The sequence below is a fragment of the Petromyzon marinus genome, chromosome 15 (assembly GCF_048934315.1).
Source record: "Petromyzon marinus isolate PM22_M1 ecotype Great Lakes invasive population chromosome 15, UKy_Petmar_22M1.pri1.0, whole genome shotgun sequence".
In the NCBI taxonomy this organism is placed as follows: domain Eukaryota; kingdom Metazoa; phylum Chordata; class Hyperoartia; order Petromyzontiformes; family Petromyzontidae; genus Petromyzon; species Petromyzon marinus.
In genome coordinates, this window is record NC_133681.1 from 2,990,163 (window position 1) to 3,134,341 (window position 144,179).

General features: G+C 41.8%; 2 protein-coding genes across 3 annotated transcripts; one reads left to right on the top strand and one right to left on the bottom strand.

The window, feature by feature from the left end:
- Positions 1–2,959: 2,959 nt before the first annotated feature.
- Positions 2,960–25,088, bottom strand: LOC116942585 (F-box only protein 32-like). Its single transcript, XM_032954663.2, has 9 exons — positions 24,597–25,088; positions 19,297–19,397; positions 19,065–19,114; positions 18,345–18,437; positions 14,754–14,847; positions 13,766–13,950; positions 9,071–9,253; positions 6,155–6,298; positions 2,960–5,588 (listed from the first exon to the last, which is right to left on the bottom strand). The coding sequence occupies exons 1-9, from the start codon at positions 24,704–24,706 to the stop codon at positions 5,499–5,501; spliced, it is 1,050 nt and encodes a 349-aa protein (XP_032810554.2). The 5' UTR covers positions 24,707–25,088; the 3' UTR covers positions 2,960–5,498.
- Positions 25,089–44,897: 19,809 nt separating this feature from the next.
- Positions 44,898–85,476, top strand: LOC116942586 (uncharacterized). Of its 2 annotated transcripts, XM_076067216.1 has the most exons (21): positions 44,898–45,307; positions 48,802–48,902; positions 52,328–52,396; positions 54,135–54,196; positions 58,549–58,592; positions 59,409–59,526; positions 60,433–60,491; positions 60,726–60,774; positions 61,674–61,970; positions 62,354–62,376; positions 62,520–62,551; positions 70,825–70,855; positions 72,160–72,193; positions 72,388–72,443; positions 73,230–73,263; positions 74,976–75,039; positions 75,208–75,230; positions 78,347–78,384; positions 78,689–78,766; positions 79,902–80,057; positions 81,418–85,476. In XM_076067216.1, the coding sequence occupies exons 3-21, from the start codon at positions 52,341–52,343 to the stop codon at positions 81,535–81,537; spliced, it is 1,374 nt and encodes a 457-aa protein (XP_075923331.1). In that variant the 5' UTR covers positions 44,898–45,307; positions 48,802–48,902; positions 52,328–52,340; the 3' UTR covers positions 81,538–85,476. The 2 variants fall into 2 exon arrangements, with proteins under 2 accessions (XP_075923331.1, XP_032810556.2); XM_032954665.2 differs by lacking the exon at positions 48,802–48,902.
- Positions 85,477–144,179: the final 58,703 nt, after the last annotated feature.

Consider the following 144,179-nt stretch of genomic DNA (forward strand, 5'->3'; position numbering starts at 1 on the left):
GCCACTCATGTTAGCCGTTTGCAGGATTTAAACTTTTTCCAGGTTTATCGCGCAGCAGTGTTGGAGGGGCTGAAAGAGGGTGCTAAGGATCATGCCACCCGCCTCCTTCGAACGTCTTATAGTCTAGCCACAAAAATGTTGGCACAGCCTTTCATCGTGTACAAAGGCCAGACTGCACAACAGACAGGAGATGATCCGTCTATGTCACCCACCCCCCTTTAAACAAGGTCACGTTGCAGGCCCTTAGCCCAGCATGCCAACCAGTTTTACCAATCCTCGTGATCCCAATATATCATTTCCAATACCAAGGGCGAAGATAAATTAATCCACACACACACATTTAAAGGTATCCACATACCTGCATGGTTAAATATTGGGCGATTTGGCTGCACAGACACAGACTCTTTGGTCGGCAGTTGCATTAGCAGGCAGTCACAGGTTGTCTACCTTTGTTATGATTGGGGAATGTGTTTTCTGGAACAGCAGTTTGACGTGTATGTACAATTGGATGTATTACCAAGGTGGTGTTAACTTGCAGTTAAGCAGTTAAGCAGCAGATGGCAGAGCAACAAAATTATTCCAGGTTTCCTGAACAGTACAGAATGATGTGCCACTGTGGTGAGATGTTAACCACCTCGCCTGGTCTACAGGATGGTCGTGGGTTCAATCCCGACCCTGACGCCTGCTGTATATTTGGTGTTTGCGTGCCATTTTCCCCGTGGTCGCGTGGATTTTTATCCGGGTCCTTCGGTATTGCCCATTTAAAACACGCGTTTAGAGTACAGTAAAACCTTGGATTGCGAGTAACTTGGTCTGCGAGTGTTTTGCAAGACGAGCAAAATTTGATAAACGAGCGAGGTCTTGAAATACGAGCAGTATGTAGACGTACTCTTTGGTTCTATTCGGTAAAGTCACGTAGGTAAAAAATAAAACAACAAAAATCACGACGTTTCGGCCACAACACAAGCGGCCTTCTTCAGGTGAAAGGGACAGACCTGTTGGGACGACAGAGCTTCAATAAACGCTGTTAAGATTCGTAGCGCCCTTTTAAGCTGGTTGAGCGAAAGTCAGGCACCCAAGCAGTAGAATTTGGCATTGAAAAAGGTTGAGGGATTAGCTTGTGACTGGTCACAGAAATAGCTATGTTTAAGTTGAAGCCTACACATCCACAGAGCAACCTAGTACTCGTCACAGAAGTAGCTTTGTTGAACTCAAGGCTTGCACATCCACAGAGGTACCTCGTACATGGACGCCAATGGGTGCTGCAACAAATCAACTATCATACAGTAAACTGATGTGAAAAAAACCCAAGTCTAACTTACATCAATATAATAAATATGCTCAATATATTCTTCAATAAGCTGAGCTTATTGAAGAAAGGGACCATACTGTCTCGAGGACAGCGCTGGAGTGAACACAGCCAAGCTCAGACCGCGACCTTTGAGCTGTGTGAGAGGAATTAAGGTGAAGGATGTCATTCCTGACTTACAGTACCCCGGGGTTTACAAATTGAGTTGTTCCTGCGGTTATTGCTATATCGGGGAGACGAAGCGACATGTCTCTGACCGAATTCGCGAGCACAAATCAAATTTGAAACACGGCAGAACGAATTCTTCTGCCGTAGCTGATCTTCTGTGACCAGTACTAGGTTCCTCTGTGGATGTGTAGGCTTCAACTTAAACATAGCTATTTCTGTGACCAGTTACAAGCTAATCCCCTTAGCTATTTCAATGCTAAATTCGATTGTTTGATTTGTGCTGGGTGCCTCTGTGGATGTGTAGGCTTTGAATTTACATAGCCATTTCTGTGACCAGTCACAAGCTAATCCCTCAACCTTTTTCAATGCTAAATTCTACTGCTTGGGTGCCTGACTTTCGCTCAACCAGCTTAAAAGGGCGCTACGAATCTTAACAGCGTTTATTGAAGCTCTGTCGTCCCAACAGGTCTGTCCCTTTCACCTGAAGAAGGCCGCTTGTGTTGTGGCCGAAACGTCGTGATTTTTTTTACCTACGTGACTTTACCGAATAGAACCAAAGAGTATGGATCCTTGCAGTCACGAAAGCTTCAAATCTAGATGTAGACGCTTGTCTGCCGAGCGTCACGTGATCGCAACTGAGCCAATGGTTCTTCTCTCTCTCTCGCTGCGGGATTGTGGGTAATCGTCTCCCATGCTCGGTCTCAGTCCGCGTGCCTCACTCGTATAGTCAACATCCGTGCGAGCGTATACTGTTTACTATAGTACTATAGTGTTGTGACCACGTGTGTACTGTTTACTACAGTACTATAGTGTTGTGACCACGTGTGTACTGTTTACTACAGTACTATAGTGTTGTGACCACGTGTATACTGTTTACTACAGTAGTGTTGTGACGTGTATACTGGTTACTACAGTATATTGTTGTGACCACGCGTATACTGTTTACTATAGTGTTGTGACCACGTGCGTGTGCGTAAAGCATTTTTTTTATTTTGTGTCCAAGTGTAGTGACTGTTCTTTAGTAACTGTACTACAACAATGGCCCCCATGAAATCCTCAAAAGGAGGCAAAAGCTGCTTGTGTTGTGGCCGAAACGTCGTGATAATTTTATGTTTTATTTTTATTATTTCCCTTCTACGTGACTTTACCGAAAGAACCAAGAAGATGAATCCATGCAGTCACGAAAGCTTTAAATCAAAATATAAGCATTGTCTTTGACACTGATTGGCCTACACCAGAGATATGGCCTCGTCTCACCAGTGTCAGACCGGAGAACACCAAAATATGAACAGTGCAATGACAATGCACGGATAGCTCTGGGTTGACGGCGATATCGTAAGATCTGCTAATTTGGTGGTGCGTGTGCGTATATACGTTGAACTTGTTTCGCACCGTACGCAGACAATCTAGAATACAAAAAAAAACGTTTTGGGAGTGCGAGCAAACTGCGCACACGAAAAGAACACGAAAATGAATGTCGGGTATTTTTTTTGACGTTACAGAACTTTATTGCTGTAATGGAAGTACAAATTTGAAATCGTATAAAATTAAAAAGCACTCAAATATTGCTACACCTTGCATTGTGGTACAAAAACAAACCCCCATATTTTCAGAAACATGCGTATTTACGTTCAACAACTAAGCGTTTAATAATGCGGTGAGGAAATGGTCGACAAAAATATATCTAACACTTAGGACGTTTCTAACGATGCAATATACACATTTTCAATACATGTTGCAATCACACAACTTGTAGATCATATTTTTCTTTCAATTTAATAATGCCGTAACGATATAGTTTATCTCCTGCTCAAAACAACCTTGACTAACCTCTAAATGTGAATGTAGGTTTTAGCCCCATCACACAAATAACAGTTGCAAAATAGTTTTTCGTAATTAACATGGATGACGCCAATTCACTTTGTACGATTCACACACCGTTTCTGTAACTACGTGTGAATTGCTTACTTCCTCAAACCAAACGACTTCCAAAACTTGTCTTTTATCTTTTCAGCAACGCAAGGAAAAGTTTAAGAGCCTTGGGAATGGGCAATACCAGACTTCCGAGTGAAAAAAAAAACCCCGATTCTACTGTAATTATGAGCTCTGGACACGGTTGCTACTTTATCAGTTCAATGATTGTACCACCTGGCGAACTACTCTAGATTACTTAAAGTGCCCTGGCATTGTGAAGTATTTAGAATAAGTTACACGTGTGGCATTGCTTTATACAAAAGCATACGCAGTATTGTTACCGCTAATGTACAATCATTAAACAAAAAAAAATCCATAAAAAAATAAAAACACGCTCCCGCTGTTGTACGTATGGTGCTAAAAGATATATAAAAGCAAAAAAAAATCCCACTACTTTGACCTCTATAACGTACCGACTCAGCATTATTATTACGTGCTACGTATTTACAAAGACGGCAATTCACGCGAGGCCTTGGTATGTACTTAACACCACAACTCAGGGACGCGAAGGTCTGATAGCATTTCACAAGACGACTCTCTGGCGTCCTTGGACAGCCCTGTTTGCACTTGGGCCAGCAATCTTGGTTCATCACGTAAGCACACAGCCCTCCTCACCCCAGCGCTTGAGTAGCGGTAAACAGCATTGACACGTGTGCCAAGTCGCCTCCTCTAACACTGGACAGAGGCATATTCTTGGTTCTTTTGGTAAAGTCACGTAGAAGGGAAACAAAACAATACAATTCTCACGACGTTTCGACTGCAACACAAGCCAATCATCATCAGGTGTGAAAACCACAGCCATAATTTTTTTCTTCAAATTTTCTTGCTGTGGTTTTCACACCTGACGATGATTGCTTGTGTTGCAGTCGAAACGTCGTGAGAAGTTTTATTGTTTTATATTTCTATTATTATATTGCTTCCCTTCTACGTGGTGACTTTACCGAAAGAACCAATAATATGAATCCCTGCAGTCACGAAAGCTTTAAATCAAAACTGGACAGATGCTTTCCTGTCGCGCAGATAGCACAAGTCGAGCTGTGATTGCGATGCGCGGAAGAATTTAAATTCGGCTCAATATATGCAACCCGATGGAATAGATTCGTACATATGGCCACGTTAATGCGAGTTTTAAGAAAATAAAACTACCTTGATGAAGAGTGATTTGATCTTCCTCGAGAATAACGATCATCTCTAGAGTTGTGTGAATAAAATCTCGAGCATGACAAATGCCCTTTGATGCAAAATACAGTAAACAAAAATAATGTCGTGTAGACCTATGGGAGTTGATTGCAGCCAAAAGGTTAGAGTGACACAATTTAATGCGCATTTTATCACGGTAAATTGGGAGATTCATCACGGAAACTAGAAATGTCAAAAATGCGTTCTCGTTGTTGTGGTAACTTTAGAGTCTTTGCCATCCCTTTAATTTATTATTCTACATGTGCAAGCCACCGTGACCCAATCGTACGTTTCCTTTACCAGGTCAAGCCGTACCTGAATGACTAAAACGTTTGAATTGCTACTCAGTTTAACACGTAGGCTTTCGCGACCAGTATTATTCGTAATGAAGGTTTTTTGGGTTAGATCACACATTTATTATAACACGATCTAACCGAAAAAAACTTTATTATGAATGAATTGCTACTCAACAGCTATTTTTTACTTTTAATAAGCAAGAGTGGTTCCAATATTAGCACGGAGCACATCAATCTGTGCAACTGAAACCAAGATCACGCGCAAAACACGGTTCTCTTAAATCGTGAGTTTCGTCAAATTCAAAGTGGTATAAACTAACACTCAATGAAGAGTGTTCGTTGATGTGAAGTGTTAGAGCAGGCATACTGAATAGTTGATTGCAGTTCATTACAACCCCGCTTACAAATCCCTCACGCAACATTTATTTTATAGTACGCTCTGCTCTCTGTTCATTCCTTACTAGTCCCTGAGAAAATCGTCCTCTTGAAAAAAAAGTTTCGTTTGTATAACTTGGCACTGTTTACGCAGGCATTGGGAGCACACCGTTCCAGGGCAGCGGTCCTCAGTTTCATCAGAATTTGAACAGATTGATGAAGGCTTGTGGGGAGAGTGGAATGTAGGCACACTCAGGATTATTAGCTGTGCAAGGGTGGCCAGTGTCCTGAAAAAGAACACACACACACACAGCAACACACATCAAAACACTGGGTTTGGGAATTTCGTTTCTTTTTACAGTTAATGGGTGTCCATTTAATCACCAAAGTGAGCTGCAATCAGGTTAGTTTCATAGTTTGGCCAATAAAGTTGTATTACAAAAGAAAAACCAGAGAACATCTGTCTGAAATTATCTTGTTCTAGCTCTCTGATGTGTTTTTTGGGAGTCGTTTCTCGCTTCGTTCGGCATAATGTCTGACGTTTCACTCGGACGTGCTGGGAGCTTCTTCAGGAACTGAATTCCGTTCTTTGTGAACTGAATTAATATCCATCTCCAAAAGAAGCTCCCGGACATCATGCCGACAACACGTGGCACAACCCTCAAACACACGAGAGAGCTCCGCGGAATAACCACAAAAACGCACGTGCGATCATTCATCTCATTTTGCAGCATCATATTGCCCCATACCACTCGTACAGAATGAGCTGGCAAGGCTAGGTTTAGCAGGTTGTCCACAATGCCTTGCTAATGGGGTCAACAGGTGTCCGCACCCCAGTGGTGACCTCTCTCACCTTCCAGAAGAGCACGTGGCAGTGGCGGCAGAATTGTGGGGTGTCGCCATACTCTTCCTTGCGAGGGTAGCAGCGCTGCATCTTGAAGTACATTCTCTGCCAATCAATCTGCCCTTTGTCGTTCAACATCAGGCGCCTGCGGAACTGCAAACACAGACGGACAACACGGCAATTCGGTCTCGATTACGCGAAGCGTGAGCTGGGATTTTGAGGTTCACCGCGCCTCCGGCGACGGGGGAGCTGCCTATTTTTGCTGTTAATATGTGATAATGATGTGCACGTTTTTGTTCACGGGGTTGTTTTGACTATACTTCACTACGCTGGTCAGTGCAGAACGACTTCGAGGGGGAACACCCACGACCGATTGCGACATCACTTGCCGCTGACGTTAGCCATGGTAGGGATTTGAACTCGGCTTGCCGGGTTCACAGCACCACCACTCCATCCCCTTACCGTGATGCATTGAAATGTATTAATACATTGTTATTTAATCGCAGGTAATTTTTAAATGTGGGGATGTGAAGTATGGCTTTACATACAATGACCCACACGTGTGAACAATTATTCAGGTTTTTTTTTACTTCATACAAAAGATGCCTTGCTTAATTATTTCCCTGTAGAATTCAAATCACCGACTGTGCAAACTGGCTGTATGACAAGCGCAATGAACCATGCGGATACCTGCTCGCCCACCGTCAGAATAAAAGCAGCGACGCTGTGAGGGAACTTTAGAGTTATTTCTGTGAAAATGTCCACTTGAAGACCTTATATTTTGAATTCTGTACTTCATTGTTCTCTGCACCAAGGGCATTTTCTTTTATCTCAGACCAGTTAATCATTATCATATGCGAGTAAGCAACAAGCTAAACATGTTCTGAGTTTAAGGTTTGCAAAGCAGTCTACAAAAAAACCCCATTTAGACGTATTTTAATGTGGCCTCGATTCCAGACGTGAACAAATCCTTGCCTTACTTGTCACATAGCTACCGCTATAGTATAGACATTATGTATAGTATGTATGCAATTATGCAGTCCTAATCAAAAGCAGCTAACCTTTACAACATCACATGTGGCAGACAAGGTAATAGCAGCACATTCGCACGAGGCACTAGCAGTGACATATACAGCTGTGTAATTTTAACCGTGGAAAAAAATGGAGGGAAAAAAAACCTCACTGGCATGACAAGGACATCGTGTCCAGCTACAACACTGAAGTCCACTACATTGTGCAACGCACGCTCATTGGACATTCTTTTGTTTTATTTTTGGACCAAAAAACACGACGAAAAAATACCCACCTGTTTGTCCGAATTGAAAGCTCCCCCCTCCCCAAGCTCACGTAGAATTTACATCAAAAGTAAACACGAATGAACTAAACAATCAACGGCGGACCTCTGCGAGCATTCTAAAGGAAGCTATAACCAATGTGGATTGCATTGGGAGTGCTGGTTAATAAAAACACCTTGCCATGACTACGTGGTGCAGGCCACACTTCAAGACTGGGTCAAAATTCAACAACATGTAAGTGTAGATTTGAAGCTTTCGTGACTGCAAGGATCCATACTCTTTTGTTTTATTCGGTAAAGTCACGAAGGCCGAAACGCCGTAATTTTTGCTGTTTTATTTTTTACCTACGTGACTTTACCGAATAGAACCAAAGAGTAACATGTCAGTACCCGAAAACCTCATGTGAAAAAAAATAAACTGTTTCAACCACCCTTGCAGCTCGGGAATGATGTATTCACACCACTGCTCGCAAAAGTCCACGAGACAGAGATAGCGCTATAGAGAACCCCTCTAGGGGGTACTTGGCCTACTCTTCCATACTGGCCCGACATCTTGGAAGAGGCAGGAATACCCCACACTTTGCCAGCTGTCCTCCTCTTTCGCATAGCATTCTTGGGGGTTGCAACAGATTTCAAATTGATGTCGAGATTTGATAGCTATTTGAGCGCTTCGAGAGTGGCCGCGCGGGGATTTGTTTCAGATCGCCGTTGAACCATCCGATTGGGCGGCCGTTCACGGTATGTTGCACCGTCTGAGATGTCGCACCACCACAGTCAAAACCTGGACTCTCGTTAATTTTCTACCAATGGAGAAAGTGTCCACATCTTCCATGGAGTGTCCAGATCCGATTTCAAGGAGGACCAGGTCTTCCTCGGTAGGTCAGATCCTGGTTGGAGGATTGTGGGGTCGATGACGATGGCCAAATATCCTCTCTCGAGCGCTCTCGAGTGGAAGCCCATCTGCCAGCAGCGGTGTCAAAAAATAATTGCACCCTTGCCATTACTGTGATTGAATAGGACTCCGAGTTGTTGTTTTTGTTTTTACCACGGGAAATTTAGCCAATCGGCTAACTGCAGTGCACTCATTTACACTGCTGGGTGATCAGAGTTCAGTGGATTCAAGAAACCTGCCCCAATGTTTCACCTGCCGCACCACGAGATCGCATTGAACCGGTCGACCTCTGGATTGCACGTCCCATTGGCTAACATCGTGAGAATTTTTTATTGTTTTATATATATTTTATTATTTTATTGTTTCCCTTCCACGTGACTTTACCGAAAGAGCTAAGGATATACTAGGCCCGTTAAATTTCGATTTAAAGCTTTCGTGACTGCAAGGATTCATCTTCTTGGTTCTTTCGGTAAAGTCGCGTGGAATGAGAATAAAACAACGAAACAAAATAAGACAGTAAAATTCTCACGACGTTTCGGCCACAAGTGAAGAAGGCTACTTGTGTTGTGGCCGAAACGTCGTGAGAATTTTATTGTCTTATTTTGTTTCATTGTTTTATTCTCATTCTACGTGACTTTACCGAAAGAACGAAGACGACATACTAGGCCCTTAAAAACCAAGCTCGCGGGAACACCATTTTGTGCAGTTAGCACTTCCCTCTGGAAGGAGGCTTTTGTACCTGGCGTTCTGTGAAGTGGTACTGGCAGAGGCGCTTCCACAGCAGGCGGTCCTCGCAGAGCCCGCTGAGGCGAGCCGACACGCGGCCCATGCTGAGGATGTCGCGCCCGTCAGCCAGGCGCCGCAGAATATTGAGCTGCATGTCAGCTGGGAGGTCAACTAGAGTCAGACCTTCATCTTCTCTCTGAGCCAGGGAAGACAAACAGAATGGCAGTGCTCTGATCAGCGTTAGGGCTAAAAATGCAACAGACAAGCATTGCAAGGAGAATTGTTTTTACCAAGAAACAAATATTATAGGTTGCATTGTTCAGTCTTTAGCTGCCTTGAGATAGGCACAAGGGTAAATGTGCAGCCCTGCAATTCCTTGCTCATGGCCACACTGCTAACAGAAGGGCCTCTACTCGAGGAAGCTCTGGAAAGAACCGTTTTGGGAGTAGTTTGGCCTATTCTTCAATGCTGACCAGACATTGGAAGAAGTGGCAGTGCCCACACTTTAACCCACTGCACGTGACCTGCCAATCGACTAACTTGTAGTCGTACCATGTATACTTATGGGTGGGCAGAGGTGCGAGGATTTTAGAAACTTGCCCTTGAAATTCTAGACGTGCAAAAGTGCTCCTATGCTTCAGAAGTCAAGCAGTATTTGTACCTAGATATGAGGTACAGAGGACTTTTGGTGGAAAGAAAAAAATGTAGCAATAACACGAGCCTGACATTGAGTTCCAGGCTAAATAATTGGTGCTCACTTGGAAGCGAACAATTGCAAAAGGAAGAAATTACTTGAATGAAAAGAATATGGCAAAAATGCGCAGCTCAAGTCAATGTGGAAAAATAAACGTGCCGATTTTCTGAAATAAATTATCTCTGGACAACTATTTATAAAGCTTTCATTTTGTGTTGCTCACATAACAGGAATATTTCATAAATTAACTTTGCAAACCACTGAATATCCCATATATACATTGTTTTGTAAAAAAAAGCTGTCCCGAATTACTGAAACCATAATGCATGTGGCAGTTCAGACAAGTGAGATCAGTCTTGGTTTACGATAATGGGTTCCAAACCTGACATAAGGAAACAATGCAGATTTGGCATTTCTCGTTTCTGCATTCATTGGGTATTGAAAAAAAGAAATATTTGCTGTTATAACCTGTAAGTGTTATAGCCAATGCTTCTGCATTGAACTCTGCATGACTATATTAGGGCAGTACATCAAGCTGCAGGTTGTTCCCATTTCAGCACATATTGGTTTCAACCGCTTAATTTTTCATTGATGATAGACTTTCACTAATGAAAACTATTTAAACAATTGTACGCTTTATCCCCTTCCAGAAAAAAAAGAATGAAGAAAGGTATCTCTAATTAATGCTATTTTAGCATGTTTTCAATTGCTTTACCTTTGTACCAAAATCTGTTTCCACTTTAAGTAAAGAAAAAAAACCCCACCCCACTCCCATGTTCTTTCACTGCCAGGAACTGTGGCTTGTAAAACATAACCATCGTGGATATTTATTTTTAATAAGTCAAAATCTGTGCTTGATTTATTCGCATTTGTTTTAAAAAACAAGTGTGCATTGGTACTTGAATCGGGCAACATTTACCAACATACGAATCTCGGAATAATAAAACACCAATTCTAACGGAGAAGATGGTTTCAAATTAAGCAACCATTGGAAAGATGTTCTAAATCGAACTAAACATTAAACTAATTTCAATGGTACAGTATATTTTTCAAGTATATGTACCCCAAAATTTCGCAGCTCTTATAAATTCCCTTTTCACACCATCAATAGGTAAACTCCCCCTCCCCCACCCCCGCGCCAAACGGCAAGTCCACCGGCACGTACACCACCTCTTTTCTAAAGTCGGCCAATCAAACGCTATTTTTTATGCTAATTCCTTTGTCAAGGCACCTTGTTTGCTCACACACAGCTTAAAGGTCCGCGGTCTGAGCGTGCCTGTGTTTCACTCCAGCGCTGTCCTCGAGGCAGCCTGATCCCTTCACCTGATGAAGGCCGCTTGTGTTGTGGCCGAAACGTCGTGATTCTTGTTGTTTTATTTTTTACCTACGTGACTTTACCGAATAGAACCACAGAGTAATAAAACACCAATGGCGGAGCACGAGCACATCAATGATTGGGCAATGTACGTAGAGAGGGCACTGAGAAGGCCGTGCCATGTTGTCTTCCACAGAGAGAGATTAGTTCTACTGCGTAGGCTTTCGTGGCTGTGCTGTATATACAGTGAGGGGAAAAAAGTAGTTCATCCCCCGCTGATTTTGTACGTTTGCCCACTGACAAAGAAATGATGAGTCTATAATTTTAATGGTAGGTTTATTTTAACAGTGAGAGACAGAATGACAACAAGAAAATCCAGAAAAACGCATGTCAAAAATGTTATAAATTGATTTGCATTTTAATGAGGGAAATAAGTATTTGGCCCCCTCTCAATCAGAAAGATTTCTGGCTCCCAGGTGTCTTTTATACAGGTAACGAGCTGAGATTAGGAGCACACTCTTAAAGGGAGTGCTCCTAATCTCAGCTTGTTACCTGTATAAAACACACCTGTCTACAGAACCAATCAATCAATCAGATTCCAACTCTCCACCATGGCCAAGACCAAAGAGCTCTCCAAGGTTGTCAGGGACAAGATTGTAGACCTACACAAAGCTGGAATGGGCTACAAGACCATTGCCAAGCAGCTTGGTGAGAAGGTGACAACAGTTGGTGCGATTCTTCGCAAATGGAAGAAACACAAAAGAACTGTCAATCTCCCTTGGCCTGGGGCTCCATGCAAGATCTCACCTCGTGGAGTTGCAATGATCATGAGAACGGTGAGGAATCAGCCCAGAACTACACGGGAGGATCTTGTCAATGATCTCAAGGCAGCTGGGACCATAGTCACCAAGAAAATAATTGGTAACACACTACGCCATGAAGGACTGAAATCCTGCAGCACCCGCAAGGTTCCCCTGCTCAAGAAAGCACATACATGCGCGTCTGAAGTTTGCCAATGAACATCTGAATGATTCAGAGGACAACTGGGTGAAAGTGTTGTGGTCAGATGAGACCAAAATGGAGCTCTTTGGCATCAACTCAACTCGCCGTGTTTGGAGGAGGAGGAATGCTGCCTATGACCCTCAAGAACACCATCCCCACCGTCAAACATGGAGGTGGAAACATTATGCTTTGGGGGTGTTTTGCTGCTAAGAGGACAGGACAACTTCACCGCATCAAAGGGACGATGGACGGGGCCATGTACCGTCAAATCTTGGGTGAGAACCTCCTTCCCTCAGCTAGGGCATTGAAAATGCGTCGTGGATGGGTATTCCAGCATGACAATGACCCAAAACACTCAGCCAAGGCAACAAAAGAGTGGCTCAAGAAGAAGAACATTAAGGTCCTGGAGTGGCCTAGCCAGTCTCCAGACCTTAATCCCATATAATATCTGTGGAGGGAGCTGAAGGTTCGAGTTGCCAAACGTCAGCCTCGAAACCTTAATGACTTGGAGAAGATCTGCAAAGAGGAGTGGGACAAAATCCCTCCAGAGATGTGTGCAAACCTGGTGGCCAACTACAAGAAACGTCTGACCTCTGTGATTGCCAACAAAGGTTTTGCCACCAAGTACTAAGTCATGTTTTGCAGAGGGGTCAAATACTTATTTCCCTCATTAAAATGCAAATCAATTTATAACATTTTTGACATGTGTTTTTCTGGATTTTGTTGTTGTTATTCTGTCTCTCACTGTTCAAATAAACCTACAATTAAATTTATAGACTGATCATTTCTTTGTCAGTGGGCAAACGTACAAAATCAGCAGGGGATCAAATACTTTTTTCCCTCACTGTATTGTCTCTCACTATTAAAATAAACCTACCATTAAAATTATAGACTGATCATTTCTTTGTCAGTGGGCAAACGTACAAAATCAGCAGAGGATTAAATACTTTTTTTCCCTCGCGGCTCAAGCGAGGCATTTCAATTATGTTCGTAAAGAAGCTCCCAGAACGTGGAGCGGAATGCTGGATACCAAGTCGGACAACATGCAGTATATGCACTATCAGAGAGAGCTATTAGTAGTTTGAAGCCAAAGTGTCAGTGATTTCCTGCTCAAAAGACCACTCATAATCTCAGCATGCATTTCAATTATTTGGCCAGGCCGCTTCTGAAAACGAAGCTAATAGGTCAGTGGGCTTTACCTGGTAAATGAATCATTAATATATTATTATTGATTTACTTACCTTTCCTATATTTTTCACTCCCATCGTGTTTTCGAATAATTCGTTATTGTATATTTCTGATCCGCCCCTCCTGGACGTCTGAAAACAGCTTTATAGCTCATCAGATTCCTCCAGTATAAACACAGATTCTGATTCTAATACAGCCCGAGCCAGTGGTGGAAATTCCTCTATCCTAGGTGGGGGCAAGTTTATTGACAAGAGAACCACGGTTGACTTCCTGACTAATTGATGCTTATTCTTTCGACCCTGGAGGGTTGATGGGCAATAAATGTTGCTTAAATGCCCACACAGCGTTGTTCTACTGGACATCTGTGAAACTGCTGGACATCTGTGAAAGAGCTTTCTAGCGCATCGGATTCCTCCAACATACATATTTTGATAAATATTCTGATTATGTTTACACTCTTCAAAGCACTCATAAGGGAACACTTGATTTGAGACGGGAGGGTTACTCACGGCTGTGATTTGAATATGCTTGAGCTGGTAGTGCCACTGCAGGATGCTCTCCATGCGAAGGTACCACACGTTAATGTTGCCCACCAGCACAGACTTCCCCACGCCTTCCACCAGCTGGCACAGGGACGTGTGCAGACCCTGCAGGAGCTCTTTGATCAAGCGGATGTTCTCCTGGTCCTTGAGCACTGCATCGCATGGAACGCAACACACGCAGGCAGTTGGCAAGCGCTTCCGTCTTTGTCCTCCGACAGCAGCTAAGATGCAATATTATTTTTTAATTAAAACTACTTTGTTGAATACTTTGGACGAAGTCCTAGGCAAGGAATGGCCATGATTATTTGGCGAAGCACAGTTTAATGATAGTTTAAACAAACTTTATTGTGCACCCAACGGAGCGGAAAAGTTGATGTTTTCAAAACTGTAGCCGTTAGATCTTTGGGGGATACTGAAATTCATGCGCCGTATCTGTAAAAATATTTGATTTGAGTATTTCACGATCTTTTTCGTTGACCAAGTTAGTTGGCCAAATCAGGAGCGTACTTTATTATGAACATTGAGAGGAGTGTAATACCACTAGCAACGTGAGTCCAAGAGAATGACTGACCAATGGCCTTATAACTAACCTGAAAATAGAGGTACAATAAAATATCTCAGTCCAAATTGCAATATAGCTAATAACACATATATATATCTGCCGTATGCATCTGCAATGGGTGTTTAAAATTCCTAAAAAGTTAAATCCAGTTGTTGTTCTCATATTGGCCGAATATATATGTTTTTATTGGCCAAACATTAGGGACAGCCACTGTAACAGATACCATTTGTTGACCAAATGCAGACTGCAGTGGACTGCCAAAGAATTCTGGTAAGCACCGATGGCCTCATTCCCCCCCCCCATCAGAACAATCTGCCAAGTCACCCTTTAAACAATGTGCCCCCCCCCCAAACTGTGCACTTCACGGGTTAAAGGCCACACACGCTCACTCACCTTTGTTAACAATCTTTTCCAGAATGTTGAAATAGTTTTTCTGCGCGGCCCCACTTAAAGAGGTCAGTTGGCTCTGCGCGATCAGCTGCAGAAGCTGAGAAAAGAAAAGCGGCACTCCGTTGCGATGGTTATTTTTTAACAACTGCATGGCACATCTAAAAATGTACGTTCATATATGTTGCGCATTCGTGCCGCGCGAGCAACGTGACCAAGCTACGCAGAAGATAATTCCGCAGGCAGTTGCTATCCTGTATAAACACCGCAGTGAAAGTTTCCTGCAGTGACTATGTTGCGTCATGTCATACTTTTACAATCGAAATACTGTTGTGTACGCGATGCGGTATCGGTGAAACAGTGCATTTTATGTTTGTGTCAAGGGAAGGACGCCGTATAAATGTTTGTACCAAGTATGCAGTTAATCAGCCCATAAATTATCAACATGTTCACTAGCAAAAAAAACAAAAGTGTTAAGTACCTCTGCCACGACAAAACATCGGTTATAAAACCCGACTTTGCGCAGGTCCACTGGCACTGAAACGCGATATGTTTATGGCATTGCTGCGAGCCCTGTTTGCTGCACGATGTCATTCCAGTTACACATGGCCAAACGAAAATGTCAACAGAGCCTCAGCCTGACAAGAATCCTCACATCTCCCCCTTCCCCCCACCCAGTCCGACCTCCCTCTCCCCCCCACCACGTCTGACCACGAGTTGTGGTGTGGCACACTCCCGCTGCATCACATGGCGAAAGCCAAACAGCAGTAACTAACGGCTCACCTGCCAGGACAAAATTAGCCCCAAGATGCCACGTGGAAAATCACTACTGCAGCCCGCCGCTGGTGGTGTAGTAGCAGTGAATGCACACATACACACACAGCACTGACCGCATCTCTGTATCCTCCTTTAATAACACTCAAGGCTTTTCCTACGCCCCCACCACCACCACCACCAAACTCTGTAGGTTCTGCAGCTGTTACAATCGCTCAACAATTGAGAAAACATATCCGTAAGGATTGAGTGCCAATTGTGAGAAATACTTTTTTTAAAGGGAGCTTTTTTTAATTGCAGTTATAATTGTTGTTATTTCGTGTGTTTGGTGAAATAATGTTCTTGATATATTTCACATGCCATAGTTCGTTCAGAGAATAAAACAGCGTGCAATAGGTTGAGTAGGCTCGTCCTGTGCAGTAAACACTTGTTATGAATGCAGTTAATTATGAACGAATAGTTCAAGCTTAAAGCCATAGTTAAATATGTTGAACACTAAGTGGGGGACACATGTGTCATTAGGCAATTTACATTATTTTTTCGAAACCGTTCTATGGTTTTTATTTTTAGTCACGCATGTGATATAAGTTCAACCTGAAGTTTGACAGTTATATTTTGCATTATACACTATAAATAATAAACTGGTACAATCACAAAAATATAATCCTCTAGCATAATGTAATCTTACTTTGGATTAGGGCTAAAAGTTGGCCAGGAGATGGCAGTGCACTGATAATTAAGACAAACAGCAACATCTTCTTTCTATCTTTACAGAGCTTTAAGTTTTAGCCTCTCTTGTGCATGGGGTTTCTCTGGTTATGTGGTTTTATCTCACATGACAGACATTCATTCATGGAATTGGCCAAAAATACCAATTCAGAATCCTGAGAATAATGTTTTTATTTTCCAGTATAGCTTATTATTATAATAGCATGGCCTACTATAGCACGACACTTGGGAGTGATAATATATAAGACCACTAAATATGGCACTCACTTTTTTTTAATCGGTGGGAGGCTTAGGTTTCCTACAGCCCACCATAACCTCAAAATAATCACCTAGATTTTAGATGGAAAATGCGAGCCCATAGAAAAACATTCCATGACAACAGGCAGATAGCCGGTGAAATGTAAAAACAAGTATCGCACGTAAATAATTTTAGAATTGTTCAGCGTACGAAATGACCACACGTTCAATTCTCCAACTAAGCCTAAACATGCTAACTAAGAACGAAGAAATTCAACATAGACGCATTCCCTTGTGGAAAGAGGTCCTTGACCAAAACCTCTGTGGTGATCTGAGGGACAAACCTCATGGATCATATTATCCACCACATTATTACGTGCGAATTTACTCCACTGTATCTGTGCGAAAGCGTGGCAGATAAAATTACGTATGGAACCGCAGAGTAATGGGTAAACTCATGGGTTATAAGGTTGCGGACAAGAGTTGTTCTGTAATATGTTAAATACTACACGAGAGCTGCATTCCTTTCGACTATGTGCAATGTAGAAATTGCGTACTACTGCGCGCATATATATTTTATTAATTCGTTGAACACGTAGCAACACCAGTGCCGGGTAAGTCACGTGGTTCTGAAAGTGTTTACTTGCCGGTCAATTTCGAGTCATTACAGACAGTCATGCGGAACACAGAAATAGAATTGGACTGGTATATCCTCTGTCAGCTGTTGCCAGGAGTAATGAAAACGGAAGACATGGGGACAACACAGGAGTCTCATTCAAGCTAGCCAGTGGGATTTTCGCCATGCCATCCACTCGACATTTACTCAACGCTGTCGAGCTTGAGGTGTCGTTTTAACCACCAACAATGAAAGCATTTCCAGGTGGCCGAAGCAATGTGTGTAATCTCTTAATTGCAAAATACCACCGGACAAGTTTTGTTATTGCACATTTACAGTAAATTTACAATGTAAACATCGACTTGTGTAACGTTTCATGCAAGAACGTTCATACTGACTCTTGCAATATGTATGACGGTTCCTTTACTTAATTCCAATAGATTAGTGCACGTGGCAATGTAAACACGACAAATATGCAACAAATACATTACTGTGCCAACCCGCTAATGCAGCGTGAATTTAGCCAATCAGGATTGTGATGTTCTGCCAAAAGTAATGTGCCTCTCATGTTTTTTTTGGTAAAACTAGGTGATTAAATGTGTAGCGAGGTTTATGAACAACACGTAGTTTCAAAACATCTAATACAGTAGAAGCTGGATGTGAGTACACCCCTTGCTTACAACCAAAGCAGTTTTAAAATCAGAAGTTGCCCTTCGACCTGCCCAACCAGCAAGAACGTGCTTATTTATATTAGAACTGCGCTTTGTATGAGATGTGCTCATATCCAGCAAAAGAAAACCTATCGCCCTGAAAGCCATGTACACGCCTTGTGGAGCATGTGGCAGGGCGACCGCACAATCACCAACAACGCCTACATCTGCAGTGAGTTGGCCTTGGGTGACAGGTTACACAACTCCACGTGACGGTAAGGTGAACCTTGTGAAATCAACACTGCTATCCAAGCAAGCAAAAGCAACAGCTGTTTTGACCACTTTTTTTTTATCACAGCGCAAGTGCTGGCAGGCCGATATCAAAGTCAAGCATCCAGCGAGCATTTCTGGCTATACTCTTTTCATAAAATAAGAGATTTTAAAATGTTTTGGAAGGTTCTCAGTTTATGCGAACATACTGGGATTTTTTAAATGCACAGTGCCGTGGCCACTTTTTGCGTCTAAATTTGTAGCTGAACATTGGCCATCCCCATACTGGATGAATCATTCACAGCTTGTTTTTGCACTTACCCGTACAACGTAGGTGAAGCGCCGTCTGTCATGGATTGCGGCAGAAAAGTCGAGTCGATTAAACGCCTCTCCCAGGGTGCAGTAGCCGTGACGCTAAAACACAAACATATTTTACGGTTGACATTAATAGACAAGTTGGTTATTTGGTCATCGTTCACAGCTCAATTATGATTGCTTATGTAACTGTTGGGTGGCTGGAGTGGTGGCGAAGTGATTCGTGCACTGCGCTATGAACTTGGCCACCCGAGTTTAATTCCCGGCCACAGACAACATCACAGGCGAGGGATATCTGAACTGGTGGGCCCTCCCTCCCACCCTTCAACAACCCACACTGACTTGCGTGGCAAGTACAGTCAAACAACTCCCATGATCGAGAGCCATCGGAGCCCGTCATCCAGCAATGGATTGACGGAGGGCTTTAAATGATCCACATGTGTTTTTATAATTAGTATATTTCGTAGGACTGATATTCTTATAGTGCACGGCTATCACAGATGAACTATTGTATACCGTATGCCAGCAGGGGGCATAGTTACTACGCCCGCAATATTTACCTGCTCTGCCCCCAGACTAACAATAAACCTCTGTAACAAGTGGCAAATGCGCTAACCACTCCACCATGTCATTGCAGACTCTTCTTACACAACATTATTTTACAACAGTTAAGTACAAGTTGATCCAATGTTTTAAACGTGTTTAGATCTTGCAGACAACGCTCACCTCCTTCGTGCTCCCCTTGTGAACGTATATCCATTTATCCTTATGGAAATCTGTTTGGTGGGAACAAAAATGCAAAATCGTACGTATTCAACAAACCAACTGCAGAAAGCACCACTTTAAGGACATCTATCAATTATGAAAACACGTGACATTTGTACGCATTACAGGTCGCTTCCACTATCATATGCGTTACAATTCGATGCATTCATAGGAGTGGGCAAATATTCCGTACATTGTGTCTTGGCAGTATTGTTTAGCATGTCCTTCCGCCTTTTTTTCACGACAACTTCAAAGTCCTGTTCTTGTACAGAGTTTTCCTTGTTTTCTTGAGACCTGTCAAAACAAGCAGAGCAATTCTGTGATCACGTTAGGCCAGACATTTTTGGCAATGTCCCTTTGTATTTATGCATGGAAATTCAGAGGTGAACTGTTTATTACCTTAAAGAGTGTTAAATATTTATACTAAGACCAGCTGTTTGATCCAAAAACTGTCCACTTTTAACAGGAACCATGCTTTTATTTACTATATATTTATACAATACATCCACAAGGTTTCTAATTAATTACATTTTCGTTGTGAGCGTATTTAACATCCATTCAAGAATTAACAGTGCAATGATGGATATCACAATATTGAATGTGATATTATAATAAACTGAATGTTCAATCGTTGGAATTGGGATTGAGGGAATACATTGTTACATGTAAAAATTGTAAACACCAGTGTATTTATGATTTGCGTTGTTTAAAAATGGCTTAACTGTGTTGTTGTTCATGAGGAGCCAGGAATTTGCGACTATAAAACTATAAATGAAAACAAATCACACAGAATACAGAGTACTCTAAAATACTGTGCTGTATTTGGAATTTAGTGTTTTAAGACTCGATTCCTTATTGCCTTCATCATGTTATTCTTCATCAATTAGCTAAACATAGATTTTTGGGGTTTTTAATGGGACTAAATTAAATCGTAACATTGCATATCCCTCAAAAGCTATTAAGACACCTCTTGCAGAAAAAATAAAAATATTCAACCAAAACATTTATGCATTTCAACATTGAGCGCCCAACGATGGCACGCAACAACAAAACAACTTCCACGACTGGAAGTTCTTCATCCCTCACCATCACCCCTCAACACTAGGTAACAGGGTTAGGCACGTATTGGTCAATGAAACCGGGACATCCAAGGTCCCGCTCTATCTCCGGCCACCCCTCCTTGGCGAGAAGCCAAACCAATCGCATGAATGGCACGCCCCCGCTCCTCGGGCTTGTTACCAGGGGCTATTTCAAGGCAGCAAACGGTCGGGATAAAACTGAAGGCGAGTTACAGTCCAAAGTTATTTTTGTATTTGAGACTCGTGAAACGGTGAATCATGACTCTGCGATTTTCCCTGCAGCTTTTCATATTTGTGGGGTGGAGCGGTGGCGCAATGGTTAGCGCACTTCCGCTGCGAGGACGACTGCAAACCGAGTTTGAAACCTCAACCCGCAGCGTCATCCGACAGTGGATTGGCAAGGGGCTGTCACGAACTTACCTCGGATTCGTGGCCAGATTTTTGAGTGATCAATTATACCACCATTTAATGTATCCACGAAAAAAAGGTGAAGGCAAGAACACCTATACGAGCGACGATGCAAATGCAGGTCCAATGAAGCCACCGTACAGCGCCGTATTCAACTCTTGTGTGTGGTTTTTTTGTTTATGCTGTACGCAACTTGCTACCCATGGGAAGGTTCAGCAGTGAAAATGCAATGGCTCTCAATGGCCCCTTCGTGCGTCAGGGGTCGATAAAGGGCACCTCGACAGTTGTCGTCCGCAAGACTCATCCCCGCCACAGGAATGTGGAATTTCCATGACTGTTTCAGGGCTGTAAACAGGAAGCCAGTGCCATCGATGCTCAATTGAGCGGGAAGCGCTCGTGTGATTTTGCTTAATTCAACGCATCATGTATATCAAATAATTAACTCAATATATAAAATTGGACAACCTTATGCAAACGTATTGTCATCATTAGCACTCTCTTTGCCAACACCTTGGATCTGCTTTCCGTTTGTTTTCTTCATCGTTTTTTTATTCTCCTGGCATTGCTGCCTTGGGAGGGAAATATTGTGTTTTCCAGTCCATCACACATACAGTAAACACTTATACGTTGTAAGCCATTAATCATGCTGGCCAAAAAGAACCTATTTACCATTTCAACTGAACACAAAGTTTACACTGCTGACGTTCAACACAACTCAGGAGGGACTCGTCCTCTTGCTAACGAATGACAAGTGTTATTCTCTTGCAATGGAACCCAGAGCAAAAACGCCTAATCTCATCGCCAATAAACCAAGCGTCTGATTCGCCTTGGTGGCTGCACCGACGTCTCTCTGCCTTTCCTCACGTAGCGCCTAGTCGTGAAGTGGCTACACGCCACACACAATCTGTATACCATCACTGGTGGGGGAGGGCAGACCTGTCACAGGCCTGCCCGTATATATGCGAGGGACAAAAAACACCCGAGTTCAATGAGAGGTAACTCTAAAACGTTAACACCGCTTGTTATTGCTACGGCTTTTTTGCATTTACAATTACAAGGCGGCAATTGGGGGTCCTCGCGTTAAATAAATATTTGCATTCTGTATCGGGGTACATTTATTTGACGAGAAAAAAAGAGTGGGGATAAAATTGACTTGCAGGTATGTTGTCTTTTAATGTGGGAGCTTACTGAATGCAAGTCGTTTGAATGGCATTAATCTGGTGGCCACATTCTTCCAATGACCTGTCCGAAAGCATGAATTCCATCAGTGAACCATCTGCAGTTGATGTGGCAGTATTATGCCCTCAGGCTAGCTGGTCATCGAATGTTGCTGGAATGTGGTATACATTAAAAATGCAGTGTATTGCTCAACATTCCTTATATACACAGGTGTGGGAAGGTGGGGTGGGATGGTGTGTTATTTTTCTTAAGCTAAACCCATAATGAACTATAACAGGTTAATAACAAACCAAACATTGTGCTGTGCTGTAATTCTACCAGTTGCTCACACACGCATAGTCAGTGTTTCATTAATCATTCGCAGTTCCTACAGTATTTACTTAGCCCACATTGCCTCCTCTGGATTGGGAAATAACGCAGTACTTGCTACATGTTGTTAAGCAATTGTAGACACAGTACAGTCACAAAAATTGCATTTGTTGATGGGATCAAACCAGAAGCACATTGACTAAAGTGCAGTTGACTTGTATCTGGAATACCTATCAAACGACCACCATTTTATGTTTAGCACACATGCATTGGCTGCATATTGGCCACTACCTTCAACAACATGTTATTTTTCCACAGTGGTCTAAAATCGTACATGCCACTTAGACATTTTTGCTCATAAACAAAGTTGAAGAATAGCATGCTCCTATTTAACTGTACTGTATATACCTGGCAAATGGCGAAACTGAGAGTAATGACCGTTGATTTACAGCAACAGTGATGCGATGAGACAATATTAATACATCGTGGGCCAATTACTATATTATAGTTCATGACGCATACACCGATTCATGCACGGCATATGCTGATTACATCTGCATGCCTAGTCTCGGAGACCTTAATATAACTCAAGCTGTGGCATTCCCATGAACTGGTAGGTCACATTTGTGGAATATTGTTTATAGTGCAACAGTGTTGGTGTCACATGCTTTCCATTAAATTTGTAGACAATATATTTGGTGTTGTCAATGATGGTAAACACGTTTTTTTTAATTAATCAATTGTTGTACTGTCCTGTGTTCTCCATTTAAGCTCTTTATACCCTCATTACAACCCCAGGTTACTTATACAGATTACCTCTATTGACAGTTTATCTATTACCCAAGGCTACTTTGCCTGGTTCTCACCTAGTTAAACAAAATTAACTCTAACTACTTGAGGTTTACCGATAGGTTATCTATATCCCCCAGGCTACGTAGAGGTTAACCGCACAATACCTTCCACTTACCTATACATGCAAGATTACTGATACAACTTATACCACCACAGGTTACCTTTGCAAGTTGCCTTTACCTGAATGTTACCTGCACCCAAGATTACTTATGCAGGTTAGTTAAACAAGCTACCCACGTCCATGTTACTTATATTGGATCTGTAGTTTGCTTGCACCCGAGGTTACCTTTACAGGTTACCTATACAATCTATCTGCAGGTTAACTTACTAACAAGATTCCAAATGCAACACACCACCTCTACTGCACCTAAGCTTTAGCTGGAGGTTACCACCTATAATCTTTATAAGATGCACGTGTGTGATATAGAGTACACTGTGTGTATTTAATTGTGCCGAGCACGTGTTGTTAAACGGACAAAAGTATTTTTTACTTGCGAATAATGTAAAATGTATAAGAATTTAAATGGACATTGAGAGCCTTCATTAGTTGTCCATCACTACTGAAGATGTTTTCTTGTTCGTGTTTTTTTGTTTGTTGCGGTTGCACCCGATTCAAGAGCCGAATGGCTCACAGGGCTATACCAAATAAATGAAACTGAACTGAAATGATATCTTTTGATTTAAAGCTTTCGTGACTGCAGGGATTCATATTCTTGGTTCTTTCGGTAAAGTCACATAGAAGGGAAACAATAAAATAATAAATATATAAAACAATCAAATTCTCACGACGCTTCGACTGCAACACAAGCAATCATCATCATCATCAGGTGTGAAAACCACAGCAATATATTTTTGTTACGATATCATTTCATATTCTTGAACCAAGAATATGAAATGATATCGTAATTGAAGTCCAGTGTTGTTTCGCGCGACTTTTAAACGTCCATGAAACAGGCGGAAACAGAAAAAAATGAGTAATTTATATTCTAGATTTGAAGCTTTCGTGACTGCAAGGATCCATACTCTTTGGTTCTATTCGGTAAAGTCACTTTACCGAATAGAACCAAAGAGTATGAGTAATTTACAGTCACTGTTAGCCAAGGAATGAATTATGACCAACCACAGAGGGCTCGTACGACTATGACGTCACTCACATTGGGTTCAACACATTTCCAAAGTCGTAAAGAAAAAGAGCACACATCTCGTCCCTTCACAAGACTACACGCACGCACACCCCCAAAAGTATGTTTCACACATCCTGTCAGCCACACGGCCTTCGAGGAGTGCACTCATTCATGCATGGCTCCAACACGTGCAACCCCATCTTGACAATTGTTCTAATCAGCACGGTCAAAGATTTGCTCGAACCTATGCCGGTGAGCTGTCAGATATTATACACGAGGTCCCTCGCTTTAAAAAAATATATTTATATGGCTCTGAGTGACGGCTCTTATATTGCCATGACAGAGCGGCTGGCCGTTACTTCATAGACTTTTTTTCGTCCTTCATTCACGAAGCTTAATGCCACGTGTTTAAAGCAGCGTCCCGGGCGACTATTCAGGGCCAAGGCGTGACGCATTTACTACACAGGATAGGGGGCTACAGAGTGTTGCGCGCCGTGAATTAATTTTAACATTTTTAAGCAACAAAATAAAAACCAACTCACATGAATTTAATGATGTCGTTGACTTTGTCGTGGCTGCCCCTCTTCCATCCACTGCCAGTCTTGACCCAGCTGCCACCAGGAGACCGCCAGTCCTGACCCAAGAAAGGCATCTTTTCCCCTTTGTCAAAAAAAACTCAACAAAACCACCGCACAAGTCAAACAGCAACAAAGAGAGAGAGAGAGAGCGAGAGCGCGCGTGCTAGAGAAAGAAATAACAAAAAAATAAAGGCGGTTTAAACCGAACCGCAAAAGTAACACGCCGGAGTACTAGTTAGCGTTCGTTGGCTCTCGGTCACAATTGAATTGCGTTGTGCCCCTGGGCTGCGCTCGCTCCTGCGCCTTTTGAAGGAGGCGAGCGAGCGAGAGAGAGGGCCACTTTGTTGCCGGAATAACACACGTGGCGGTGACGCGCGCTTTGTTGTGATGAGTGTTTCGGTGCCGCCTCGCCATTGGGTCAACCACATTCCTCCCTCTCCACTTGTCCCCTTGCACCACCACCCCCACCGCTACACCCGAACCCCAACTAACCGTGCGCTCGGTCTCGCCCCGCTCTCTCTCTCTCTCTCCAGCACGTGGTGGTTCGTGGTGGGGAGGGGGGTGGTGATAGTTGCTGGGGGAATTAGTGGTGGTTGGTGGGGGTTGGGTGAGCGAGTGGTGGGGTGGTGGAGAGGGGGATAGTGGAGCTGGGTGGATGGTGGCGGGGGTGATGGTGAAGATTGTGGTGGGGATGGTTGTGGTAGGAGTCAACCCCATGGCACCTGGGGTTCTGTCCCGTGAACTCCTGCCAGGGAGCCTTCGACACTTCCCCTGGCCTCAAAGTGCACCTAGCACGGCACAAGCGCCTTGATGACGTTTCCGCCACTTAGTGGTGAACGGCGGTTGTTGTTCTTGTTGGTGGTGGTGGTGGTAGTGAGGGATGGTGGCAGTGATGGTGATGGTATGTGATGGTGGAGGTAGGTGATAGTGGTGGTGGATGGGGGTAGGATTTTAATTTCTGCTAACGGTTAATTTGAAAGAACAATTTACGGTTGCAATTAAATGAAGGCAAAACATAAAAAAATTGTTGTATCCACATGTTACTGTACATGTACAATCAATGTTTTAGTACATCTGCCTATATTCTTTGTTTTTTTTTCGGTAAAGTCACTTAGATATAATAATAATAAATTGAATAAAAATATAAAAAAAACAAATTAATAAAACCACGAATGTAGACTGTAGCCGGGTTCTTAATCTGCCTATATTTTGAAAAAGCAACATTACCAGCATGCATGCCTTGAAGCAAATAGATTCTGGACCGCTTTCGACATTCTGGGTCTCATCATGCTGCTGCTGCTGTATTACCAGATGTCATTTGCAAGAGCACTCCTCCTCAAATGGGGGGGACCTCGTTCAACACAGAAAGCAATACCGCACACAAACGTACTGCTCGTGTCAAATCAACCCCGTGGGGGGGGGGGGAGATGTTGGTACATCCTTGCCTCATACATAATGGGTGAGCACTTGAGCAGAATGCATTAGACAAAAAAATCTACTCATTCTAACATTTGTTTAAAGTTTTTTTTTTAACATTGACTGTGTTGTGCCCCCCCCCCCCCACGCCGAGTTACTGAATTATAACCCTCCCATTTAAATAGGCGTAACAAGCGGATGGAAAAATTAAATATTAAGTGAAGTGTGTGGCTGCCTGTGGGAAGATGATACTACAAAAGAACTATAAAGAATGGAGTGTGAAGTGTCCCAATTAAACTAGCATGGGTTATCTTAAAATTGGAAATTAGACAATGTATTGTCCTAAAATTGAATGTACACGTATCCCTCCCTCGACACGTATCCCTCCCTCGACACAATGTTCTGGCTACCACATGTGCTCTATTTGTTATGATAACTGATGGGAAGTCTCATCAGCAGAGGAGGCTGTTGCAAGCGGGTTTTTTTCTTCCGCTCGTGCATGCAAACATTATTTACAACCCCTTGGCCAGTGTACGAAATTCGACATTCCTGTGACAGGGATGAGTTAGTGCATGAGACAATCCCGTTTTTTGTTCTCTTTTTCCATTTGTTTGTTAGCCCCCCCACCCCACCCCCCTCATTTACGTTGTACTGTCAGCATCGTGTCTTGAGAATTGCATTTCTATTGGGAATGTTGGCATCAAGCAATACACCGCCGTGGGTCTGAGAACAGTCCCGAAAGATGTCGCAATACTACTCTTGTTACATGTTCTGCCACCAACGCACGTAAACACGACCACAACACCCACATCCTCAGATCCTTCAGCTGGCTCCCTCAACTGTGGGGTCCTTGGACTAACGACACGATCACCCTCACTGCCTTTAGGATCCCCCGTGAACTTGACCCTGCCTTCCCGTTTCTCCTCATATCACTCCCATGAATGTGCTCTCTGCTCCAGCAAACAATGCCTTCTATTAAAGCCCCCTGCCAGCATTCCCTTCGCAGGAGGTCACTACTGCTGCCAATGTAGTTTGGAACCTCTCCCTCTGATCATTCATGCTGTCAACTTCCTGCTCGTGGCCTTCTCCTCCACTTACGTCTGTCTCTTCAAAGATTTTATAGGGGGCACCTCGCTGGCGAGATGTTAACTGCCTCGCCAGGCATACAGGAGGTTGTGGGTTCGATCCCAACCCTGACGCCAGCATATTTAGAGTTTGCATCTTCTCCCTGTGGTCGCATTAATTTATCTCCGGGTCTCGATTTAAAGCTTTCGTGACTGCAAGGATTCATCTTCTTTGGTTCTTTCGGTAAAGTCACGTAGAATGAGAATAAAATAATAATAAATTGATAAAATAAAATAACACAATCAAATTCTCACGACGTTTCGGCCACAACACAAGCGCCCTTCATCAGGTGAAGGGACGAGACTGTCTGGAGGACAGCGCTGGAGCGAACACAGCCAAGCTCAGACCGCGACCTTTAAGCTGTGTGAGAAGAAACAGAGCGCCTTGACAAAGGAATTAGCATAGAATTTAGCATTGAAATAGCTGAGTGATTAGCTTGTGACTGGTCGCAGAAATGGCTATGTTAAAGTCAAAGCATACACATTCAGAGAGGCACCTAGTACAAATCAAACAGGAGAATTTAGCATTGAAATAGCTGAGTGATTAGCTTGTGACTGGTCATAGAAATAGTTATGTTAAAGTCAAAGCATACACATTCACAGAGGCACCTAGTACAAATCAAACAGGAGAATTTAGCATTGAAATAACTGAGGGCTTAGCTTGTGACTGGTCATAGAAATAGTTATGTTAAAGTCAAAGCATACACATTCACAGAGGCACCTAGTACAAATCAAACAGGAGAATTTAGCATTGAAATAGCTGAGTGATTAGCTTGTGACTGGTCATAGAAATAGTTATGTTAAAGTCAAAGCCTACACATCTACAGAGGCACATACCAACCTGCCAAATTGTAAAACATAGTCGAGTTATAATTATTCATTCTCGGAAAGCCTCAATGAGTCACCATCATGTTATCACGAGGGACTTTGATTTTTTTCCGTCAAACATTTACAAGAGTCCATATATTTATTTTCGACTATTATATTGCATATCCCCTTGTCCCATGTTATCATGAGAGGTGTTTAACCATACGTCATCACGCTGGTCAGTGCCCTTTGGTCAGGAGGGTGTAGCCTAGACCAAATCAGATATCTCTGACCACCTGTGTTAATCATGACCAGGAATCGAGCTTAGCGCAGTGCATGAACCTCATGCATCGCAGCTCCACCCCTTTCTTAGAATAAACATGCTAAATTACATTTTTATTGTTTACAGCACCTTGTTTGTTATTGATCATTTATTTTGTATTCTTGGTTCTTTCGGTAAAGTCACGTTGAAGGGAAACAATAAATAATATATATAAAACAATACAATTCTCACGACGTTTCGACTGTAACACAAGCTGTCATCATCAGGTGTGAAAACCAACGTGTTACAGTCGAAACGTCGTGAGAATTTTATTGTTTTATATATATTATTTTATTGTTTCCCTTCAACGTGACTTTACCGAAAGAACCAAGAATATGAATCACTGCAGTCACGAAAGCTTTAAATCAAAATAATTTATTTTGTGTTTATATACCCCAATACACTGTACGGTATATAACGCTATGGCAGGCAATTAGCTTTATTTTTATTATTATATGCGTGCGTTACGAAATCGCCCCTTAGCTAAAAATGGTTTAAGAAGAGGTATAGTGTTTCACGTCATGCGTCTGTTAAGCTGACACTCCTGTGTACAGAACATTTGAGGGTCACATTTTGTTTACAGATTAAGGTCCCGTGGTGGAGTCAGAGGCAACAGCCCAAACTATCCGGCGGAGTTGTCAATGGAAAATTGCGTAAATCTGTTCGAAAAACAGCAGGAGGCAGCTTGCATTGGACAGGCATGTCATTTCGTTCATTAGCTTAAAAGCATTCACAGGGGGAATAAAATGTGGCCCCGTTGAGTTAGCGATGGCCTTAACTGTATGCTATTTCATTTTACTGTAGGTCATGTTGAATTAGATGTGCCTTGTATTGTGGAACAGTCTGGGCTGCATTCCAATCTAAAAACCGTGTGCCCATCTTGGAGAATGATGGACATGGGAAAATTCACTTAATTTCGCAGGATGGCGCTGGATCTTGTACAATCTAGATCATTGTTGGCCAGCATTTGTCACAATCTCAAAATATGTTGGTGAAATGCATGCACCAGTAACACCTTACTGGTGCCTTGAGATAATATACATATTTCTTTGACTGAATAACCAAACATGAGGTGATGTGCTGCATCATTTTGATATTTTTTTTTCAAATCTAACATTATGTGCTTTTACTCTAACATTGTTTGGAGCACTGCCAGAAGGCTCATGCGCTGAAAATGTGTAACCAAATTCTTCTATCACCAAGCCACTTTAACCGAAGCCAGAAGCAGCTACGTCTACGAGATCGTGTTCTTGGCTGTGGTGGATGCAGATTGAAATTGCCAATCCTGTGACTTACAACTTATTAATCCAAGGCCCGCGGCTTAATTTTCACACAGCGTCCCTCTTGCTCGCACTGTATGCAGTCGATCTGGCCTCTCTTCAAAACAATAATGACCGTGAAGTTTACGTATTTGTTTTCGTGAAATTATATTGAATCGCGAACGTTTTACGGCAACAATAATGGCATTGCTTTGTTTATTGGGGGATTTTTTTTCCTCTCTCATTTGTGAGCCGATAAACAAAAGATCATAAGCCCAAAATGTTTAATGGCACATAAACTATAAACACTAAAACAAAGCACGCAATACATTAATGGCAAATTGCGCTTAAACATTATACATGTAAACAAAAGCTATTTCAATTATTAAACTATGTACTGGAAAACGCCGTGACCCAGACTCGAACACTAAAACCTTTGGCATGCATTTCTGAAAGCCAATTCCACCTAACACATCCTGGTAACAGATGAAAAGGATACGATCAATCAGCAACATGTCCATGACCGTACAAACAAGCTTTCAACTTTCGTATATACATGTTGACATTACCACTGCGTTGGTGTTCACAGTTGTGTATCTATCCAATGTGTCGACTGGACATCTGTGAAAAAGAGCTTTATAGCTCATCGGATTCCTCCAGTATAAACAAATATTCTGATTCTGTTTTGGCATTCAGTTCTTGAAGAAGCTCCCAGCACGTAAAGCAAAATATCGGACCTCATACCGAACAACATCGGAACACACAAATGTGTTTTCAGGTTAAAAGGTGAATACAAATGTACAAATGTATTCACCTTTTAATATGTCAAGTTGACATATTAATCCCAAATTCAATACAGCAGAGTAATGACGCAAATAGAATCCTCTACTGAATGCTATTATTTTTGTAACTTTTAAAACTGTTTAGCTAGATGGGCTTCTAATGTATCTTTAATGGTTGGTGCTGTGAAGCCTACAGCACCATGCAAATACATTCACGAATAAGACATCGTGTCCCTTTGGTCTCGAGGTGCTTATTACAGCAGACAAGTTGTAATCTATACAAAATGATAAAACACGTGGCACCAGACATCACTGTAAACACGTGGTCATGATATTTACAGATAGCAAATGTTTGTGACGGTGTTAGAATTCCGATCTGCCAGTGGTGTCGTTCAGAGAACTGGGTGTCTAAAAATTGCGGAGAACGAGGCTCCATTTTCAGCATCAGTGACTTGAAAATCTGTTCCAGGAAAACTGATTTTAATTCCTCATCAAAACAAGTTTTTTTAGTGACGTCACAAGGAGACGCACCGAACTCAACCAATGGCCATTCAGCGAGCACGTCACACGCTTACACGTGTCAGAAAAATGGCGTCAAATAGCACAACGCAAGTAAAATCAGCCTTAGAAGAAGAGAAAAAAAGTCAAAGACGTCTAACCTCATTTTACCTGTGAATAATATATAGTGTCATGTTATGCAGGCTAACCGCGACTTGCGAGAGTGTATATGTGCTTCGTCTGCATAGCTTCACGTTACATGTACAAAGTCAAGACATAGACCCCCCCCACCCCACCCCGTACAGCCTTAACGGACGTTTCGTGCAAGTGGAGAGATTGAATGAAGGCACGGCGCACGAGGGGGTGGGTGGCCAACGCCACGCCCGGCCGCCTTTGTTTCCCTTAGTGGCGATGTTTACACACAGTCCTAGGTACTCATCGGAGGACGAGTCGACCTAGGCGAGGTCCAGGCCGGGTTCATCACCGGTGTTGGCCACGAGCAGGAATTTAACTCAACCCACCGGGTTTGTAGGAAGGCTCACTAATCACTGCGCACTACCGCTCCCCGCGCTGCAGACTAGGCACTAACGCGCACGCACGCGCGCAAGCCACTGGTTAAATTCTTCTCTGAAAGAGGTCGCGTAATCCCGCAAAATAAAACAAACATTTATCTCACGTTGTATAAAGCGAGAACTGTATTTATTGTTGCTGTTGGGTCTTTTCAATGTAAAGTACAGTCTGTATGTTAGCTGACTAAAGTTCCAAGGTATGTGCGTGTGTAAAGCTATACCCACCTTTTTTTTTAAAAAAAAAAGGAGCACACACACATTGAAAATGGTATTTTGGCGTGCTGGTTGAGAGAGTAATTAAAAGAAAGGCTGGCTTCAACAGTCAGAAACCATTAAGCTCTTCAATTGCTTTCATCTAATGTACTGCCAAATCCCTCCACAAAGCCTGCCACTGACGAGACAGTCAATTGCTGGCTGCATGCTGATAACATCTTCCAGCTTCGCAGTACGATCTGCAAGCATTAATGGTCATGAGGTTTGAAATAATGTTAGGAATCCACTGATCCACCAAAGCCAACCGAATGTGTTAAACACTTCAACGAGTCCTCTATAACGGACACATTATGCACTACACGCTACAGTTCACGTATTTAATTTATATTTATTACAGGGGGAATAAAATAAGTGTTCTTATATCAGCACACTACAATCCTTGTGGTGTAAGCTCATTTTTGGCAAGATGCATCAACGCAAATCACCTACAATAGCAATACATAATCAGCATTACTATGAAGAATATATTGTAACAATAAGCTAACAATACACCCCCTTCACATATTTGTCTCAACATAAAAAAGCAAGTATTGTTTTACACACCCCATCGGCCACACGGCCTTCTGGGAGTGCATTTTTTTTGCTTCAACACGGCTTTAATTTCTTGCAAATTTTCAATGTTCACGGCACATTTAGTTGATGCTGCCGCCGTGGTTGCTCCTTGGTGAGCGTAGTGGACTTTCAATCCAGAGTGCATCGGGTTCGATCTCTCAGCGTGGCAGTTTCAGCAGTGGGGGAAGCTTTTTTTAAAGAATCCTCTTTCCATCCAGCAGCACGTGTAGACCGCAGTCCATTGGCACGTTGTGTATGGTGGAGTTAAGTGTGGCTACTCCCTATCTCTTCAAAGTCATCCGGCCAGTATGGAAGAGGAGACCGTCCGTGGAGGCTCCATTGAGCTCCCTTTACTGGAAACCCTTCCGCCAGCAGCGGCGTGGACAAGCAATTACAAGGCTGCACTTTTCACACCTGATGATGATTGCTTGTGTTGCAGTCGAACCGTCGTGAGAATTGTATTGTTTTATATTTTTATTATTTTATTGTTTCCCTTCTACGTGACTTTACCGAAAGAACCAAGAATATATATCACAAAGCAGTCACATTCTGAAAACATAATAATCTACAGAACTCGTGCTTGTATCTCAGTGAGATACTCGAGGCATTGCTTGTTGTTGTTTCCCCCCCCCCCCCCAGCGCTGATTAGAGAGCCCCAATTCTATTTGTGATTCCCTTTCGAGAATGTGCCCAGGGGGTGCTACTGTGGCAAGATGTTGACTACCTCGCTTTATATGCACGATGTCGTGGGTTCAATCTCGACCCGGACGCCTGCTGTATATTTGGAGTTTGCGTGTTTCTCTCCGCCGTGGTCGCGTGGATTTATTTCTGCGTCATCCGGTTTTTCCTTCCACATTTAAAAACATGCGCTTTGAGTTTTTGGCTGTTATACATTGCCACGCGATAAGCCACTTCATTAAGCTATAATCTGTGGCCATGTCGGTTCTGAAAAAGAGTTTTATAGCTCAATGGGCCTAACCTGGTAAAATAAAATATAGTAAAAATAGTAATAGAATAGTAGGCCAAAATACCGTCCAGAGGGGTTCTCTTGAGCTCTGTCAACAATTGTAGTGATCCACCTTTATCTCCATCGCATTTTATTGCCAATTAACTAGCCCAAATGTAATCGGCACCAGGAGCTGTTGGTTTTTATTCTGCTTCGGGATTCGTGAGCAGAATGATCATCCCGTGCAAAAGACTGCAAATCCTATTTTACACATCAGAACATTGAGATGTGCATGTAAACTACATATCATGAAACGTAAAAAATATCTCTAGGCCACCCAAGGTTATATAAGAACTTGAAATGTAACATTTTGGAGAATGTTACATTCAGCCAATGTTTTTTTTTCAATGCAATAAAATCCAGTCTTGGATAAATTATCAGCAAGTCAAAAAAATAAGCCAAAAATAGTTTTGCATATTGCAATTTTAAGGCCAAACGCTTAGTTCGTTGGAGCCAAACATACCTTACCAATGAATCGAAACAATTACGTTAAATGTTATCCAAAAAATACATTTTTTACAGATTTCTTCAATCTTATGCATAGTTTTGCAGAATGTGTTTTATATTGCCCGATTCGCAAAATTACTTGCATAAAGATATTAAAATGACCAAATCCAGAAAAAATAAACCGGGATTTGTCTGTATCTGTGGAGAGGCAAGATCTTATAGATATGAATTAAATACTCAGTAGGTGGTGGTCATTTGATGGCAGGGTTGGTGAATTGAGCTGAAATCATATCTGAAAATCATTACCATCAGCACAATCATAGCGTAGTTTAAAAAAAAAACATAATTGCACAAATTCAATGTTTTATTGGAGAATAATGATTCGTGTACAGGGGGCTTAGTTTAAGAATGGCACCTTTAAAGATATGCAGTTTTGATTGATTGATTGGTCAGCAGCCATGGATCAATACATTGTTGAATGAATACCTCCCCAAGCCATCGCCATCTCTGATCGAAGGTGCCAGATGTATATGAAAATGCCTCCGTCGTAAGCAACAAGGTGCCCCAGCGGAGAAGTACAGCAAGTGGGTTGATGCTGTTTGACACGGAGGCTTTCACGACCAATATTATACATTTAAGATCAAAACAGGAGAACTTGTCGAGAACTCTGGCTGTCGCCTGATTGGGCTGGCTGTAATTACCGGCGAAACGTGGTACTTGGATTGTAAATGTTGCCGGTTTAAGCTCCGACACACCAGTGTGCTGAACTCGTAACGAAGTGTGACGTTTTGTTTACGTGACAAACCTTACTGATTGGCCGTGTCGGGTGATGGTGGGTTTAACGACACATTTATATTTACGCGATCTAACTTAAAAAAACTCTATTAAAGTTTATGACTGTGTGGAGTTTAAGTGTTATCCTCTTGGCATGTTTGGATTTGATTTGTATATGTCATTCTCTTACAACAATGCAAAACGAAGTACGTTTCGCCAAAAAATGTGGTCAAAGATATCGAGAGGTGGTCTATTACTACTGTACAATATGACCAGCGGGTATTTTAACTCAAGCGTGTAGTATTGTGTCTAACTTGAAATGCGCAAAACATGCGAGCATCTTCACCTGGCGTGCTGCATGCAGTTTTGGTGGACAACAAATTAATTCAAGAGGATAATGGTGACTTGATGTTATAGGGCATGAGGGTCTCATCCGTGATGCCACTCACTGCAGTGCGCCAAAGCACAACCAATGTTTGTACGTCCTGGTAATACTGCGGTGGTTCTTCTAAACCTGGGGGTGCGAGATGCCCTTTGTGGGGGTCCGAGACACGGCCAGATTTTTTTAGAAGGTAAATCATCGAAACACAAATTAAGCACAGACACGTAAGTACAACTACTTTGTTTTTATCAATCGCATGTATTTATTAGCATAATATTTTTTTTTACGAATGAGAATCAAGGAGCGCAAGGCTGCATGCAGTAAAAGTTAAGAACCACCGTGTTAGGGTGGTGGGTAACTGCTGCCACCTGCTGGCAATAATAAGCAACTGAACGAATACAGGTCTGCACACCCACGTGCATTTGCTTCAATGAGCTATATAGACCCAGTTGCGTACTAAGTTTTAACATGAATAAAGTGCCAATTGCCGTGATTGAAAATCCAGCAGAGGAGTAAAAAAATATATACATCTATCACCATGCACAGGTATGTTTACCTTGACCGTGGTGACTATTTTAATTGTTCTTCGACGGAATGTTGTAAATAATGTACATCGGAAAACAAACTTCCCTTTATAGATCCGATTCTCGTCGGAGCAATTGAAAACTATAATGTAAGACGTTGCTGAAATGAAAGGAAAGGGACAAATATCGCAATGCAGGATCCTCCTGAAAAAAAGCCATGAAGATTTCTTCCAGGGTAAGAAAGAGGTAAAATCACAGCCATGAAATTTCTTGCTGATGCCCGTTCCGACAGTAGTTCCTCCACTAGAGGGAGCGCCTGAGAGCCCTAAAGGGAATGTCGCCGTCTTTGCCACGTGTACGTTGAACTTCTTTCACAACGTACGTCGCCAACTGTGCTAATCGGAGGTGCGGGGGAAGAACAACGACCTAAACATAAACAAGGAGTTCTTAAGAAATGAGTTTTCAAATCTTGATTTAAAAGTGCGTAGATCCAGCGACTTCATAATATCGGTAGGAAGAGCGTTCCAGACGGCCGCAGAAGCGAATCTGAAAGCGCTGCTACGTATGTGTCACTCTCCAACTTGAACACCCTTGTTAATGAGATGTTCAATCCCAAGGCGATTAACAACTAAAACATATTTGAATGAGCTAAATGAGTAAATAAACTAGCAGAGGGCCCGTTACTCTGCAATGAAAAACACGAGGTAGATCTCATGTTCGTACTCTTCTCACAATCCTATTCTTGGAGCACTAAAAGCAATCTTAGGGTTTTTTATGTAATAATAAAATGCCAAGATAATATTTATCGTGAGATTTTTTTCCTTCTATATTCTCCAGGATTTTCTAAAGATTATTCTGGCTGCAGAATTACATTTATTAGAAGCGTAAATTGAAAAGTATTTTTTTTAATTAATCGTGTCAGTCTTCTGTATTCGTTACTGCCTCATCTTCGGTGTCGCTATCTATGGCGTGTCTTGTGAACTTCTTCTGCCGTTCGAATTCATTTCATTGGTTATTTGTTCCAATCCCATTCAGCCAGTTACCCAGCTAGTTTCCTTTGCAATAGATCGCAGCATTTGACAACGGAGTTACTTTAACAGGTAGGCTGGGTGTCGCTTGATAATGCTAGTTGTAATTACTGGCGAAACGTCGTACTCGAATTGTAAATGTTGTGGGGTTACTTTCCAACACACCGGCGTGCTGTACTATCAACGAATTTGCATGTTTTATTTACGTGACAAACCTTACTAATTGGCTGTCGGGTGGTGGCGGCTTTAACGACAGTTGTATGTGTATGTGCGCCAACCCAAAAACCTCTATTTTGAACGGAAAAGGAGGCCAGCCAGCACGCAGCCAGGACACTCGAGGCATAGCTACTTTGTTTTAATAGCAGGATGATACTCTTCCACACTCGCCATATATCTGTAAAGAGGAGGGAATAATACCCATATTATATCCTTCTAAATGTGACCTGCCGATCGACTGTGGCGTGAATTTATAAATTTCTAAACATACTGTACCGCTGTGTATACAGAGCTGATGTGCGGTAAATAACGTAGCATTCATACTCACTGCCTTGCTGACATAAAACATATTTAGGAAATTTATGTCATCCGCACAAGGAACGCTATGTTTTCGCACTTTCTAAATTCACCACTAGAGGGTGGGACAGTTTCCTTGAAAAAGTTTGGGAGGGTCCACGTTTGAATTGTTTTAACATGGTATCCCTAGTACCTGACATGTATTTATATAAACAATAATTGAAAAGGTGAAAAACAAGGCAACATTTTTTCATGACCGAGGCAATGGTAAATATTTCATGTCAGAAATAAAACGTTACATCATACTAAAACTTTACAAGTTTTATATATTCCCTCTGACACACATTTGCAGGCAACTATACCTATTCATACGTGGCAATGCACACACAGCGGTGTTTATTCAGCACAGTAGTTTGTTATTTAACAAAACCATCGCAATCAATGTTTAACAGGCTATGCAAGAAGTAATTTATATATCAAAGATACCACGGAAGGGAGATAACAGTTCGTATCATTATTTGTGTGTGTTGGAAAAACATTTTTTAAGCCATTGCATTGCCCTTTCTGCTCTGGAACACTCTTCGTCTTCAAATAATGTCGGATGCCATGTTGCCAACGCGACAGGATGTCAGTGGCTGGTCATGCCAGGATCTTGCTCAACATCCACGAAAGGTGGGTCACATCATCATCAGCAGCAATTCTGAGCTCAGTGGAAATGCCAAAAGACGTTTAACCTAAAACGATATAAGGCATCCCAAGGAAGCACAGGCCAGCTTTGTAAATTCAAGCCTCAGGAAATACTGTACCACGAAACACTAAAGTCTGCAATAATGGAGAAACGTTAACTTGTAATTCCTTAGCATGCTCGGTACAACTTTTTTTTTATTTCACTAAAGCTCTTGCAGTCTTTGACCAGGTGTCAAACTCGTTTCCAGTACTCTCACTTAGAAAGTCTTTACAATAATCGCATCTAACATACGCTGAACTCGGGTTTCTACCTGTTCTGCTCTTGCCAGGCTCCTGCTATTTCTCTGAAGAGTTGTCCTGGGAAATCTGTAAGTCTTCCCGGGACATTGAAAGTCTCGGTTTTCATCACTTGTGTAATCATACGCCACTCAAGGCAATACCATTTGCATGGAGTTCCCCCTTCTGCCAGTATTTCGAGATCTTCCCATGATATTTAAAATATATAAATGTGTATATCTCAGAGGTGGCAACCCATCTGAACTTATGTTTCTTGCCTATCTGGCACTTATTCTCCCAGACTCTCCCAGGCATGCTCAGAAATCTCTCTCCTCAGATCTCAAACATACAATCGACGGTTAAAAATAATTCAGCTCACTCGCCATACAAGTTCTTTCTATAAAACAAGTCTCCATGATTCAGAGAAACCACGGTGTCAGTTTTTAAAGTCAAGAAACAATTGTTGTTCATCAATCATCAAGCTCTGTCCTGGTCCAACCTTCATCCCAGCCAGACACCATCTTTGCAAATACACCAGGTACATGCGTGCTACCTAACCTCTCTTACACAAAAGCAACACGATCTTCAGCAAAGATATGAAAATACAGTTTACATACTAAATGTATGTACTACATGACCAGCAAAATGTAACTTAAACACCACATGTAACTTTAAATATAACCCTGTACAGTTAGTGTACTTTGATCATACAACTTCTTATCTTTGTGCACTATGCAGTATGCTATGTTGCCAGTGTTGTTATTATCTCCTGGTAACACTACCAAATGCTCAATGCGGCAATTTCAGGTAGACCGGTTTTCTTTTTGTCCGTATCTCCCGATTTGAAAATATGAAAATCAGCATTTGTTGCGCGACTTGACTCTTTAGAGCTGCCCATGATTGTTTCCTTAACCATAGCGCCATACCACGGAGAGAAGAATATCTCTCACCCACCCCTCGAAAACAGGCAAACGTTAGGCCGGCGTTGTTGTGATCACTGTTACGTTGCATTTATGGCTTTATTTTTTGGTGATTTGGAAAACGTTTTTTTTTGGTTTGGGCATGTTTGTTTTGTTGGAGTACGGAGTTAGACTGATGGCCTTAATCTAAATTTTTGTGGTTGTTGTTGTTGTTGTTTGACTTGCATCCCACTGGGATTTTTTGCACACAGCGTTGGTGTACGGTGCTTTTTTCAGGAATATTTTTGCTGTTTTTTTCCCCCATGGATTTTCTGTTTGCACAGTCACAAAGTCACTTTAAGATGCTTTTCTTGTTCGTGTTTTTTGTTTTTTTGTTTGTTGTGGTTGCACCCGATTCAAGAGCACAATGGCTCACAGGGCTATACCAAAATAAACTGAACTAAGAATATGAATTACTGCAGTCACGAAAGCTTTAAATCAAAATAAAAATCACGACGTTTCGGCCACAACAGAAGTGGCCTTCATCAGGTGATCAGGTGATGAAGGCCACTTGTGTTGTGGCCGAAACGTCGTGATTTATTTTATTTTTTACCTACGTGACTTTACCGAATAGAACCAAAGAGTATGGATCCTTGCAGTCACGAAAGCTTCAAATCTAGAATTGAACTGCAACTGAACTGAACAGTTTTGACGTTGGGCCAACCTCGACCCAACTTCGCGTGTTGACTGGCCACACTCCCGGGGAAAGTTGAGAGCTTAAGTGTGAATGCATTATCTCAACACACAGACGATTCAGAGAAAACCCAGACAGGTAGCATCCCTATTTTCCATAGACTGAGAGTAGGCATGCACATCTTGCAATGTTGAAATTATAGTGCAGTGCTTATTGCAATATAACAGGCTTTCGCGACTAGTATTATTCATAATAAAACTAATTTGGGTTAGATTGTGTTCATGGAAATGCGTCTTAAACCCACCTCCACCTGACACAGCCGATTACTATGTGTTGTCACGTTTATTCAAATTGTAAAAGTGGGTTTGCGCTCTAACACACAGGTGTGAGTAAGAAATTGCAGTGCTGCACCTTTACCTGTTACCTGTAACTATTATATACACGATGACAGTTGTATAAGTCAGTGTATCATCCTCATAATATTACAGGAGAAATGGTGTCATCTGCGGCTCTATTACCAGCGACTCCTGTAATCCTGTGGAGGCTGTGTGACCTGCAAAATTCATATTATTCGTTGCCCTAATTCTCTCTATTATCCGCGGGTATTCTGTGATTCCTCCCCCCCCCCCCCGCAGATAAGAGGAATAAAAACGCAGATAACCCCGTGAATAACAGGAACCGCAAGATTGGTAATCAATATTAATGTGGATTAGCATGGTTGGCTACGTACGGTGCAAAATAAGTTCAACGTCTAGAAGACAAGTTCTGTAAAATGGCAATGATCATCGTGTACACACATCACCGGATGCACCCTGTATAGAAACTCTTTAACTACCAGTTTATTCACGTCCTCACGTGAGTTACTCTTCTCTTTAGTAAACTGGCATATTGCTATCCTGCAGATCAACCTCGACGACTGTGCTAAGGTTGTAGAGAAAATCCAACTTGATGGAGCAAGGTTCTTGGTATTGAATTGGTTTTCTGTCATTACATCTGATCATAACAATAATGTTGTGGATTTCTGTAGCTATTTCACGTAAAAGTGGCAGCACCTGTGTCTGCACAACACTCTAATTTACATCGTCATCAACAGCCTTGATCAATTATTTGTTGGATGAAAGCCTCCCAGATCCGTCGCCATCTCTCACAGTGTACCAAAGACAAAGATCCCCCGTGTAGCCTTAACAGACTATTGGGGCAAGTGCTGTTAGCGAGCACCTACGAAGGCCGGCACGGCACACGAGGGTGGCCAGCACCACGCCCGACCGCCTTTGTCTCCCCAGTGGCGCTGTTTTTTACCCACCGCACCAGGAACTAATTTGAGGCTGAGTCGACCTAGGAGAGGCCCAGCACCGGTTAAGATAATCGTCACCGGTGTTGGCCGTGAGCGGGAATCGAACTCTGCTATGCCGGGTTCGTAGCGCAGCGCTGCGGCACCCCACGGTGAACCAATCCACCCGGCACCTGCATCTGAGCTAATTTCAAACGCTCCATCTTCTTCGTGGTAGTCCATCGTGTGCCTACATTCGAGTAAATGCCTTTGAATAAGACATGTGAACGATACTGAGGTAACGTTTTACCGTAAGCATATGAATACTTTCAACATATACAACATTAAACTTTTATAACTTATTTTTGATCAGGATCTAAAACACGTGAATCTCTTCCATTTCCCTAAAATAGAACAAAGGTAAGTAAACCAAAGTATTAAAGTACGATCATATTATAGACTGATGACAATTATTGACGTAATTTGTAGAGAAAAAAACCCCCCTAATAACCTCACACCCCACTGCGGAACTTACAAGGACCCTCCTGAAATAGATCATGAGAGTCGAGTGAGGCTTTCCCGGGTAAATATTATCCCCCGTGTAGCCTTAACCAATAACCTTGCTCCATAAGCAAGTTTTCTGATAGTTGTGACCATATGTAACCCGCATTGAGTTTAACATTTAAGAGTTTGAGGGCGTCACGGTGACGAGATGTTAACTACCTCGCCTGTTATGCAGGAGGTCGTGGGTTCGATCCCGAGCCTGACGCCTGCTGTATAATTGTAGTTTGCACGTTCTTCCCGTGGTCGTGTGAATTTTTCTCCGGGTCCTCCGGTTTTTCCCCTCCACATTTATAGAAACACGCTTTGACAGTACCGTATTTGGCTGCTATTAAAGTCCACATGATAAGCCACATCGTCGAGCTATCATTTTGTGATGGCCAGGTAGCATTTGAAAAAGAGCTACATCGCTCAATGGGCCTTACCACGTTAAAAATAAATATAGTTTAGTGCTTTAGTTTAATTTTTGATTTAAAGCTTTCGTGACTGCAGGGATTCATGTTCTTGGTTCTTTCGGTAAAGTAACGTAGAAGGGAAACAATAAAATAATAAAAATATAAAACAATAAAATTCGTATGGGTAGCTTTCCTGTAGACAGAGTGGCTCATTGAACCAATGAGCCACTCTGTCTACAGGAAAGCTACCCATACCGATGCTTATCTGAAACCGGATTCCCACCACCATCCATCCCAGAAGAATTCCCTCATCAAGACTGCACCATAGAGCCCAATGCATATCCGACCAGGAACACACAGCCAGTGAACTCAAGCACGTACACCAAGCTCTTAAGTCTAAAGGTTACTCCGACTACACAATCCGCAAAGCTATCACTCCAACCATGAAGAACGACCCTCTTGAGGAGCCTTTCAAAACCATCACTTTTCCCTACATTGCGGGGATCACAAAAAAGATCTCCAAAATCTTGAATAAACACAAGATCCAGGTCCAATTCAACACATTACATGCAATCCGTGATCTGGTTCCGTCTGTAAAAGATGTGATTCCGGACATACAGTACTCTGGCGTCTACAAACTAAGTTGCCTCTGTGGTAGTAGTTACATTGGAGAAACCAAAAGACATGCCTCGGACCGCATTCGTGAACACAAAGCAGACCTGAAACACGGTAGGACCAACACCTCGGCCGTGGCAGATCACTGTTATAATTCAATAGGTTCACATGACATTGACATCTCCAAGACAGAGGTTCTTTGCAAGCCATCTGGCTACCATGAGAGATTCGTTCATGAGGCTATCCACATATACAAACACAGAGACAATTTCAACCGAGAAGATGGATTCTGGCTTAGCAATCATTGGAAGGATTTGATAAACCATTTCGGGTCTTGATTGATCACGCTTACGGTGGCTTTCAGACCGCATCCATTATTTTTCGTCTCCCCCCTCCCTCTTTTACGAACATAGATGGACTCGTCCATCTGAACAAACTGTCAAATCGCTATCCGTGGTGCTAACGTTAAAAAACCCGCCACTTTTTAAAACATTTCTTGCTGTGGTTTTCACACCTGATGATGATTGCTTGTGTTGCAGTCGAAACGTGAGCATTTTATTGTTTTATATTTTTAAAATTATTTTATTGTTTCCCTTCTACGTGACTTTACCGAAAGAACCAAGAATATGTTTTAGTTTAGTTAAAAAATGGTTTAGTTTAACATTCTCCTAATTGTGTTGAAGGCTTTCAATGGGTATACCCCACCATGCATCCAGGAGCTCATTCAGCCACACACACACCCCTCGCTGAGACCCAGCGATTGCCATTGCAGGTTATGATCTCACAGTCGTTTGAGAGTTTACAGTCCTGGCTGAAGACCCGACCTGTTTAAGAAGACTTCCTCTATCTCTCTCTAGTTATTTATCTTGTCACTTGCGTCTCTCTCGCTCTCTCTGTGCACGTCTTCTTTGAACGCTGGGGAGCGGGACAAGCCCTCTGTACCAGTGTGGACGGCACCCACGTGTTCACCTTCTGAGGCGCTCGCTCGTCACCCTGGCGTGCGCGATGACCACCACCACCACCACGTGACTTTTCTTTCGTGTTGTTCGCGCTGCATTTAGCGCCACAGCGCGTGGATTTATAACGAGTATTTGTGTTGCTGGTGACTTTGTGTATTTCATATCGGAATCGCCTCCAGTGCTGTTGCTACTGGCGGCAATAAAAGTTGTTTAAAAGTAAAAAAAAAAGTTTTAATAATAGGGTTTTTCCCCTTTTTTTGGCAACACAACTGAAACCTTTTTACAAGGATTCATGTCTGCATTAACCACAATACCTGCAGTCAAAATGCAAACAAAAAAGATACTATGATAATATATGCATTGTCCTTGAAACTGGTTGGTCCACACCAAGGGACGGCTTTCTTTTGAGCCTCGAACCAATTGGTGCTGGACCCACTTATTCTTCACTTATCATGTATCTATGTTTTTGACCATCTTCCTCACCACCGTACGCAGCCAACCGCGCTAATCGGAGGTGCGGGGGAGGGACAACAAACGCAACACAAAAAGCAGTTCGAAACAAATTCGTCTTCAATCTATATGATTTTAAAGTGCACATCTCCAGTGGCTTATTAATATGGGAAGGAAGGGCGTTCGTTGCAGACCGCCGCATCTGAAAGCGCGCGATGCAGTGCCAGTATTGGTTCGCCGGATAACCAAAACCGCGGCCGCCTATGTACAATCAAAATTTATTGTACTATTTTATTTGACACCTTGCACACGTTTGGAGTACCCTCTTGTAATCCAACATAATACGGTACTAGTGTTGCGACAATTTACAGCCCTTTTACAATTCACTGCTGGATTAAGGTCACCCGGTTGTGCGTCGCTGGTGGTGGGTTTTGTGACCGTACACACGATGCTCAGTGCAGGTTAGTGAGGGCTGGAATCAAACTCAAGTCACTGAATACCATGCGCAGGTAGTAACAATTGCACCAACAGTACACCTCCCTTGTTCGTTCATCACAGTACAACATATTATCTTATTGCGTTCCCATTCTCGCCCATTCTCACCACTTGTGGGTGGTATTTTACCATTTATGAGAAATTGGTATGTTTACAACATCACCGTCAAAGGCTGCTTCAGGCAGTTATCAACGAAAGATTAAAATTAAATCATACTTATTATTAGCTCTTTCGGTAAAGTCACGTTGAAGGGAAACAATAAAATAATAAAATATCTATAAAACAAAAATTCTCACGACGTTTCGACCATAACACAAACGGTCATCATCAGGTGTTATGGTCGAAACGTCGTGATAATTTTTATTGTTTTTTATATGTTTTATTATTTTATTGTTTCCCTTCAACGTGACTTTACCGAAAGAGCTAAGAATATGAATTACTGCAGTCACGAAAGCTTTAAATCAAAATTTAAATCATACTTGAGAAAAGTTTCATGTTATTACGTGATCAAGTGTGGCTAGAAATGAATAGTTAAATTGAGGAATGACTCAGATCGGCAATGGTGTTTGGATTAAATAATTTACTCCTTCAAAGTTGTTCTTGCATATACGTATAAAACCCAAAGGTGTAGTGGACGTGTCCTTCTTGTAGCCTTGAATTGCACCATTTCCGTCCAAATTTTGCTGAGGTTTTGGTTTTTCAGATGTATGAATGTATCCACTTGTCTGGAAAAACCAGTGTCGGAGTTACCATATGCCTATGATGTAGCTGCTATGATAAGAACAGCGTATCAGTGCACAATCAAGGACAAAAATACCAAGTTTAGGCTCATCATGCATGCATGCCGCCTGTGCACTGGTTGTTAAATCTGCACAGCTTGCCATTGGACGACAACTCTATGCAAATGTTACTTTTGGCAGCCCACTCACTCTTTTTTCCACAACTCCGACCCGATTTTTTTTAAAACGAAATGTTCCAAAAAAAAATCGAGCATTGCTTCGAAGTTTTGAGACAAGCTTAAGGTCTGCAAGCATCAGGTGCACTTAATTGTTTGTTTTTCTTCCATTTGCCTGCATACATTTGGATACGCTTCAAATTGTGAGTATGACATTCATATATTAATATACCCTTGTTTAAGTACAGATTCATGTATATATATACACTGTGTGTTGAAAACTTACAGTATTTAAATTGTCATGTGAAACGTGAAGCTCCAAATAACATAACAATGGTACACGACTCTGAAAGAGAAATAGGATAAAAGTAGCGAACAAACGGAAGGTCGTTTTGAGCAGGATTTATGATGAACATACAAATATCAAGGTCCACGGAGGACCTTGCCCTTAAATATTTTGTGATTATGTCACTGCACAACCAATCAATTGTTCGGACATTGCAGTTCATGGATCTCTCTTAAATGTTACGATTTTTGGTTTTACAGCGCCGTTCATATTTATAGAGGGTCTAAATCAAACTGCATCTCATGCATTTTTACAAAAATGTGACACGTGCGTGTAATTGGGATGAAAGTGAGATAGATATTTTGCGTACATTTTTTCATGAAGTAATATCCCGTTGAAAACACTTTAAACAGTCGATAGCAGACAGCCATAGACAGATGCCTGGGTGGCGAGATGTTAACTACCTCCTCTGTATACGCGAGGTCGTGAATTCAATCCTGACCTGATGCCTGTGTATTGGGAGTTTGCATGTTCCCCCCATGGTCACGTAGATTTGCGTCCTCCGGTTTTTCCCTCCACATATAGAAATGTGCACTTGAGCGCATTTGGCCGTTATACATTTCCATGTGATAAGCCACTTCGCTGAGCTCTCAATTGTGGCCAGGTCGATTCTGAAAAATAGTTATATAGCTCAGTGGGCCTTGCCTGGTAAAGAAAAGCAATGTTTAGTTTAGTTAGATGATAAGAGCAAGGTGTTAAACCTGGACCTGAGCATGGGCAGGGAGTGTGCAGTATGGCGGGCTGAGGGGAGTGAGGACCAAAATAAGGGACCAGCAGCCGGGAGGTACTTAGCAACTTCCCATTGAGAAGAGGAGGATTGAGGGTTTTTGCCAGATAACCTTGGTTCCTGGAGCAGAGAGCACATGCAGGGAAGTTGAGCGAGATCAGAGGGGATGGTTGGGCAGGGGTTAGATCAAGGAGGATCTTGGACATTTTGAGGACAATCTTGGAGATGACCCAGGAGTGGCTTTGGAGCTGTTGGAGGTATCTAAGGATGGGGGGCATGTGGTTCTGTCTTGCAATGGCATTCTGGAATCTTTTGAGTTTGGAGGTGAGAGAAGTGGGATCATTACAGATGTTAAAGTTGGAGGTGATGAAGCCACAGATGAGGGTTTGGGCATCACACAGGGCAAGGAAATGCTGGATATGGGGGAGATGTTGCACAGATGGAGGTTGGAAGTCCTGTCGAGTTGAAATATGTAGGAAAAGAATGAGAGCTTGGGGTCAGTCATAGCCATCAGACTTTTGTCTAACCATCAAACAAAGACGGTCACTTTATCGTGCACTTTCAGATGCATTTCTGCAGCCATCTGGAATGCTCTTACTTCCGATATTAGGGAGCCACTGGAGCTATACCCTTTTAATTCTAGATTGAAAACGAATTTCTTTAGAACTGCTTTTGTGTTAGTTTGTTGTCCTTCTCTCGCACCTCCGATTAGCGAATAAAGTTCCAACATATATTTTTAAACTAGCCTTTTGCCCGTCCAAGGACGGGTGTATAGCAGTAAATCTGAAACTACTGTAGCAAGCGAAAAGCAGTCCACGACGTGATATTCATTGCACCAATTCGTGTGCAATTTGTAAGGCAGAGCCTTGTTCATCATCACGTCCTTTTTACTTCTATGTCTCAACAGCGTCACGGAGATCACGTGACGTAAGGGTTCTGCCTTTGTAGTGAAGGTTGTGAGTTGACGCCGAGGAGGGGGTAGGAGGCGCTTCGCCCCCCCTCCCCCATGTGGAGTGACGTCACCCGATAATTAATATTAATAGGGGGGGGGGGATATCCATTTGGAGGACGTCACCTGCTCATGATTATTGAGGGAGGCTGTTCGATGGGGGCGTGCCGTCCCCTGAGCATGATTATTAATGAGGGGGGTGATCCATGTGGAGTGATGTCACCAGCTCAACATTATTAATGTGAGGGGGGGGGGGGTGCTCCATGCGGAGAGACGTCACCCGACATGATCATTAATGACGTGGGGGGGTGGGGGTCCATGTGAAGGACCCCACCTGTTCATGATTATTAATGAGGGGGGCTGTTCGATGTGCACTAACGTCACCTGCTCATGATTATTAATGAGTGGGGGGGTCCATGTGGAGGACGGAACCTGTTCATGATTATTAATGAGAGGGGCTGGTCGACGTGGAGTGACGTCACACGCGTTACACACGGACATTCTTGGGTGAATATAGTCGTCAATACGGCGAATTGGCGTGACAAAAGCAGCAACAGTCGCTCCAACTTCCTCAGCGTTAATGATGAAATGCAGCGACGCGTGAATATTTATGAGGGGAGGGGGCGCATGTGGAGTGACGTGACGCGCGGGAGACGGACACACATACGTGTTTGGCACACGTTACATTCGGTGACGCGTGGATTACTTTACAATAGTGGCAAAGTGCAAGCAATATAAAAGTTCCCGCTCCACCTTTCTGCTTTTGGAGTGACGTCACCTGCTAATGGATATTAATGAGGGGGGCTGGTCGATGTGAACTGACGTCACGAGCGTTAAGGACAGACATTCCTGGGTGATTATAGTAGGTATTCCAGAGTTGCACACACCCTTTGTGAGTGTGATATCATAGTTAAGCTGCACATTCAAAGTGAAGTCTTTATTTAGAGGTGGCTTTTGCCAACGAGGATGACTTTAGTTTTTTGGCAATGGTTAGCTGGAGCAGATTTGAATTTATCCATGATGTGGCCATGTCAAGGCGGGATACGAGATTGGACAGCAGGTTTAGTTGCTGTGGGCATCTCGGTGAAATATCCCGGCTTACCAGCATAATGGAGTACAGCAGAATGGATTGATATAGTATGTCCCTTGGGATAGAGTATTGCCCCCTCGCATGTTTGTGTTTTATCCAAGTGCTCCTGTTTCCTCCCATTAGTATACGCATTCAGTAATTGGCTGAACACATCTTAATGTTTTGATTTAAAGCTTTCGTGACTGCAGGGATTCATATTCTTGGTTCTTTCGGTAAATCACGTAGAAGGGAAACAATAAGATAATAAAAATATAAAACAATAAAATTATCACGACGTTTCTACTGCAACACAAGCAATCATCATCAGGTGTGAAAACCACAACAAGAAAATTTGAAAAAAGTGGCGGTTTTTTTTTACGTTAGCACCACGGAGAGAGATTTGACAGTTTGTTCAGATGGACGAGGCCATCTCTGTTCAGAAAAGAGGAGGGGGGAGACGAAAAATAATGGATGCAGTCTGAAAGCCACCTTAAGCGTGATCAATCAATTAAGACCTGAAATGGTTTATCAAATCCTTCCAATGATTGCTAAGCCATAATCCATCTTCTCGGTTGAAATTGTCTCTGTGTTTGTATATGTGGATAGCCTCATGAACGAATCTCTTCAACAAAGTTCCTGTACCTGACACCATCGCAATCATTGAAGACTTGGTTCATCAAGGACTAAACATTGAGGTACCCCCCCTGGTAAGACACTGCTTAACCAATACATACTTCACTTGGAATGGAACTTTCTACAAACAAACTGAGGGCACCCCAATGGGCTCCCCCCTATCTCCGGTTGTAGCCAACATTTTCATGGAGAAATTTGAGACTGACGCCATCCAGACTGCCACTCTGCGCCCAACCTTATGGAAGAGGTACGTGGATGACACTTTTGTCATCTGGCCACATGGCCGGCTTGCTCTAGACCAATTCTTCGACCACATCAATTCCATACACCCAGCCATCAGATTTACCATGAAAGTCGAAAAAGATGGCAAGCTACCTTTTTTGGATGTCCTAATAAAAAAGAGACCTGATGGTTCAATGAGCCACTCTGTCTACAGGAAAGCTACCCATACGGATACTTACCTGAAACCGGATTCCCACCACCATCCATCCCAGAAGAATCCCCTCATCAAGACTGCACCATAGAGCCCAATGCATATCCGACCGGGAACATATAGCCAGTGAACTCAAGCACGTACACCAAGCTCTTAAGGCTAATGGTTATTCCGACTACACAATCCGCAAAGCTATCACTCCAACCATGAAGAAGGACCCTCTTGAGGAGCCTTTCAAAACCATCACTTTACCCTACATTGCGGGCATTACAAAAAAGATATCCAAAATCTTGAATAAACACAAGATCCAGGTCCGATTCAACAAATTACATAAAATCCGTGATCTGGTTCCGTCTGTAAAAGATGTGATTCCGGACATACAGTACCCTGGTGTCTACAAAATAAGTTGTCTCTGTGGTAGTAGTTACATTGGAGAAACCAAACGACATGTCTCGGACCGCATTTGTGATCACAAAGCAGACCTAAAACACGGTAGGACCAACACCTCAGCCGTGGCAGATCACTGTTATAATTCAGTAGGTTCACATGACATTGACTTCTCCAAGACAGAGGTTCTTTGCAAGCCATCTGGCTACCATGAAAGATTCGTTCATTAGGCTATCCACATATACAAACACAGAGACAATTTCAACCGAGAAGATGGATTCTGGCTTAACAATCATTGGAAGGATTTGATAAACCATTTCGGGTCTTAATTGATTGATCACGCTTAAGGTGGCTTTCAGACCGCATCCATTATTTTTTGTCTCCCCCCTCCTCTTTTCCGAACATAGATGGACTCGTCCATCTAAACAAACTGTCAAATCGCTCTACGTTCTGCTAACGTTAAAAATAACCGCCACTTTTTTCAAATGTTCTTGTTGTGGTTTTTCAAACCTGATGATGATTGCTTGTGTTGCAGTCGAAACGCCGAGTGATAATTTAATTGTTTTATATTTTTATTATTTTATTGTTTCCCTTTGACATGACTTTACCGAAAGAACCAAGTATATACATCTTAATGTCTAGATAACTACAGAACAATTGTTGGAGCCAGCTCACTGCATCACACAGTCCCCGCAGTTCCTATATAACATTAATCGTTAGGTTTATTTTAATTAATATGTGTTGATGGACCCAACGGCTTCTGCCGACAATGGGAGTTGCAGGTAATAGTGTAACGGATATGAGGAGATCTGCTGTAGTTTGTTTCCGGCAATCGTTTTGGGAGTGAGCTTTTGAGATTGGAGGTTCGAGAGTCACAAAAGCTGAACACGAAAAAGCACATGATGGGCCTTTGTTGGGTGTGTGCTCAGTCGAATACCTCCTTCTCCCCCATGCAACATATGCCCCGTAAGGCTGCTACAAACACCGATCCTACCTCCCACATTGCCCCTGGCAGAGACAACATTCAGACTGCCCATGGACTACTCAAGTCTGACTCACAGGTTCTCTTCTTACTGACTGATGGATTTAGATTTTACAAATTATATTAACTGTGCATGCTTTCATTATCAGGAACGGGCAAGGTGTATCACCTTGGAATGTATTCAGCTGGGGATTTCCAATTGCTTGAAAAAAAGCAACGAAACACTTCCTCCTGCAGAGCTAATCATTCACGTAAATCTAAAAACTACATTTTTCTGGCACGAGCATTTTCGTCCCATGGCGGTGGCACATATGTTGCATACAACATGAAAAAGTTAATAATTTCAAAAATGCTATCCATAAAGTACGGTACTATCTATGCTCCCCACGTCTTCTTTGCTCGCCGTAATTTGAACTCTTCAGTGTGAATCGTGTATTATTCGCGTAGTCTCACTTGCTGTTTTACACATTCCTTTCTGTTGCTTAATCATTTACCTGTAGTTGTAAAAAAGCAAAGGTCATTTAGGAAAAGAAAAGTAAACGAGGACTTGCTAATGCAGAATATACACTCCTGTCAATGAATAATCGATTATCACGTCCAGTCACCACTAAAAAAGAAAATAAATTAATGTACGGCCTCTACCCAATACATCAGTCACTTTTGTTATCAAAAGTGTGTTTAGCTTAAGTGTTGGCTATAACACCATAATTATGATTCTCCCTGGAAACCATTGAAATTCCTGGAATGTGTGAACAAGAACTGACGTATATAAGTTTATTTGAGCTGTGGTATGTGAAATTGGGGGTGGAGAGTGGCAAGAAATCATTTGAGGTCAATGGCAAACAGCCACGGGAAGGAGGAAGCATGAACGCTGACATGACATATCAAGTTACTTGTCCCACCTCTGTACAAAGGTTCTAGAGGCTACTTGGCCTCCTTTCCACTTCTGTTGAAGCCCAAGTCAGTAACAGATTGAGTACACATTTCTTTTTTTACCTTTCGACGTTAATACTGCATAGCGTTGTGTTTTGCGGTTGTGCTGTATTGCGCTCCAATGTGTTTTCGGGTTGTGTTTCGACGTGATGTCCGACGTTTTGCTTTGTGCGCTGAGAGCTCCTTCAGGATCTGAATTATATTGTTCAGCAGTACATTCGTTTCCTGAAGAAGCCGCGAGCACGATGTGTTGTCGGGTTGTACCGCATATACTGTTCGGCGTGATGTCCGACGTTTCACTTAATCTGCTGAAAGCTTCTGCACGTAATGGAATAGACTGTACTGTCGTCGTGAATACAGTAAAATGTTCAGTTCCACGTGGAGCAAAGCAGTGGACATCATGGCGAGGCGACAAACGTCGTACAACACAAAAACACATCAACCAGCGATGTCAAAATTTACATTGCTTATTTTTTTAAATGTTACATTCTATTTGAATTGTCTCATATTAGAAATAAGCTGGCTTAATACATATTTAAATACGATAGGCGGCTTCAAAATGTTAAACTCGCATATGATCTCATGAATGTCTCATCATTTTCATGTATACCTGATCAAAATTACATCTCGGTCTGTTTACCTCCGCAAAAATGTGTAGCCACATTGCCAAACTTTATTGGCCAGTTGGATGAATGCGTTATTTGCCTTGACAGTTTGAGTTACCGGAGGATTAATTCTTGAGTGTGTGCATTTATTTTTCACAGTTTAATACGAGAAATGGCTCACGATTTTCAGCGTAATTTGAGACGCAACCTGCCGGCATTCAAAGCAAGGCAAGTACTAGAATTAATGTTGTCTCTTTGTCCCCAATGTTATCCTGATTGTGTCGTTGGCATCACGTTACGCGATGAAGAATCAACTTGGAAATCTCGCAGAGTGGTGCATCACTCGATGTTAGAGAATGGTCTTTGGAAGGAGATTACGAATCTTTGTGTAAAGTAATCAACGTGACTTTACCGAAAGAACCATGGAATACCCAAAGAACCATGGAACGTGCTTTGCCACAGAGTACATGCTAGTTGATGACAAAGTGATGTTTTGTATCCTCAAGGTTGTACATGTAGCCAAATCCAAAGCAAAACTAATGTAGGTGTTTTTGTGCAGTCATTGGTGAGTGGACTGTCCCAGTTAATTCACTCAGGCCTGCCCAAATTTAAACCCACGATCTCAGCAATGCCAACCCAGTGTTCTGACCTCTGAGTCACCTTGAAATGTTTTATTTAACAGAGAACACTGTTGTATCCCATTGGGCATCAACAGAATAGTTAAAATGTTACAAATTTTATGAACATTATTGCTGTTATTTGCTTCATAACTTTCTTTGAAAATGTACTTTCAATTGTATTTTATCACATTTTGAAACAATTTACAATACAAGTTAGTTATTTCCACTATAACTAAATTTAGCTTACAATACATTCCATTATTCCACATTAATGTAGAGTGCAGACGTTCAGAAACAGCGAATAGCAATGGTAATTAGCGGAACTTGCAGATGTGTGAATGTATAGACCACATGGAAACTGAAAACGTGACATACTCTCTTGATCGCATTGTAACATATACTGTACATAAAACGTTTGCTGCATCATGGATTATTTTGTTTTATAATCTGTTGGCTGTAAAAGTGCTATTTTGTATTTTGTCTGCATTTCTTTTGCGTAATGCTGCTACCATAATATCCTAAAATAAATATCAACACAATGCTTTATTTTTTTTGCAACTACTTTGCTTAATCCATAATACAGGTTTTTTTGGGTTTAGATCGCGTAAATATATAAAATTGTCATTAAATCCGCCACCACTCGACACAGCCAATTAGTAAGATTTGTCACGTAAACAGAACATGCAAATTCGTTACTAGTACAGCACACCGGTGTGTTGGAGAGCAAATCCACATTTACAATCTGAGTACGACGTTTCGCCAGTAATTACAACTAGCTTCATCAGGCGACAGCCAGATTTGTAGATAAATCCTCCTGTTTCGTTCCTTAAATAGAGGGGTACATGTGATGACGTCACTTGTGAGGCCTTCTTGAGTGAAGTGGGGGAGGGATTAATTAATGCATATAAATGACATTGTGTATCGATTGCCGGTTGTGTTATTTATATGGTAATCGACGGCATTATGCATGTGTATTATGCAAGCCCATTGTTCTTGTGCCTGATGTCGATTATGTGTACTAAAATATCAGTAATTGTCTGTTCAACAGTATAGTGGCCTGTATAGGCATGCATTGAAACAAATTTATTATTTGATGATTCCCTTCCAAGCAGCACTATTTCTGTAGCTATCCGAACGGTTAAATTCTTTTTTATTTCTCTCAATTTCGATAGATTCTCTAATTAGCCTTGGCCAGTAGTAACAAGTTTTGCACGGAACTTCAACATGACTACGTCTGCGCTTTCATCTTCATTCAGATATTCTAAAGGGATATTCTGAACAGAAGATTGTTACATCCCCACTTCTTTGTGTGCGCGTAAATTGTGTGTTCGGGATTATCATTACAGGAATGTCGAACAGGGCGCACAGTTTCTGCCTGCTAAGTTGCACGTGAATAGTGACCTGCAAGGTGAGTGTTTCATGTACAATTTAGATTTAAAGCTTTCGTGACTGCAGGGATTCATATTCTTGGTTCTTTCGGTAAAGTTACGTCGAAGGGAAACAATAAAATAATAAAAAAACGTTGTGAAAATTTTATTGTTTTATATTTGTATTATTTTATTGTTTCCCTTCTACGCGACTTGACCGAAAGAACCAAGAATATGTTTCCTGTAAGTTAAATCCAAAAGCTTGTTTTAGGGTAAAAAAGTGTTCCGTATTATTTCGCAGATAATTGATGGACTGCAAAGTCTTAGGGCCAGTTACAATGACACTTTCGTGAAGTCCTGGGGATATAGATGCATAATAGGGAGGCTCCCGATTATGATATGCTGTCAAGATCTCGATTAATTTCCACGTGTTAATAATACAATAAAAAATCAAAATAATCCAAGACTTGGTTTTTACTTTGCTTTACATGCAGAATATAAACGTGCACATTGGCTACACGCTACTTTCTGTAGTAGCAGTGGCCGTGATCAATCCACTACTGACTAAAGATTCGTCAAGGCATCACCATCTCACACGGTCTCATGATGCAGCAATGCATCTTGCTCCAGAACATAAGCTGCTCTTATCGCTCCATCTCTACGTTGGATATCTCCTCCTGCATGTTCTCTCTTTTGGCGAGAGTGTACTGAAAATTACGTCTAATGCAGCTAGCTATACGTTTTTATTTCATTTTTTAATGCTATACATCCCCTATATATAATTAAACATGCATTTAAGGTCTTAATACTCTGATGGTGCGCTGTTTTTGAGTTGTACGCCTTTTGGCGTCTTCTGGTCCAACACCAGTGGAGACTAGGCTCTAAGAAAAGCCGTCTCGGGTGTGGACCAATCATATTCAAGGACAGTGCATATTATTATCAGAGTTGTCTTTTTTGTTTGCATTTTGACTACTTGTGTTGTGGTTATTGCAAGCATGATCCCTTGAATAAGGTGTCAGTTTTTGTGCCAGATGAAAGGGTAAAAACCTATTACTATGCATTTAAGGTGTTTATATTTTCACAAAATTACGGCAAAAATTTACTACGTAATTTTAGCACGAATCATCTTTTTAATACATTACTTTAAATATTCCGAATTGAATTAATCACAATTAAAATGTATTGGAATTATTTAAAATTACCTACTATAATCACCCAGAAATGTCTGTCCGTCCCGCGCGTGACGTCACTCCACATGAGGCCCACCCCCCTCATGAATATTCATGAGTGGGTGGATTTTTACACTAACGCAGAGGAAGGTCGAGCTGAATTAAATAATTTATTACGCAAAGTCGCTTACAAATGTGACGTTTCTTTAGTGAAAGTGACGGTAAAAAAATAAATATATGGAGCACAGTGCTACATCCGTGCGTGACGTCGCTGCAAAAGAGGCCTCCCCCCCTTCATTAATATTCATGCCCGCGTGGAAATTTACACTGACGCACAAGAAGGTCGCGTACTCAACTTGCTGCAACCCTCCCCTAATTAATAACCATGAGGGGGTGACGTCACTCCACATGCCGCAGCCCTCCACAACAACCATGAGGGGGTGACGTCACTCCACATGCCGCACCCCTCCACAACCATGAGGGGGTGACGTCACTCCACATGCCGCACCCCTCCACAATAACCATAGCGGGTGACGTCACGCCACATAGGGCAACCCCCCCCCCCCCCTCATTAATAATTATGAGCTGAACAATTTTTCTGTAGAATATTTCACATTTACTGCAATCTACACCCGTCCTTGGACGGGCAAAAAAGCTAGTAGGTATATAATGACACTAATAATCATTGCATTTACAAAAACTAATTTTGAATTAAAATGTACTAAGCAATAAAAATGTATCTTTGAAAGGACACTACCATTCAAGATACCAGAATGTGTTGATAAAAACGATGAAACATCAGAATCTTTATTTTTTCTTGAGGAAATCCGATGAGCTATGAAGCTCTTGTTTACAGATGTGCAGGAGGGGCGGGTCAAGAACAGGATTGAGTTCCTTTGGAGAGTTGAACATGATGATGATGAAAAAGAGTACACCAATGTTTCTAAAGAAAAAGGTTCCAATCACTGGGTACTGCCAGCTTGGACATGGATTAAAAAAACCGTGAGCAAATAGGAGGGGGGTGGGGGGGGAATCTGAAAAGTGTGGAGAGAGTCATCCTGATATTTCCACCGACAGAAAAAAATAAACACACGGATTAGGGGCCGTCCATAAATGACGTCACGCACCTAGGGGGGTGGGTCAGGTATTTGTGACGATGTGTGACGAGGGGTGGGGGGGTTGAGAAACGTGACGTCACATCAAAATGCGCAACTTTAAATAAATATAGACAACACGTTCTACTTAAATTTTGATTTAAAGCTTTCGTGACTGCAGTAATTCATATTCTTAGCTCTTTCGGTAAAGTCACGTTGAAGGGAAACAATAAAATAATAATAATAAATTAATGCAAACCGACACACCTGATGACGACAGTTTGTGTTATGGTCGAAACGTCGTGAGAATTTTTATTGTTTCATATGTTTTTTTATTATTTTATTGTTTCCCTTCAACGTGACTTTACCGAAAGAGCTAAGAATACGTTCTACTTAATTAAATAGACTTTTAAATAAATGTTTTCTCCTACAACATCAGAGTGCAGCGCCACATTAAATACGCACTACAATGACAATAGTTTAAAGCGATTTGAAGCATGTTTTATTTTCAAAATATGGTTTTGGGGGGGGGTGGGGGGCAGAGTTTTGTGACGTCATATTTGAGGGGTGGTCTGACTTTTTGTGACGCCGTGTGACGAGAGGGGGGGGGGGTCAAAAATCGTCCAAAATCGCGTGACGTCATTTATGTACGGCCCCTTAGGGAACTAACCACAAATCAAAGACATTCCACATTGCCAATAATGAAGACAATGACGTGGGATTGAGCAGGACTCGCCACTATAAGGGACGATGACAGCCGAACGAGGGACTGAATCCAAAGAGCGGTGGTAATTTTTCTTCTTAACCCGGGGTGCAGCAGCCCCGCTGGGTGGTGCGAGATGCCCTTTCTGGGGGGTGCGAGACACGGCCAGATTTTTTTTTAGAAGGTAAAATCATCAAAAACACACATTAAGCACGGGAACGTAAGTACAACTACCTATGTATTTATTAACAACATAATAAACAACAAACAAATTACGTCTTTTTGGTTCTTTCGGTAAGGTCACGTAGAATGAGCATAAAATAATAAAATAACACAATAAAATTCTCACGACGTTTCGGCCACAACGCCAGCAGCCGTCTTCAGGTGAAAGGTACAGACCTGTCGGGACGACAGAGCTTCCTTTCACCTGAAGACGGCCGCTTGCGTTGTGGCCGAAACGTCGTGAGAATTTTATTGTGTTATTTTATTATTTTATTCTCATTCTACGTGACCTTACCGAAAGAACCAAAGAAGATGAATCCTTGCAGTCACGAAAGCTTTAAATCGAAACAAATTACGATTGAGAGCCAAAAGGGGTGCAGGCTGAAGGAAAGTTTAATAACCAATTCCATGGAGGGAGACTGCCACAGAGACAGAGCAAAGAGATCGGTTCACACGCGGCATTGAGAAGGATGGAAGCAGCAGTAGCAGCAGCAAATGGCCTTACGAGCGAGAGGAATGTATCCAGCAGCGTATAGACAATGGCGTGTGAAGATAAGCCATCGCTAAGATGAATGCCTCCTTCATCGAGTGATGGATGGCGCGGCTGAAGATGGTTTGTTTCGACTGCACGTTCACAGGTCTGATCAGTGCGAGTTGGGGAAAAGGTCGGAGGGGTTTATCCCAAGACCGAATGTTGTTTGCAACTGATGTTATTAGTGGCCTGGAATGGAACTTATGTCACTAGATAATGAGAGCAAGTCGCGCTAAACCAATTGTGCCTCTGCTACCCAGACTTTACAATTCTATTTTGGCGAGGTCCGATGAAAATTGTGCTTCACTATTTGAAACGAATGGAAGGGCGCTTTTGTCTTGTTAAAAGTGCTGTGCATGAAAGTATGTAATGCACTTTATTTATGACTTTACCGAAAGAACCGGAGAATGGATCCTCGCAGTCACGAAAGCTTCAAATCAAGATTGCACATATTAAATTAAACTTTTTTTGAAGTCTGAAGGGGGTGCTCGAGCTAGAGTTTTATTTGTTGTACATTTCTGACATCTAGTGCTCAGTGTTAATATTGTAGGATTAACACGAAGCCGTCAGGCTAACTGCAATACCGTATACAGCTCTACATGGTTCAGTGTCGTGCATGACGCCTCGAATATTTAATCTGATATTACTCTGATTTTGTGTTCATCCTCATCAGAATGTCAAGAAGAGCTCGTCCAAGAATGGCCTACTAACGAATTTGTACGTACAACTTCAGCATCCATGTGCGATGAAAGCGTAAACATACTTTAATTCACTATGAAAGTAAAAGCAGCGTAAAAAGATAACTTGTAATGTGCCGATATCTTGCCCGTCACAATATTTTTAGTCTTGGAAATGATATTTTAAGTCTTTATTTGAAGCTTTCGTGATTGCAGGAATCCATACTCTTTGGTTCTTTCGGTAAAGTCACGTAGGTAGAAAATAAAAGAAATCACGGCGATCGCTCCACAAGCAACCGTCATCAGGTGTGAAACAAACACAGCAGGAGAACTGCTGACGTAGGAGTTCTTCTGCTATATTTTAAGCTGAAGTTAAAATATGATTTGCACGATGTACGTTTGAGGGCGATAGTTTTATAGATACCTCGTTAAAATAACGGAGACATTAAGGATAATACAATTTATAATTCAACCGCCTATACATGTCTCCCACCAATTTGAATACGCTTATAAAATATCTTCACGCACGCAGCCATCACGTTCACAATATGCAACCACCCGTTGTGAAGAAAGGGGGCCGTACAAAAATCAGTGAGGTATCTCACAAACGGGTCACCCTAAATTCTACCGTCGTTAACAGCAGCTAGGAAGAGGACACTATGCTTAGCTTGTGTTTCATGTGGTTGTGTGCAGTGACACATTTCGCGTCATTGTTCAGTGTGGACTGCGTTGTGTTTCCCATCATTCCCGAGCGTAATATGAATGAGGGGCGATCCAAATTGGCAGCACTCGTCATCAGCAAGCTCGGTGGTCTGAGATGACTTTTGTTGCTCACAGAGAAGTGTGCCTTCCTCAGAGTTCCAGTGACAGTGAATACGATTCGCCCATCGAAGAGGACATGTACGAAGAACCCGAGTCAGAGGCAAAAATTCCATTCTCTTACAAGACGAATAGTGCTGAAAAACCCTATGTCGGTACGTGCCCTTTTTTCACTAAAGAACAAGGAGTAATGGCAATGCGCATCCCTTTCTTTCCAATTCACTGCCGGATGAGGGTCCCATTGGGGTCTTGTTTGCTGAAGGGGAAGTGGTGGGGGACCCAGAATTGGGTCAGATCCAACCCCTACTGGGAAAAAAAGAGCTTCATAGCTCATCGGATTTCTCCAGGATCAGTACAGATTCTGATTCAGATATCACCACTGATGTTGGACGTGGCTGAGAATCGATCTCGGGTAGCTGGGTTCAGAGGGCAACGTCACTAACAACTGTGCCAACATTACCACCCACCCTTCCCCTCTGAAGAACATTGCTTTAAAAATGCTTTTTCATATGCGTGTATATGAATAAAAAAAAGTATCATTCGACAACTGTCAAGCATGACGAATACTACCAAGGAAAGACCCAAGGATGACTGAATTTAACTACTTAAAGCTAACTAGAAGTTCAAAATCTACCCGTTTATTATTTCCCAAGTAGTGCCAAGTCAGCTGCTCTTTTCAAATGGCGACGCGGCCGCCAGACAAGATCTTGTCTGGATGAAGGTTTAAACTACGATATTTTATTACAGCAATGTTATTAGTAACAGCAGCAAACTGAATAAGACCCAACATTATAATGAACTATATGTGCTGTATACAAATATTTTTGTTTTACTATTTAGATGACTGTTGAGATCACTGATTGGCTGATGTCACAATATTGGTGGTGGAATTGCAAAAATGACATGCCCACTCAGGCAAACATTTAATGACTGACAATGACCTTAAACTTTGACTGGTCTAGTCGACGAGACAAAAAGCAATTATTTAATTATTATCATTGACAAGACTTAAGACTGCGACTCAAATAATATTTAACGTACTACTTTATTTTAAAAACCAGACGTTGTACGTTCTCCATGGGAAAACAATCAACAAAAACAACAACATCCACAACATGAGGTGAGTATAAGCATAACAATGCTATTTAAAGTGATATTCTCCCCCACCAAGATTTAATACATAGAACACAATGGCATAAATTATACTCAACATACATATTTTCAAGTCCTAACTGAAACATTTCAAGTTGCTACAAGATAAAAAAAAAATACACACCACTTCCGATACGTGTTATTCTTTCCGTGTCTTATAATACGTCTTGAATGTGTTTATTTTTACTTAACATTTTCCTAGATTTATGAAACAGCTGAGGAATCCTATATCGATCCTAATCAGAATTCGCGTAAGTATATCTCGGTATTTTTTCATCCATCGTGCATTCTTCACTTCTTTCTCAAATGTCACATTGATCTCTTGTAACGTTATTTGTTGATCGATCATAAATCAACAGTATATATAAAAATAGAAAATAATATCAATAATATCAATGTAATAAAGTTGTCTGTAAAAAAAAAAGAACTTACTTTGTCTGGAGGGTTCTGGACCATTTTTTTCAGAATCAGAATATGTATTTATAGTGGAGGAATCCGATGAGCTATACAGATTTTTTTTTCATAGATGTTCAGTAGGGGCGGGTAAGATCGTTACAACAATAAACCATACAAGACATTTTGATGTAAAGCTTTTGTGACTGCAGGGATTCATATTCTTGGTTCTTTCGGTAAAGTCACCACGTAGAAGGGAAACAATAAAAAAATAAAAATACAAAACAATAAAATTCTCACGACGATTTTCTTGCTGTGGTTTTCACACCTGATGATGATTGCTTGTGTTGCAGTCGAAACGTCGTGATAATTTTATTGTTTTGTATTTTTATTATTTTATTGTTTCCCTTCTACGCGACTTTACTGAAAGAACCAAGAATATGAGTGCAAGAAAGGTAATGAAATCACCCAAACGCATACAAATACAACTAAACCATGCCCCATCGTACCAGGCAAAGCCAACTGAGGTGTCAACTTATTTTTCAAAAGCGACCTGGCCACTGCTCAGTTGGTGTGGCTCGTCTGCGTGGCATGTAGATATACAGATAAACAGCAAAACTAGACTGGCGACATCAATACTCGAACGACGAAGCTACACATTCGTTTGGAACATGGTATATTGACCCGCATAATTATCATTGTGCGTGTGACTTTTATGACATTTGAAGAAGAATGCTGTGCTTGTTTTTTGTATCAGCCCCTCAGGTGATAAGGAGCTTAAAGCCAATGCAAGCGAATTATGAAAGGGGCCGTGGTATTGTAACCCCAGAACCACCCAGGCCCCCTGTTTTAAAAAACCCAGATTTCAGACCTCCAGTGTCCATTTCAAGCCATCCGGCATCTAATCCAGTCAAACCCAGGCTAGGTTTTGTGCCAACGTTGGCCAATCAAGATACCCCTGCGGCAAGAAAACTGTGCAATCAAAATCCAAACAATACACAGGTGCCAAAAAAACCACCAATCCCTGGAGGTGGCAGCAAACAAATTAATTCAGGTATTTGTGCCAGCTTGCTTGTTTTTCTACATTCGAATTACACCGTGCGTGAAATTATTATGCGTTGGATTATACGTGTGAAGTGTTATTAAACAAGTGTTTTGCAGCGTTCAAATTGCGTAACAGATTTAAAAAATAAAGTTAAAATGTTATGAATGTCGTAGGGTTTTTAAACGACAAGCACCCGTATTAGTTTTTTTTTTTTATAAAATAGAATCCTTTCACAGTTTTATTTATTTTCAACACGCAACATACGAATGTAGATGTAGGATGATATTTTTTTACCTTCAAACATCGGATCAAAGATTGTCATGAAGTGCCTGATTCCAGATTACACTGATGGTTTTGTTGAATTCATTTGGATCACTGTCTATATTTTGCAGAATTTCGCCCGCCTGTTCCAGAGGTGGGGATAATGCTATTGTGCCGTGACACCACCATCCACACCAAAGTGCATTTTTTTAAATAACGCATTAATTTTACACTTTTATTTTACAAACAGGAAAGCTGATGATTCGTTATTTTTTTTTGTCATTGTCTTACTTTCAGAGTGACAGACCAAAGATTGGACAACATCCTGGGTAGGTTGCTAAAATAATAAATGCTGTTTTAAATAATTATATTTTGTACTACTGTCAGCCAAACTAAAATCACAACTTCTTTAAATTTACAAGCGGAGCAATAAACTGTATTCCACTTCATGTACAGTGCAATGTCACATATCCGACCATCACATATCCGTCATGACAAATTAATTGCCCACACCTAATGCAGTATTTGTGCGTGGTGTAACTCTCATTTTATAGAGATGTTCATATGTCCGATATTTCACATGTCCATCCATACATTAGTCCCCAACTAATTGGATACATGATGTTGTACTGTGGCTATTTATTCCATCATTCTGCCACTAAATAGGTACAGCACAAAAAAATGTGCCATGCACGAACAATGCACATTAGTATGTACTGTATCAATACGTTCTGGGTCATTGTAATACTGCCTTACTGTAGTCGAAGCACAAGTCCATGTGATGAATTTAAGTGGTAACATGATTGGCTCAATGATCCTCTTGATTATAATTGCTTGCATAAAATTCTCAACCAATGCTGTAGTGCTTTTGAGTAATGTATATGACTCTAGGGGCCAACGATGAATGATCCAGTTAGAGTTTATGTACCACATTGTGCAACGGTGGCAACGGTGGTTAGCATACTGCACTGCAAACCTGGCAACCAGAGTTTAACTCCCGGCCATGGCTAACATGAGGAGCATGTGATATCTGAACCAACCTGTGCTGACCTGCGTGGCGAGATATAGCCGACCAATTCCCAACACTGACATGGCAAGGGGAGGACTTCATCTGTTAATGGATTAAGAAAGGGCTATCTATTATGATAGTGTTTCAATTGTGTTGTGCAATGGAGGTGATCTGAATGCTTTCATAGTAGGTGTGGAATGATTCGATTAATTGTCACGATCAGGGATTTCAATTCGATGCCAGAGCGGATTATTTATTTTTCGATTTTGGTAAACTGAAAGCCTCTAGTGTCTGCTTGACTCCCTTGAAACAACTACACACAACGTATATGAGCAACAAACAATCATGTTTCATGCGCACAATTCCATCCGTGCATCCGAATAAATGAGACTCGCTTTTTAAATGCGCACCTGATAGGATCGTTACATGTCCAACTTCTGTGCTCCATTGCTTACGGTGGATGCTGTCTTCCACATTCGATGTGACAAATATGAGTTGAAACGAACACGTGCCATCGGTGTTTTTTTATTTTTAGAACGTGTGATAGCTCACTGATTCCTCCAAAGGCAGTTTTTTTTTTCAGTGCTGCTCTACAAAGAGGGGCCCGAGTTACGACCAAGATGAGGTGACACAGATTTTCCAAAAGCTGACGTCGAAAACGTGGCATATTGCTCCTGTGATATAACAACCCAGACCAGCGGTGGGCCAATCGGCGTCTCCCAAGCCCCGTGTGGCTCTTTAATTCGCCAGCTGCAGCTCTATCGAAGGGGCATAACGTAGAACGTAGTGTCACGGTAGCAAAGAATAATGAATGTCTCCCGTGTTGTGCCGAAAACTGTCTATATATACTCTTCGGTTCTTTTGGAAAAGTCACGTAGGTAGAAAGAAAAATAAATAATAAATCCACGACGTTTCGGTCGCATGCGTACGGCGATGGGACTCCTTTCCATCTCTGACCCCGCCTACTTACCCTTGGGTGACACCCACCTCAAACCTGTCTATATAACCTCTTGTTGCAGCAGCCCTTTCTTGTTCAGCAGTTCGACTGCTGTAGCTTTCCACCTGATGACGATTGCTTGTGTTGCAATCGAACAGTCACGAAAACTTCAAATCAAGATTGTCTATATATACTCTTGGCTCTTTGCAGAATACATAGGTACTTGTTGGCTTTTGGTCTGTTACAGGTCGCACAACCCCTGACCTAGACAATTACATGGAATGGCTGTTGTTTGTGGAAAACAGGTGCATGTATTTGCGGAGCAATACATTTTTTTCGGGAAGAATATAGGTCTTTAAAATCCTACTTTGCCAAGAGGTAGCCTGAAGTCAAAGTCCTGAGATCCTTGATTCAGTGTCAGGTTTCGGTCTCCTGAGATTAACCCAGGTCGTCAAGTGTAGTGAGTTTATGGTCTCGGCTAAGTAATCAAAGATCGGACGCAATAACTTAAAATTTAAGTTCAGAATTGTTTTTGTTTTAATATGGGTTGATTGCCCAAGCAATGAACATCTGTATAGCAGGATATGTTGGAAAGTGGAGCAACGCATGTGCGGATAAGGGGTCATTGGAGTGATCTCAGAAATAGCTCTGCAATATCACCTTCCAATATCACTTCCAATTTCACCTTCCAATATAACCTTCCAATATGACCTGCCAATATCACTTTCCAATATCACCTTCCAATATCACCTTCCAATATCACCTTCCAATATCACCTTTCAATATCATCTTACAATATCACCTTCCAATATCACCTTCAAATATCTCCTTCCAATATCACCTTCCAATATCTCCTTCCAATATCACCTTCCAATATCTCCTTCCAATATCTCCTTCCAATATCACCTTCCAATATCACCTTCCATTATCACTTTCCAATTTCACCTTCCAATATCTCCTTCCAATATCACCTTCCAATATCTCCTCCCAATATCTCCTTCCAATATCTCCTTCCAATATCACCTTCCAATATCACCTTCCAATATAACCTTACAATATCACCTTCCAATATCTCCTTCCAATATCTCCTTACAATATCTCCTTCCAATGTCACCTTCCAATATCACCTTCCAATATCACCTCCCAATTTCACCTTCCATTATCACCTTCCAATATCACCTTCCAATATCACCTCCCAATTTCACCTTCCAATATCTCCTTCCAATATCTCCTTCCAATATCTCCTTCCAATATCACCTTTCAATATTATCTTACAATATCACCTTACAATATCACCTTCAAATATCTCCTTCCAATATCACCTTCCAATAACGCCTTCCAATATCACCTTCCCATATCTCCTTCCAATATCTCCTTCCAATATCACCTTCCAATATCACCTTCCATTATCACTTTACAATTTCACCTTCCAATATCTCCTTCCAATATCACCTTCCAATATCTCCTTCCAATATCTCCTTCCAATATCACCTTCCAATATCACCTTCCAATATACCCTTCCAATATCACCTTCCAATATCACCTTCCAATATCTCCGTCCAATATCTCCTTACAATATCTCCTTCCAATGTCACCTTCCAATATCACCTTCCAATATCACTTCCCAATTTCACCTTCCAATATCACCTTCCAATATCACCTCCCAATTTCACCTTCCAATATCTCCTTCCAATATCTCCTTCCAATATCACCTTCCAATATAACCTTCCAATATCACCTTCCAATATCTCCTTCAAATATCACCTTCCAATTTCACCTTCCAATATCACCTTCCAATTTCACCTTCCAATATCACCTTCCAATATCACCTTCCAATATCTCCTTCCAATATCTCCTTCCAATATCTCCTTCCAATATCTCCTTCCAATGTCACCTTCCAATATCTCCGTCCAACATCTCCTTCCAATATCACCTTCCATTATCACCTTCCAATATCACCTTCCAATATCACCTCCCAATTTCACCTTCCAATATCTCCTTCCAATATCTCCTTCCAATATCACCTTCCAATATAACCTTCCAATATCACCTTCCAATATCTCCTTCAAATATCACCTTCCAATTTCACCTTACAATATCACCTTCCAATATCACCTTCCAATATCTCCTTCAAATATCACCTTCCAATTTCACCTTACAATATCACCTTCCAATATCACCTTCCATTATCACCTTCCAATATCACCTTCCAATATCACCTCCCAATTTCACCTTCCAATATCTCCTTCCAATATCTCCTTCCAATATCACCTTCCAATATAACCTTCCAATATCACCTTCCAAAATCTCCTTCAAATATCACCTTCCAATTTCACCATCCAATATCACCTTCCAATATCAACTTCCAATTTCACCTTCCAATATCACCTTCCAATATCACCTTCTAATATCTCCTTCCAATATCTCCTTCCAATATCTCCTTCCAATATCACTTTCCAATATCACCTTCCAATATCACCTTCCAATATCTCTTTCCAATATCTCCTTCCAATATCACCTTCCAATATATCCTTCCAATATCTCCTTCCAATATCTCCTTCCAATATCACATTCCAATATCTCCTTCCAATATAACCTTCCAATATCTCCTTCCAATATCACCTTCCAATATCACCTCCCAATTTCACCTTCCAATATCTCCTTCCAATATCTCCTTCCAATATCTCCTTCCAATATCACCTTTCAATATTATCTTACAATATCACCTTACAATATCACCTTCAAATATCTCCTTCCAATATCACCTTCCAATAACGCCTTCCAATATCACCTTCCCATATCTCCTTCCAATATCTCCTTCCAATATCACCTTCCAATATCACCTTCCATTATCACTTTCCAATTTCACCTTCCAATATCTACTTCCAATATCACCTTCCAATATCTCCTTCCAATATCTCCTTCCAATATCACCTTCCAATATCACCTTCCAATATACCCTTCCAATATCACCTTCCAATATCACCTTCCAATATCTCCGTCCAATATCTCCTTACAATATCTCCTTCCAATGTCACCTTCCAATATCACCTTCCAATATCACTTCCCAATTTCACCTTCCAATATCACCTTCCAATATCACCTCCCAATTTCACCTTCCAATATCTCCTTCCAATATCTCCTTCCAATATCACCTTCCAATATAACCTTCCAATATCACCTTCCAATATCTCCTTCAAATATCACCTTCCAATTTCACCTTCCAATATCACCTTCCAATTTCACCTTCCAATATCACCTTCCAATATCACCTTCCAATATCTCCTTCCAATATCTCCTTCCAATATCTCCTTCCAATATCTCCTTCCAATGTCACCTTCCAATATCTCCGTCCAACATCTCCTTCCAATATCACCTTCCATTATCACCTTCCAATATCACCTTCCAATATCACCTCCCAATTTCACCTTCCAATATCTCCTTCCAATATCTCCTTCCAATATCACCTTCCAATATAACCTTCCAATATCACCTTCCAATATCTCCTTCAAATATCACCTTCCAATTTCACCTTACAATATCACCTTCCAATATCACCTTCCAATATCTCCTTCAAATATCACCTTCCAATTTCACCTTACAATATCACCTTCCAATATCACCTTCCATTATCACCTTCCAATATCACCTTCCAATATCACCTCCCAATTTCACCTTCCAATATCTCCTTCCAATATCTCCTTCCAATATCACCTTCCAATATAACCTTCCAATATCACCTTCCAAAATCTCCTTCAAATATCACCTTCCAATTTCACCATCCAATATCACCTTCCAATATCAACTTCCAATTTCACCTTCCAATATCACCTTCCAATATCACCTTCTAATATCTCCTTCCAATATCTCCTTCCAATATCTCCTTCCAATATCACTTTCCAATATCACCTTCCAATATCACCTTCCAATATCTCTTTCCAATATCTCCTTCCAATATCACCTTCCAATATATCCTTCCAATATCTCCTTCCAATATCTCCTTCCAATATCACATTCCAATATCTCCTTCCAATATAACCTTCCAATATCTCCTTCCAATATCACCTTCCAATATAACCTTCCAATATATCCTTCCAATATCTCCTTCCAATATCACCTTCCAATATCACCTTCCAATATCACCTTCCAATTTCACCTTCCAATATCACCTTCCAATATCTGCTTCCAATATCACCTTCCAATTTCACCTTCCAATATCACCTTTCAATATCTCCTTCCAATATCACCTTCCAATATAACCTTCCAATATATCCTTCCAATATCTCCTTCCAATATCACCTTCCAATATCACCTTCCAATATCACCTTCCAATTTCACCTTCCAATATCACCTTCCAATATCTCCTTCCAATATCACCTTCCAATTTCACCTTCCAATATCACCTTCCAATATCTCCTTCCAATATCACCTTCCAATATCACCCTCCAATATCACCTTCCATTGTCACCTTCCAATATCACCTTCCAATTTCACCCTCCAATATCACCTTCCATTGTCACCTTCCAATATCACCTTCCAATTTCACCTTCCAATATCACCTTCCAATTTCACCTTCCAATATCACCTTCCAATTTCACCTTCCAATATCACCTTCCAATATCACCTTCCAATATCTCCTTCCAATATCTCCTTCCAATATCTCCTTCCAATGTCACCTTCCAATATCTCCTTCCAACATCTCCTTCCAATATCACCTTCCATTATCACCTTCCAATATCACCTTCCAATTTAACCTTCCAATATCACCTTCCAATATCTCCTTCCAATATCACCTTCCAATATAACCTTCCAATATCACCTTCCAATATCTCCTTCAAATATCACCTTCAAATTTCACCATCCAATATCACCTTCCAATATCAACTTCCAATTTCACCTTCCAATATCACCTTCCAATATCACCTTCTAATATCTCCTTCCAATATCTCCTTCCAATATCTCCTTCCAATATCACTTTCCAATATCACCTTCCAATATCACCTTCCAATATCTCTTTCCAATATCTCCTTCCAATATCACCTTCCAATATATCCTTCCAATATCTCCTTCCAATATCTCCTTCCAATATCACATTCCAATATATCCTTCCAATATAACCTTCCAATATCTCCTTCCAATATCACCTTCCAATATAACCTTCCAATATATCCTTCCAATATCTCCTTCCAATATCACCTTCCGATATCATCTTCCAATATCACCTTCCAATTTCACCTTCCAATATCACCTTCCAATATCTGCTTCCAATATCACCTTCCAATTTCACCTTCCAATATCACCTTTCAATATCTCCTTCCAATATCACCTTCCAATATAACCTTCCAATATATCCTTCCAATATCTCCTTCCAATATCACCTTCCAATATCACCTTCCAATATCACCTTCCAATTTCACCTTCCAATATCACCTTCCAATATCTCCTTCCAATATCACCTTCCAATTTCACCTTCCAATATCACCTTCCAATATCTCCTTCCAATATCACCTTCCAATATCACCCTCCAATATCACCTTCCATTGTCACCTTCCAATATCACCTTCCAATTTCACCCTCCAATATCACCTTCCATTGTCACCTTCCAATATCACCTTCCAATTTCACCTTCCAATATCACCTTCCAATTTCACCTTCCAATATCACCTTCCAATTTCACCTTCCAATATCACCTTCCAATATCACCTTCCAATATCTCCTTCCAATATCTCCTTCCAATATCTCCTTCCAATGTCACCTTCCAATATCTCCTTCCAACATCTCCTTCCAATATCACCTTCCATTATCACCTTCCAATATCACCTTCCAATATAACCTTCCAATATCACCTTCCAATATCTCCTTCCAACATCTCCTTCCAATATCACCTTCCAATATCTCCTTCCAATATAACCTTCCAATATCACCTTCCAATATCACCTTCCAATATAACCTTCCAATATATCCTTCCAATATCTCCTTCCAATATCACCTTCCAATATCACCTTCCAATATCACCTTCCAATTTCACCTTCCAATATCACCTTCCAATATCTCCTTCCAATATCACCTTCCAATTTCACCTTCTAATATCACCTTCCAATTTCTCCTTCCAATATCACCTTCCAATATCACCTTCCAATATCACCTTCCATTGTCACCTTCTAATATCACCTTCCAATTTCACCTTCCAATATCACCTTCCAATATCACCTTCCAATATCACCTTCCAATTTCACCTTCCAATATCACTTTCCAATATCTCCTTCCAATATCTCCTTCCAATGTTACTTTCCAATATCTCCTTCCAACATCTCCTTCCAATATCACCTTCCATTATCACCTTCCAATATCACCTTCCAATATCACCTTCCAATATCTCCTTCCAATATCTCCTTCCAATATCTCCTTCCAATGTCTCCTTCCAATATCACCTCCCAATGTCACCTCCCAACGGCTACTCTTTTACACAATGTGATGCGTTGTACTCTGAGAGTTTTGAAAGGATTCCCAGAGCACAAGTGTAAACTAAATCATGAAATGGACAAATGATAACTCCTGCCTTGCCTGGATAGACTCCAGCAGAAACTGCACTTTTGTCTACATACTTCAGACTGTTCTTTATGCTCATGTAATAACATCCCCACGTGTCTTTGCAGACGTAAAAGTGACCAGGCACCAGCAATCAAGGTATGTACCTAATTGCTGTTTGAGATTTATGGAGTAACTGCTGGGTGGTCCTGCATGCTACCCTCCATATCCACGTGCCATCGGTTTAAACCAGCCATCCTGAAGCATATGTTGGGGATAATTATGAAACAGGTAGAGGGGGGGGGGGTATGGTGTCCTGGTGTAATGGTTAGCACACTGAATTTGTGTGTGTGTATGTTGTACTTATTTTGCACTCTACGTGGCCAACCACGCTAATCGGATGTGCGAGGGAAGGACAACAAACTGAAGACAAAAATAAGTTCCAAAACAAGTTACGTTTTCAATCGAGATCATTTGAAAGTGCATAACTCCGGGGGGGGGGGGGGTTCCTAATATCGGAAGGAAGAGTGGTTCAACAGGTTGCCGCTGTCGATTCAATTTCTCAGCTTGTCAGTTGAAACAATGGGACGAGTTTCTTAAATCCCCCCCCCCTCCACCCTTGCCCCCGTGTGGTGGGGTAAACTGTGGGTATCCCCACCTTTTCCAAAACGTCTAGTCAGCATGGAAGAGTAGACCAAATACCCTCCAGAGGGACTCTCTATAGAGGCTACCTCCAGTGTGGGCCCCTTCTGCTTGCAGTGGTATGAGCAAGGCATTGCAAGGCTGCGCCTTTATCTTTTATTAAAACACATGTCGCTCCTACAGAGGTTGCCAGTTCTCCACGCTTAGCGATGTGTTATGCCACACAGGCGCAAAGCGCTGTGTACCAGCATCACTTCTCGTGTTTTGTCCACGCTTATCCGAAGACAACTTAGTTTTGTATCATGTCAAAACTATTTTTTTTGACAGGTACAAGTTACAGCCCCTTAAGTCGATCCGCTGTTGGATGACTGGCCTCCCCACGCCATGCGACACATGGGGGCTTACTTGACCATACTTTACCGTGCTGGTCAGTGCATTGGTGAAGTCAGGGAGCATCAGTGTTGGAGCAAAGCACAATGCAACAATGGATTTGGCTGGACAGCTGTCCGCTTACAACGTAGCCACATAGTTGGCTCCTTGCACCTGTTGTTTGAACGGTGGCCGCTTGTTCAGGCTTTCTCCGGACTCAACCCTGTTTAGCGCCTGAGATCTTATGAAATCGGACACATTCTGAGTGATGTGGTTATCGGGCACACAGTAATTTGGAGATGCACTTTACAGAATTAGATTCTTGTTATTGCGTGGACGTAAAGCACGTGCAAATGAGTCTTCTGCTGAAAGTATGGTCACGTATTATAATTTTGTGTGGCGTTTCTGAGCAATGTTATTAACATGTTACATTCGTGGCTATTCCATTGAAGAGAGCAGAAAACAAAGACTGTAAAGAAATGCAGGGTAAAAACAAGTGCACATTTTAATACACGTAAACACACACACATTTGGATATATTTTAACAAGGTACAGTTATTACATATTGAATCTGCATATAGCATATGTCTGAAATGTTTCACTTTACAAAAATGTATTCCAAATATGTGTTTTGTATTCATCCTGTGATCTTTAAAATTGTATTCTGTTTTTATATATAGGACCAACTCCAAACAAACTGGTCATTCCCAACCAACTTCTTGGTCTAATCGCTCTGGTACATTTCACAAAACAAACATGCTCATTAAATTTAGATTTGAAGCTTTCGTGACTGCAGGGATTCAAATTCTTGGTTCCTTCGGTAAAGTCACATAGAAGGGAAACAATAAAATAATAAAAATATAAAACAATACAATTCTCACGACGTTTCGACTGCAACACAAGCAATAATCATCCGGTGTGAAAACCACAACAAGAAAATTTGAATTTTTTTTTTAAAAAAATTATTGTTTTGGTTCTCACACCTGATGATGATTGCTTGTGTTGCAGTCGAAACGTCGTGAGAATTGTATTGTTTTATATATTTTTATTATTATTTATTGTTTCCCTTCTACGTGACTTTACCGAAAGAACCAAGAATATAAACATGCTCATTATTGTGCCTGTATGTTCACTATATTATTGTCATTGTAGTGACTTGTAAACAATTTAAGTATCGTTTGTTCTGTCGTTTCTCAATCCGCTTGTCCTGGTGAGGGTCGTGGCGGCAGCGTGTTGAGTAGGTCATTATAATAATGACGACAGACTCCAGTACTACATTACTATACACTACGACACTATACACTACTATACACTTTTCACTACTATACGTCACTACACTATACACTCCACTATACACTGCTATACACAGACTCTAGCTCTTCCTGAGGAATTCCCAGGCGTTCCCAGGCCAGGCGAGCGACATCGTCCTGCTAACTTGTACTTGGCCAGGCCCCCAGGGTCTTCGCCCAATTTAAATATGGTTTATTAAAATGTCTGTGTGGATTTTGTTTTGTCTTTGAAGGGAGGTGATAAAGGCAAGTTAAAAGCAACCAACGGTACGTACTTTACAATTACATTGGGTGGGGGGAGGAATTTATTTTTACTACAAAGACAATTTTACATATCTAAAAAGTATTTGTTAAACCGCAAATTATAAAAATATATAATTTACTACCCATCACTAATAAAAAGAAATCCATATATCCCCATTTAATTATCATCATCATCAGTCTTGGTCATTATTCTGCCAGATGAAGGCCTCTCCATGCCATGTTGGTTGTAGGGGTGTTTTGACCATACCTCACCATGCCGGTTAGTGCAGGTTTGTAAAGGATGGTGTGCGGAACCAGTTAAAATATCACTCAGCACTGATGACAGCCGTGGCTGAGAATTCAATTAATGTTACCAGGGTTCATAGCACAGTGCACTAACCACCACGACTGCATGTGATAATAAGTGGTCATATACAAAAGCCTTTGAGTACTAGTTGTTATAGGGATATTGCTTTCAGTCGTAAAAATTTACTGCTGTAATTTATTTTACCACGCGATACTTACTGCTCACATTGGCCGTACGTGAGCCTACAAAGCCCGCCTTGATTTTTTTTCTAGTCTCGGGTGACACACACGCAGATGGGTTCTTTGAGTAACCAGTATGCATGCAATGGCAGTGACTTCATCAGCATATTTTCCATGTGATGGACGGCATGCAGTGTTGCAGTAGAACTGGATCTGATGAGATCCCAGCAGTGGTGCATTACCACCGACCGCCTTCGCATCGCAAATATCAATCAATCTCACTGCGTGGCTTTTCACGCTCGTGGCTGGAGGCTGTTCGGCGCAATGTGCGAGGTCTTGTTCCACGTTCCGGAACCTTCGATTCAGTTCCTGAGAAAGCTCCGAGGACCAACGGTGGTGAAACGTCGGACATGACGCTGAACAACACACGGCGCAACCGGGATACACATCGGAGAGCTTGTAGATAATTCAATTCACTTGTGAACACCGCTTGAGAATGGACAACTCAAGGTAGAGATGTAGCGCGCATTGAACTGGTCATGAGCCACCAATAACTGCTGGTCTATCTGGCCATTACCCACGTTTTATGGAAATACCACACTTTGTCCTCTCCATTCTCACAGACGTGAGGCCTAAAACAGTTGCTAAGCTCAAAATGCGCCATCCCACATCACAAACATTAACTTTTAAAATAAAGTACAAATACGGGCATTGTGGCATCACAGTTATGAGGGAATGCATTCATAGAACTTGCTACAGATCAGAATTTTATCAACCAAGACGGAGCAATAACGTTTTATATATATATACTTTTTACCACTTTGACCACTCTGGGATGAAAAACGAAAGTATAATAAAACACAGAAATGGGAAATTGTAAAAAAAAAGTGATGTTTCACATAGTGACCACCTCCAATGGTTGTGATCTATTGATTTTCAATCAAAAAGCAGGGAATGGAATGCCTCCGAGAGTAAGTCCACAGAAGAGATGGGAGAGAAAATGAGTTTGTTCGCTGGTGCTAGGCGGATGATTCCATCACAGAAACGAAAGCGGTAGCAGCGGCTTGGGGAGACCTTCATCCAACAGTAGATTGAACATGGCTGATGATGATGATGATGCAAATAAAACATAAAATGAATGTTCATTTTATTTTTTTATCGGAGCTGCACAATGAGTTGATTATTTCCGCTATTTTGCAAAAATGATTTTTCCCTGCTTGCAACTAGAAAAGGAACTTTATGCATTACAGGTCCAAGAAAAATTTCGGATGTAAGTGCACAACCGTCTTCAACTGCTAACTCAGCTGGAGCCAAGTGAGTCACCCTATTGATTTGCTTATTCTATAGTCATTGAACTACCTCACATTGCACTATATAAACATTGTAAGAGGTTTCAACATTGAAACAAACCTGGTACGTGATAATCTCATGTAATTTACATGACAATTTATTTAACTTATTCCTCTTATTTTTTTGTTTTAGAATTGGACGACTCGCACTAACTGGTAATTATATCGTTTATTATTCTCGCAATTTTTCCTCGTAATTTATAAAAGTACACACGAAGAACGTAATCACATTATCTCGAGAAATATGTGAAAACATTTGCTGCCGATTAGGAATTGTGATAACCAAATATCATAAGACTATTTGGGTACCTGTATAGTATATAATTATACAAGGATGTTTTAGAAAAAATAAACATACATTTATGAATGACGAGGGGGTGGGTGGCCAGCACCACACCCAGCTGCCTTTGTCCCCCCAGTGGCGATGTTCACACAGCACAGCAGTTACACGTTTGAGGCTGAGTCGACCTAGGGGAGGCCCAGAACCGGTTAAAATAATCGTCACCGGTGGTGGCCATGAGCGGGAATCGAACTCGGGTCGCCAGGTTCGTAGCGCGGCGCGCTAACCACTACACTACAATGCGTTACACTTCCACACACACACACAGACAGACACAGACACACAAACACACACAGACACATACACACATACACAGCGCGCTAACCGCTACACTACAATGCGTTACGCTTCCACACACACACACAGACAGACACAGACACACAAACACACACAGACACATACACACATACACAGCGCGCTAACCACTACACTACAATGCGTTACGCTTCCACACACACACACAGCGAGCTACCCACTACACTACAATGCGTTACCCTTCCACATGCGCGGGTCACGTGACAGATTTGACGTCACAGCTCACTTACCGTGCAAAAAATAAATGCATTATTGAGCTCCCCCCCCAAAAAAAAAAAAACCTAAAGTGTATTTTTATTTTTTTTGCATGGTGTACAGTTTGGAAAGTACCCACATGGCAAATTTCAAATTTGTTGCATTTCGGGAAGTACGCTAGACATGTTTAACAGACACACATATTCACAATTTTGCCTTTTATACACTGTACATGGATATTTATTTGTATACCTCTTGTAATATGTAGGCTGGTCCAGATGTCTTGTGACCCCCGTTTAATCTTTAAAACAATTTTTTTTAAAATAAAAAGTAAGTTGAATTCAAAACAGAAATTAACATGCCAGGGAAATACAACGTTCGGGTCAATTAATTGGGGGGTCACAATACATCTGGGCCAGCCCGTACTATGTGCTCATATCCTGTCACTTGAGGGTGCTTCGGTACGTAAAAATACTTCTGTAACACAGGTCGATATATTTGTTTTATTGTGGAGTAAATAGGACATGACCCTTGTACACGCACGCGTGAAGCCCGCTTGTCAATCCACTGCTGAATGAGGGCCTGCCCACGCCGTGCAGGGCATGAGTGTTAGTGGACCATACTTCACCACGCTGGTCAGTGTGGGTTGGTGAAGGTAGGGAGAGCGCAGACGAATAAATAGATAAGAGTAGGCTTTGCTCTTTCTGGAAAGTTAAACAGGTGTTAAGATGTTCAAACACCAAATAGATACCTATTGCACGGCATCAAGTCTGCATTAACCACACATACGTGTGGAAAAATACGCAAAAAAAGGATCTGATAATAGTATACATTGTCTTATTTGAAAGTTCTAGATGTGAAGTTTTCGTGACTGCAAGGTTCTTTCGGTAAAGTCATGTAGGTATAAAAATAAAAAAAATAAAAACAACTAAATTAAATCACGACGTTTCGGAGGCAACACAAGCATCCTTCATCAGGTGTAAATAGCACAGCAAAATTACTGTCGAGAGAGCTATTTGTGATGAGAGATTAATTCTATAGGGCAGGGGTCGACAACCTATGGCTCGCGAGCCAGATGTGGCTCTTTTGATGACTGCATCTGGCTCGCAAATAAATCTTAGCTGACATTTCTTAACATGATAAGTCTTTCTTAACATGATAAGTCTTATCATGTTAAGAAATGTCAGCTAAGATTTATTTGCGAGCCAGATGCAGTCATCAAAAGAGCCACATCTGGCTCGCGAGCCATAGGTTGCTGACCCCTGCTGTAGGGTAAGAGGAGGGGGGAAAGTAATTGGCCTACTCCAGAGACAGCCTTCTTTATGGCCTTGTATCACCAGTTGTTAGACCAGAGAATGGCAAAAGATCAACAGTCCACAGGCAATACACGCGTCAACGTTTTCATAAATCGGGTTGAGCAGTTATATCTTATTCATATTCTTGGTTCTTTCGGTAAAGTCACGTAGAAGGTAAACAATAAAATAATAAAAATATAAGACAATTAAATTCTCACGACGTTTCGACTGCAACACAAGCAATCATCATCAGGTGTGAATACCACAGTAAGAAAATAAAAAAACCCACTTTTTTCAAATTGTCTTGCTGTGGTTTTCACACCTGATGATTGCTTGTGTTGCAGTCGAAACGTCGTGAGAATTTTATTGTTTTATATTTTTGTTATTTTATTGTTTCCCTTCTACGTGACTTTACCGAAAGAACCAAGAGTATGAATCCCTGCAGTCACGAAAGCTTTAAATCAAAATTCAGTTATATCTTACTCTTTGATCGGTTTCATACTGGCAGTAAGGTCCCATCGATAAATTAATGAGATCTTTCTACACTGCCCTCTACTGCCCACAACTGCTACTACACCTGCTTAACCTGTCGTGCAAGACGGTTGTCCATCCAAGCACTATCCAGGCTCAACCCTGATAAGCTGCCGAGGTCTGAAGGGATTTGGCATATTTCAGATGGTTTGGTCATAATCTTCCTTGTTTTTTTATACGCTATATATGTGTGTACAGGTTATAGCCACGAGATAGGAAATGTAGCACGTGATAAAAAGATGATGATGCCCTTGCACAATTGTGCATTAGAAGAGCAGCAAGATGTTTACTTCTTGAAACGCTCGCATAGTTAATAGGATGTTAGCGCATAGTATGTTTCAAATTGTTTTCGCAAAATTGATTATTGGACAGATTCATGAGTTTCTTTACAACATTGCTTAAAATACCAAATAATCTGTTTAAGATTTTGAATCTGGCAGCATTATTATAAATTACATGTGCATGGATTGTTTTTGTGGTATTCTTGTTACAGTTAACTTTCATGACAAAAACATATGATATTTAAGTTTCTAGACATACTAATGTTTGTTTTTTATTGTCTTGCCTTAGAAATATTTTATATTTGTGTCTTACAGATTCCTTGAATAATATGATGAAATTAAGAAACAAAGATGTAAGTTTGTGACAATTTGCAGTTCTTAAATTCTCGATCAAAATACGAAAAAAATAGTATTTTAACACTGGCATACATATGCATATATATAATCTATACATTGAAATATGGAAAAACAATACTATTTTACTAAATATTTTAATGGCACTTGGCTGTTGGTCAACAATAATGATAATTATCAAGTAAATCTCTAGTATTGGCCGTATAAATAAATCGGTACAACAAATTTTTCGCGATATTTGGCGGTAGCGATTTCTGCTCTGGTCCACGGACTCAGAATGGTTGTTATATTTTACATCTTTAGGACATGGACTCTCAGACCTGGTACACAAATAGCTGCGATCGACCTAAAGCTGCGAAGGCCTTGGAGAAAATGGGAAAGGTATGATCATTTTATCTTCAGTACAATCTGCAACATTAGTTGCATTTGTTTTTTTTATACTATTAGTTTTGTACACTTACTTGGAATACCTTGAAATTATAGGCATGTAACGATTAATATATTACTTAAGATGATGATTTGCATTGATAGGGTGCTTAAGTTCCTGAGCAGATCAAAGCAGCTTGCATCACATCTCATCACAGCCATTCCACCGCCCTGCTATAGTCTAACCAAGGTGACCCCCCAGTGGCAGCTCTATGTGAAATGAGCTGCATGCAAAAATGGCCTGCAAATGGGCATTAAGCTGTCAGTAGAGGGGCAATGTTGCCACGTGGATTTTCCAATTAATTTGCAAGTAGAAATCTGTTGTTGTGCATACAATACATGATTAATCATGTTGAATTGTAAATTATATGCAAAGTGATTAATTTATTCTCGTGGCGAAAACTGGACTGTACAAAAGAAACAAAAATTCAATGTTGTAGTTTAGCAGTACGCATTATTCATGGGCTCTAAAGATCATGTCGCCGCTCCTTTACCACACTCATACATCAGTTTAAAAAAAAAAATGAGATACTCAATCTGTACACATGCATTATCGTTCGTCCTTTTACACATTCATTTAAAATGCCTAGTACGCAGCTAATCTGAATCACTGTGTAATTGCCCCCCTCTAATAATCTTATAAAATCTGCAGCATAATATTTACACTTCTAAGACACCTTCGACCCAGAGGTCATAAGGTGCTGTACAGAATACAAAATAGCCCACGAAAAAACATGCAAGCTTACGGCAATAAAATGCAACCCCAAAAACGAATTATTAAAATAAGTACAAAAAATTATCTTAAAGAGAATTTGCGTCTTAAGCGGGGATTTGAATGAAGCGAGGGAGTCAGCAGAGCGAGCGTCGAGTTGAAGCGAATCCCACAGCCTGGGGCCACACGAGAAGTGAATTCTGGGTCCACCCATCGTTGTGGTGCAGAGCCGTACACCTCGGCACACACAACAGGCCAGGCTCCGGAGGCTCGCATACTCTTGCTGGAACACATTGGCCGGAAACCGTATTTGTATTCAAACGTTTAGATTCTTACAGTGTATAAATGTTTCATGATCCTGTACCGCATGCCCTGTAGAGCGGCGCTTTCCTGGTGCGGAAAAGTGCTCAGGCTTGCAAGGATCAACCGTACACGCTTTCGCTACTCTACAAAGGCACGGTGTACAACCTGAGAATTCGATGGATGGAGGGTGTTTCCAAGTACGCTCTGGGTAATGAGAAGGAAGGGGAGGAGGTAAGAATACATTGGGTGATGAATTCTGGAATGATCTCTGACCCACGTATTTCTCAAATTGTAAATGTTGTGGGTTTACTCTCCAACACACCAGTTTGCTGAAGTAGTAACTAATTGGGACGTATTGTTTAAGTGACAAACCTTATTCATTTACCGTGTCGGTTGGCGGTGGGTTAGCGACACATTTATTTTTACACAATCTAACCCAAAAACTTTTATTATGAATATTCCTCTGTCTGTTACTCTTTATTTCCAGCATGCGTCTCTCCTTGCCTGTTTGTGTGCTATTCAGCTTTTATTACATCTCCTTTGTCACAGTCCATGCTTCAGGTTAACATGGCATGATGGGTAATATTGTGATTGTTTTTTTTTAGGGACATTGGTGTGCTATTTTGCATTTTAAATTAATATTAAAATAGCACCCTTGCCTGTTCCTCCCCTCTCTATTTAATTATTGCGATCCCGGTCCACCTGCAATGCTACCCTACATTATAAATACTCCGTAGTTTTTTTGTTTGTTCCAGCTGTGTACCTCCAACTATTATTCATTTTATTCACGAACCTGTTGAACATTACTTTTTTCCCCCAACAATTTGTTGACTGTTTCGAAAGGTAATTGGGCTTACGTGGGACATATTCCGAAAATGGTTTGCGGCACTTTCCCCAACAGTCTAATTCAGCTACGTGGGGGAATCTCTGTGCGTGTGTGTGTGTGAAGAGCAATGGTGCCATGATTAAAATACCCCCAACTTATCCAGGAACCAATTAGGTCGTAGGTGGGGGGCGGGGGGGGGTCGCCTGTACGATCCTTTGCCCAATATCGTCAGATCTGAGCAGGTTTGAGCCTGGATAAGTGTTGGATGGGTGGCCATCATGCGCAAAGGACAGGCGCAGTGGTAGGCACTGTGCTCAACAGAGGGCGGTGCAGCAAGTCCACTGTCATCCTGTACCCACCCTACCTTCCCCGACACGCACTGACCAGCGCAGTGAAGTATGGTCAGACATCCCTCACAGCCCACAATGTGTGGGGAGGCCCTTGCCATCAGTGCATTGACATCAGCTTGTGCAGGGTGATCCAGATGTCAGGTGACCCTCAATTCATTGACCCCTAAAATTGTTTTCCCTTTGCATATTCATTTCTGTTTTAAACGAACCTTACTTAAAACGTATTATGTTTTAGATAATTAAATGGGAGTCAGAATAGATCTAGACCACCCTGTACATTGTACATATATGTGTGTATATGTTTGAGTTTATTCCAGTTGGTTTTTACTGATGTCCATTAAAAGAAAGTCTTGAATCATCATCATAATTATGAAACCATGGCATATGGTGATGTGTGCTCTCTTCTCTTTTACAGATGTTTGACAGTGTTGTGGAAATGATTGATAATTATCAAAAAAGGCCACTCAACCTGATCTCTGGCCAACAGGGAGAGATTAGCCAATGCAAGCTGGAGTATCCTGTGAAAATTCCATAGGGTAATTGGTCTTAAGTGACTTGGCTATTAATTTTACAACGAGCCGGTTCAACTGTAATGAGTAACATTCGACAAACACATGATGTTAGAAAAAAAGTCTTGAAATACAATTAATAAATATGGTACGGAGACGCAAATACTGTTCTTATATTAAAGGTACAGTATATTAAACATAGAAGCCATTAGTAATGATAAAAAACAATCTAGTTACGAGTCTTATATAGCATCATTGATGCAAATTGCATCTCACAATCGCTGAGGAACCACAAACAAGCTGGAAGACTAAGTGACGAGCCGTCAATGGTCTGCAGTTCTCTATGTATTAAGATGTTTCAGCCGATTAGTGAGTGTTTATATATATACCAGTAGCATGCTTGCTTTTGCCAATAATGTCACTCCTAGTGACAGCTGACACTTGACATCCATACTTAAAAATGCTTTTAAGAGGGATTTTACTTTAAGGTGAAAGTTAATTAACATATCGGACAATTTTATACAAGGCATTGGTATATCGCAGGAGAGCTGGTGGCCGCTTGGGGAGACCTTTATTTCGCAGTGAACTGACGAAAGTTGATAATGATAATGTAATTGGGATATATGAAGAGTAATTTTTTGACAAAATGCATATGGTTATTTTTACGCATTTTTGGCCTTTCTAAATGCATGTTATCGTCATTGTTTAGTTTTAAAAAATTCTTACTCAGAAAACACTTTAATAGTCTATTGCATAAAAGTAGTTACTTATATGTTATATGTTTATATATAAGCACCCATGTTAATCTGAAAAATAATAAAACATTTTATACCTTTATATTTGGTCACTATAATTTATAGTTTATAACTAAACACACATACAGAATTGTACCAATATCTTGCATTGGGATATATATAGAGATTTTGTAGTAGAAATTATTTTTAAAAAGCCTTTCAAATGCATGTTAAAATATGTAATATGCACAGACCTGTATGAGAAAAACAAATACCAATGACACCCGTACGTGAGAATGTCAAGAGATCAGGATTCAGAATGAATGGAAATACCTCTGAGATTGAATATTGGAAAGATGTGTGATCGTATTCAGGGTCTGTGGAAAAAAAAATACCCTGTCTCAGATGCAATCAACGGAACACAGGTTGAAACGACAACACTTTGAAACCTGATTTTCTTGTTTCCAATAGGTAATTATCGCCGTGGTGTGGCTTATTATGAACATGATATAATACAGTTAGCGAGCTAGTTATCTTGGGTGTAATTTCCTGTAGAGAGGTACACCTGTAGGTATTTGCACCTGGCCACAGAACATGGATTACACCCGCCTAGACTTTTGCTGTTTAGTCCTCCGATGCGTTTTTGGGTTCAACTGCACGCGGTTTAACACATTGCCCGGTATTTTTGCTGCTTCACTGAAGTTAGTTTCTGAACAAGCTCCCAGCACTTGGAGCGAAACGTCGAACATAGTGTTGAATAAAACCCGGTTCAGCCAGAAAACACGATGGAGACCTACAAATAATGGATATGTGGTGTTAATGGAAGTTTAAAACCCAGTGTTACGAAATTACTGTATTTTGCTTATCTCAAATGTGGACAAATGTTGATGCTGCATTGTTCAAAAGGATACATTTTGCAAAGTATTGCGTGGAGAATGTAAGCCGAAATGGGCTGAAACAGTGTCGAAGTAAATGTACACTTTTCACGTGGATACACTGTGCGTGAAAACACTCACTCATGAAAAGTAAGTTTAGTGAACGAAATATCGAAATGTCTTGCCTACTCCAAAAGTAGTGTCGCAAATACTGTAATCAACGAGGGAGACCTGTGGTCCATATGTTCATTTAATTATTGTGGTGAAAGATTGTCAGCACCGTGATGCAGACATTGACAACGTTAATTATGTTTTTCAATGTATATATATAAAAAAACGCCCTTGCTATTTTCATATTTTTTAATTGTATTCACAATATATCTCAAGTCTCCGACCGTGTCGCCTCTGCCTTCCCACACCTCGTCTTGCTTCCATTAAAAAAAACCCGAACAATAACCATTCTCGTAGTTTCCCGAGTTATTGGAGTGCGGGTAAACAAAACCAAAAACCACACGAATGAAGCCGTGCAATGACAACACTACTTTCCCGTTGTGAGAGACATTTAAACCGTGGGCATTTAAAAATAAAAATGTGTTTGTGAGCCGTCGCCAGAACCGCATGCCCTCTCGAGTGAAGCGTCTCGTGCGCGTCGTTCTAGACAGCAGGTGGCGATAGTGCACGAGGGTCATTTTCTTGCCAAGGCACTACGACACGTGGTAAACCTATGGGGAGTGTTCTCGCCTTTTTGTTGAATGCATTTTTTCCCGTGGCGTGCACAGATTACATTTGAGGGGCTGGCTTTAAAGGGAGAGAGAAAAAAAACACACACACATTTTCTGCAAGTGTGAATGATTAATGTCCAACATGTTTGCTTGACTTTAAGCAGATTTTGCCGCACGCACTCTGCATTAGGCCCCATCAGTGGCCACATCTGCAGCATCTCACTTTACAACTTGAGCTCTTCTCATTTTATACACTCCCACTCAGTTTTTCCAGCTGGTACGAGAACCATTTGTAGTCGACCTAATCTGGAAGTAGAATATGCATTTTTTTTGAAGAGTTACATTTTCATTTGATTTCTCACGACAGTCATGGTGCTTACATTTATTGGAGGTTTTAATTGCTTTCCGCACAATGGGTAAAGTCTGATGTAATATTTATCTGCAAACCGTATTTGGTCACGTGTTTGATTCTGAACATCAACTTTGGATATTCCACTTCTTATGTTGTTGGTTGAACTGAGTAATAATTGTGCTGCTTTGTGGTGAGGCACAGGGTGGTCCAGAAGTTTTGTAACCCCCATTTGAATGTTACTCAATCATTTTAAAGAAAGGTTTATTTAAAACAGAAATGTTAGGGGTCAATTTTATTAAGATGGCACAAGGCATCTGGACCACCCTGTCATATGTACCTCAACGTCTGAAGACCGTTGTATTATACGTGAGGTAAAAAGTGAATTAATGTGCAGCCTTTGTAATAGCTCGTTCGTGCCGCTGGTGGCGAAAGGGTCTCCACTCGAGAAGAGGTTCAGACAATCATCGCACTGGACAGAGTGTGTGTGTGTTTTTTTGCCTACTATTCCACGCTTGCCAAACGTCATGAGAGAGGTGAGAGTAACCGGCATTTTACACCACTGCAGGCGATCTGCCCATCGGCTAACTGTGGTGAACCCATTCATGTTGCTGGGTGGACAGCGGTGGTGGGACATTTTAAGAGACCTGGAAATCAAACCTGCGACCCTTACACCAGTGCGCTAACCATGCTATACAGTGGCAGCGTTCGTACACATTAAAATCTGATTCTATTGAAAAAAAACATTTCTAACCTGTCGCAACTGCTGTTGTGCGCAATGTTGATGTGAATATATTCAACATCTGCCCATTTGTGCCTTGGTTATTTGGTAACATCCGTGGGCAGATGCCAAATTTGGGTGTAAATAAATACACGTTGTTTTGTTCCAGAATGGTAAACATTGCTTCTAAAAGCATCATCGCCAGCTGTAGATTTGCAGCACACACTGGAGTTGCATTTTAAGATTCCAGAGAAAGCAGTGTATTCTCATATAACATTTCCATGTGTTTATTCAGATGAATGTGTTAATTAACTCTCCTATCAACATTCAATTGTTTCTCAGTAGCCACCCACAGGCGTTGTTGAGCCGTGATTTATGCACTGTTTTCACAGTTGAATCCTGACTCTAGCTTTGGTAGGGGGAGAAGGGGCTTTGATTCAGCAGTGGATTGACCATAGCTACTGGTTATGTTATTATTGTATGATTCGCTTGATTCGAAATGCGTTTATTCGAAAGAGAAACAAATGTGTAATGTTTGTGATTAAATAATACATGTGTTTTGAACGGTGTATCGTTTGTTTTTCCATCTCATAAAAAAATATTTTTTAAACATTATGATCAAGTAAAGTAGAATTATACGGACAAAAAATATAAATTGGAGACCTGGCACCACTGCAATAATGATAAACTTTGCATGCATTAGCTGTTTCACATCGCGTTGCACTTACAATTCTTTTACTTCATCATAAGTATGATTTTTAAAAAATGTGTGTTGCAAATTACCAGGTTGGAACGTGCCTGCACTACAAGATAAACTCCCTGTTTCTTTTCTGGATGTATTCCTTGATAGTTACATGACTTAACGCATAATTGAATAAGAAGGCCTCCCGATATAATATCGGTTATGTTTGACCATACTTCGCCACTATGGTCAATGCGAGTTGGTGAAAGAGAGTCTCAGGACCACTTTTGATGTTACTGACATCAGTCTTGACTGGGAATTGAACTGGGTCCCTCATGCAGTCCACTCAGACTCTTTGACATTATGAGTCTTAATATTGGGACAAAATGTACATCTGCTCCACAACATGTGCGTGCAATGTATTCACACACAAAATATATACTTTTACTGTATTTGAAAAATAATAAATATCTTTGCATTTAACGAGTGTTTTAATATTACAAATAGGGTAAGTGGCTCAATAAATGCGGAATAAAAGCCAAGACTTGTAAAAGTGGAAGAGGAAGTCAGTGTTTTCCGTCTTGAAATGAAAACGTACATAATCACCTTTTATATTCGTAATCTATCATTTGCTGTAAGAAGAAATGCATACTCGGCTGTTGTATCCATAGCTAAAGACAAGGCCTCAACGGAACATTCTCACTGCGTTAAAGTTTTTCAAATAGCTCCGTAAGACTGATTTTATAATGGCGTACAATGTTCGGCCCTTTATCAATCCACTGCTAGATGAAGGCCTCAGCGTAGCATTTCAGTCACGGGGGGTGAGGGGGGCGAGGGGGGTTATTGTGGGTTGGTTGACAGGTAAGGGCCTACGGGTGCCTTCAAACATCGCTCGCCACTGATGTTCGCCATGGCTGGGAGTGAACTCGAGTCACCCAGTTCATGAAGCAGTGCTCTAACAACTGCCCCACAATCTTCCCTAAAGAACTGATCTAGGCCTTTTAACGTGTGTCCCCCCCCCCCCCTGTTGAAAGTGGAATATAGATTTACAATTGTATTCCTTCAAAGGCCAGATGAGGATAAAAAGTGACTCGATGGAAATATAGTTGTTTGTTCCTGTCTCGGCCGCTTTTTTCGTAAACATTCTTTAAAGTGGAAAGCCCAAAGTAATTCAATACCACGTGGAAAAAAACTATAAATGGAAGCTCATGAATTATCGTATACATTTGCCAATGCAAGTGCAATTTGAAGGCTTGCATAGACACTATTAAAACTAAGAGCAGATGTACACTTTATGCATAACTCATCGAAGAGTACATGTGTACTCCCATACTGCGTTCAGTAAATGCAATAATATACTATTGTTTTCATGAATTGCCGCTTGCAGGATAAAAATCTAAGAAAAAAATCTGGATACAAATATAAATAATGATGCTTCAGTTATGGACAATGCATAATACAATGCATCTTAATATTAACCTATTTTTATACATGCAATATTCTCCCTAAAATGACATTAATTTAAAACGGAATGGAAAATGATATTAACCTCTTCAATTAAATTGCAATAAAATGTCGCATATCCGACTGTCATACTCGCCCTGACCAATGCACCACTCCATACCCAGTGCAGTACTACCATATTTATGTGCGATGTAACTGCCATTTTACGTGGTCATAAGCCACCTTTTGATAGGCAGTAATGTATCATAATCTTGCATACATTTAATTCTAAAGTACAGCAGAGCATTTCCCAATGCATGAAAAATAAGAATAGGTTTTACACTTTTTGGCAATGAAACAGGTGCTAAGATGTTCAAATACCAAATAGATATCATTTTGCAAGGAATCAAATCTGCATTCACCACACGTACTTGTCGTGAACATGGAAACATGCATGGTCTGATAATATATGCATTGTCTTTTAAACTGTTTGGCCTACACCAGACTTTTGACTTTTAAACAACTTTTATCGCCGCCAGCAGCAAAAGCACTGAGAGGCGATTTCGATATGAAATACACAAAGTCACCAGCAACACAAATAAAAATAAACGTCACAAATCCACGCGTCGTGGCGCTAAAAAGCACCGCGCACAGCATGAAAGAAAAAGTCACGTGGTTGAGGTGGTCATCGCGCACGCCACGTTGACGAGCGAGCGCTTCAGAAGGTGAACACGTGGGTGTCGGCCTACACGAGAGAAAGCAGGCTTCTCGATGGCCTAGTATCACCAGTGTCAGACCAGAGAACGCCAAACGGCGAACAGTACCAAGACAATGTACTCTATCAGAGCATTTATAGCTTGAGGTGAGATCTTTTGTCAGTCCCAAAGGATGAAAAATTTGAATAGTTTTACTCTTTCTGGCAATAAAACATGTGTTAAGATGTTCAAACCCCATGTTTAGAGTAATTCCACGTTTATATATATTTTTTATCCACTAAGCTATTTGGGAATGGTGGAATAACTCACTTCTGTAGATGTTCACATGTCCGAATCTTTAAAGATCATCCACTGATACTTAAGTGCCCAGTGAGTCTTTTAGCCTTAGCGTCTATACTCGCAGAGAGTTCTCAACCTATAAGAAGTAATATTTAACTTTTCAGAATTTTTAAAAAACAGATTTTCACCTTTTGGTCATTTGCCTAATTGTTGGCAATGGAGACATCGGCACATTTAAAAAAAACAATATTCTGGCAAAATTAGCTTTCATCAAACATATGTTCTGACACGTAGAGTTAAATGAAAAGCCATCATTCAAAGTGGTGCCCTGCAATGTCTTGCTCCTAATGAGAGCATTCGTCCGACTCTTCTACGTTGGACAGATGTCTCGGACGTGGTGGGAGTACCCACAATTGAACCCACCACATTCGATCTGCCAATCAACTCAACTGTTCTTATACCCATGTTTAACTGCAGGGTGAACAGAGGTCAGGGTCCTTTAGCAACTGGCGTTTAGAGTATTTGGCTGCTATAAATGTCCACATGATAAGCCGCTTCGTTGAGCTATCACTTGTGGCCAGGTTGCGTCTGAAAAAAAGTTATATAGCTCAGTGGGTAAAATAAAACATGGTTTTAGTTTCGTAGTTTATATGTGCCCATTCCCCGCGGGAGATTGAGTCGGACTGGCAACCGCTTCATATAAATAACAATAAACGTTTTAAAATGTACAGCATTTTATAATTGGGTAGGTGTTTTAAATTTACGGCTGTACGCTCTGTATTTTTCCCCCAAATTATATGTGTTTCGTCAATATCTGCACATGTAACCTGGACAACTTGCTTTCCAGCATTCTTGTACATACATTTACCTACCTTGCTTATGCATTGCTTCTGTGCTATGTTATGTTTGCCATCCTTTGATATACACACAGCGCGCGTGCATCACACGGCGAGCCTGCATCTCACAGTGCTTATGAATAACAGCAGGCCAGTGAAACGTTATCAGATGTTGTAATCGGCTATTTCCTGAGTATGGCGCACTCCACCCAGACATCAAAATCCCGAGCAGATCTGAAGAAAAAAGGTCAGACGTATCCGCTTGTAAGGACACCACACTTCCACTCGCTCAATAATGGACCTCCGCAGATTTTCCCTCTCTGTACAGAAGTAAACAGATGCCCATCTGATGGAATAACTTGAAAGGAAAAAAAATCATAATGAAAGTTTAAAGCGGACATTATTAAAGGCAAACGTTTGACATGCACTGTAAAATGTTTAGACATTAGGACGGTGCCATTTACCGACTAATAGGGCCAGAAGGGGTTATCTTTCCCATGGTGGTCCTTAATTTATAGCAAGTGTCTGGGCGGATATTTTGTTTTCACTGAACAGCACCATATGCAATTCCATAAGTGGAACTGCTGTGTAACCTTCAACACCTATGTGTTCATTTTTACAGCACCCCCCCCCCCAAAAAAGTATAGCATCCACATGCGGTGAAATTAGTGTGGCTTTTGATCACCAACTTGTAGGCTCTCAGCGATGTGACTCATCTGTCGGAGACTGTTATTGGAAAAGCAGCCTGTGATGTGGGAGGGAAAGACAACTTTAAAGCCAACTCCACGGTGGCGAGATGTTAACTACCTCGCCTTATATACATGGGGTCGTGGGTTCGATCGCGACCCTGATGTCTGCTGTATATTTGGAGTTTGCACGTTCTCCCCCGTGGTCGTGTGGATTTTTCTTCGGGTCCTCCGGTTTTTCCCTCCACATTTAGAAACATGCATTGAGCGTATTTGGCTGCTGTAAATTTCCACATGATGAGCCACACTTTGTTGAGCTATCGTTTGTGGCCAGGTCGCTTCTGAAAAATATCTACATAGCTCAGTGGGCCTTACCTGGTAAAATATAAATGGGGGTAAAATAGTTACCCGCAGGAGCTACACTGCGTGTAACATAATAATAATAATACTATATTGTTCCCTAACAAAAAAAAAATCCTGCATTATTTAAATATATAAATGACACATCTGGTGATAACATCGTTCTTTTTGTAGAAACTGATGTTGAACATGAATACCATCCATTGCATTATTTGTTTTAAACAGCAAATGTGTTTGTTTTAGTTATTATAATGTTACGTATTAAATGCTTATTAGTAGGGCTCTAAAGTAACCTTGTAGTGAGATTTTGATGTATCATGATGAATGCGGTCTCAGGTAAAACCTGACCTGCCCTTACATATGTCCAGGATGGGCAGATCAGCAAGTTTTCTGACCTGCCCTTACTGGAAATCTGTGAAAAAGAGCGTCATAGCTCATCGGATTCTTGAAATCTAAATACAGATTCGGATTCAGATTTTAGCGGAAGTGATGTTCAGTCTTCAAGTATGGACATAAACTAAAATATATACTCTCTTTTTATCAGTTTAACACGTAGGCTTCATATGACCTGGCACTGTAGTGTCAACCCAGTGACCTGAGTTCAGTTCGCCAGCCACGGCTAACATTAGTGGCGGGTGATATCTGCATCAGTCTCGGCTGCTTCCGTTACCAACGTGCACGGTCAAATATGGTAAAATGTGGTCAAATATGGTCAAACAGTCCACGTGGTCAACACTGCAGGGGGAGCCTTCAGCCGGCAGTGAAGTTGTACATGTATATGTGGTTGGATACATTATTTACGACTTTATAGTTGTCAAAGACCGTTACCCGAAGTTGTATCCTCATGTTTAACATGTATTAGGTGTGTTTTACGAGAAATCTTGAAGCATCCACCTGGAATAGATTTTTTTCAAAGCCAGTCAAATGCTACACAGCACGGAATCAGAATGTTTTTTTTTTCACTCGAGGTCAGCATGTGATTTTAAAAGTTTAATATAATACACACGTTCATTCCTATCAGTTTTCAGTCCTGTATATATTTGTTTCACAAATTGCACCTACATGATTAATTAATTTAAATCTGTATAAGTACACTGGAGTCGATTAGCATGTTGGGCACGGTGGAGTAAAATGTGGGTACTCCATCTTCCAAGACGTTCGTCCAGCTTTGATGAGCAGGCCCTCTTGAGGAGGCTTCTACAGCTGCCTCAAGTGGAGGCCCTTCTGCCAGCAGGTGCCTAAGCAAGCAACTGCAGGGCTGCCCCTTTGCCTATTCTTCTTGAAGTTATCTATGCGAAATTAATTTCTTCCAGGCATTCAGGTGAGTAATATGCGGTATGCAGTTGAATACACTTCAAACCCATCGCTGAGTATGTAAGCGTCGGTGTATTCCATATACAAGACGAATATGCATATGATTTGAGTTGTATTAATAGTCATTCTATCATTACACGCGAACTCACTCGCATTGACAAGCATGTAATTCGTTCTAAATGTAGAATGACAATGTAGACTTTTGAAGAGAAGGCCATACTATCGTCCAAGGGTGGTATCTCTCTCTCTATAGTGAGAGGGGTCTTCCGCCAACAGTGCAGCAGTGGCGTGCACATCTAAGTGTCAGTGCAGCAGTGGCGTGCACATCTAAGTGTCAGTGTAGCAGTGGTGTGTGCATCTCAGTATTCTCAGTTTCAGTTTCTCAGTTTCATTTATTTGGAAAAACCCTGTGAGCCATTCGGCTCTTGATTTGGGTGCAACCGCAACAAACAATTAAATTACAAGATACATTTATAATTTACTGTACACAAATTGGAACATCCCCTACAAAAACTAAAAAAAAAATCTTCCCGAAAAAGCACCATTTGTTTATGCTGCGTACTAAACTGTGCAAAACAATCCCATTGTGATGTTAGATCATAATAACAATCATAATACAATTTAGATTTTAAAAAATGTAAAGTCTAACTCTATACTAAATACAAAAAATCGGGCTAAACTAAACCTTTCTAGAAATTACTAAAATAATGCTCTAAAAACAATGTAGCGGTGATCATCTAACTGTCCCTTTCACTTTTTAATTTCTTACGACAACGCGCCACTGTAACACGCTGTTGCGACGCTATCCTCAGCACCGTGTATTGTCTAAATATGTGTATCTCCCATCCACTCTTCCTCACCTTCCGGGGGGAGGGAGGGAGGGAGGGGGGAGTTCTGAATGCAGGTTATGATAATGTGAACTGTTTTAAAGGTCACAACATTTACACTGGCACGGGCTGGCGGCGGGGGGGTCCTGTACCGTGCAAGGCTTTCCTGTTTTGCAGCCCAACTTTGTATAAGCGCGGTCTATCGCCAGTTTGGACAGACTGTTTACCTTGACATGCCTATTTCCTGTCTAGACACACAGAATTTTGGAACCGTTACGAAGCATCACTCTCTCTCTCGCACACAATGTAACATCTCTCTCGCACACAATGTAACATCTCTCTCGCACACAATGTAACATCTCTCTCGCACACAATGTAACAGAAGGGACCGTTACGAAGCATCACTCTCTCTCGCACACAATGTAACATCTCTCTCGCACACAATGTAGCATCTCTCTCGCACACAATGTAACATCTCTCTCGCACACAATGTAACATCTCTCTCGCACACAATGTAACATCTCGCTCGCACACAATGTAGCATCTCTCTCGCACACAATGTAACATCTCTCTCGAACACAATGTAACATCTCTCTCGCACACAATGTAACATCTCTCTCGCACACAATGTAACATCTCTCTCGCACACAATGTAACATCTCTCTCGCACACAATGTAACATCTCTCTCGCACACAATGTAACATCTCTCTCGCACACAATGTAACATCTCTCTCGCACACAATGTAACATCTCTCTCGCACACAATGTAACGTCTCTCTCGCACACAATGTAATATCTCTCTCGCACACAATGTAACAGAAGGATCATTGGCATCATGCGCCCCATCCACTCATACCCCCCCCCCCCCAAATTAATTATTATTTCAAGCAGAAACATTTGATTATGCCGATGTTGGGAAGTTTATCGATTTCTTTTTGCGAAGAGATATGTTTAAAATGTTTAAATCGTGGTATTGCAAGAGCACAGCAGACCACGTATTGGAATGGGTTTTTTTATGAAAGGAATGGGATGCTGCTCTGGTATGAATGGTTGGCACACCGGGTTTGCCATGCAGAGGTCGCCGGTTCGATTTGATCACCCGGTGCGGCAGTTGGCTACACATCATAGTTGGCTACGTACGGTGCGAAAGAAGTTCAACATACATACGGTATAAATGGGTACACCACCATCGGCCGATCAGCAGGGTTGCGTTTGGTGGGGTCAAATGTTGGTATTACCACCTTGGCCAAGGTATCTTTCATAATAGAGGTTTTTGGGTTAAATCGCGTTATTTATAAATGTGTCGTAACCCTCCACCACCCGACACGGCCAATCAGCAAAAAAAAGTGTCACGTTGACAAAAGACAAATAATTCACTACTTTAGCCCACCGGTGTGTTGAAGAGTGAATCCACAACATTTACAAGGTATCTGTTAGGGCATTGAAAAGCATGCCCAAGCAGCCACCAGAGAAAGCTCTTTTAGAGATATCACTCTAGAGCTCCCTCGAGCGGAGGTCCTTCCACCAGCAGTGGCATGAGCAAGTGAGAGCGGGACTGCACCTTTATTGTTTATGAAGGTTCCTACGTTGCCCCGCCTTCGCCGCGAGTCTGTGACACCTGCGATACCTGGCACATGCTCCGAGTGTAGAACAATATGCTCTTACACATCCTCCTGTCATTTGTTTTCATTAACAAAAAATGAAACCAGGAAGGAATGAAGTTGGAAAGTTTGTTTTTTTTGTCAAGAAAAAGGAAATAACACTCACTTTTTTTATCACACACACAAAAAAATCGCGGTTGGAAGTGACGACTTTGTTTTTTAAATTAAACTAATCACATTTATACAGGGGCAGCTAAAAAAAAAACTGAATGTATACTTTTATTTGGCTTTTATTTTATTTTATTTGGATTCCAATCAAATTCAACAACTTCTGAAATCAGTAAAATTCTGATAAATTTCTACGCTTTTTAAATGTTGTTTCGATGCCAGATGAAATGTTCAAAATTCCATGCTATCATTAGCATTTTCCTAGGTCAATAATACATAGTAGCTCAAAGCTGGGTGGGTAGTTAAAATGAAAGGCTGTCGAGAAACTCCAACTGCAAATGTGAACAGTATGCCACTTTGTGTGAGCATTTCTTGTTAGCTTAGCTTGCATAACGTGAACTCACAAAGAATGTTGAAGAATGAAAGGCGAACGTAGACCATATATATAAAAAATACATATTTGCACTCGTCACAAATCATTGACCTGGTATACTTTCTTATTCTCCATCGGCAAACATGTCCAAGGGGGTAGATCCATGGTGCAGTGGCGAGAAATCTGAGCTGTAAGCCTGGTGACCCGAGTTCGAATCTCGATGTGCTTTGGCCAGCAGCAGTCATAAAAAAACCTCCCGTGACTACCACAACGCTGGGGGGCTTCTTCCCAGCGTTTTATTGACAAAAGGGCTGTAAGTTTATTATTAACATTTGTTGAACGTGTAAGCAGAAACTATGGCTCAAGATTCAGTGCAGAGATTACTTCAAAGCATGTTCCGGACAAAGCATGCTGCTCATCCCTCTCTCTCTGTCTCTCTACATCGTCTTAAGCCACTGGTGGAAATGATTCCTTCCTAATGGTTGGTATGATAATCCTTAGCAGAGCCACTGTTGATTTGCCGTCATGTGTTGTCTGCTAATCGATCTCGTCCATCTCCAAGAGACTACGTGCTGACTCAGGCCCTCACCTGTACATAAAGAGGAATGTATGACCACTGATTCAGATACAGGCAGAGGACAAGCCCTTCGAGGGATGTCTTGTTGACTTTTACAACACTAGTCCAATGGGCTTTAATTTCGAGGGAGAGCAAAACAATTTTGTCAGTCACCACTGGTGTACGTGTGCAGGTAACGATGATGCGTTGGCAACGTGTAAGCCTTTGCAGCACTGTTGCTGTGGAGTGCCATACATTATTTTGAAATCTTAATTACAAACGTTAGCATTTATCGGACTCTAAAATAAATCGTTTTTTCCTCGATTTTATTAAGATCGTGCCATCGGAGTCACGTGGTGAGAAGAACGACCCATTCGGATCTTCTGCAGAGCAGTGCCACGCTTCATGTTAGAGGGTGGCCCACAGAGATCGATATTACGTGACTACAGCATTTCTGAGGGTCCTCCCATGATAGCACATTCTCTCATATACAGGAGGTCGTGGCTTCAATTGTGACCCTGACGCCTGTCTGTATATTTGGAGTTTACATGTTCTGTCTCCCCGGGGTCACGTGGATTTTTTTCTCTGGGGCTTCCGGTTTTTCCCCGCCACATTTAGAATCAACATGCGTTTGGAGTATTTGGCTGCTGTACATTTCCACACGATAAGCCACTTCGTAGAGCTATAATTTGTAGCCAGGCCGCTTCTAAAAAAAAAGAGTTATATAGCTCAGTGGGGGCCTGACCTGGTGAAATAAAACGTTTAAAGTTGTATGTGACCTTTAGTCCACACTGTAGGGGGCAGCACTTTCCCATAAGCTCTGCTACATACCCACGTGACTTTACCAAAAAAAACAGAGTATGGATCCTTGCAGTCCCGAAAACTTCAAATCTAGAATGAGTAATATTCTTTTGTTCTTTCGGTAAAGCCACGTATGTAGAAAAATAATAGTAAAAAATAAAGTGAATAAAAATTTAACTTATAAAAATAAAATAATATTAAGCAAAAAAAACACTAATGTAGACTGTAGCCTGGTTCTTAATCTGAGTGTACTGGCAGTCTATAAAGTAGACTGTACCAATGGTTATTAAACTGAGTGAGTGTACTGGCAGTCTATAATATAGACTGTAGCCTGGTTTTTAACCTGAGTGAGCGTGCTGGCAGTCTATAATGTAGACTAATTATTGGTTCTTTCAGTAATACATTATAGACTGATAGTACACTCACCGACGTTGAGAGCCAGGCAGTCTACATTATAGATTGCCAGTACACTCACTCCGTTTAAGAACCAGGATACAGTCTACATTAGTATTCACTTTATTTTTGTTATTATTATTTTTCTATCTACGTGACTTTACCGAAAGAACCAAAGAATATGAATTCCTGAAGTCACGAAAGTTGTAAGTCAACGTTTTACAGAGAGTAATGTTCGTTGCAGGACAGTCAATCCAATATTTTTTCTTTTTTTTTCTTTTAATCTCAGAGATGACATTTTTGTCAAGTAAAGTGCAGAACCATTTTTAATTTTGTAGTTTATTATTATTCTTTTTATGCAGTCCTTTGGTTACCAGGCTTGGACCATCATCTCTCTGCACTCGAACACTGCTTTAATCACAGCTGCCTGGATTTGAACCCAGGAGTATCAGAAGTGCCAGCTCAGAGCTGTGAACGCCCAAGCCAGCCAGCTACATGCGTGGCCACCGTTCTCGGATTACAACGTCGATTCCAGGCTTACGGTTTTGGTTTGGCCCGTGGTGATTCAATGGACTAATACCAGAGCACTCATCTGGCACTGCGGAAATCCTGGGTTCGAATCCGTGGAGATAAATAAAGTAGTGTAAACCGGGTTCTCAAGTGTAGAGAAACGAACAAAAAAAAACCTTATATGGAATGTGGCTATTCGCACGGTTCTGCTTATTCCATGTATGAAATTTAAAATAAATTGGTTCGATTGACATGCCACAAGCTTTTTTCAAGGTTTGTCGCAGATGTGAATGAAAAGGCCTGTTAAGGTGACTTCAGCAGGAGTTTTCTCGCATCGCCCACCTGAGGCCATTCCGACACAGGGTTGGTACACTGCTCATTCTGAGAGTTCCCCATGGGGATTTCTTCATCACCTTAGAAGACGTCAATCGCACAATAAAATAACATTTCATTGGTCGGAGGAGGAGAGCAAATGTGTAAGCTTCAAATGTCCCAGTTGTCTGTTAGTCTTTGACGATATCAGCATATGCATGAAGTCCATTTTAAAAAAAAAATGCGTGGAAGCTAAAATGCAAATTTTGGTCATGAGATTTGTCTTCCGAGGACAAGGGCAGCAATATTTATTTCCGTAATAATAAAAACGTCATAACATTTTCCGAAAGCAGTACACTTGACCAAATCCGTAACCACGCGGGTCTGTTTAAACAAGGAAACAATTTACATCACGGGGGGGGGGGGGAGAGTGGGGGGGGCACAAGGACACGCTTTGAAATTCATGTTAATACGGGGAGAGCGTTGCTGCTTCAGAAGTCGGAACCCCGAATTCGTAGCCGCAGAAAACCCTCCAGAGGAATATGAACGGAGTTGCTTGTTACGTTCGAAACTTGGAAACCTTTGATATTTGTCTATTAAAAAAAAAAAAACTGGCCACATTTATGAAAGTGTAATATTGTTTTATAGCTTAAAGGCCGTTTACGTAAAAACAGACCTTTTTTTTCCAAAATAATATTTGTTATTCGCTTTGGAATTGAAATGTTTTTGCAATAACAGGATGGCAACTTTACAAACGAGAAATGCCTCCCGAAACGGAATCCCTTTGCCACCCTAGAGTAATCGTTCATAAACTCTGATGATGATGGGGGAGGGGGGGGGTGTTTTACCGTCTGTTTTTACCGTCTGTTATTACTGTGTGTTATGATGTAATGGACTTTGCTTAGCAACCACCAAATGTGTAGAAGTTACCGTGCGTACGTGACAAAGTGTGCTTGTGATTGCTTTGTTAGTTTTACCATGGTCATACTTTTAATCGCGTCCCAAAAGTATACGACCTCTATTTACTGTTGTAATTATGATTTACATAAATGTTTACTGCAATTTTGAGGGGTGTTTTTTTTTCTTTCTCTCTCTCCCCCCCCCCCCCCCCCCCCCTTTCTTTTTCCGGAAACCTTTCGTCGTCAAAAGTGTTTCCACAAAGATTAACCTTCCGCGGTTCAATGACGTTCGACGCCACTGGGGGAAGAAACGCTTTACCCCCGTGAGAATGTGCCAGAGTATATATATATATATGAATATATATATATTTAAATTTCATTTACGCTTTTCAACAACGGTACAGAAGCGGAGTACACGATCAATACGCGACCGATGCACACGCGTAAGATCGCTGTGTTGCTCAGCTGTGAACTCAGAGGTGGAAAGGAGAGGAATAAGAGGCGAGTGACGGACAGGAGAGTCGTGTGAGAGTACGCAAAGTGGTTGCCCTGTGGGATAGATATTGTCTAACTTTGAGAGGATGTTCTCTGCCAAGCGGCAAGTCTTTAACTTTCTGTGGGATACAAACACTGTGATGCGTCGAATGTAATGCGCATGACTTCATAGCTTCAAGCAACCATGGCTCTCCGTCGGGGTAAAAAGTCAATATCGAGCATTCCCTTGAGGGCCCAAACCCACATGCATTGACTTGCACCGGCATATTAAAATCCTCTTGCCGAAAGGCTAAGCATTCTGTTCAGGACATTGCTTTTGGAAAAAATAAGTAAAACTGTTGCATTACGTTTCATTACGTAACGATGTTCAATGTATTTCCCGCACGCCCTGCGATACGCGACACGAGTGTAGGTGCACGGTCTCTTCCTAACTGTGGCTGCAAAACTACAAAACCGGCACGACATGTATGGCGAATTGTGTTCAAGCAAGAAATAAACCCCGAACAAAATGGACCGCTGCCACACCATGAGCTCTTCTGAGACTGGAACAATGCCGTGCAATTAAAATATCCAGGATAACGTATTGAAAATTAATCAGGAAAAAAATGCAGCCCTGCAGTTGCTTGTTTTAAACTGAAACGAAACTATTTGACTTATTTTACCAGGTAAGGCTCACTGGGCTATATAGTTATTTTTCAGAAGTGACCTGATCACACATGATAGCTCAAATAAGTGGCTTATCATGATGTGGAAATTTATTGCAGACAAATACTCTAAACGCATGTTTCTGCATGTGGAGGAAAAACCGGAGGATTCCTGAGAGAAATCCACACGACCACGGGCAGAGATACACGCAAACTCCAAATATACAGGCATCAGGGTCGGGATCGAACCCACAATCTCCTGTATATCAGGTGAGGGAGTTAACATCTCCCCACTGCTGCTGGCAGGAGTGCCTGCACTACGGTATTTTTGATCTGCTGTTCCATGCTGGACAAATGTCCTGGAAGAGGTAGGAGTACCCATACTTTACCCACCACGCATGACCTGTCGATTGGCTATCTGTGACCTACAACATTTACACTGCTGGGCGAACAGAGGTGGGGTAATTTAGTGAGGTGGTCCATTGTTTAAACAGCCAAGCCGGGCGGTCGAAGCAGTTATCTCTGTATTGCAAGCCTAGTGTGCTAGCCATTACACCACAGCAGCATCATAAAGGATCATATTTGGCTTTTAAATGATACAAAGGCAGGGAAGCAAGCTACTCCACAGATGGGGATATTTTGGTTGAGATAAAATAGGGGGGGGAAAGATCAATGCATTTGCTTGATCATTATAGAAAAACTTAAAATAACTAGTTGAACCTGATGAAGACTCATAGGTTTGTGGTGTACTGTATTGTCTAATTAAATGACTGTGATTATGGTGGTGGGAGAATGTTAATGTCGAGTGTGGGGAGCGGTAGTGTAGCGGTTAGCACGCTGCACAACGGAACCCAGCGATCCGAGTTCGAATCCTGCTCACAGCCAACACCACTGACAATTATCCGAACCGGTCCTGGACCTCCCCGAGGTCGACTCAGCCTTAAATGAGTACCTAGTGTGGTATCTAAATATCGCCATTGGGGAGACAAAGGTGGCCGGGCGTGGTGTTGGCCACCCACCGCCTCATGTGCCGATGCCAGCCTTCATAGGTGCTTGCAAATGGCACTTGCCCCAACAGTCTGTTAAGGGTTTAAGGGGGCTCTTTAGCTTTGTGGAAGAGTTAGATTTCTAGAGCAAGATAGCATGCCACAAATGACATACCGAGTATGGAATATGTTGTTGTTGTTGTTTTATCTTATTGAAGACCTGAGCAAAAATGAGTCCGAAACTCAATCGTCCACTCCTTCTGCTTTATCTATTCAATCAATTATTCCAATATTTGTAACACGCCATATTCAGCACAAGTCTGAGATGGGACATTATATTATCAACAAATGGTACAAATGGCTAAGGTGATGTGTTTAGGCCATGTTATAAACGTGTGAATCTGGCATAAGATGCCTTCCCAATCGTGTGCCATTCATATGCCAGCTACAAATAATAATTACTACGCCGCAAAAATTACGTCTCCGAATCAAAAGCCCCTTTTCGGACAAAAAAAAGTATTCCACGTATTTCTATTTTACACGCATACCAACATTATTACGACCATTTGTACGATTGTTATTTCTTGTATTCTTAACCCTATTGTAGAATATGAATGGAATGCCATAAAACCACAAGGACCGGGGGAGGGATGTTGGGGGCAGAGGAAAATAAACAGCGGGGTGGATCGCCGCTCTGGGTTGTTAAACATGTGGCATAACAACGCTTGGCACACCATTTAGGCGCTACCGTCCCTGATCTGCGTACAAGCGAGGGGAGTGCCCACTCGGCTCACAGCTGGGAAGGCGCGTCATGTCCCAGTGTTGCTTAATGGTTGCTTGCAATATTTGCTTAACCTGGCTGTCCCACAGAGCTGGCTTTGTTGGCAATTATGGCGTGGTGAAGTAAGGAGGCAAGGGCTCCTTCCAGACGCCACGGTTCAAAAGTTGAATGCGGCTTCAGTTCTCGCCTGCGCCGTGGCTATGCGTGCCCTGTGTAGTGTTAATTCTAGCTCTGAGCCAAGAAACGGACACCCCCCTCCCCAACCCTGCCCTCCTACCTCACCACTCCCTACTGCCCAGTCACTACCCCAAACCACCCACCACCCATCCTGTAAACCCTCCCAAACCTGCTGGTTAAACACTGCTTTATTGTTGTGAGGAGGAGGGGGGTGTGAATTTTCAGAAGTATAAAATGTGGAGGAATTTTTTTTCGAGGGAGTTGAGGGGGGGGAGATTAGGAGAAATGCAAGTTGAAATTTTGGGATGAAGCGATTGCTTATGGAAAGTAATTTTTGTATGTCTGAATCGATTAAGTCAAAGCCTGCTTCATTATCATGATACATCGTCAATCTACTGCTGTATGGAGGCCTCCCCACAGTCGCCAACATCTCTCATGACCCTGTGATGGAATAACATTCCTACTTACCGGATGTAAAAACAAACGCAAAACAAATGCCTAACTTTTATGAACATGTAATACATAGTGGGTCATGCTTGTAATGGCAAGTGTGACCTAAATGTACACGTTCATATATCCTGCACATATACTATAGACTGTATAAGTATACGTAAAATATTAGATTTCATGTTTGAATTTAAGGATTGAGTGGGAACCTCTGAACGTCAGTTACACTTTATTCCGCCAAAAATATGTTTTAGTGAGCCACTATATAATTTTACACGACGTTGAATCGACTTGGCATTGCACGATGGTCGGGAGAAGTCCGTGGCTTGGGGAGGTCTTCGTCCAGCAGTAGATTGACCATGGCTGATGACGACGGTGACATTGATAGTCATGATAATTGAATGAACATTGGGGGAAAAAAATCATTACCGGCAGATGTACGCATTATCAAGCTCGAGCAAATCATATTTTTGTTTTAAAAAGGTGACTTGTCGTTACAGTAAATCGAGCAAGGGTCAACTTTTTCTTGCGGAAGTTAAAATCAGCGGATAATAATTGACACGGGTGCTGGCTTTTAGAGACTCGGCATACTGTCTTTCTCTACTCATTAGGCTGCCAGTGGCCTGTGTACAAACATCTAAACTTTCACGGCTGTTAACCTGGGTTATATAACACTCTGATATTGATGAGTGACCACAATCGGCCAATCGGCCAATGTGTGTAATTGCCCAGGTAAAAAAGTACTATCAAATTCTACCAGAAATCTTTCGACTAATTTATTTCATGTATATGTTATATTATACTTCATGGACATAACTGGAAAACACAACCTCACGCTGCATTCCTCGGGCAAATATTAAAGGTGGACTGAGATCCAAATGTAGAAATAAATAAGGTAGATGAGAGCATGCTGGAGTGCTTTTGGAAAACTGAACTTGATAGCACCTACTATGTCATGGATTGAAAACGGGAAAACAAAATACCAAATATAGAATGGTTCATGCTTCGAATTACACTAATAGAAAGACAAACACGTGGATCAGAAAACAAATACCAAATGGAGACATCATATTGACTGCGAAGAAAAATAATTGGGCTTATTCCGCAGGACGTGTCGCAGGAAGTGATGATAGCGGATGCTTGAGACTGAAGGCCAAAGAATATAACGAGCTGAATTTGAAATATTGCAAAAATGTTTTTAATTGGGAAAACGTACGTGGCAAAATGAATCCTTCCCGTAGACTATGCCCATTTACAGCTTGGTTCTGGGTACATTTCGTGCCGTACAGACAGCTGCCACTGGGGGATCTCCTTTGCGTCATTTCAGCAGGGAATTTGCATGGTTTAGATAGGATGTAAGTTATCCTGAAGATAAGGAATTATGAGTTTTAAATATAAACATATGACTACAGAAATTAATCGAAAACGGGATTATATAATAGCTTATCAGAAAAAAAAAACACGTGTTTATGTTGTTGCTATTAAAACAAACATTCACACTTTTGTTGAAAAAATAAATAATTATCTTTCAATTTCGCGACAAATGGATGAAACCACAGTGCTTGGGTTGAATGGTTCAAGGTGGAACACAGAAAAAATAAATTTCTTTCGCTGCATTGTGGCACCATTGCAGGCCTCATCAGTCGGGTTCATTTGCAAGGGTTTGGTTGCAGACAATTGAATGAGGTGTTTGTTCCAGCCCTTGATATAAGTGCCAAGCGGCAACCGCAAGATGTCAACGCAGACCAAAACTATGCAATTTAAGTCCATACAACGCAACTGCAAACCACATGTTATACCACATGCACAGGTGTTCACATGGCAAACAGAAGTTGTTTTTTGTTGCAGCAGCCAGAAGTACGTTATTGTTTTCATTATGTGTACAGGTTTATTTTTCACGGGCTTTTTTGTGCTCCATCTAAAGCTTCTACATGTGTTACTACCTTTCAAACGTTTCCATCTCGTGCAACAGTGCGAGGTGTAACTGCTGCCCCTGTGTAACGTGCGAGTTAAGTCGATGAGTTCTGTACTTGGAGGTGGACAGGCTCTGCGTGCCATCCATTTGTTTGTCACTTAGACTTCAAGTTCAGAGAAATGCGCAGCCACATTGTAAATTACCGAAACAAATGTACGTACAAGTGTGGCTTCACAGCAACTCTCCTCGTGAGCCAGACATACTGTATCTCTCTCTCTCTACCACAATATTTCTACAATCTCACACGCACGCACACACACTGAGAGCACGCATGTGCCAGTGACTATTAATGGGTAATCAGCTGAGGTCCAATCCTCCGCGCTCTCATTTTATGATTGGAATTTGGTTTTACCACGGCCCTCAACGAATGGCGTTTTTTTTTGCAAAAAAAAGGAAAGGGGCTCCCCAAGCGCCCGTCCACAACCGTGGCTCTTGTTGATCTTCTGCAGAATATTTCCGTGCCGTGCCAACACTCCCTTCTCAGCCCATTCGCTCCGCGCTGGAAGGTGGAAATAGTTATTAAGATGGAACATGAGGACCCACTGTTCTCCAATAATGCTAATGCAGTAACATGTAACCTTAGACACACACACACACAAACTTTGAAACCTGCAGTTTCTTTGTGGGACTTTCACTGCAGGGAGAATTAAGGAATCGGAAGTTATGTCATTTTAAATTCATTCAAGCCTAGGTCTAAATTTACACTTAATTCATCAGTGCACAAACTGCATTGAGCATGAGGCATGTGTGTGTGTGTATATAAACTCAATAATGCTGTTATTTTAATTGCTATAATCAAGAATTTCACCTGAATAGTCACAAGACAGTTCTCTGCACAGTGTGTAAGATGAGAACTTGAGCAAAAGTTGAAAAATGTCGCGAAACTTTACTTTGATTTATTAATGTTACAACTTTAATTTATTAATTTTATTATTGAAATCAGTTAAAACATGGAAACATTAAAAAGTGACGCTATATTAGAGACGAACTTTCCAGGATTTCCTTACTTCCTTCCTTTCTTTGTTAAAGAATATTTTACTTTTGTAAAATATACAAAAAAATCCCCCCCCCTTCTGATTTCCACATACCATTTTCTCTTATTGCAAGGTCTGCATATTGTTAGAAGTACTTTTGAAAAAGACACTCCCGCACCCTTGTACCAAGCAACACTTTTGGAAATTATTACCCACTGCACGATAAGTGTCTGGAATTTAAAAACTTGCATTCTAATGCAAGGAATTCAGAGACAAATGCACATTTGCTGTCTGCAGGTCTGTGTCCTGCCAGTTGTGTTTATACAAGCATTGTTGGCATGTACACAGCATCCTATTGATGTCTAGAAAAAAAGCATTGTCCTTGATGAGGAATGCTACTATTGCAAGCCCATCAAAGCTTTGCTCAAGATTAGATAGGGTTGAATAATCATTAGGTCAAATGAGACCTGCTACCGACAACAGGTCAGTGCTGTTTTGAGGTTCATATCATTCCTCAGTTATTTATCAACTGAATAAGCCTGCCCTGCTGGAGTGATGTGGAGTGTTTTCCGCTTTAGTCAGCCTCAATGGGGAATTCATCTATCCGATCGTACGAGCAATATTTTTTATGCGCAATGGATTTGAATGTCACCTTGGAAGCAATGCACGTACATAACACAAATACTGGCGGTATTAAAATGTTAATGGCATGAGTTACTTCTGGTTGTTAATGACGGCAAAAGAGTAAAAAAATTTTTATGTGTTTTCAAGCACTGGCTCTTGCAACAAAGTATGTTCTTTTAAAACTGGAATTATGCGTGTGCTGGCATGTTTATGAAGGTAGAGGCGCGTGCCTGCAATTTCTTGCTCACACCACTTCCAAGTTGAAGAGCGACCACGAGCGGGAGCTCTAGAACGGCACCTTGTATAGCTTCTTGACATTGAATACGTTTGGCTACTGGCTTGATGGACATGATGGTTGCCATGGGCGGTATTGATCAGCATTAGGGCTGTGTTTCCAAGCAATTTGAAGTGAAGAAAAAACACCTCAAGCCTGCTTGCCATGTGAAGCAAAGTTGGCCTGCAACATCGCCACCATTTCATATCAAGTTTTGCAACAGTATTCCCATGGCCATGAGTTCATGCAAGATGCAGATCTGTCCATGTGTAGCACCCTTATCAATTCACTTTTGGACGAGGGCCTTCCTCCCCACAGCGCACAGGAAGTGTTTGTTATCTGACCATGCTTTACCACGCTGGTCAGTGTGGGTTTGGTGAGCATAGATTCGGGAGTCATAGAAGTACAGTCCAACAATTAATATTGCTGCAATGCCCACGATTTTGAATTGCAGCCTATAACAACGTAGGGTGCGTCGACCTCACCCCTCCAAGTATAATCGAGGCTGAACCAAAATGAGCTTCTGACATTTTACAAAGTCGGGCATTTTCTGGCTGATTTGGTCATAGGCTGACCGAGAAACCCACATGCTAATTTGAACATGCATGTTAAATCACCAGCCATTGAAATTAGCCCCTTAGAACTACACATAAGTAAGTGGTGGTCGTTGAGTGTAACCCACATAATGGCATAATTAATCTTGGCTTTAATAATACAAAATAAGTGGTTTAAAATGGACAATAACTATGCCTTCATAGCAACATACTATAGAGTACTGTATTTCACATCACATGCCATGCCAACCAGCTTTAAATAACGTTGACATATTGCATCTCAAACACATTGGCCAAGTCCCCATCTCATTTTGGAATCTTCAAAGATAAATGCAACACACCTGGGTGGCATAGTTATCTCAAACCAGTACACCTGACCAGTGCATCATACATCTTGTCTGCTGTTAGAATACTTGCAGCAAGTGTTTAGCATTGGGTCTTTTTTCCCCTCTTCTGCCCCCTCGTTTTATACGTCCAAGATGAGCGGAGTATCCAGAAAAATACACTCTAAGTTGTATAGTGCTTACGTTTTCAATGACATGTACAATATGTGATGGTTTGCGTTAGCACAGCAGCGGTATGCTGTTTGTGGGTAAAGAATTACACGTGCGCACACACGCGCGCGTTTTAAAACGTGTCCCTGGGTTTATGTGGATACAATTTGGTTTATTTAAAAAAAAACTGATCAATTGTGTTGGTTCAGAAGAAAAATTACTACTGAAGAGCATGTTTTTAATTTGTTATTGTTGCTATATTCTCTGGAATATAAGACGCTCCGGGGAAACAAAAAAAAAGACGCGCCCAAAAAGTCGTGCTCGATGTCACAAAAGGTTTTACAAAGATAAAGCACCCTCGTATAGCCTTAACAGACTGTAGGGGCAAGTGCTGTTAGCGAGCACCTATGAAGGCCGGAACGGTACACGAGGGGGTGGGTGGCCAGCACCACGCCCAACCGCCTTTGTCTCCCTAGTGGCAATGTTTACACACCGCACCAGGTACTCATTTGAGGCTGAGTCGACCTAGGGGAGGCCCGGGACCGGTTCAGATAATCGTCACTGGTGTTGGCCGTGAGCGGGAATCGATCCCGGGTCGCCAGATTCATAGCGCAGCGTGCTAACCGCTGCACTACCACTCCCCACAAGTATGGTCACATACACACATTCTCTCTCCCTCACCTAGCAGATTATAACTCACCCCCCCCAACTTTTGTGTTCCAAACACAAGGGAAAATAGTGAAAAAAACGCTATAACATTATTTAAATTGAGCTTTGCTTATAAGCCATGCTGTTGCATTTTCACTGTGCTGGGTTAATAATGAGCATTTAATTCAAGGGCACTTGTCAATCCGATATTAGATGATGGTCTACCCATGCTGCGTCGTTAATAGGGGGTTCTTAACCATACTTCACCACCCTATGGGTCGGTGTTGGGGGGGGGGGAGAGATTAGCCCTGGCCAAGGAATCGAAGTCAGGTCACTGGGTTCATAGCACATTTTGATAAACGCCGCTCATGCCTCACCCCCACCTGTTTAGTTTTTGTTTGCCGTGCGTGCCGAGCGTAAACATGATGCAGCGTTTGCGGCTGGCCCCACAGATCCACATTGTTCACCGTTTTTTTAGATTGCAACAGGTGTAATGAACCGCACTTGAGCTACAAGCTACACATTCCTGCCATAATTAATTGCAGGTGCTTTTAGCTCTTTTAGTTTCACCCCCCCCCCCACACACACCCATCAAAACCCTTCTCAAACATGTGAGGCATGTGGAAATAGGATTAGATATACGTTGTATCTCCCGCAGCCAAGTTCGTACCATGTTTGGATTAGATACTTTTTGACATTTTCCAGATTTTTTTTTATTCAAGGGGGTTGGTTTGGGTGGTGGGGGCAGCACAGGGTGTCATCTGGCAACAATTTTTGGATACTAAATTTTGGCGGCCTTTCAGATTTTAAGCGACTTGTCCTGGTAAGCTTGAGATGGTCTCGCCATGCAAATGTGCTATTTCTCAACAACAAATTTTAAGGATATGGCCCAATGCTAAGAGCTACAATTATAATAAAAACCCACACGTTACACGTTTACACAAGCAACATTTCTTTTACGCTTTAATTGGCAGGAGAGTCGGCGTTGATGTGCTGTGAAGAGAGAGGGGGGGGGGGTAGGGGATTGCATTATTAATTATATAATAGTCCTGGTTTAAACATATACAAGTCAGTAAACTCGCAAGCAAAAACACTCAAATAACCTGCAGTTACTCCAAGCAGAGCTCCAACAATGAAGTAAAACAATCCGATCGAGAGTTTATATTAAGTTTCATTTTGCATGTTTGAGTCGCCCTATTTTGTTGCCGACGGAAACTGCTATTCCTTGTTTAATGATAGAGAAGCAGCGCAGGATTTTTCTTCTTCACCCCGTATGTAGTCATGGGCGCATTTCCCCAGGCTAATGCAGGCGAGTTTTTAAGGAAATGTCATTTCGCTGTCTCATTCAGAGCCCCCAAATTCATACGAGCATTAAACGTTCACTTTGCAAACATTTGGGAACGTGTGCGCAACTGTAACTTGTAAGAGGCTTTTCACGCTCCATCATTGTGCACAGAATACGTGTTAGGATATTGGTCTTGATGAAAAATGTCAATGAAATATAACATAATTGCAGTAACTTTATCCCTTCTAGCAATGTGACCGACCCAAAGGCCACTTGGCTCTTCTTAACATTCGATGCCATGACGCTGATTTTATTCGCTCTCTGATCCATGTGTTCCACGTTCTGTCTCTCAGTGTAAATCCAAGCAATCGACTCTCCAAACGACTTTTTAGCTTTTTGGTACATTTTATTTTTCAGTGTTCATGTCTTTCTATGCACATGCACCGATTGGAAATGTTCACTTGTTTTTGTTAGGCACATTGCAATGTTACTTTTCATCCACAAGTTTAATTTTTTTTTCAAAAGCACTGAAACTCCTCCTCTGTTTGGCCTCTTCATTTCATTATGTTTCGACTGCTGTCTTCAATAATTGTCCATGGCATCTATGCTCTGGTGTGTTTTCTAGCTGTGTTCATGCAACACATATTTTAATCTAGATTTGAAGCTTTCGTGACTGCAAGGATTCATACTCTTTGGTTTTATTCGGTAAAGTCATGTAGATGAAATAAAACAAAATAAAACAAGATAATTAAATCACGACGTTTCGGAGGCAACACAAGTTTCCGTCTTCAAGTGGAAAAGTCAACGCAGAATATCAAGGCTCCTAACACAGATATTCTGCGTTGACTTTTCCACCTGAAGACGGAAGCTTGTGTTGCCTCCGAAACGTCGTGATTTTATTATTTTCTTTTATTTTGTTTTATTTTATCTAAGTGAATTTACCGAATAAGACCAAAGAGTATATTTTAATCTGTTGAGCAAACTTACTGTGCTTGACTTTTGCTTTACTCGTGTCTTTATCTTGAGGTCAACCCTGTAGCCTGCTTTATTAAGTTCGTCAATCATCTTTTTTGTAAACATGTTTTCATACCACTAAGCAACAGATGCAAATTCAATAGTTAAATAGCCAGCATTGTAACGTTAAAAAGGAATAAGTTATGGGAGTATGAAAGCAGCAAAAAATGTGGATGATTAGTAATTCACGAATTGTAGTCATTCGGTAGAAAGATAGAAGTTTGACACTTAATAGACAACAATCGTTGTGCAGAAGATCTCCATAAAAAAATGAATCATCCCAGGAATCCAAGAAAATATATACTTTCTGATAATTGGATGTGATAAAGAAATGTACAGACGTAAATTTGTGAAATTATTAATCATGTTCGGTTTGATGATTACACATTCATTATCACAACCACCACATTAATTTAGTACATTTCGTATTCTTGCTATTCTTATATTGCAAGGCTTCTCAGGAAGGCATTGTTTCACGAACATAGTCTGCAGCAGTTTTACAATAGGGGTCGACGTTGCTTTGTGGAATCCTAATTTTCCAAATTTAGACAAGTTGGACCATGGCATCAGCACCCAATGGCCTACTAGTTTCAAATAATGTCACGGGGACATTGAAGTCTGCTATAAAAACAGATGGTGTGCATTTTACAATTATTACAGCTGTAGTAAAATAACCAGGGTGGCCTGCCAGAATAGAACCACGAACCTCTGCAATATTTGGTGAACGGGCTATCTCTCGGCTATGTCAAAGCCCCAAGGTTTACTTCCAATCAAGTTAAATAAAAAAGAAAATGTATTTTTTACGGACATTGTTTTACACCTATACATTGTTCACATATCACAACCTGTGAGAATAGGTTGTCCTCTGGTCTAACACCGTTTTAAGACTCGGCTCGAAAGAAAGCTGTCTCTGGTGTGAACCAATCAGTTTCAAAGACCATGTCATATATTATCAGAGTATGTTTTTGGTCGCATTCTGACCACAAGTATCGTGGTTAATGCAGATATGATTCTTTGTAAAAGGTTTCAGTTTGGTTTTCATATCTTGGTACTGGCAAAGGAGGTACCATGATGTATTGCACAACCTTTCATTGAAATGTAATTGATTCATCATCATAATTTGTTGTTAAATTGAAAATAGCGTATTATCCTAGATATCTTTTAAAAAGACTTTAAGGTGTCCAAGGTTGTGATCTCCACAATGTGAGCACGTTTTGATTGGGTGTCTGTAATCTAGTCGCTGCCTGCAACTTTGCTTGCCCTGGTTCAGCTTTGCCTCTCATCTGCTGAAAGTAAAAAATGCTACAAAAATGTACAGCGATGCTTTGTTGTGGAAAACTTACATGATGCTTTCATTTGCATGGTTGTCCTGAAGGCTCAGGCTAAATCAAGTGTTTTAAGTGCTGCACCTGAGTTGTAACAGCATAGGAAAGGAATGCATTTGGACTTTTAGACATCGGAGCAGTCCAGTGCCTGGATGGTATTTCGTGAAACGTTTTGGCCACAAATCATACACGCAACTGAATGAAAAACATTTCAGAGCCAGATGTCTAAAGCCATTTATTAAGCAGGGCTGCTCTTTTTTCATTATTCTGAACAAACCACTGCCCCAATCCATATCCCACAAAAAAACTTTGCTATTTATAAAGGTATTTGACTTTTTTTTAATATGCTTAGGTTTGCACATGTACCTTACATTAGGGAAATCAACCACGTGGTACAGCCATCATATTTAATTAGAGTGGAATATTGTAATTTAATTGCGTTGCATTGAAAAAAAAAATTCAGTGACAATAATCAGCGCTGACATTTGTGTGGGTATTCTTCTGGTGGCGTGTAAATGTCAAGAAAAATGTAAGGCAGACCTCTACCCTAAGTACACTTAGCGTATTGCTACACGTAGTGTAAAGTGACTTACGCTTACTTACCCGACGGTTGTGGTTTCGCCAATAGGCAGGTGTCGCCTGGCAGCTGTGCACGATGTCCTAAAAGTTGGCAGGGATTCTTCTTTTCTTTTCGTCTCACACCGCCCACATCGAGCAATTTGTTGAACGTACTCTCCGACGTGTCTCTCACCCGGCTACGTGGCAAGAGCTCGTCAAAAATAAAATAAAAACCCAGCATGAGCAGCAGCTGCCATGGCTGCAACATTGTAATGCAATAAATGTGATTGTTTGTAACATATGTCCCTCTTCTTCGGGTAGAACTACGAGGTCGAGGGGGGGGGGGGGGTTAACTCTCTCAGAGCTCGAAGCGATTGCAGTTTAGTTGCTAATAGAGAATAGCATGGTACAGATTGTACTCAGATTAGTCCCCAATGTTGAAACACATTATTCTTTTTTTCCTATCCAATTTTTATTTACGGTCGCGATATTGATGCGCGCTATAAGCACTCCAGCAACAAGGAAGATTTAGAGATCGTTCAGTTTTCACTCTGCTCCCTGTTCAACCGTATATCGAGTTGTGTGGATTCGCAGCCGAAGCTTCGGTTTGTGCAAGGTCCGTGCGAGTGCCAACACATGGACAACATGAGGTTTGTGCTGCGTTTAATCCTTGGGGAGATATGCACCAACTGTGCAGGCCATAGCATTGCACTAATCCAATCTTCTTCAATGCCACTTTTTGGGGCTGCCAAGGTGGTCGACCAATTTGTTGTATTCCTATTGGGATCGTAAATTTCACAAACAAGAGCGGATTGAGCGTAGATCAACTAATATTGAAGAAAACAAGAAAGCCGCTCTTTGTGCTTAGCGGGGCAGTTTACTTTGTTGCTCACTCGTACCATCTGTTCCCCAGATTCTACAAGTTCAGCCCCCCGTGTATCCCTCCACTCTCCCCCAATCCCTTGGAATAAAAAACTAAAAAAGAGAAAAGAAACAAAAACACAGTTTTTAACACTCTCCATTAACCTTTTGTGGTTTCCTTGGTCCACGAAAAATAAGCCAACGCAGAGTGTACCGTTGGGCGCAGGTACATGTCCAGTTTTGCAACATTATTTGGCAGGGAAGCCATCATATTTTCAATTTTTGGAGAGAGGACATGGCCGTCACGTTTTTTTGTAATCCCCTGCCGCTGAATTGGCGATTTGAATGGATTCATGTCAAGCACATCGGTGACCAAAGGCCTTGCTCCCACAGTAAACTCGTCTCTATAACAACACCAACAGTTAAATTTGGCAAATAATAAAACACATCTATACATAAAAAAGGCACGAGAACGAAAGCCAGCAGCCGGGTGGTGGGAAAAATGTCTCCAAAAACAAATTGGAGGTTTAATAGCTGGACGGTTACATAAAGCAAAACACGTCCGTGAATGTGAAGTCGTTGCATAAATCAAATTGACAATGTGTGGAATTTGTGTCGATTGCTTTGCACACAATGCTGCCAACAGTGGCAGTGTCCTGTCGAGTTGTGAAGCAATCTTAAATGTTTTTTTACATTTTCCATCTTGGAAATGAGTCTGATGGTAAGAATATGAGCACAAAGTGTGTGAATTACGCTAGAATTCCCCTCACAGTTGTGAACTGTGGTTCACAACAATCCAGGGTCTTTGCTTTTTCATTTTTTTTTGGCAAATGGTCTCACCGGTGTTGTTAATCCCTTTGCAGCCATGTTTTACAGGTGTGAACTTCATGGCAATGATAAACAAGCACACGTAAGATATTTGAATCACTTTTTTTCTGTAATTCTTCTCTCCTTTAGTCCCAGCCCCAATTTGCTGAGGCCGCTGCGTGCATGAAATCATGGCAGCCCTCCACTGTTGTCGGTCACCACCACCACCATCATCACCATTGTTATCATCTCCCAGCTGTTGCTGATGGTTCCATGTCACCCCTCTACATTTCAGAGCTTCCTTCACTCCATCGGTACATCTTTGTCTCGGCCGTATTCGGTCATCCCCTGCCTCTGTCGCATATCCGCTCGGGTTTCCATTGACTTTGCTCGATTCCTGTTTGCGACATTTTTCTGAATGGCACGTAAAATAACTTGAAGTTCCTATAAACAATGATGGGCCTTCGGTTGAATGTATGTCATTCGTCGTCGTTAAAGGAACACAAACAATACATGTGGTGTTGTTTCACGGGAGAATATTTAGCTGTAAGAAAGTACAAGCTAAAATAATAATACGGACTCCTTGTCAATCCACCGCTGCGTGAAGGCCTCCATGTTCCACGTGGATCATTGGGATTTTTTTTACCATACTTCACAATTTATCAGTTGCAGAATGGGTTCAACGGGTCCCTGCTAGTGTCGGGTGCTTCTTCGTTTTTTTAACGCGGATGAGATCATGGGAATGTGGCGTGAACGTCATCCACCACGATCCGGTGGGATCGGCTTCACCAAACGGCAATGAAAAATTGGACGTGCCATGGAATGATGTGGCAGCCTTGCCAAAGAGGGCTCTCCCATGAAGCATCTCGAGTGAGAAACATGGTGAAGAAATAGGTCACCCAGCGTTGAGCGGATCTGTGTGTGCATCAATCTTGATTTGTTGGGAATGAGACATGCCGAGGAACGCGTTTTAATTTCTGATGGCAACCTTTCGCACTGTAATCGCAATTTCCAGCATACATGCACTGTGGTATTTAAAAGTATGGTTACGGTGTGAATAGGACGATTAATCACGAAATTAAGCACGTTCCAGTGTGAATGGCAAAATGCGTCATAATAACGCTGTTATTCTTTGGGACTTTTGGCAAAGTCACGTAGATGGGTTAAAATTCATGAAAATAAAATAAACAAAAAAAACTACGATGTTTCGATCGCTTGTGTTGTGATCGAAACGTAACGTCGTAGTTTTTAAAAGAGAATTTGAACCTATCTATGTGACTTTACCGAAAGACCCAAAGAATATGAATTCATGCAGTCACGAAAGCTTTAAGTCAATATTTAATAGCGTTGTTCATTACAAGTACGTGCAAAGAAGAAACGTACACTCGCGCTATACATGAAATACTAAAGGGCTCTTAAGACTGTCACAAATGCTCTGTTATTATCGCGTGCATAATGCAAGTAGATTTGTCGATTGGATTGTAACCGCTGTGTAAAATTTCGGGCCAATTGCCAACACACAAGTTGGTTGATTTCGCTGAATGAACAACATTTCTGGGGGCTCGCTTTGAAAAAATAAAAATTTCAACAAAATGTGTTTGCGCAGTATCATGGTTTGGTTCACTGCCTCGTTTCGAGTTCATCACCCGTTAAATTTGTGTATCATCAATGTATGCAGATCTATCTAACATGGTCAAATTAACTTTCAGTGCCTGATCTCATTGAATCTGAGAATATTTGAGCCGAGTCAGTACTTAGATGGGTTATCAGCAGAATATACTCTCACTATTTCAGGCACGGGGCTGGAGATGGCAGTACAAGAATGGGTTCAGTACACAGATGATTAAACTAACTGAAACCTATGTTCTTGGTTCTTACCAAAAGAATCAAGAATATGAATCCCTGCAGCCACGAAAGCTTTAAATCAAAATTTAACTGGAACCTGTCTGTGGATATAATTTTTCCTATGTGGCGTTTTTGAGTTGCGTCCCCCGAATATGCATTTGGTTTCCTTAGTACTCACTGCTCTAATTTCCTCCCACATGCCAAACACTCACTTGAGGAAGTGGCCAAAAAACTAAAACACCCCAATGCAGGATACTTCCAAAGGAGTTATTGAGTTCCTTTTCATACGGGGAGTGGTGTCGTGCTCTATCAAACCAATCACCTGAGTTCAATTCCTGGCCGTGGCTATCATAAGTGATGAGTATGGTGAAACAACACGCATGACCGTGCACTAAGGCTTTCATCCAGCAGTGGAGTGACCAAGAGGCAGCACATTATGAAACTAATATTACGGGCAAATACGCAAATTCATTGTAACAGTAATGTTAAAATAATATGATTCAAACGTGTTTTATTTGTCAATTATAGGGAAAAAAATTGAGTTAGTCAAACATGCGTGTACTTCAGGGAGTGTGTTACGTGGTGTTGGATGTGTTTGCCTGCCATCAATTTCTTTCTGTCATCAAAACAGGCCATTGCTGCAACGTGTGTTATGTGAAGGCAAATTGCAAATAAATGAAAGCGGAAGAAGAAAAAAAACTGAACATGATGCACACGTTTTGTTTTGAGAAAATCAATTCCAGCTGATGTCCAGTTGCTGCACCCAGTAATTTATACTTGATCACATTTGCAAACGAGCGTCTGAATCCGTTTTCCCCACTTCCTGGGACCACCTTCTCAAATCTAATTACGACCAATAATGTCATGGGCGACGAAAATGTAGAATGACAAGCAGGTGGTTCCTATAATCATAACATGACAGATGGGCCCCATCCACGAACTTTGTAATTGCTATTGCTGGTTAAAGGCTACATGTAATACGGGCGGGCTCTCAGGAACGCGAGACTCGAAGCGCAAGGGCTGTGTCGCCCCCAGTGCTCGTACCAAGGTGCCCTCGGTCGCTCTTTCACGAAGTGCTTTACCACAAATGAACCACAATACACTTGCTGATCTCGTAAAGGAGCGAAAAAAAGCAACAACCCATCAAGCGAGCTCCGGTCGTAACTCGCAAGCAGCAGCGGCTTTTGGCTGGCTAGATGCCGAAAAAAGAAGACGGTCACTGCATCGCGCGCTTTCAGATGCGCTTCTGCAGCCGCCTGGAACGCTCTTCCTTCCGATATCAGGAATCCACTGCAGCTATGCACTTTTACATCTAGATTGAAAAGTCATTTTTTTAGAACTACTTTGTGTGTTTAGTTTGTTGTCCTTAGCGCGATTGGCTACGTACAATGCGAAATAAGTTCTGCGTGCATACATACTTTCCGGCTTGGGAGTCTGCCAATGCAGTAACGCGACAAACTCCACGTCCTTGTAAAGTTCTCGCAGTGGGGGGGGGGGGGGTACATTGGTTTCGAACGCTGGGCTCTGAACGCGCCAACCTGAGTTCCATTCCCGGCCACGACGAACATCAGTGGCGAGTTATCTCTGAAATGCTCTTGACCCGCGCCCCACCCCCCTCCCTCCCCCCTAATCTTGCCCCCAACCCCCTTAGTCTTTTGTCAACCTGCAGTAACCAATGTGATCGAGCATGGTAAAGTAAATCGCTGATATGGAGTGGGGAGGGCTTCATCCATTGGTGAAAAATAAAAGCTACTTACTTTTTGTTTTACCAGGTAAGGCCCACCGAGCTATAAAGCCCTTTTTCAGAAGCAGCCTGACCACAAATGAGAGCCCAACGAAGTGGCTTCTCGTGTGGGAATTTATTGAAGCCAAATTCTCGAAATGCAATAGGGGTCTGAATGTGTAGGGAACAGCCAGAGGACCCGGAGAAAAAAATCCACACGACCACGGGGAGAACATGCAAACTCCAAATATACAGACGTCATTGTCGGGTTTGAACCCACGACCTCCTGTATACCAGGCGAGGTAGTTAACATCTCCCCACCACAGCTGAAATGTATTGCTTACTTCGTAAAGTTATTGACTCGGATGCTTACATATTTGTGAAAATATGGTTTGTCAATGTTGCAGCATGACATGTTGTTTTATTAAGTGACACTGTCCACGCTTGACAATTGACACATGCATAATCGGTTGCTTTCTTGTATACATTTAATGCTAATGTCACGTTTCTGATCCATATGCCATAGCAGGTAATAAGCAATGATTACAAACTTTATTCTCCATAGGCCCATTTGGTATGTATTTTATTAGGTAAAAACTGAACATTACCCAAATAAGCGTGGAGAGGTTCAGGCTTTGGGAATTACACTGAGAGACAGAAATAGGAAAGCATGGGTCAGTGAATATACGCAATTGCATCTTAAGCAAAGTATAGAAAGTGAGTTTGGGCAGGATATCGCTGGATGGGATTGATGGCCGATAGTTAAGACAATTGATGGAATAGCAGCCAAGATAGGGAAGCTGCCTCCAAAAGATGTTTAATGCAGAGATTAAGGAAAATGAATCAACTCGTGTGCAGTTACTGGATGGATTGATACATTGAGAAACTATGAAAGATGTTGCTGGCTTATGGAAGCCTTTATCGAGTAGTTAATATATTATGGCCAATGATAATAATACTACATTTTATATAGTGTCAGTCATGCCAATAGCGTCCCATAATGCTGTATATTTATTGGTCCTCCCACAACTGTTGAATTCATCCCCATTATCTGAGCTCTCGCACAGATAAGAGGATTGACCCAGACGTGGCAGCAGATTTATCCAATATCTCTGTTTGTCCATGAAGCACCACATTGACAAAAAATGAGTAATTTACGAATGTACTACAATTTTCGGAATTTGTTTATTTTACATGTACATATTTATTTATTTCACGAAATTTTACTTTTTAGAGGTCAGAGCACTGAGCTAGCGCTAGCACTGTTACGATCATAGGTTCAAATGTAAGCAGCTGCTTGTGATCAGGAGCGGAGCCAGGGGGGTGACAGGTAGACAATTGTCACCCCCGAAAAAAAATAAAAAATCGAAAATCTGAAACATTCTGCGTATAAGTGTACGACACTCGGTCTGGCGGACTCCGTGCAACTGCATTGTCAGAGTGTGTCGCCAACCGATGGCGTCTGGTTCAACAACCTGACTCTCTTAATCATTCTTGAAATTAAAATTTGTTGAATGTCACCCCGGGATGAAAATCCTGGCTCCGCCCCTGCTTGTGATTAAACTGGTTGTCCAAGTGCGGTGAGTTGATGATATCAGCCTGGTCACTGATGACTGCGTAAAAAAAAAATAATCATGTTGAATTTGGTTTGGCTAAATACCAGCTCTGAGAATTAGAAATATCAGTTTTGGCTGTCATTTGACAATCTCGTAGCAGAGTGCGTGGAAGAATGCAACCCCTTTAGTGTGTGATGGATATTTAAAAAAAATGCCACTGAAGGGTGTTTCTGAAGAAGCCTTGTGAAATATATTTATCTTCAGCGCGACATTTTCTGACACATGGGGTACACTGCTCTGTAAGATTTCAGAACGAATTCCTCATCTCGTGGCGTGATGCCGATAGCAACATTTGAATAAACTGTAAAGAGGAAAAAAACTGACCCAAGAAACATATTTTACAAGCGAAAAGAAAGCGACTGTTTATCACGATACAAATTGAATGTACAATTGTTTGTGAAAGGAAAAACATAGTGCAGTAAAAAAAACTGTATTGACAGCTGCTTTTGCCACATGGGTGGCAAAAGCTTAAATAAGCACAACACTTATTTTTAAAAGCAGCGGCTGTCAAATATGATTGCATTGGTCTGGTGAAGTGGATTTGATGAATGAGAAATGTGCACCAGTACCAAGTGTTGTGCAATAAATTATTTCAGTTATGAGTGCGGTTTTTTTTTCTTCACTCAAGACTGGTATACACCCTTGAGAAGTGACACCGCGTTTTGCAGTTCATACTTACAAAGTCAACAACTTGTGTTACAAAGAGAGAGACAGAGCGAAGATGGGGGACGTACTCCCACACTCTAGCATGCACCAAAAATCCCCCTGTAGCAAGTTGCCACTGCACATGGACAATTAGTAATTCCATAGGCATGTTTTCCTTTATTTCATCAGTGTACTTTACAGGCCTCTAATTAGAAGGCAGCTACGTCTGCTTCTTATTTTTTTTGATGACTGCTGTGTACGGCTGTGATATGTCCGTTTGGGAAGCCTGCCACGGGGACTTGCTTCACGGCACATGCTTATAGGTCTGTGCGAGGCTGATGGACACCAGCGTTGTGTAGCTGTGCTGGCAAGCCGCAAGGCTCCCGAGTCCTTTCTGATGGGTCAAGGATGTAGGCAGAGATTTTTGTTTGTTATTATTTACGGTAAGGGGGGGGGAGCACATCAGCACGAATAAATCAATCGCTCTGAGATGTACAGCGAATTTAAGTTTGTGTACTTTCACGTATGATTCATGTACTGAAAATAAATCCAGTTAACTTAACGCTCGATTCTTTTGAACCGTAATATGTACAACAGACGGTGTCTTGCTTCTGCATTTTAAATGTGTGCCTAATGCAGAACGAATTGTAAAGTGGAAGTAAAGTATCGTCTTCAAATGTTAACGTTTTGTAGTACCACTAATTATCTGCCCTTTGTCAAGCCACTGCTGGATCTTGGCCTGCCCACACTGTGTTAGACATGGAGTTTGTTTGGCCACGCTTTACCAATGCTTTTTTTTCGTGGGTTTGTGAAAAGGAGCGCCTAGGAATGGTTCAGATATCACTTTCTACTGATGTTTGTCTATGACCGGGCATTTAACTGAGGTCATGGGTTCATAGTATGGTGCGCGCATCACTGTGCCACCTCTGCTCCCCATGTTGTACACGTTGTATGTGCGGTGATTATAAAAGCCAGGGCAACTTTGCTCATCGCTCTATATCCTTAACGCATTCTAATGCTTGAAAGCTTGAATGCGTGAGTTTAAATATGTCCGTCAGTCTGCAACATGGGGTCATGATAACTTTCAAAGATGATCAATTTCAAATGAAATTTCTGTTTAAAGTTGTTGTTGTTGTTGTTATTCGGGATATGCCTGATCGAATTTGTTTTCTTCCAAATTGACTAAAGGGTTGCCCAAACCTTGCAGACACAAACCAACGCCAAATCTATTATTTACAATACTCATTGGGTTTTTTCGGTAAAGTCACGTATGTAGTAATAAAAACATTTTTTTTACTAAATTGAATTAAAATCAATCACGACGTTTCGAACGCAACACAAGCGATCATCATCATCAGGTGTGAAACAAATAGCGAGGGAACACATAGGGGGACATCACGCACATAGCACGTAGAGAAACGTTAAACTGCACGGAGGCAAATAGAACAAGAAGATGAGAGACGAGAACTCAACAAACCTAAGAAAAATATTTTAATTTCATTTAGTTCAATTTTATTTTATTACTACATACGTGACTTTACCGAAAAAAAAACAATGAGTATAGTAATTTCTGCAGTCACGAAAGCTTCAATTCTATATTATTTACAAATATGCAAACGCATTTTTACCCTGGCAAGCTACCCTGTCCGATTCGATGCCACTAATAAATTAAAACCGCCACAGAATCCACACACATAGGCATGATATTTCTTCATTTTTTCCCCAACATATTTTAAAAGAAAAAAAAATATTGCCAGACAGATCCAGAAGCATAATGTTGTAGTGTTGAGGGAGTGCATGGCACATTCCCAGCACTCTCCCTCCCCACACCATCTTGACTATGCCCATGTCAAGTGTCCTGTTCAAAGCTTGCTCCCTTGTACTGTTGGATGGCTTGAATTTCTTCCAAAGCTGTCGGTAGATACTCGGCAGATGCTACGCATTTGCCTTCTTGGCCAGTTTCATCACCTACAGCAAGGGCAGAGTACATTCTGTGCATTCTGTCAATATCATCAGGTGGTCAAAAAAATACCAAATATTCTTAGAAGTATGTAGGAGCAACGAAACTCTTGCTTGCTACAGTTAAAATGTTGGCAAGCTCTTATTGCTAATAACCTAGAAATGCACTTATTTATGTTCAAAAATTCTGCTGTGCCTTAGAAACCACATTACAGCTTTGTTATGAGCATACCTAAGCGGTTGATGAAACTGAGGCGAGATTAAAAAAAATGCTCCAGGCTTTACAGGGGCGAATATTAATGACATAAATGTACCAGGGGCACGATCGAATAAAAACACGGCGAGTCTACCGACATTCTGGGTGAATTCGTGATTCCATTTCACGTAGGCTATTCCACGGGAACACATATGATTACATAAGTTTGTGTGCAGCGATTTTTCATTTTGTTTCGCTCAGCAACAGTCTGCAGAGGCAGAGCGAGCGGTGGCACAGCAGTTAGCGCACTGCGCTCTGAACCCGGGCCAACCTGCGTTCAATTCTCTGTCCACGCCTAAAATTAGTGTGAAGTAATATCTCAAGTCGGCCTGGCTTCATGGCCTCCCTTCGTATCCCCTCGCCCTGCCCACTTGATCAACCCCTACTGACCAGCATGGTGAAGTTTAGTCAGGCATCCCCTATGACCGATGTAGCATGGTTGGGGTAGGCCTTCATTGAGCAGTGGATTAACATTGGTCGAAAAAAAATTACACCGATGTGCATACCAGCATTCCAAGGGATATGCCCATGCATGTTTATTCACAAAAATGTACACACAGTGGGCGCTCATGGGCCCAATCTGGTAGGGAATTCTCCAACGGCCCCACAACACTGTGCTCATGGAGACAGGATTCCGAACGCTTACCCCCTGTGGCCAAGCCATGAGTTTAATTCCCTACAGCGTAAAGCTTGATGTCATGACCATGGAGCCATGCTGATTATGAACAATTATATAAATCAATTATATAAATCTGCCAGCTCTGAACAGGATGCACGGGCAATCCCACCAATATGTTTGAAGGAGGGGGGGGGGAATATGTTTTAAAAAAATCACCATTTTAAAATGTGTTCCTGTAAGTTGCCTGTAATTTATATGATTATTTGCTCAAGCCTTGTAACATGGGTCCATTGTAATCACACAACCACAATTTACATTCCATTTGTAATGCAGCAGTATTGTTTCCGTATGAAGAATAAAGGGCAGTCTAGTAATTTAATATCAAACAATAGCACGGAATACATAAGGATAAAAGGTAGTGTAAGAACAAGCACTTATTATCAATTTAACCAAATATGAAAGAATGTCGAATTTGATTTGATTGTTTTAAAACGTTGCCGCACAGCTAAAGTAAACCTCTTTAGTACACATGCATGGTACAGCCCCGCAATTACTTGATTTTGTCACTGCTGGCAGATGTGGCTCCACTATGCAGCCCAGGAAAGCCCCATTAGAGGGTATTTGGCCTACTCTTCCTCGCTGGTCATGTGTTTTGGAAGAGGTGGGAGTACAAACACTTTACCCACACCATTTGTAATACTGGATGGAGAGTGGTTGCAACTGTCAGAAATATAACCATTGTATCAAAGCATATGTACAATATATACAATAAGTCTGGGACATTTATTTGCAATATTTGGGAGCTATGTAAATTAGCCATCTGCCTTTGTTATCAAACTTGAAATTGACAATTGTGTATACTGTATAGAATATATCATGGGATCTCCTTTGCCAGTACTAAAATATTATCATTGGTTTTTCCCCTTTTTTCTGGCAACAAAACAGGTGTTAAGCTGTTACAACACCAAACTAAAACCTTTTTAAAGGAATCATGTCTGCATTAACCACAATGCTTGTGGTCAGAATGCAAACAAAAAACATACTCTGATAACCATTTGGTGTGGACCAATCAGTTTCAAGGACAATGCAGACATTATTTCTTGTAAAATGTTTCAGTTTGGTGTTTTAACATCATGACACCTAAATTTTGATTTAAAGCTTTCGTGACTGCAGGGATTCATATTCTTGGTTCTTTCGGTAAAGTCACGTAGAAGGGAAACAATACAATAAATATATATAAAACAATATAATTCTCACGACGTTTCGACTGCAACACAAGCAATCATCATCAGGTGTGAAAACCACAGCAAGAAATGTTTGCTTGCTTTATTTTTTAATTTTATTGTTTCCCTTCTACGTGACTTTACCGAAAGAACCAAAAATATCTTAACACCTGTTTTGTTGCTAGAAAAAAGGGGGAAAATGTATAGAATATGTATGTAATATGCATGTAAAAATAATACTTTCATTTAACATAGCACAATTTATGCTCATAGCATCCCATAATGCTAAATATATAAATGATATATATAACGAAAAAAAATTCCATATACAGCCACTTCCGAGGAAATGAAAACCCGACTTCCGAGCAAAATAAAAATAAACAAATGAAGACTGCAGGTGCTAAGTTAATTGTTACGCCACAGGATTGTGAAAGGAGATTGGAGAGCCCTTCATCCAGCAGTGGACTGACCATGGCGGATGATGATGATGACGATACAACATTACATGCTGATATTGTGGTGTTATTCAGTAGCTGTATAAAAAAATGTGAATATGGGATAAGTGACTTTTATATTCGAGCTACCATGTGGGGGTGGTATTGAGCTGGCCAAAAGAGGGCATGAAGCGCCACCTTGAATGTGATTCTTGCTTTTGTGGTCTCATTTCAGTGGCACTGTAAGTTTGAAAAATCACGATTTTTTGTTCTCTCTCTGCGCAGCTAAAACTTGCCATCTTTTTTCTGCTCTAAGGAGAAGACAGCATCCAAATCTTCACTTAATTTCATGTGCATTGCTATTTGGGCAGTCTTAATGATGGATGTGGTTAGAGTTTAAGTGACTTGTGCTTGTTCACCACTTACAACGCAGTAGCCTCAAATTGTTTTGGGAATGTTTAAAACTTGTCCAGTGTATCTGCAATATTGGATTCTGAGATAGCATACTTAAAAAAACCCGAATATGATATCAAGACAATATATGCTTTTAAGTTATTTGCATCATTATTATTATGACTATGATGAGCAGATTATTTAGTTTATATCTGGTAAGTATAACAGCAAATGTTTCTTGCCGTTGGTTTTCACACCTGATGATGACTGTTTGTGTTACAGTCGAAACGTCGTGAGAATTTAATTGTTTTATATATATTTTATTATTTTATAGTTTCCCTTCAAAGTGACTTTGAAGGGAAACCAATAATAAGTATAACAGCAGTTAACCGAGCGGCTCTCAATCGGAAACTGCGAGTTCAAATCCTGCTTGGGGTTAGGCTTAGCCCATCATCCATATGGGTTTGATAAAACATGTAACACAGCGGTTATCCTATGGACAGACTCACCCCTACCAAAGGAAAATGGAATTTCCAGCACCTAGCTCTGGGTTGTAAACTGTGGAAGTGCGGTTGCTCAAAAACTAATTTGAGCAGCATTTCTCCTTGACACCGTAAGTGTAGCTTTATGGCGAGGTTTAAGGCATTTTTCTGCGCTTAGTTGTGACCTCACAATTTCAATCATTTGATGCGTTGTGCATGAAGCTCCTCTAATCATAAGCGAAGAAGGAACACCACTTTTCATTGAACTCTGGCTCCTTTAATCTGTGCGGCAGACTGGACAACCACATCACTCGGGACCGAGACATTTTTTTAAAACACAAATTACAGGGACGTTGTTGCACTCCGCGTTGCATCCCTAGCACATCTTGTGCGCATTAAAACTCTTGGGACGAACGTGAATTCCGAGTGGCTCGCTGACACGTGTCTACCGCCACTCCTCTGCCCACGTTGTAATGCCACCGTGTAAACCCGAGGGTGTGCTGCTACTCCGCGAGCAACGCTTTGATTGAACGCCCGCTCGCATGCTACCAAGTTCATGCAAAGTGCTACGGAAATGCTTTGTCATCTCCCGTGGCAGAAGTGATCATACCTGCCATCGCAAGCCCATCTTGGTCTTCCTCTCCCCTCCCTCGTCTTCTTCCCACCACCCCCCAGCCTCCAAATTTTACCCATATCTTCCCAACCACACACACCACTCCTGCCCACACCCCCCTCCCCAACCTCCACCAACTCACAAAGTAAGCCCTGAAGCAGTCGGGGCTGGCGGAGGATCAGAGCCCTTTGCGAGGCTCTGCCATTTTGATCTGTGCGATGTCCCGCTGTGTCCAGGAAATAGCTCACGTACCCGCCCAGCAACGTAAATTCCTTGCACGCACGCCGTAGCGCGCGCACGAAATATTTAAAATCTTCGTTCGTTTCAAAACCAATAAATAAGCGGGGGTTAGCGTCCCTCCTTTTAATCTGACGAGGCCCGCGCGGTGTCCGTTTCACCGTGCACTGTAAATATTGGGCGAACGGCAATTGAACGCATCTGCTGGCCCTGTCAGTGTAAATTATGGAGAAACATTGGACAGGAATGGTGGTGAATCCTTGGAAAACTAAAGCGTCCAATGGTACGTTTCCTCGCAGTGCTTAAGTGGTCCCACCCATATCGATTTCCTTGCCAAAAAAGCATTCGGTACAATTTCTCTGATTAGCCGGACCTTGTTGACGAGTCCTCTTGTGCTTTCGACAAAAATTACGCCTGCCTTGTTGTTTGTCCAGAATTGGACTTACACCCTTTTTATTTTATATTTGTGTGTGTGTGTTGTGTGTGCGTGATCTACATTGTAACAGAAAGAGAAAATACAAAAAAAGTGGAAACCTTCAAGTGTTTATTCCAAGTTATTTTTTATTTTCTTTCAAAAACTGGGGACTTGGGGGGGGGTCTCTCTTGGGGTGTGACCTTTTGAACAAGCACCGTGGATTCCTGTCGGGAATGCACTATCTGCTACCATGTGTGTCAAGTTATATGTGGTCCCTGTTTCACTCCAAACGTGATTTCCCCCCACATTCTCATGCCAGCTGCAGATACATCTTCCAATGCTTTGCCTCTATCGACTGCCATTCCTCTGCGGAAACTTTCTGATTCAAATTCAAACTGCTGCTGAGACTCTCTGCCTTCAACTGCCTTGCCTGTCGCTCTGAAGAAACGTTTAATAACTTCACTCTCATTAAAATAGACCAGTGCGTGTGGTATTCGTGCAATTCTTATAGGACGAGGCTGTGGAAATGTATTATGTGTGTTCACAGACAAGCATAGTCAGCAAGTATGTGATGATGCAGCAACGTGGTTTTACCCAAATAAGTAATGTTTGAGCAATTTGCTTTGATACCAGCACTTTAACATCCATCAGATAATACAACCGCAGTATTACCCAGGGTGGCCGCTGGGCTTGAACCACGGACTTTTGCAACGGGCGGCAAATTGCGCCACCCGTTCGCCGTGTCGTTGCCCCACACTATACCCTTCTGCTTTAGCATGTCTAGTCACAGCACTAGTATCACTCACTTAAGTGCAATGTATTGTTTTGCCTCGCATGAATAATGTGTCCTCTTTAAGATCTAAATCTGTTCAACTGACCTGTGTGACACGATTAATCCGCTTTGCTGACGTAACCATTCGTTGTTTAATACCCACACCAATGATTTAGTGGTCTGCGTGAATATACTTGAATACTACCCATGTGTAATTTTGTGTTAATCTCCCCTTCTTTTATTATTGTAACCCTTCTCAGTAAGGTCCTTAATATTAGGGCTCAGCAGTGACACTGGATATGCCTGTATGCCCATGCAATGCAGGTTGAGTGAGCACAATAAAAGACCAATCAAGTGAACAGCAAACCGGTGAAATGAAACTAGACTTAACGAGTTGTCAAGACTTTTTTGCTCAATTCTCTGAAATGACGAAGTTGAAATCGGTCGTAATTATGCACCTGCTCCATGACCACAGGCCTCTTTATTTATTGCCAGGGATTTGGAAATACACGCAGATTTTTTTTTAAGGCCGTTAAACATTTCGTCGTGAAAGTGCGCTCGGGTTTATAACACGTGCAGAGTGATACATTTACCGAGACACGCCACTGATGTCTAATGATTCTCTGCTCAACAGGCGATTGAATGCGGTATTGAGAAAGCGATGGCTGCATTTATCAGAGAAGAGAGTTAAACATATTCAATACGCGTACTGATACTGATGGTAGACGCGTGTCGAAGCTTTGAATGAAAATGTTGTTCTCTCTATGTCACCCTGCTTTATAATATTAGTGCAGTGGTGCCTAACCTTGACTGCAGCCTGCACTGTTTTGGTTCTAAATCGTTATATATATATTTTTATGTTAATAACTGCATGGGTTTGATGAAACAACAAAGCTGTACTCATGCGCCCGTGCTTAATGTGTGTTTTCGATGATTTACCTTCTCAAAAAAAGATCTGGAATGTCTCGCACCCCCCAGAAAAGGCATATCGCACCCCCAGGGGGTGCGTGCACCCCGGGTTTAAAACCCACTGTTTAAGTGGAATATCCGTGAATGGATCGCCCTATATTTTAAATGCATTAAAAGCAAAATTGAGGGAGCTATGGCGCAGTGATGAGCACACCGTGCTATAATCACAGCCATCTGAGAACTGTTTTTTTTTCCCGAACGTGGCCAACATTAGTGGTGAGGTGATATCTGAACTGGTTCTTGGCTTCCCCCCCCCCCCCCCAAATCATCCTGACCAGGGCGATCATGTATGATCAACCCCTCCCCCCCCGCCACTCAGTGACTGACATTGCACGGGGAACTGCTTCATCCAACACAAGGAGCTGTAAATTATGAAACATTCATAATTACTACTTTTAAAATAAGGTTGCCCCACTTCAAATGGATTAATTGGAACTTTAATTTGTTGTCAGCCACCAGACATTTCCATTTTAATGCAGTGCACATAATTTACCTTCATCTATTTAAGCATGACTCTGTTCAAATCGGCCCAATTCACCGCGTTACAAAGTGTCACGGTTTCCTCATGAGTTAAATTTGTCAATATTTTATAGTTGTCAAAAATGCCCTCAAATGCCCTAAAATATAATGAGGTTTTAATGATTTTTTTTGGCCCCATAACTTCCACCCAAACGAATGTTCCTTTTGGGACATGCAAAGCAAAAGTGGATTGACAAACAGCCGCGCAGAGTATGAACCGTATTACGTGAATTGATACGTATTTTTAAGTATATATGTTAATGTGTCGGTGTATATGTTAATAATTAATATATATATTCAGCATATACACAGTGGTTTGATTCCCTACCAGGGTTAACATCAGTGGGAAGCTGGGTCCCCAAATTCAGAGTGGTGATGGACTCGGTGTGGGCAGAGGTCTTCATTCAGCATTGATTGACAAAGGGCTTAAACTTAATTCACAAATTTAAAATAAAAGTGTAAACCTCAAATCATGAATGTATGCAAACACGTCATTGCGGGCTACTTTTATTAGTACATGTACAGCACTTTTGTCAATCCACTGCTGGATGAGGGCCTCCGCCCACCTCTGCAGGTCATGAGGGATATTTGACTATACTTCACCACAGTGGTCAGAGCACATTGGTGAAAGTGGGTAGCATAGATGTGTAACAACAATGTATTTGGCTGCATTGCACCCTACGGCTACCTGTTCTTTTGCATAGTGATCACCCATCCAAGCATTCTCCAGGGTCAGCCCTGCTTAGATACATTGCGGGTGCTTTGGTTGTAAACTTGTATGAGTCATCATCATCATCAGTAATGGTCAATCCACTGCTAGATGAAGGCCTTTCCCAAGCACCTCCATCGTATACTGTCGTGCAAAGTAAGGAGCCGTCCATAAATGACGTCACGCACCTGGGGGGGGGGTCAGACATCTGTGACGATGTGTGACGAGTGGGGGGGGGGGAGTTTGAGAAATGTGACGTCACATCAACATGCGCAACCTTAAATAAATATAGACAACACGTTCTACTTAATTAAATATACGTTTTAATAAATGCTTTCTCCTACAACATCAGAGTGCAGCGCCACATTAAATACGCACTACAATGACAATAGTTTAAAGCGATTTGAAGCATGTTTTTTTTGTTTGTGGGGGGGGGGACAGAGCTTTGTGACGTCATATTTGAGGGGGGATCTGACTTTTTGTGACGAAGGGGGGGGGGAATCGTCCAATATCGCGTGACGTCATTTATGGACGGCCACTAAGAACACACCTCACACCACCAGTTTTGAGTGAGGCCATTATACATTTGTAGATGGCCCACTGTTTTCTACTGACCCTCTTACTTCCTTCTCAGTAAAGTGATTGAATATTGTGAAAGCGATGGCTCCATGTCTGACCAGAGGAGAGGCCATTCACAACTTGAATGTGATTCTTGAGATGTGGTGGGAGATATGGAGAAGCTTTGAAGTGAGATGTTTTTAGCTCTATAATTTCACCTTTATATTTTAGTGAAGTACCAATGGCTACTTCTCCAAGACGTTTGATCAGCGTGATAGAAAAAAGGCCAAATACCTTCTACAGGGGAAGCCCTTCTGCCAGCAGTGGTTTGCGCAAACGGTTGCAGGGGTGCACATGCACGTCTATTCATAGATCACCCTGCATGTTGGGAATGCCACGTGCAAAATCGTATTTTGATTCTAAATTATTCCAGAATTACGGTAGACAAAATTCCCCAATAGCGTATTGCACATTTAAGAAGTATATATTTTTTACTATTTTTAAAAACGTGTTTAAGCGTCGATGCTTATGACAGAGGCTGCTTCATCCCTCAAAAGTTATAGCTCGGGCGAAATTTGATATGCCGCAAATACACGTCTGTCTCTCCTCCTCCATTTCTAAGAACCCCACTCCCAGCAGGGACCCAGAGAGAGGGACCCCCCCCCGACCCCCCCCCAACTTCCCCCCACCCTTACCCCCCACCCTTGCCCCCCACCCACCCACCCCAACAATTCTCCACCCACCCAAAAAGAGGAGCTCAAGGAAAAAAAAAGTGGGGGGAGGGGAGGGGGCCAAAAATCAAACTTCCTCCATCTCAAAGGGCCATAAAACAAGCAGGAAAGTCAGTGGAGCATTTCGAGAGCACATTAAGAGGCCAGCTAATGACAGTTTGTTTGCTTTAGTGGGGCTGAGTGCAGGTATTGGTATGCACTTGCCACCTGATCTCTGACCAGAATCCCCCTTGCTACACATCTTTCACGCTCTCGCAAAAACCCCCCGATTTTTACCAAAAATTTTGGAGAGCGGTCCAAACTCTCCCTTGGTTTATTTTTGTGGACTGACCCCCCGAAAATAGAATTGAAACACCTGCACAGGGTCTTTTTTAAGAGTTCATTTACATCACTAAGCGGGGCATGATTCGGATTCTTGGTATATTTGTAAGTCCTTGCGTGCCGTGTTGGGAAATGACTCGTTTTCCCCTTCAATGTTGTGCTTGTTTTTTTGCTACAATCAATCTGGTTTTTTTTCTTCCCCCACCTTTCAAAGCTTTAACACGAGGCCCCAAGCAAACAAACGGCAGGGAAACAAGGGCAGCAATGTTGCACATGCAGCAGCTACAGCAGCTACAGCAGCATCTGTTGCCTAATTTAGGTTGACTCATTTGGAATTAGTTGCATTCGAAAAAGTAAAAAAAAACGACCGGGCGAATTTCAGTTTCACCGCGGCTAATAAACAACCCGTACAAATAATTACATAGCCCAGAGAAATATCACGCACTTCCTTTTCACGCCATTTTTGCGGTAATCTGAGTGTGCAACTTCGCTTACGTGTTTAAATACGAACACGGCGTCGCAGTTCATTACACGCGAGGTTACGTTTGGCATCTTACGTTTTTTTTCTTGATTCGTTTATGTTGTGTCTGTGGTTTAATTCCGTTTTTTTTTCTTCTCCCAGATTTTAATTTGAAAATGGCACGGCCGTATCATTAGCATGGTAATATTTTGTAATATATATGTGGTACTAGTTTATATTGTGAGTGAATACATCAATATAGCGTGTGTGTATGTTGCTTGTTATTGATAAATCCTATGCCAAGTTTATTCCCTCAGAGGGCAGCAGAATACTATATTTCTTCCTCTAAGACGAATGATATATTATAAGAAGGCCTGCCAATGACAGCAATAGGAGATTGCTTGACCATACTTCACCATGCTGGTCATTGCAGGTCAAACATCGCTCCCCAAATAATGAAAAATTAGAATAGGTGGTTGCCTTTTCTGGCAATAAAAACAGGTGTTAAAATGTTCAAACACCAAATATACACCTTTTGCAAGGAATCAAGTCTGCATTAAACACACGTACTTGTGGTAAAACATGCAAACAAGCATGCTCTAATAATATACGCATTGTCTTTGAAAGTATTTGACCTGCGACGGGGACAGCCTTCTTTCTACGGCCTTGTCTCACCAGTGTTAGACCGGTGTTAGCTGTGACCGGGAATCGAACGCAGGTCTCAGGGTTCATACCAAATGCTCCAACCACTCGACATGTTACTTGACGTCGTGCGTGGAAAAGTTGGCCAAACATACCCTAGGGGTGGGGTGGGGGGGCTCTCGCGCTCCGTCTACTGGAGGGCTTTCTGCCAGCAGTGGTTGCTTTTGATGAATTTAAAAACAGTTTTCAGAATACTCCTTAGGTCTTTCGGTAACGTCACGTAAGCAGGTTCAAAGAATTTCGATTTAAAGCTTTCGTGACTGCAAGGATTCATCTTCTTGGTTCTTTCGGTAAAGTCACCACGTGAAATGTGTTATTCTCATTCTACGTGACATTACCGACAGAACCAATAAGAGGTTCAAAGGAAATAACAAAAAAACGACGTTTCGATCGCCAGACAATCGGGTCCTCATCAGGACAACGGAAGAAGCAATGGCTACTTCCGAATATAGAGGACCTAAATTATGAACGCGGTATCAAAATTGTCAGCCGTGTCGGGTGGTGGACGGTTACGACACATTTATAAATAACGCGATCTAACCCAAAAACGTTTATTATGAAATCCATTCTGTAAACAACAAACAAAAATAAGTTTCCCCACCTCACCCCACCCCGACCCTCCCCCCCGACAAAATAATACCATTCACTGGCTCGCAAGGGCACAGCCAATGCCAACCGGCGATTTTCCAGAAGACGCTGCAGCTGAGCATGAGGCAGGCATGGAATGCTAATTTGTTTGTTTTTGTTTGCTGAATCTCAGCAGTAGGAGTGGTGCACGCGCACACTTGTGTGCGTGTGTGCGCGTGTGTGTGCGTGTGTGCGCGTGTGTGTGCGTGTGTGCGCGTGTGTGTGTGTGTTGCGCGCGTGTGTGTGTGTGTGTGCGTGTGTGTGCGTGTGTGCGCGTGTGTGTGTGTGTTGCGCGTGTGTGTGTGTGTGCGTGTGTTGCGCGTGTGTGTGTGTGTGTGTGCGTGTGTTGCGCGCGTGTGTGTGTGTGTGCGTGTGTGTGCGTGTGTGCGCGTGTGTGTGTGTGTTGCGCGTGTGTGTGTGTGTGCGTGTGTTGCGCGTGTGTGCGTGTGTGTGTGCGTGTGTTGCGCGCGTGTGTGTGTGTGTGCGTGTTGTGGGGAGCGGTAGCGGTTAGCGCGCTGCGCTATGAACCTGGCGACCCGGGTTCGATTCTCGCTCACGGCCAACACCAGTGACGATTATCTGAACCGGTCCCGGGCCTCCCCTAGGTCGACTCAGCCTCAAATGAGTACCTGGTGCGGTGTGTAAACATTGCCACTAGGGAGACAAAGGCGGTCGGGCGTGGTGCTGGCCACCCACCCCCTCGTGTACCGTTCCGGCCTTCATAGGTGCTCGCTAACAGCACTTGCCCCTACAGTCTATATGGGGAATCTTTGTGTGTGTGTGTGTGCGCGCGTGTCTGCGTGTGTGTGGTGCGTGTGTGTGTGCGCGTGTCTGTGTGCGTATGTGCGTGTGTACGTGTCTGTGTGCGTGTGTGCGTGCGTGTCTGTGTGCGTGCGTGTGTGTGGTACGTGCGTGTGTGTGCGTCTGTGCGCGTGTCTGTGCGCGTGTCTGTGTGCGTGTGTGCGTGTCTGCGTGCGTGTGTGTGCGTGTCTGCGTGCGTGTGTGTGCGTGTGTGTGTGCGCGCGCCATGCCACCGGCTCTGTGCAGCAGGAATGTCTTCACTCCCGGCAGCCAGGTGTACTTATTCTGCTTTGTCCGTTTTTTTCTTCAATAAAAAATAAATAAGCATTTATCATTTTTTTATTTGTTTGTTTCACATTTCACTTACCTTGATAGATGCGCGCCCGTCATGGAATGTAAGACACCGGCTTGAGGTCAATCTACCCGGCGTGGTAGTTGGATCAATGGGCACGTTTCTGAATTTCCCAGAAGTAAAAAAAGAATAGGTAAAGCGCGGTTAGTTGATGAACAGGTTGCGTATGGTGGGGTAAAGTGTGGGATATTCCCACCTCTCCTAGGAGGTCTGGTCAGTAATGGAAGAGTAGACGTGAATATAGCCTCTCGAGGTGCTATCTAGATCGCTATCCAGTGGGAAGCCGTTCTGCCAGCAGTGCCATGAGCAAGCAATTGCAGGGCTGCACCTTGATAAAATAATTTTTTTGTTGTTCTTCGGTTTACTCACCTTGAAGGTGGAAACAGTGAAACAGAAGCGTCCCCCGCGTTATAGAGATAGGGTTAGCGTGCAACTCGCACTTTGTGCTTCTATCTCTCAATAGAATGTCAGCCCCTATAACATTCCCTGAAGCCACATGCTTTTTGTTACTGGAATTTAAATAGACAAGATCAAAGGATGCCGCCTGCCGGTATTTTGCGAACTGTACAATGCTAAATAACGGCCAGGAATGTTAAAATATATTAAGATGTGACTATCCTACCTTTCTTGTGGAATGGTTTTTGATGTGGAATTGACAATCAAAAGTTTGTTAAGATCTAAAATAAAGGCATTTCATGTGAGACGTATAATGCTAGAATATTCTGGGTTTATATAGGGCAACTACAAACATTAAGTGGTGGTACATCTGCACAACTATTAACGTCTCACGCTCGAGGCATAAACTATTCCACATATTGGGACACTGTATTTTGCTAAAAGTTGAAAAAGATTGTTCAACCAATGCCCCAGCAGAGTTTAGCTGAGCAACATGAAAAGCAAGACATTCTTATAATTGTAATTTTTTAAAAAAAAAAATAGGCTAGCATCGTCTCTTTCATTCGATGAAAGTACTTTCCAGACACACAAATATTGTATTTCACAAACAAATAACTCAATTATTCCTAGTAACAAAATACACACTGAACAGATCCCGTATGGGTGCATGTACACGATGTTTTTCTTTATGGCAATAATATTCCCATGTCGACTGCCCTGGGGGTAAGCTGGCCGGGCCATAAACAAAACATTATTTATAATTATTTGCTGGTAGCCTGATTATATTATCAAACCTATTTCTGTGGGTATATAAACAGTTGCATTGTACAAATATACATACGCTTGTATAGTATGGATTGATGTGGCATAGCCTTTACTGTTTGAAGGGTGTTTGTGTTTTAGCATGAGTTTATCTCTTTTATAATTGAGCGCGTGCACACATTTTCTGAGCTGCTGCTAGAATTTAAATGCAGGGCTGGGGCATTGGTTTAAAAACATATGCGAGTGTATCATCTGGTATTTTAAACGTGAGAAATATATCTAAGGTACTGAATGTCATCTTCAAAGAGAAGAAATCCTCATATACATGGCACTTAGCCATGTTGTGCCGCAAATCATTAAAAGCAAAACAAAATTTAGTTTGATTGCTTTATGTGATTTTTAGGAGTCAAAGGGACCTTCCAAAACAGTGGTGAAAATCATTAATCTCGTTTCACAGGAGGCTTTATATTCCACAGCAGTCCACCGCAGTGGACAATATGCACGAGAGAGAGAGAGAGAGTTACTAATGATGCAAGTGTCAACCTGCGCGTCGGGCTCTCAGAGTTCGTAACGGTGCGCAACAAACAAAACGTTACCACGTTGGAGCAGCATGGTGGGCTCGCCCAGTCGCTCGAAACAATAGGTCAATTGTGGTGAAAAGAACCAGTTGGTTAATGTCAACCGCTGTTCAGAGCCCCCACTGGAACTGCCCAACAGTGGAACTTACTTAATATCCCTCTGGCTTATGTAACTCTGGGGAGATCAGTCTGTTTAATAAAACATATATAACTGAAGCCAAAACTTCTTAAATGGGACAACACTTTTAGAAGAAGAAGAATAAAAAAAAATCCACAAGAATGCATTGAACGCACCACAATTTCCTCCCCATCACCCCACCCAGCTCATTAGCATTCTAGCTCCCAAAAATAGCATCAAAGGATGATACTCTTTCAGCATGGCTTCATTTTGCACTGTTAACCTATCAAAAAAAAAGAATATATCACATTTTTATTCCATTTTCACAACATATTTTTGAAAGTTCGTTTTGACCTTACATAAAGGTGAATGTTAAGGTGCAGCCGTGCAATGGCTTGCTTACGTCACGTCCGGCATAACTGCCCCCAATAGAGCCCCCTCTAAAGAACCCCCTCGAGAGGGTATAGGGCCTACTTTTTTTGTATCCTGGCTGGGTGTCTTGAAATATGTGAAGTTCCCACGCTTTACCCCACTGTATCCGATCTGCCTATCGACGTACCGTGGCACGCCCCCTTTCACTGCATCACGCGCTTTCAGATGCGCTTCTCATGCCCGCCTGGAACGCTCTTCTTTCCGACATTAGGAAGCCAGTGGAGCGATGCACATTTAAATGATTCGGATCGACAAAGTCATTTCTTTACAACTGCCTTTTTGTGTTTACTTTGTTCCCGTTCCCCCGCACCTCCGAGTAGCACTGTTGGCTACGTACGATGCAAAAGAAGTTAAACATACATACATACCGTAGGATGGGCAGAGGTGGACTGGGGTGGGAGCGGATTTAAGAAATTTGTCAATTTCAACTGCCGTGTCGGGTGACCAAATGAACCGGCACCCTCTGAATTGCAAGTCGGAAGTGCGAACCATTACACCACAGCAGCAGCAGCACGGCCCTCTTTCAAATATGAACTCCAATATACGTACAATGTGATATCAATTTGACGTAAAAAGTCATGCATTTTAAAAATCAAACGGGTAGTGTAAACAAATTATCGCCACCAAAAATGGAGGGGGCCTGCGTCAACATTGCAAGGATTTTCAGCGGGGATCTGTTTTGCTGCGAATATTACACTTGCGCTTGGCTCGACACCTTCCGATTACAAAAGAAACAACTCTAAGGCATCTCGCCACACGGCCATTAAGTAGCCATCAATTCTAGAATGACCCTGTCATATCAAACTTCCCGTGATTGATTCTTTTTCACCCAGCGGGGGGTGGGGGGGGTTGCTTCGTCTTTCAGTGGCGATTGAAGAGTTTTGTCGGGAGCTGTGGGGAGCCAATGATGGAATGCAGTCTCTCTCGCTAGAAAAGCTAAAACCACCCCGCTCACCACCCAATTGAGCATTGAACATTCCTGCCGGTCCGGCCATACGTCTCATGTCACCGTGGGACAAGAAATGTCAACCTGACTTTTCGGCACACACAAGCCAGAAGTGAACCAATTTCTTTGTTGCCTTCTCGTTTTATGAACCACATTTCACTGCGATGGAAGGATGGCGTACGTGCATTCAGGTAACAAAAGGCACAATTCTAGTAAATAGCTCTGACGAGGGGTGGAGCGGTAGCGCAGTTCGTGAACGCAATTGCCCTCTGAACCCGGCAACCTGAGTTTGATTCCCGGCAACGGCTCTCATCAGTGGTGGATGTGAACTGAACTGATCCTGGGCCCCAGCGCACTCTTCACCCGCACTGATCATCATGGTCAAAGCACTCCAACGACCTTGGAGAGGCGTTCACCCAGCAGCGGATTGACAAAGGGCTGAACAGATACAGCGACAACGAGGAAGAGCGAATTGCTCATTCAGCATTGGCTGTGCCCTTGCAGCCAAGCTACGGTGCAATAATAAAAACAAATCCCTTTTCTAATGAGACTGGGTATGCTGTAAGTATCACAGCATACCTTTACAAGTGTGACGACTTTAATTACAGCCGTAAAGTATTTCTTTCTTTTTTTTTCAATCTCCAATACCGCCAATAAGCAAAATAAATAGGATTTGTGTGCGCTGCAAATATCTAAACCAAATACTTAGCAAATCTCATTAAACGAAGGCAAATAAAATAAAGCGATGACCGCAGACCCAATCTGTGCCTCGCAGGAAATTGCCATCATAACTTTTATTCTTTATTGCATATCCAGGGCGTCGTGGACAAATGCTGAGAGTCTCCGGGCACCGAGATGTTGTTTCCACGAGCATGTCCCCTCCCCTCCATCCCCCCCCCCCAACCACCCCCACCTCCCCCCGCGGGGATCTGTTGACACAGGTAAGTGCCGATTTGTTTTTATTTACCCACAAAAGTATGAAGGTCAGTGTATTTTACCTCCAGCACTCTTTTTACAACCCTTATTATGGCGTCGGCGGCCTCTCTGGTTCACGCTGCTTGAGGTGGTAGTGGGGAGGAGAGGGGGGTTGCTCTCTTTGGGAAGGGCAACCTCGACTTGCAGGTCTGTGCAGGCTTTTTCTCTGCCCTGCGATACATTCGCTATCAATGGGGGCTTTAGAACAACGCCACGTGTTTACCCCCCTACCACCACCACCACCGCTGCCCCCCCCACCCGCCCCCGCTTTGATGCCGCCTTTTGTTGTGACACAAAAAGAACGAGCTTGCCCACAGGGGCCCTGCATTGCACCAGCTGGCAGATTGTGTATCCGTGCTTCCTTTTTTTCACGGCAACGTGTTTGCACTTGGAGATTACTGTAAAAAAAAACCGGCAAAGTGTAGGTGAGAGAGGTGCACACGCAAACGTTTTCCAACGATTGAGATTTCCACAATTAATTTGAAAGGGGGAGGTTGGGGGGGGGGGGAAGTTTAACGTTACGCGTGCCGCGATTTTTGGCGCTAAACTTTCTCCCCGTGTGGGTTTAAATGGCCAGCGGAGGTGTCATTGCGCCCAGGTCATCGTACATACCGTTTCATTTATTTTTCAGCTTTGGGGACATCTTCTTTCCACCGATATACAATACATTGTATAAACAAATTGCTGTGTAGAAGGGGGGACTCTGGGTGTTTGTCGATTGAATTGCATGGCAAGGAAATAAAACAATCCAGATTGCAGGTGTCGAGAATGCTTTGAGCAGTGGCAAGAGCTTTAGGCAATGAAAGCCAACCGAACTTCAGAAATTAATTCCACTAAAATGCGTGCCTCTCAATAGTGGTAAGTAATTCTATCAAATCTTGTGGACTGGTGGTGCACTGGTCGAAGTCCTGTGTTGTCAACCCGGTGGCCAAGGTTTGATATCTGGCCATGGTTGACATCAGTGATGAGTGACATCTCAACAGGTCATTGGGTAACCCCTTTGCTAACCCGCATTGACCAGCGTGGTGAAGTATGGCCAAACGACTCCCATGACTGACGTGGCATTGGGAAACTTTAATTCAGTACAAAGAGGTGCAAAAATATATATTCATATTCACTTTATGGTTTTAACGGGTCTTTAATTTGTGTTTGTGTATTATTACAGTGCACAGAATTAACAGCCAACTACTTAAGGATATGAAAATGTCATGTAACAACATGTGACCTAACCCGAACATCACTTATGAATCATAGCATTGTCTGAGAAAAAAAAACCCTACGTGTTAAGTTTACAATATGAATCAGCGCACTTCCAGTACTTAATCAAGTTGCAAAGTGTCACTGTTTCCTCGTAATTTCGATGTGTCAACATTTTATTACGAGCACAAATGTAGCCTTTGAAATTAGTTTCATTTCCCATAACTTGCAATGAATTAAATGTTCCTTCTGGGAGACGCAGAACACCAGTTTATTTGCCCATTGAAGGCAAACGACAAATGAATCACAGCAATGAGTCGTGAGGAGAGTCAGATTTGTAATGTACCAATTTTTTTCTCTGAGGCTTGTTGCACACACACACACAGACTCGCTGTAGTTTAACTGAACAATACATGTGTCCAAATAAATAACCAGTCGAGAATGCACAGACGAAAGCAATAAATAGAACACATTTAAATTGCTGCATTTTAATTTATTTGGTTATTTCAGCTCCAAGCAATTCACGTTTCCTTCAGTCATTTGCACTCGATTGATGTCTAGCTTGTGTGGTGGGTGGCTGTACATGAACAGTGTGCAAACATGAAAGCAATTACTAAATATTTACAATTACACTATTGTACACATCGCTGGGTGGAGCAGCGGCACAGTGGTGAAGTGTACTGCACTATGAACCCAGAGACCTGAGTTTGATTCCTGGCCATGACCAACATTAGAGGCGAGTGATCTCTGAATTTTCTCAGGGGAATCTTCCGCATTCACTTACCACCCTGAATTGACCAGCGTGGTGAAATATGGTCAAACAACTCCCATGACCAGCATGGCATGGAAACGGCCTTCATCTACTGGTGGATTTACAAAGAACTGTAATTTATATGTAAACGATATATAACAAATTACAACATTTTTTTAAATTTTTTTGTCCGTGCAAGCATAAATATACAAAAGTACAATATGCCATAGCCATTTTGGCATTGAGCGGTGTGTATGGATCGACAAATTATATTACTTAGTGCAGTGGATTCATAATAATAGCCACTGATGTAAAAAAATAAATAAGTTACGGCTGCATGGATGAAACATTTATACTGATTTTATCATCTAAAATGTGTTTATGTGACAATTGTGTTTTGATTATCATTTGTATTTTGTTTGAACTTTATTGGTACTGTTCATTAATGTCTAACGAGCTAACAAACTAAAACTAGATTTTCTATAACATATTCCCACCAAGGCCTCACAGTGCTTCGCGTGATATAAACCAACCCTCATCAAATATCGGTGAACACAACATAAAAAGGGTAACAATATATATAAAAAATACACAGACACAAAAAACACCGACACAAATGGATATGCAAGCACTAACAAATACGGTTGAGTGGTGACGCAGTAGTTGTTGCACTGCACGGCTAAGAACCCCCACCCCCCAACACTTCACCAACCTGCACTGTGACCAGCTGCCGTACCCATGCATTTGAAGCCACCGTCAGAGGATGTTGACTAACCAAGTTCACGAAAAGACAACTGGTTTTAGGTTGGAATATAAAAAATAAAATAAAAAATCAACTGGACCCTCGCCATCCCCACATAAATATCAATCACTCGCACATTTGCATGTGCATTGCGTTCCTACGAGGCTTTTATACCGTCCTAAAATACACGAGTCACCGTAACCTGCTGTAAGATGATTGGAATGAATGCTGACATTTATATGCAAGTGGGATCGTATCGATGAATAAAAAAACCAAAGCAATGGTGAGTAAAGATATCATAATGTTCTAGAAACGATGCATATGGTAGGGTCTTACAGCCCATTGGCTTTCTGAAAATATGAGCATGCGAATGGATTGTAATTGCAATAGCTGTACCATAGACTGTATTTACGATATATAGTCACATCTATTTTTTTTTGCCAGTGGCTATTGTGAAAGATGTCTGGTATAACATTTAAATGCAGGAAATACTACATTTGGATGATTTATATGATTGCTGATCTTATAAACGCAGCGGTGATGCGGCCCAGCGATAGAGCATTGACCGCTCATTGCAAAAGTCTCGTGGTTCGAAACTGGCAGGCCGGACTTGGTTATTACCGCTGGTGTGTTAACCGTAACATACTATGTCGTCTGCTTCACAGTGAAAGGTTTAACATTCCCTGTCATCATTAGAAAGGAGCAGGCCATGGTGTGCAGACATCGTGGCCAAAATTTGCCAAAATTCGAAGAAAAAAATACCCTGCAATGACTCAATTGGAAAAACGCAGCAGCATCACCCCCTCTTGTGAAACCACTGCAGACTTTCTGTAAAATAAATCGCCTTCATGATATCCCTGCACAATAAGAATATCACGAATAGCAAATGCACTAAGCTAATACGGTCATTATAATAACTATGATCCATGAATCTGATATCAGTCAATATTATTACTACTGCATATTAATAGAAATTAATAAGGAAAAAATAGCAAATAAACATATTTCTCCATGGCAATGATGATGTTAGTTTAACACGTAGGCTTTCGCGACCAATATCATCCATAATAAAGGTTTTTTGGGTTAGATCGCGTAAATGTATACATGTGTCGTTAAGACCCGCCACCACCCGACACAGCCAACTAGTAATGGTTGTCACGTAAACAGAACGTGGCCAATTCGTCACTAGTACAGCACGAACCGGTGTGTTGGAGAGCCAGTTAGTTGTAATTACTGGCGAAACGTCGTTCTCTGTTTGTAAATGTTGTGGCTTGGCTCTCCAACACACCGGTGTGCTGTACTAGTGACGAATTGGCCACGTTCTGTTTACGTGACAACCATTACTAGTTGGCTGTGTCGGGTGGTGGCGGGTTTTAACGACACAACGTTTATATATTCATGCGATCTAACCCAAAAAAAAAACCTCTATTGTGAATGATGATGTTGTTGTTGTTTTTATTAGTTGCGTGTCACAAATTCACGCGTCGTTCCATTTTCGATCCCGCTTCGTAGATTTCCACGGCTGCGCCGCACAACTCTCCGCGCGCCGGTGTCCGGCGTTTGCGCTGCGCCACGCCGGGTGGAGCGACTTCTCTTTATTACACGCTTTTATTTAACTCACTCTGTCTGTTGTTGGTGTTGTTGTCGTCGTTGTAGCCTCAAATCTTGCAACTCAATTTTTGACCTACATCCCAATGTGGTATCGACTGCAAACTTGGTAGACATGTCATACTGATGACAATACTATATTCTATCATAAAAAAGTAAAAATAAAATATTTTAAACATTATTTTCTCTATGTTATGTTTCGGCTTGTGTCTAATTGTCCACGCTCAACTGACGTTGGCTGTAATTGCCCACGGTCCCCTTACGTTGTGGCAAGCCTCGGGGCCACTTCCTGGAGTCGTGGAGTTCTGCCATTACTAGTACATTTCATAAAAGCGTGTTTAAAAAAAAAAGTTATTTTAATTTCGTGAGCCACTTGTCGTCGGCGGTACACGCAGAGGCGGAACAACACGTGGACGCGACCCGAGAAGCGTGCTCGCTATCTGAAGAAGCTGCCAGCGCGTGGAGCGACAACGTTGAGATAACCCGACGTTCTCGGCTAGAATCTCTGCTTTTCTCCCCGCAGCGGAATTTTAAACTCTGAAGGAGACCCTCCACCACCCCTCCGGACCCCACCCGCGTGTGTCCGCAAGTTTATATTTTTTCTTCCTTTTTTTTGAGCTGCTTGGCAATTCGTCTATTCGAGGCTGTTAACGTGGAAAAGCAAACAATGACTTTCTGTGGCTCCCAGCCTCCAACATGAAATGCTGCCAGTGAAATGGTCAACGAAAACTAACGTTTATTACACGGATTGAATTATACCGAACACCTGTGTCACATGGCTTGGCTTTCAGTAACGCGTTTGATTTCTCAATCCTTCTTTTTCATTTCCCCCCCACCTCTAATTTCAAGCTCATTTTGAAGCATTTTGCGTGATATTTTTCTCTCCCGCTCTCTGAGCCACGGAAAGGTTTTTTTTTTTAACGATGGTCCCCGTGCGATGTGTTTATTAAACATTTGTTGCAAAGTGACTCATTATTTCAATAACTTTTTGGAACATAATTATCTTTACACCATAGTGGTGGTAGTAGTAGTGAGTGAGTTGCTTTCTGAATGTCGCTTGCTAACCAATGGTCTGTGCACTGCAGGACGATGTTTGATTTATTCCTTTTTCAAGTTGTGACTCACAAATCCAGTCATTTGTTCATTCACAACCTTTTCATATTGTGGAATACGCACGTGTTTGCCGGTAACATGCTTGTGAATATACAATCAATGAGAAATGGTGCAAAATGCAAACAAGCAGAAAGCAAGGTGCAGGTGAGATAAACACACAACGCACACCTGCACTGAGCACTATCACCTGCTTTGGGGTGCACTATAAAACCACGTGACAGATGTTGCATACATGTTTATTTTATTTTATTATGCATTTCCCTTGCGCAAATAGAGCTTTAACATTGTATTTGTTTTTCCATCATTGTTATGGGTTTTCGGTACACCCTCCATAGTGGCAAAACAAGACTGTTAATTCATCATCGATTTGACAAGTAGTAACCCCCAAAAAAACACAGGCGTGGGTTTTATTTGTATATGTACATGATCTGTATTCCCTTTTTTTTTGCTTGTAACATGAACGACGTTGTTTCCATTTCAACCAAAGCAGGATATTGTTAATATTTTTCAAAACGAATTCTGAAATAAATCGAAAACATTTACAATTGTATTACGCTTCGAGTTTTGGTGCATTTCTATCGTAATGAAGGTTTAATTTAGAATTGCCAATTTAAATTGCCATTTCGTAGATGGCAGGAATGATCATTTAACACACATGCGTGCACATGTTTTGAGGGTCTTGCTTCGGAATTGTGTAAATGCGACGCATCATATCAATTCTTTCACACAGCGCGCTTGATGAGGTCAGGTGGTAAATGTACAGCCCTGCAACTTGGTGTTACCTACTAAAGTAAGCTGCAGAGCACCCCTCTAGACAGTCCTCTAGACAGTATATATTTTATCTAGATTGGAAACTAATTTCTTTTGAACTGCTTTGTGTATTTAGTTTGTTGTCCTTCCCCCAGCGCATCATCCAATCAGCACGGTTGGCTACGTACGGTGCGAAAGAAGTAAAAAAAACATATATACATTCCCCTTATTCTGCCACGCAGCCACTCAGTCCGGTGCACGTATTTATTTTAGATTGTTATAAAGCTGCGGATCTTTTAGATCTCTAGTGCCAAATAAAGCATCTTACACCTCTGCACGGGGCGTTCTTTGTGCACTTTTACATTATAAGATTATGCAAAATGTCCTGTCACATTGCGTGACAATGTAATGTGATTCATATTCTTGGTTCTTTCGGTAAAGTCACGTTGAAGGGAAACAATAAAATAATGAAATATATATAAAACGTGACTTTTACCGAAAGAACCAAGAATATGAATCGCTGCAGTCACGAAAGCTTTAAATCAAAATGTAATGTGAGTTTCAGATACACCGCATTTAAATGTTCAACTCGACAACAGAAGCATGCACAAGTACTGCCGACAAGAGCATGGAATACCACTGTGAAATGTTTCGCTGTTGTGTTGCTTGGCTCCCCAACGCCGAACGCGTGCTGTTGAGTTACAAGGGCACGGAATAACAGTTCAACAATTAGCATCTCCGTCAATGATGGGCGTGCTACGCAGGCGTAAGGTAACGGCCACATCGCGGCTTCAGCTAGCTGGCGTGCAATGTTGAGCGTGAATCTGCTTTACAAACCAGAGTGCAGGTCTCAGGGCCCCCGACCACACCCCTGCCCTCCAACCCTCGCCGAGCCATGTACGGGGGGTGGGGGGGGGGGTCCCACGTCTGCAGCATATCTCAGCTGGCACGCTGCTGAGAGAGGCCAACACAGTCTCCCCCGTGCAGCAGGTTTTCTGCCAGCGCGTTTCCTGGCCACTGCCGTGTGTGAACAGTACCCCCGTGGTGTGAACAAGTGACCTCATTGTGTTGCTCCGCACCAGCGCTGTTTCCTCCCGGGCCGGCTTTGAGACGGAAAACTAGAGGCCAGCATCTGACCTGAACGGTAACGTTGGCCAGAGGAACTGCACTTCCCTCTTGCTAAACCCCTCCTCCACTAACTATGCCCCCCCCCTCCCTCCCCTGCTCAATCCACTATC

Coding starts and splice junctions, on each gene's coding strand:
- LOC116942585 (XM_032954663.2), bottom strand. CDS start 24,706: ATGCCTTTCTTGGGTCAGGACTGGCGGTCTCCTGGTGGCAGCTGGGTC. Junction 13,951..14,753: donor GGAAAAGATTGTTAACAAAG/GTGAGTGAGCGT, acceptor CATGCGATGCAG/TGCTCAAGGACCAGGAGAAC. Junction 5,589..6,154: donor GCCACGTGCTCTTCTGGAAG/GTGAGAGAGGTC, acceptor GTTCTTTTTCAG/GACACTGGCCACCCTTGCAC.
- LOC116942586 (XM_076067216.1), top strand. CDS start 52,341: ATGGCTCACGATTTTCAGCGTAATTTGAGACGCAACCTGCCGGCATTC. Junction 72,194..72,387: donor AGACTGTAAAGAAATGCAGG/GTAAAAACAAGT, acceptor TTTTATATATAG/GACCAACTCCAAACAAACTG. Junction 73,264..74,975: donor CAAGTTAAAAGCAACCAACG/GTACGTACTTTA, acceptor TATGCATTACAG/GTCCAAGAAAAATTTCGGAT.